Source organism: Poeciliopsis prolifica, unplaced genomic scaffold, assembly GCF_027474105.1.
Source record: "Poeciliopsis prolifica strain line A6 unplaced genomic scaffold, Auburn_PproV2 SCAFFOLD007, whole genome shotgun sequence".
In the NCBI taxonomy this organism is placed as follows: domain Eukaryota; kingdom Metazoa; phylum Chordata; class Actinopteri; order Cyprinodontiformes; family Poeciliidae; genus Poeciliopsis; species Poeciliopsis prolifica.
In genome coordinates this window covers 5,094,406-5,201,323 of record NW_026562382.1, presented here as the reverse complement: position 1 = coordinate 5,201,323, position 106,918 = coordinate 5,094,406, and the positions used below count along the sequence as shown (strand labels likewise).

Below are 106,918 nucleotides of genomic sequence, written 5' to 3'. Positions count from 1 at the left end.
GTCCAAGTTGCTCAAAGCCCAGGGTGAAGTCAGTTGATGCTGGAGGGACTCAGTCACAGTTTATGTTAAAGTGAGACTTCCTGTTTGATGCAGTTTTAAGTTAAAAGCTAAATAGATAAATGATAAAAGCTTTATCATTTTAATGTTTTTTTCTAGGCTGCTGGACCATTTGGAGATGACCTGAACATGCAGGAGAAAAAGGGTTGATGGGAAGTACTGTGTGGTATTCTAATATATACACATTCCCTATTGAATGTACTGGTTTCAAATGTGTGTTTCTTCTGAGTTGTTTTTTTTTTTGTGACTTTTTTTAGTAATGTTTTGTTTGATTTGTTGAAATACCAGAGTTTGTGTGAAGGCCGAGAGGCTCAATTTTTCTGTATACAAATAACCTGCAGGATTGTGGACAGAGGCGCAACAAACTGATAAAAGGGGTACAATAATTTATTTTAAAAACAACTAGTTAAAAAGGAAACATTTGCTGAAGAAGGATCATTATACAAGTCCATAAAAAAAAGTCTTAACTGGCCCACAACAGGGGGAAGAGGAAAGGGCGCGGTCCGCTGCTGCTCACACGTCCAGCCCGGTCCAAACAATCCTCCAGTCCACACGGACCTCAGTGAGCGCTAGCCAACGGCTCCGTTCAGGGGAACACGGTCCTTACTGCTTCTGTACGTCCAGCTTGATCTCCGGTTCTCAGCCCAGCAGTTCCACTTCCTTAGCCGGCCGCCCGCTCCTCTGCCGCGACCAGATTAGCAGTCCTCAGGGCCGGTCCCTCCTGTAGCCAACGCCTGAAGCCAGTCCGAGCCGTCTGCCGCTCCTTCACGCCATCACAGTCCCAATGGCCTTTTTACTCCTCCTGATCTGTAAACAACTTGATGAAGATGCGGATCAGCTGTGTTGCTGCCGTGGGGCGCATGCGGCACGTGACCAACAACCAATCAAAACATGCAAAACAAAACATTTAATCCAAAATAAACTAAGAAAATAACTTCAAAATATACAATCCAAAACAATATCAAAATCTAACTCAAAAGGAAAAACAAGGTCACCTTGCCACACCCCCCCACACTTTAATGAGGCCCGTCCCGGCCGATGTTTAGTCTCTATAACGAGAAGAACATTGTCCTCTCGTAGCGCGTGTTGAACGGCGCAATCCTTGTTCCGGTTCTTCATTAACCACAGGGTAATAGAGCATTAACGGCAGTTCAGGTGTCTCAACAGAAGGTTGTTCTCAACACATCAATGGAAGGAGCAATACAAATCTTCAAAGCATTTCTATGCAAAGTTCGCTCCTTCCCACCTTTCTCTGGCCTAACCCGATAAACCAGCCCTGTATCTCCAACAACCCCCACAACCACATATGGCTCTGGATCCCACCAACTATGTAGTTTCCCTTGTCCTTGTCGGTTCCTATCACGGACCCACACGCGTTCCCCCGGGAGAAGCGCACTGGCCTTGGCTTTTTTGTCATAACGCCGTTTTTCGTTATTTGCAGCACTACTCATCCTATTCCGAGCTACCTCATAAGCATAAGATAACTTCTGGTGGTGTTCTAAGACCCATCCTTGCAAATCTCTACGGGGTTGTGTGTCTAACACCCCCAAACTCAAGTCGACCGGGAGCCTCAGATGACGCCCAAACATAAGGTAAGATGGCGTAAACCCTGTAGCGCTATGGATAACATTGTTATAAGCATGTAATAACTCTGGCAAATGCTCTGGCCACCTACTCTGTTTTTCAACCTCAAGTGTGCGAAGCATATTTAATAACGTCTGGTTCATCCTTTCTACTCTCCCATTACCTGCTGGATGATAGGAGGTAGTGCGACTTTTAGAAATGCCATACAAACTGCATAGCTCTTTCATAAGTTCCGATTCAAAATTTGGTCCCTGATCCGAATGGAAACGCACTGGGCAACCAAATTGTTGGATAACATGAGACCAAATTGCACGAACAGTAGTTTGCGCAGTTTGATCCCGTGTAGGAACAGCCCATGAATAACGAGTGAACATATCAGTCATTACTAGAATACTTTGATAAGTGTCGCTCGGCCGACGCAAGGAAAGGAAATCAAGAGCTACTACCTCTAACGGGTAGGACACTTCTATGGGCTTAAGAGGTGCTCGAGGTTCTACACGGTCTTTTTGTAAACTACAGACAACACACCCATTCTGGAAACACTGTACCTCCTTTTCCATGCTTGGCCAAAAGAAATGGCGCCTTAGGTGAGCGAGGGTCTTCTCCACTCCTGCGTGGGCTGTAGCTTCATGACATTTCTCCCAGACATCCTGACGCTTAAGATCTGGGCACACAATCTGAAAACGGGGCTCACATACATATGAGTCAAACACACGTCTACAGAGAATCCTTTTGTGTATACAGAGTCTTTTCCAGTGTTTTAACAACTTTTTTGCTGGTTCACTTAGAGTTGCCTGCTCAGTCGTATTTGGGGTTCTCCCTTCTTCCACATACACTCGTACCTGATGTATGTCTGGGTCTGCCGATTGTAGAGCCTGCCAATCTTCACCCCACTTCAGTAAAGCCACGTCTTCTGTATCCGCCTCTGTTAAAGCCGCCACAGCACAGCCACTGTTGATGGAAGTTTTGGGGAATCTAGACAATGCATCTGCGTTAACATTCTCTTTTTCCGCTCGGTACTTTACCTCAAAATCAAATGAGGCCAGCTGAGCAACCCATCTTTGTTCCACTGCCCCTAGTTTGGCAGTTTGAAGGTGGGCAACTGGGTTATTGTCCGTAAATACTGTGAACTTGGCACCAGTCAAATAGTCCTTAAATTTTTCAGTAATTGCCCATTTCAGTGCCAAAAGCTCCAATTTAAATGAGCTATAGTTTGCATCATTTCTCTCGGTAGGGTGTAAACTACGACTAGCATAAGCGATTACTCGCTCTTCTCCTTCTTGATTTTGTGCCAGTACTGCACCCAATCCATAATTGCTGGCATCAGTGTACAACCTAAAGGGCTGGGTGTAGTCTGCATAGGCCAATATTGGTGCTTGAGTTAACGCCTCCTTCAGTTTGTCAAATGCAATTTGACATTCTAATGTCCAATCAATTAATTTTGCACCATGCTTCTTGTCAGTAGGGATGCCTGTTAACAGAGAATTAAGTGGGTATGCGATCTTAGAGAACCCCTGGATGAAACGTCTATAGTAGCCTGCCAGGCCCAAAAACGCCCATACTTCCTTAACAGTCTTTGGGGCATTCCACTCTGTAACTGCAGTCACCTTCTCTGGATCAGGCATAACTCCCCTCTGATTGACCACATGACCCAGGAATCTCACCTCTTTCTGAAGCAGGTTACACTTGTCAGGTCTCAACTTCAGGCCATGCTTCCACAAACACATGAAGACTTCTTCCAAGTGCTGTAGGTGGGTATCAAAATCAGGTGAATATACAATTATATCATCCAAGTATACAAGCAGAGACTCAGCGATCTGACCACTTAAGCATTGTTGCATCAATCTCTGAAATGTTGCAGGTGCATTGCAGAGGCCGAATGGCATGCGCTGAAATTCAAAAAGGCCCAAAGGTGTAGTAAAGGCAGTCTTTTCTCTATCCTTAGGATCAACCTCGACTTGCCAATATCCACTGGCCAAATCTAAGGTGGAAAACCACTCTGCCTTGGAGAGGGAGGTCAGAGTCTCTTCAATCCTAGGGAGAGGGAAGGCATCTTTATGAGTAACAGAGTTCAGTTTTCTGTAATCGACACAGAACCTCCAGCTCCCATCTTTTTTCTTGACCATGACAATAGGTGCGGCCCAGGGGCTGGAACTTTCAGTTATCACACCTTTGTCCAACATGTCCGCTAATAATGACCTCATTTCTTTATACATGAGTGGTGGCAGTGGTCTGAATCTCTCCCTTGTGGGGCATGCATCTCCCGTCGGAATGGTGTGCTTGACGGCATCCGTCCGACCGAAGTCCTCATCATGTTTAGAAAACACTTTCTCCCATTTTTGTAATAAGGTGGCCAACTTACTGGCCTCAGCAGGCGTTAAAACTGGTTGTTCCACCAGTCTCTGTAGGCTGAAGCTTCGGCTCTCCTCCAAGGAATCCACAGCTTCCACCAGTCCAACCTGCACCACACCGCCGTCATCAACAGTGAGGCCGACATCACGACCTCCATGGACATCCACGTCATCAACCTGATAGAGGCGGCCAATTTTCCGGTAGCGCCTAAAGTAACTGGAAAGTTATTCAAATTTTTCAGCCGAACAGGGAGCCTACCATTTCTGACGACAGCGAGGGTGCGGGCCACTGAAACAGTGTCGGGCTCCTCCAAGGCTTCCACCAGGCCACAATAGTCTCTCCCAGCTGGTCCTGCTCGAGCTCGTCCCCAGATCACCACCTCGCTTCTTGCCGGGATCTTAACCCCTCGTCGCTGAGCTGGCCAGACATATCCTTTGAAGTCGTCCTCTGTGGCAACAGTTATCCTCCGGCAAAGAGAAAAAGCCTCCCGCCATGCCCGTTGGAACCTCAGGCTCTGGCAGCAAAAAGACAAAGGCTTCCCCGGGGCAGAAGACTACATCCCAACAGGGTCTAATTACATTCATGCCAATGACAAGGGGTTAGTAGAACATTCATCAGTCACTACAAAAACACCCTTCTGGTTAATATCAACACCCTCAATCTTAAAGTCCATTAGGGCGTACCCTATACAGGGGATCTTAAGGCCATTTGCCGCCTTAAGCTGGATGTAGGTAGGTGCATTACTAACATCACAGTCAGGGAAATGTTCGAGGAACAGGCTCTGCTGCATAAGTGTCACTTGTGAGCCAGTATCCAAAAGTCCCTCCAACCTGACTCCTCCCACAAACACCTCCACATAGGGCAGTTCCCCACTAAATCGGTCGTGGCCTTTTGGTCTCGCTGACCTGACCCCACTGTATAGGCCGCTACAGTAGGGTGTGCTAGTTTAAAGCTGGCTGATTTACAGAGGATTCTCTGCAAAATCTGGCTATATGTCCAGATTTTTTGCACACCCTACAAATAGGCCTACCATCCTCATCCCATTGGTAACTGGTGTCACGGTCCGGGTGCCATTTCCCTCGGCGACGTGGGGGAACAATCCTGGGGTACGCTGATGTTGGCATGGGACCCTTTGTCCTCTGGTCCTTGATCAGTTCACAGGCCAGGTCCTTCATCTGGGCCTTTACTTCCTCCATAAGTTCCTTTTTCAGCTCCTGTTTACACATCACTCTGTTGAGATCGAACAGTGTTAGGGTCCCTTACCGCGGCACATGTCGCTTCAGGCCATCTTGGACTTTGTTCCTCTTCTAATAGAAGAGCCTCTTGTTGAACAGCGCTGAAGGTCGCATCAGGGTCTAGGCGACAACTCGCTTTAGCAGCTGAAGCATGGCGCCATCCTCCAGGCCAAGCAGGAATTGGTCCCTAAGGTGAATATCAGTGGGTGCTTCAGTTGCATTGTGTTTCTGTAGTTTACGGTACAGCTCTCTCAACCGGAGTCCGTATGCCTGAACGGACTCACCTGGTTTCTGCACACAACCAAAAAATTGTGACCGTAAAGCAGACACAGGAACCTTCTTTGTATACAAGTCATCCAAAACTGAAAATATTTTTGTCACCCTATCACGTTCATCATCACAGAGCACATTAATTTGGCGTCTGGGCAACCCAGACAAGGCACCAATCAAAATTTTTACCTTATGCGATTCAGGCAAATCATTTGCATCTAAAAGACCTTGTATTTGCTCCTTCCATTCGTTATATTCAACATCATCATTTGCCCTACAAATTTAGGAATCCATGGGGCACCAGGATAAATGGGCATCATCATCTTTCCCTTTTTTTTAAAAAAAAAAGTCTAATAAAACACTGTTCACTATCCCGCAGGCCCTGCTCACAGCGCCAAGTTGTGAAGGCCGAGAGGCTCAATTTTTCTGTATACAAAATAACCTGCAGGATTGTGGACAGAGGCGCAACAAACTGATAAAAGGGATACAATAATTTATTTTAAAAACAACTAGTTAAAAAGGAAACATTTGCTGAAGAAGGATCATTATACAAGTCCATTAAAAAAAAGTCTTAACTGGCCCACAACAGGGGGAAGAGGAAGGGGCGCGGTCCGCTGCTGCTCACACGTCCAGCCGGGTCCAAACAATCCTCCAGTCCACACGGACCTCAGTGAGCGCTAGCCAACGGCTCCGTTCAGGGGAACACGGTCCTTACTGCTTCTGTACGTCCAGCTTGATCTCCGGTTCTCAGCCCAGCAGTTCCACTTCCTTAGCCGGCCGCCCGCTCCTCTGCCGCGACCAGATTAGCAGTCCTCAGGGCCGGTCCCTCCTGTAGCCAACGCCTGAAGCCAGTCCGAGCCGTCTGCCGCTCCTTCACGCCGTCACAGTCCCAATGGCCTTTTACTCCTCCTGATCTGTAAACAACTTGATGAAGATGCGGATCAGCTGTGTTGCTGCCGTGGGGCGCATGCGGCACGTGACCAACAACCAATCAAAACCTGCAAAAACAAAACGTTTAATCCAAAATAAACTAAGAAAATGACTTCAAAATATACAATCCAAAACAATATCAAAATCTAACTCAAAAGGAAAAACAAGGTCACCTTGCCACATTTGTACATCATTTTTATGTCTGATTACGCTTTAAAAAAAAATCTTATATTTAAATATGAAATCTGATGTCAGTCCAGTTTTATAATATTGGTCTGAAGCTTCATCAAAATGAGTTGCTCATTTTGAGCACAACTGCGAAAAGTTTACTTCTCAATTATAATATAATTTGCAGGGCCATGTAAAAAAAAAAAAAAAAAAAAAAAAAAAAAAAAAAAAAAAAAAACGGAATTATTTACACAGAGCGGTAATTTGTTAGGCACATCAATAAAAGCACAGCTCATATCCCAGCATGCTGTCGACGCAGGGCTGAGCCTGGGAGGGGCGGGATGATGGAGCTAAGATGGCAGCCCTGCTGAGGGTGCTGCCTCTTCGGGGTCAAGAAACATTCAAAGAACGAATGAAACCGAAACACAGCAGTTTTTATTCACGAGGACTTTCGTTTCTACTATCCTGCTCCGTTTTCTTCTCGTGGCTTGAGGAGGTCTGCCTTCGGGAGGGGAAAGACGTGTTGACACTGCGCAGCGGAACCCCGTAGCAGCACCGTCAGAAAGACTCCTAGTCTGCGTCTGTAATAACCGAGAACACTGGATGCTAATTACGGCGTTTTTTTTTTTTAATTAGTTTTGCAGCTTGGAGGGGGACATATGGTGTGACATGTGGAGGGTTTGACGTTGAGAGGATTGCATCTAATGGCTGGATAATACCTGACTGTGTGATATATGCATTGTTCTGCTAAACGATGATGTGTGCTGCTGCTGCGGCAGCGGCCGCCGCCGGTGGAGGGGGAATTTTGCCCTCCCTATCGCCGTCCATGGGGCTGGGTGTCAGGGTAATTTCTGGAGCGGGAGCCGATCTCACCACCATCGGTTCGGGAATGGGTTCTTGTCCGACTCTCGGAGCCCAGTCGGATTGTCGGACTCGGTACCAGCTTTTACTCTCAGGACGAGCCCTTGCGGAAAGATACAGGCGGATTTATACCACCGCCATCAATGATAAAGAGCAGGGGATAAATCAGGGAAGGTAAGTGGTCAACAGAAAATGATACGCGGTGCTGCTCTGTCAGTTGAAGGGCTAACCGGGCTAGCGGCAGCAAGCTAATCTTAACCCTTTCGTCGCGGTGCTAAGTCGAATGTTTTAAACTAAATATATATATTAGTCTGACTTGAATTAATGTTCCGTGTTTAATATTGAAACAAACATGCTGTGTGTACAATAATTTGCTTGCGGAGTCATTTTGTTACTTGCTAAATTTGTGTGACTTCCTTAGCTTGGGGGTACAACCCCAGCTAACATTACGTTGCTTCACCTTTCTGTGGGTACGTTTCATTCCGGGTGTTCCGGACTATGTGACTTTAATTAAGCGGTGAGTCAAAACAGAATAAATTATTAAATATAAGTGTCAGGTCCTACTGCGTAGGGAATAAAAGCAGTTTTTAATCACACGAGCTAGCTAGTTAGCTGTCATTACAGCAGATTGCCAGTTTGTTTTGGACAGAGGGTGACACCCTGCTCCTCGTAAACTAACTCATCCCTAATCTTTGACGTTTTTCGCTTATTAAGCATGTGATAAATCTTTTCAGTTTTGCTTGACAAACATGCGTTGGTCAGTTTAGTCATTTATTGTTGCCGTGGACATGCTTTCAGGCCCAACAGCGTCACTGTTAGCCAGCTAACAAACGTTTGTCATCAGCCCCTTTCTGTGCTATCTAAACATGTCAGCTCTTCAGAAAAGAGGGTGACGATAATAAACGGGGATACAAAACTATGAACACACACACATCGCATCTAAACAAACCCAAATGGCAATTTGAGACATGTCGAGATGAAGACGTGTTGGCAAGCAGAATGAACTCATCTGGTTTTCTGTCATAATACACTTACGTCATTCCAGTCAGGTTGTTTAGTGTTATAGGATCTGATGATCTATTAGAAACCAAATAATTAATCTCTGATTTTGTACCATAAAGCCTGACAAATTAATAAATCGTCAGAAACGATTGTTTAATTGATATTTATTTATTATAAGTAGTTGATATCCTCAGAAGTTGGTGCAAGAACATCTATAAATGAACATGTCCTCCTGTCTAGTGTTATTTATATGAGTGGGTTTCTGATATTACTTCAATATTGGTTTTAATGGAAGGCCAGAGAGAGATTTTTAATGGATAATGTCAGTCATTCAGAGCGCAGGTGTGACTAATGGATTGTAATTGAAGCCAAAATCATGTTTTTGTTTCAACATGTGGCATAATGCAGAGCTTTCCCTTTTGTTCCTCATCTTCTTGAATCTTTATATACAAACCCTTTCAATAAATTGGAATAAGTGAAAAGCCCATTACAGTGACTCCATCTTCAAATGAAACACATCACGTAGATTAGTCAAACACCTGTATTTTTTTTCTTAATCATGATGATTTTCTGCTTCAAACTGAATGAAAACATGACATTTAAAATTTGAATATTAGATTACGCTAATAAAAGAAGCTATTTTCAAAAACAGAAATGAAAAGCATGTTTCAACTAACTTTTGTTTTCAAAAGATACTTTTAATCTTTAACAACTGAGACACACTGAGAATTATTTTATTCAAATGTATTGAATATGACTGTAAATTAAAGAAAGGCATGCACTAAACAAGCACTGGTGAGGTGTTGTTTGAATGCTGTTATGACAGCATTCAAACAAATATTTAAGTGAAAAATTAATCAAATTAATACATTTATTTTAATATGCTCCTTAAAATATTTAGCATGTTTATTGTTACTTTTATCACAGTGTAAAATGTGTCTCTATTTTTATTTTAATCCTGATATCTAGACATATGGCTATACCTTATAAAGACTGAATTTATATAGCGCTTTTCTAGCTTCCCAACAGGGGGAAGCTGGAAATTGAACCAACAACCTTCCAATTACAAAACAACTACCCACACAACCACAGTCGGTTAGTTATGAGGAGTAAAGATTTTCTGTTAAATTTACTGGCAGCTGTATTTCAAAGCCGCTCGGCTATTCTTTTTGTCATCAATGGGGAGGTATTTCTTTTAGCCAGCTGGCCAGCAGTACGCAGGAAGAGGTGGGAGATGTCATGAAAAGACCCATCAACTGCATGACCATTACTATTATGAAGTGTGGTGGTTTCAGAGTCATTTGTTTTTAAAATGTCTGCTAAACTTATACTTTGACCACCAGGGCTGTTGCCAAAACTAAAACGCAACCTGTGCTTATACTCCTTAAATTCAACTACCATTGATATAATAGTCATGAAGGATATATTTGATGACAAATACCTGACCAGTTTGAGGAATAGTTGTTAGGAGAATGTTCTTAAAGAACCTAATTTCTCTTCCAATCTCCAAAAACCTAGAAAGGTCTGTTAAACTTATAAAAACAAAACTGAAAAATGATTATTTAGACATGAAAATTCAGACGGCTAAAGAAATCAAAGCTCCCCAGATCTTGTGCTGCTTGAGTGCTTGAGCAGTTGAGACAAAATAGCAGTAGTCGCACTAAAGAGTACTCTCTTGGTTTTTAAAATCTTTTTAATCGCGCTAAAGCTCCACAGCGCAAATAGAAAGGCTTGAATCTGTTAAATGTGCAACACAGCAAATGTTCTCCCACTGCTCTGTCCTTTTCTGCCCCCTGTAAAGTGTGGTCTCAGACTCCTTTTGTAGAGTGATGCTGTGCATGCCATCAGGTTTAATCAATCTCATCTTGCCTGCAACTTCTGCACCGGAGCTGATGCAGATAACTCAGAATTGAAATAATCTTTCAACCCCTAAAGAAAAAATTTGAGTACTTTTTGTCTAAATGAGCTTACGTGCGAACTGAGCACGTAATTTCCATGAAAATCTAAAAGACAGAAGCATTGCAAGGGAAAGCATGCATTGGCACTCACTTTTGGATTATATGAAGCTCCAGTTCCTTTGTGGTTTAAGTACCAAATGTCTTTTCGGTTCAAAAGAATTTAGAAACAAATGCATATAGAACGTTTATGCTTTACATTATCCGCTTTGTTTTCTGTGAACTTCCAGGGGGAAGAAGGCCTTGAGTAAGAAGAAACTGAAACGGCGACAAAAAGTCAAGTCAAAAGTCAAATCAAGAACAAAGGTAAGAGATGACAAGATCTTCTATTTTGCTTTTTTAATACTGCACTTGACTTAGAAAATCACTGTTTTTCTATTTTATATCTCCTTTCTGGAGGTTTTTTGCTCAAAGCTCCACTGTTTTTTGTTGTTGTTGTTGTTGTTGTTAAGCCTCCTGGGTAATTGGAGGTGACATAATCTGTAGAGGTCACACAAGGTTTTTTGATAAATCTCATAATAAATCCTCTTCAGAAGTGTCTGAACTGATGCTGTGATTAAAGATGAGATCAGGTTTTCTGCAGATCTTTTTTTTTTTTTTTTTGCCAGTATAATTATTTTCTATTGGTTGTAAGCTCAGTCAGGTTCAGTGTCGCCCCTCCAAACATGAAGTTGGGGAGGTTGAATGTGGAGCACTCGGGGAGCGGCTCTGACTTGTGCATGATGGGCTGTTGCCAAGCGACCTAATGTGTTTCACATCTCCACAGCAACAGTTTCCTGCCTCCATCTCCTTCGTCCAAAGGAGGATCCAGGCCTGGATAAAAGGATGCCGTTGTGTTGTTTTGATCCCAAATTATTTCAAACTCATAAGGAGATAAATTATAATGAAGGTTATATCTTCTCTTTTCCACTGTTTCTTTAAGAGAGTAGAAAATATGTCATGATGCCCCATTCTAAAAAAAAAAGAATGTCTGAAATGGGATAATGTTTCAAGTTTTCTTCAAGTAAAAATACTCCTTTTAGATGATAGCTTCTTAAAATTAAGCGACAACCTTTACAGGCAGAGAAGTGAGGCTGGATATCAAGGAGGCATAAGAACTGTGTGTTGCTGTTACATGGACGCTGGGTAGTCATGTCGTATTTGTACTTGTCACGCTCACTCTTGCTCTGTCATGCTTCTGACACTGGAGTAGTCAGACAGTAGAGTGTTTTGAATTTTCTTCAGCTCCTCTTCTGCTGCTGCATTGAAACATGAAAGTAGGGCAGAGAACAAAACGGAAAAAAAAAACACGCATGCCTGTCATTTCTATGAAGAGCATTATGTAACGTCTTGTTTGTAGGCAGATGTGTGATTTGTTTTCGTTAAAGTCATATCACAATTGTGTAGAATTGCAATAGTAGCATGTATGATTTGGTACGCTAAGCAATTTCCTCATCATGCATTTCTTGCTTGAAGTCATTATCAACAGAAAATTTAAAGTTTTCTAAAGTATCTTGTAAATGTATTAACAGAAATTTTTCACATCCCTTTTCGGGTGGCTTCTTTCTTGTATACGTTTCCCGAAAGTCCAAACGTTTATGCTAAGTGGTCATTGATATTGAGCTTTAAACATGTTTGTTTACATTCTGAATTAGAGCTTTTTCCTAGAACCTATTACTAGGAATGTACTGATGAGAATTTCTTTCTTAGATTCAGATCAGAGTAATTATGATACTAAGGAAATAAAATGAATGCCATAGACGTAACACCGGAATCTAGATTCCCCCCGTCTGGAATTTCAGATGGGTGGGGGAAATACTACTGCATCATGACATTAAATAATTTAGTGTGCTACTATATATTGGCATAACTTTATTAATTGTATCTCTACATATGGTTTATAAACTCATGATACTCTCCAGCTGATTATGTTTTCATGCAGAGCAGTTTGCTAAAATGCCATACTAACATTGGGATGTTTTCTTTGTTTTTCTGTCTCATTGAAAATTCACATATATGCAACATAAATCAATGTGATCAATGTGCTACCAAGTTATTGTGTATGGACAAAACATACAAAAAAGGTTCTCCTGCGTTGTAAGCTTCACACTTTTGATTTGAACATTGTACAATTTAAATGACTGGGGTTTCAGCTGCTGTCTGTTCTGCTTTAGTATTTTTTAGACAGCACAGGTCAGAGCAGGTGACATCACACAGACAGACAAGGAACTGCAGTAGACTTTCTCTATTGAAAATAAGATGCTCTTAGAAGCGTAATTGTTGCCATCTTATTAAAAAGTCTTGATCTAGACCAGGTTTGAGAATCATCACAACACTGTGGGGGATATGATTGTTTTGAAAAGTGGTTTGATTGCAATCAGGAAAAACTCCTAATGTCTGCAAGAATATGATGGTATGGTTGGGATTGTTTTAGTTTTACAGTTTCAACTATTTCAGCCTCCGCTGTTGCAGTAAATGCAACTGCTTGTGTGCTGAAGTAACCGATTTGCTAACGAGTGTAATATATCTTAAGAGCAGCATCTGTGTTTGTGATTGTCCAACAGCATGCAGTGGTAACTCCACCGAGTAATTTTATATACTTTACCGATAATAGACAAAAAAATTGATATAAATACTGCAAAGCATCATGATTATCTCCGGTTCCTAGTCAGGACTCTGCTCTGATACTTGAGATTCTTATGTGGTTTATTTCCTCAAAGCCATAATTGGTGTGTTAGTGACATGGATATGATGTCTCTTGTCATGTACACAGATATTTTAATGTGTTGATGTGATCTCCATCCATCGTTTAGCATCATTTGATGCAGACTCGAACATTACAGTAAATTTCTTTTCTAACTTGTGGCACTTAATATTTAAAGAGATTCAGCTTTCAGCCAGTTATATATAGAGCAGATCCTTGGAAAGAAGAAGCAATCTGTTTTTCTGCACTGTAGGCAAAAAGGTCTTTCCTTGAAATGGTTCAACAAGAGTAGAAGTGATATTGAACATTCTGAAAATGACGTGGTTTTTTTTTGTTTTTTTTTTTGAGTGAAGCTAGAAAGTGTAACGCTACTTGAGAAGCACAGACTTGAGCTTAAAGGTTAAAAAACTGACATGGTTTATGTGAGCACCATAAGGTATTATTGAATTGCTTTTTACCAGAATTTTCTCAATGAATTGTATTGAAATAGTGATGTAAAGATACATTGAGCATGAGAGGAGAGACAATACACAACGTTGAATTAAAAAGAACAAGATTTTGATAATATTTTGGAACAAACCAAGAAGGACTTGGGCTTTCACAAACACAGCGACAGTTTTACAAGTGTGATATCGATCTAGTTGCAGTTGTCATTTCAGCATTAGCGTATGCAGAATTGCATTTGCAAAGGAGTGCAAAGATGCTATCAGAAATTAACTGACATAACTGCTTGGATTTATATTCCAATTTCTTTAATAACTGCATTGATAGTAACTGTATTAATTACTCTAAGATATTGGAGTCCAGTTTTTACTAGGGCTACATCTAACAATAGTTTTAGCAATTAATTATTCTATCAATTATTTTGACAATTAGTTGATTAATCAGATAAAAATTGGCACTTTCTACAAATTTTTCATTTCACAGCTTCAGCCTTTTCATACAATAATTAGAAATACATTAAAACATCCAAATAAGGATAAAAAAAAACAAAAACATTTTGCCTAAAATGCTTGATTATTTGTAGTAAAGGATATATATCTTTTTATGATTTTGCTTTGTTACTTCTCTGATTATGTTATTCCATAAGCAAATTGCATGTCTTTAAGTGTGCTTACACCTGTTTACGATTAATCAATCATTAAATTAGTCGACAATTATTGCAACAATCGACTCATCGCTAGCTTTGACCCATCCAGCTGTGTTGCTTTTCATCAACACGGCAGCACAAATTAAGAACTTCTTCCTTTCTTACTTCAAAACAAGTATTAAAAATAGAAACAGGACACCTGGACTTCTTGATATAAGCATGAACCGATGCATTTGATTTGATTTCGCACGTTTTCCTCATGAAATAGCCTGTTGTGTAATTTGATTTCAGCTTACCATGTTGGCTTGCACCCCCTCTGTTTTCAATTTTCTATTAGTTTAAAATACTCCCTCGACAAAGTGTGCCGTTGGATGTCTGGCAATGCCTTTGTAAAACTTTTAAGTGCACAGCAGTGTGGAGCACACAGAAACCCTCTGAGCAGCTTGCTGGAGTCATGCTTTGTACTTTAGCGTAGTGAGAAGAAACCCATGAGTGTGCCGTTTTGATTTGCATGTTGCATAATGGCATCTTCGTTTTCTTGTGTGCTTTCAGATAGAATGGATGGCTATTCTTTGGCATGTTTAAACAGTTAATTGTTCTCACTAATGAGTGCTGCTCCTGTGAACTTGATCAAACTCACAAATCTGCATGGAGCTTCTGCGTAATAACCCTTTGAAACGCTCCCTTTGCATGTAGAAAATAATGAAAAAATTGCACTTTATTTTCTCTGTTGCACAAGTTTGACATGATTTAGTTTGCTGGCTCTGAATATCTCTACACTTTAATTCTGTTACGCGAACGCTGTACAGCCTGAGTCACAAAGGTTACGCCACTAACGTGGCGAAGGATCAGCTGACGGCACTGTTTGGGGAGTGTGGAGCCAGCGTTCTCCTCCTTGCAGGTTTCAGTTGATAATAAACGATCCTTTCCACCTCAATAGATGACCTCACCTCCTGCGATCACGATGCCAGAAGCACAGCAGTTGCGAGAGATCCTGTGTGGATCGATGCAGTTCTTCAGAGCTCGCCTCAGGACTGTGGTTAAAATACTTCTCCTAGTGGGACTGGGAAAGCAGTCAGCAATTAGTTAAATTGTTTATCGAGTTTTTCAGTCAGCTGCAGTTTGTCTGATCATAGTGATTATTGAAAACCTTTAATTTGAATAGTTATTTGAATCCAAATTTTCCCAGGTGGGCTGCCCTCCTCATTTACATTGAGAGAGTAAAATCAATAAAACAGAATATAAAAAAACTCCTCGTATTGTAAAAGCTCAGTAATGGAGGAGAGTGGTTACGTTGAGCTCCTTGATGTCCATTTCAGAAGATATTTGCTGAAACATCAACTTTTGTCATCTATATAAAATGCTATAAATTTTAAATATATTAAGTGTTTTTGGGAAATAAGTAATGTTCAAAGCATTACTGGGTTGGCATTTGGGTCAACTCTTTGCAGATTTGGTTTTAAATGGGGGAGACTATGGGTTTTGAAGCAAGAACGACCTGTTTCATCTGTTTATAGTCCTGACTTTGACTAGACCATTTCAGAACCTCTTGGATTTTTGGCAGAAACCAGAATTTCTGATTCAGTCCATTATGACAACTTGTCCAGGTCCTGAACCAGCACAGACATTCAACATTGTCACATTAATGTCACCATGTTTTTTTTCCTCTTCCCCATCTGCTTCCTTTTACTTTCCAGATGCAATTTTGTTGCTTGACTCACACCTTTTAAAAATTCCACTCCAAAGTTTTGGATCATTATGATGTTTTGTGCCAAATGTGAAAGCTCACTTTCTGATCTTTTTTTGTGGCCAGGAGTTTTTACCTCTCAAGGTCCCATGTATACCATTTTTGATTTTTTTTTTCAGCACTAAACTAAATGATCTATACCACCATTTCTACCATTTCTTGGAAAAAAGCTCTCCAGTCTAAATTTTACACCTTATCATTTCTTCTGTAGCTGATTTCTAAATCTTTTATTTTTCTTATTATAGGAAAATAAGTTATAGTATTGGCTGTTTACTTCTGGAACACCATTCACTAGTAGCAGTAAAAGGGTACTACTGACAATACTCCCGTAAACAGGCAAAATGATCTTCTTTGTTTAATTTGGTTAAACTATGGTGCTATATTCCCTCCTGTCCCTTTAGCCTTTTTTAAGATGACATTGCTCTTGCCAAACAAAAAGACTGCGGCCACACGCTGCGGTGACTCACACACAATCTGTTGCTCAATGAACAATATATGTCACAATGCCAAATTCTGTACAGCCTATCATACCTTACTGTTTGTAAAAGAGCATAAAAAATGAGCTTTTCACTGTGATTGCACTGGACCAGTGTGATCCTTTCTGATAGTAACAGATCTATGTTCCGGGCCTTCAGCAAATTATTGGCACCCTTGGCAAATATTTACACAAAGCCTTAAATTAGCCTTTTAATGACCTTTTTTTTTTCCTTTTTTTTAAGTTCACCCTCATTACTGTTTGCAGTGGCAAGACAAACATTGGTCCTCACTCAACTTTGCTACAGTTAGTAGTTCAACTTTAATTGGCACAGTTTATTGATTGTGAGATATTTAAATGTCAAATTTGCTAATATTTTTCCATCTTTAAACAGTTACATCAGTTATGATGGACTCTTACCAAATGAATACATTTATTCCAGCTATATCCTGGATTTTTCTCAAATGTGCAGGTTTGTGAGGTTTTACTGCTGGATAATTTAAAAAAAGTTATTATTTACTGCATGTGCAAATTTTAGACATACAGATGTTTTGTAGTCAGAGATCATACATAAAGTTTACCTTAGATTTAAGATTTCTTGCATGTCTATTTTCAAAATGTAAGTTGAAAAATATGTTTGTATTTTATTTGACGGGGTGTGCAGAAGACTGACACAATGCTGTCATAGACATGACATAACATCTGTTATGAACCTGAAGGAGTCTTTATGAGTATCTGACTTTTATCATAACCTGTCATTTGGTAAGTAATGACACTTTTGATGCAAAGTTGCTCTAAAAGTTGCATTGAAAGTGCGTTAAAAAGTGCCAAATTTGCAATAAAGCGTCATGTTGTAAACGCTGCAAAGACAGCACTTTTAATGGACTTTCAATGCAACTTTTAGAGCAACTTTGCATTAAAAGTGTCATTATTTACCAAATGACTCTTCATGATAACTGTCATAGTCATTCATTAAGACTCCTTCATGTTTTTGACAGTGTCATGTCAGTTTTATGAACACCTCATCAAATAAAGAGTTGCCAATATGTTTGATTTGGAGGAGGAATTCATCGCTTCTTTCAGCAATGAAGAAACGAGAATAAAAGTTGGGATTTCCATTTAATTACCGTCGTGGAAATGTTTTATTTTTATTTTTTGTTTGTTTCCTTTCAGTGATTATGTACTCGTGAATGCACTAATTGAGAACATAGTGACCAAGTAAAGTATTTATAGATCTTTGTTGTTTGTTTTTTATTTCCACAGGCCGAGAGTCTAGATGGAGCTCTTTTTGTGCCAGACATCAAACTACACAGTAACCCGTCTGCGTTTAATGTCTACTGCAATGTGCGACACTGTGTTCTGGACTGGCAGCAGAAAGAGGCCTCCCTGGCTCTGGCCTCCAGAACTTCGGTGCAGAGCGGCGACTCGGACAGCGAGGAGGAGGAAGAGTACCGTGAGCCGGCGGTGAAGCTGCCAAAGGTGTGAACCAAGGAGGAGTATTTTTTTTTGGTTTGTTTGTTTGTGGCATTTTTGAAGTGGTGTCATTGCTTTGTGTCTTGGCAGAGGCAATTGTAGTTTTGATGAGCTTTTGATGGCTCTAATTGCTCTTACTTTTTTCTTTTTTTTTTTTTTTATCAGTTAACTTTGTGATTTTGTTGGTATTACCAGGAATACCATTTAATCATTGAGAATTGTTTGGGCAACAACTTTTCGCCTTGATTTAGAACAGAGTCAGCCTGTGGACTTTTGACATGTTGCCATGGCAGTGGCGTAATTAAATTATGACCCTTGTGCCCGGGTAATTACCTAACCACTGCCATTTACTGTAACAAGATGGAATATTTCCTTATGTGAAACAACATTGCTGGAGGCGATCTTGTTTTTGTTTTTATGCAGTTATCAGAAGTCAGGAATAGAGCAGCTGTTTGGACACTAAGGGTGTTTAATGTTTGTTTACAGCTATTGCAGGGCCAATAAGATGGTAAACTTAGTCTCTCAAGCAAACTGTCTACACAGTTATCTGCCAATTATTCACTGGTGGTTAAAAATAGGCTCGGTGCTTGACAGGTGTCGTGCACTGACAACAGATAAAATAAGTAAAAAGATGTTTTTCATTTGTGGAAATTGGGTTAGAAATATAACTTAATGTTTTAATCTTTCAAAACAATATAGTATCAAACTTTAAAAAAAAAAGTTTGTTTTATTTGTTTTGGCTTTTTCTCCAGAGTCTGACCCACTGTATAGTTAAAACTGTTACTGAAGCAGTGTTTACTATGGAAATATTCCACAGCAATGTAGATTGTTTCACTATGGATTTTATGTAATCTCTGAGCCAAAGTCTTTGATGATGCAAAGCTTTTTAGGATTTAGTTTTAATTCCATCGTGTCGTAACTGTTGATGACGAGCTATATGTTGCAAATATGTGTTGGCAATGCTAACAACATGAATGTGTTGAGAAAACAATCCTTGAAATAGGTTTTTAAAATGAATCCAGAAGTTATTGTTAAATCTGTTCATTTTGTCATTTTTTTAATTGGACTTTTATGCAGTAAAGTTTACTTTTTAGTATGAGTAGAAGAGGTCTTGGTTGTCTAACAAGCCTGGTTTAAAAAAAGATGGGAAAGGACATCTGTTTCTGGGCCAAACTCTTCCACATATGTAAACATTCAATCGCCGCTGACATTCAATGTACTAATTGGATATTTAAGCTGACCCTAGTCACTATGCATGCTGTAGGATGTTGAGCAGAGCAGGATTCCAATCCTGTATTAATCTGCTCTTCGAATTAAAATATGTAGAAAGAAAAACATTTTGTGTTGGCAAAATGTCCAATATCTTTCCTCACTGACCCTTTACACAAACCTGTTTCCTTCCTCAAATGCAGATCATCGGCATTGGCCTGTGCGGGGTTTTTGAGCTGATTAAAGAGACTCGGTTCTCTCACCCATTACTGTGCCTGCGCAGCCTGCAGGCTTTGTTGGACATGCTGCAGGGACAACAGCCAGAGGGTTTTCAGACGGAGCCGCCTGATGTGTTAGGTAAACTTCTACTTGCACTTGTCTATCTATAATATCAATTATTACTTATTGTTCTATTTTACTTTCCAAATATCTAAGTCCTCCACAATTTTTTATTTCGTTTTGTTTTCAGAGTCTCTTTTTCAGCTGCTGTTAGAGACCACGGTCCGGAGCACAGGGCCCAACGACCCAACTGGACAGGACATCACCGCTCTGTCTTGTGCATGCCTTTTCAGCCTTGTGGTGGCTTGGGGAGATACAGGCAAAATCCTGCAGGCTGTTTCTGCCATTCTCACAAATAATGGTAGCCATGCCTGTCAGACTATACAGGTAATTAACTACTAAGCTTACTTTAACAGGTCCAAATTAGCAGGTAGTCTGACAGATCAGTCTTATTCTCAAAATTATACAACATATATCTTAAATTCTTTGGGTCTTTTTATTCCCAATCTCCCATTGAGTGACTCCAATAGTGATTATCTACCAGCAGGAGGTATCTCAGCTATGTTGTTCTAATTAGAGGTCTTAACCTGTCATATTTTATCAAAAGACACCTGGTCCCAAATGGGAAGGAAAAACGTGAATAAAAATTGGGTGTAGCATAAAGTTTTCTTTTTTTTCCCCGGTCCATTCTGAGCTCCATAACATAACTTTCTGCCTTCGTCCATTTCCTCTGTCCACAGATGCTCAGGGCCACGTCTGGACAGCTCAAATTGAGTTTTGTAAAATGTCAAGTTTCTCTGATTCTCCTTTTTAATCAAGTTACTCTGCTTGAATTCCTCTGTCGGTTAGCTAATCTTTTTGCGTCTGCCTTTCAGCTTCTGCATCCTCTATCTCTTGTTTTATTTCAGCCTAACAGACAAAAAAAAAGAAAACGCTTCAGTTGTATGTAGAAAGAACTCTATGCTTGATCAAGGATTCATCCAACCTCTCTAGACTCACATATTTTATCCTTCACTATGCTAATAAATATGCTTATATTTTATGTATTGCCTGGATTGTGAGTCATCACAATGTGGTACAAAGTGTTGCTTGGGTTGTGCGTGGGTAAGCATTTGTAAGATCAGTGGCATTTGTACCGTAGTCACTTTCATGGCAATAGTGTCAGTTTGTGTGTTGTGTGAAAATGGATTTAGACAGAAACATAAATATACAGTATACGAAACTTTGGAAAGGTTTGCCTCAGATCTGCTGCAAATGTAAATATCAGGAAGTTCCACCTTTTTCTAATCAGAGGTTTGCCTCCTTCTCTTGTTCAATCAAACCAGGTCCCCACCATACTGAATGCACTACAGCGAAGTGTCCAGGCTGTCCTGGTGGGGAAAATCCAAATCCAGGACTGGTTTGGAAATGGGATCAAACGTGCTGCACTGATGAACAAATGGGTCCTAAAGGAAGTGTCCATCGATGAAGATGAGCGCTGCCTTCTGCAAACTGATGGTTCTTTCCTGTATTTGCTCTGCAAGGATGGACTCTACAAAGCTGGATCTGGATATAGTGGTACTGTCAGGGTACGTGGCTCTTCAAGTATTGCTTTTGACTAGTTGTTTGAAACATAAAACAAGGTTAGAGAAGCCCACGGTGTGTATCTTCAGCAATTAAGAAAAAAATTACATTCAAAAAGCATTAGTAGATGTTGTCAACTCACCGAAGCTCAATTCCCCACAGGGACACGTCTACAACTCCACGTCTCGAATCAGGAATCGAAAGGAGAAAAGGTCATGGCTTGGCTTTGCTCAGGTAACTAGTGCAGCCTCTTTTTTGCATAAGAAATATTCAAAAAACATTTAATGATAAATTTTGCTGTGAAGTATCAAATTTCAAGTTATTCAGATCTTTCAAGTCATGGTTTAAATTGTTTTTATTTTTTTCCCCATTTTTTTATTCATGTTTTTTTAAAGAAATTTCTATGGAGAAATCTCTTACTGTTTGAAAGCTAATTAGCTAAGTAGCTTTTCTCTACGTAAAGCAAGCAAATCCATTGAGATATTTTCCTATATTCATAGGAAAGTATTTTAGCTTATTTTCACTTAAGCTAACATTAGCATAATGGGTAATACTGCAAAGTGCTTTCTATTAGCATATTGGCTAGTGGTCACTAAAGTCAGCTAACATGATGATTTTAGCATGTTAGCTGGCGGATGCCTCTTTTTCCAAGTGCCACTTTTAGCACTTGAACTATTGTTGGCTAATTTCAGGCTAACATGCAAGTCATTGATTATTTTTTGAGGAATTTATTAACATTTCAAAATTGTAAACTTATTTTACAATAATTAAAATAAGTTTTTACTTCCCTAGTTTTTAGATAACGCTTCTATTTTTACGACTGCCACTTAAAGTTCAGCAATCCTTTTTATGTCAGTGTAGCCATTTTAGGAGAGCAGACCACCCATTCAATTTGTGGCGTTCAGACAGTATCTGTAGAGTTAATGCGAGTTTGTATATTTATTTTGTTTGTTTGACAATAAGGTCACATTTTGAGGGAACCAGTGTCCCTTTGTTGCTGTTGAATATGGTTTAATAATAACAAATATCAAGCAATCTGTTTTTAAGACGATCTGAAATACTTAAAACAATACTTAAGATCCTAATTTCATGTTTTGTGACAGTCCTGTTAAGAAGAGTCGGCTGTAATTTCAGATGAGTAATAGTGTCAGTGTTGCGTCCTCAGGGGTACTTGTTGTATCGGGACACAAGTAACCACAGTATGTCGGCTATCAAGATCAACCCTGAAACCCTGGAACATGAAGGGGTGGTCACCATGCCAGGTACAAAGGAAACACACATTTACATGCTTTCATCAATGTGCTGTTAAATTAGGCCAATGTTAACTTAAGCAATACTATATTCACTTTGTCTCTTGCTGCAGGTCAACATTCAGATGGACAAAACATCATATTCACAGATGGAGAGTACATTAACCAAATAGCAGCCTGTAAAGATGTAAGTTTTCATCGGTTTTTGTTCTTCTTGTATCGTATCTAATATAATAGCAAAATATTTCAAGCTTTCCACATCTTTCAGAAGAAGGCTTAAGGCTACATTTATGAGTCCCTAACATTTTATTACTAATCCTGGAAAGAAGACTCAAGCAGCACACCAAAAAGAGAAAGCTGATAACTTGCTTTAATAAGTAAAGTCAGTCAGTTTACCTTATTCTCTGATGTTTAAAAGGGTCAAATAAACCCCAGAAACATCTCTAAATGTCTCTTCATTATTATCCAGGGAAGGTGTTGCGAGTTCATTTAGACAGCTGACTGGCAGTGCGCAGCGGCTGGTGAGGGAGGAACAGCACTGAATTAGTCGACTCTCCATAAAACAAGAGAAAACTCTGTTCTTTCTGGCACTTTCTCATGAAAAGAGATTTAAACACTATGATGGAAGATTTTTAGCAGTTTCAAATTTGAAACTTAAGAAAAAACAAAACAAATAAAAACAAAATCTTGGTATACTTTGATACCACTACCAACCCATGACTACCCCTTACTAAATTGCACCAGATAAACTTAAGGTGACTATAAAAATTGAATCACATTTAGACTATATTTCAAGTGAGAACATTCTTAGATCATAAATTAATGTAAATGGAATTCAAATAGTATTTTTCTTAGTCAAAGTGAGGTTAGTTGCTTCTCTTTATACTCTACGTATAGCACACGTTCCACTCCCTGAAATCCTCAGTTGATCATCAGCTGTGCCACAGAGAGGCCTCTCATTGTATCCCTTCATCTAGATGTGTGTGGGCGTGGCAGCTGTGGCTCCACATGTGTGTACTCTCCAGAGAGCTTAACCTCTCTAGCGAAAGCACTTTGCAATAGAAGTGGGGGCAGGGTAATACGTGAAATCCATCCATCCACTCCAAGAAGAAGCCTTTTTCCCAGCTAATTGTATGGATGGAGTACTCTTTGGAGGGGAGGAGTTTGTCTGCATCCGTCAGTGCAAAAGCTGCACAGGCCACTTACAGTTAATTGATTGGATGAATGTCCAATCATTGCTATGCTGAGTTATAGTTTCTGTTCACTTGAAGTTGATTCTTGTTTTCTGCTCTGTAAATAGTTGCTTTTGTCTACATTTCTTTACTGCCTCACTTGCGTCTCTGGCAGATGTATCATTTTACAGGCAGAGAGCTGAGTCTTGTAGGATTTAAGTCAAGACGCTTTGATCTCTTAGAAATAATGGCTTAGATTTGAAATCTAAACCACAAGTTCATTATGTTGACCCAGATATTCTGCAGGTAATAGAAACAGGTTCTAATCCCTTGAATCTGTCCACATTTTGGCATGTTACAACCACAGACCTCCATATATTTATTTGGGATATTTTGTGACACAAAACACAAAGTTGCCCACAACTATGAAGTGAAAATATCTTTTCAAGATCTGTTGCAAACAAAAATCTGGAAAGTGTGGCATGCATTTGTATTCTGTCCTCTTTACTCTATCGAAAAAAAGAAAAAATTCAATTTAAGGAGCACCAAAAAATATGTGACAGAAAGTGCTCCTTTCTGTCACATTTTCTGTGATTCATCTGAGATGTATTTTTGGACCTGTAAGATGCCGTTTGCATCGAAAACTGCACTTATTGTTTTGAATAATTGCAACTGGGTAAGCAGCATTCAGTGACAGCGTTTATGTTTTATATGCCTTTAATGCCAGACGGTAACAGTTTTGTGTTGTGAAGTCAAGCAACGTTTCCTCTGTGATGCCCTCTCTCCTGCAGGACGGTTTTGTTGTGCGGATCTACACCATGAGTTCAGACCCGGCTCTGCAGCAGGAGCTGCAGCTGAAGCTGGCGAGGAAATGCCTGCATGCCTGTGGCATCTCTCTCTTCGACCTTGAAAAGGATCTACATATCATCAGTAAGTGATACAAAATGAGTCTGTGTGGGTGCTGAGTGTCATATGGGTCTTTACAGCTGCAACAGGTACTTAGTTGTTGTGTGATAGGCTGGGAAAATTAATTTTTCTTTTTAATTCATGCTATCCTTCAGGATGTTTTTTTTCAGTAATCTGTTTTTCCCTCAGGCACTGGCTTTGATGAAGAAGCAGCATTGCTTGGAGCTGGCAGGGAGTTTGCTCTGATGAAAACTGCCTCTGGAAAGGTGAGCAGTCGGGTGTCTGTACATTTAAGAGTAATGAAAGTTAGCGCAGCGTCAACAGCCAAGCTTTTATCTTGATAAGGGCAGGCCAAACTCTCTGCATCTAAAAATGCATGCAAGTAATTTCAGTGCACTTTTTTCCTGCTTTACAGATACTATTAATGATTATCTACATAACATATACATGGCGCATAGAAGCTGTATTAACCAAGCTAGGAATTCGTTTTTTCAGAGGCTCTTTTTCTGATTAGGCCTATAGTAGCATATTTTTAGAAAAGATTGAAGATCCTACGGGTGTAACTGCATTATGTGTATAACTCGTTTTCTTTAGAGCACATTCAGTGAGTACTAAGTTGAAAAAAATAATTTGCATATTTTGAAAAGTGTCATCTTGATGGGAGTGTTTACTACATAGGTGGTTTAGGGTGTGTTGGAGGGTGTGGTTGGTTGTACGTTGAGTCTAGGTGTGGTGCAGTGTGCCTGTTTTGCAGATAGCAGCTCATGTAAGCAACATGCTGCACATTTATGTGGTTGATTTCAAAGCATTTTATCTGCAGTTCCCCCTCCTCCGTACCATCTTTATGTCTTCAGTATTTATAATAGTCATTGGCTCGATGCACATTCAGAGGTTTAAACTGAATTAGTTCACATTCATTTTCAATACATAAGCAGTCTGAACTAAATTAATAAGATGGCATCTCACTCATATTTTTTAATAAAATAAAACAAGATTATTTTTTAACTGTAGATTAAAAAAATATATTATGATGCAACATATTAGCATCTGGATTACTGTCATCTTGCAGAACAACATGACCTTTGGTTTGTTATTTGGTTTATTCTCTGCCTATTGTTCTGCAACAATCTTCCAACATGCTATTTTCTCAGATCTACTACACGGGAAAGTACCAGAGCCTCGGTATTAAGCAGGGTGGCCCATCAGCCGGTAAATGGGTGGAGCTGCCCATCACGAAGTCTCCGAAGATCATTCAGTTCTCGGTCGGCCATGATGGCTCCCACGCCCTTCTAGTGGCCGAAGACGGGAGCGTTTTCTTCACTGGCTCTGCCAGCAAGGGAGAGGACGGGGAATCCAGTAGGATATATTACCAACGACATTTAAACATTCATCAAGTGACATTGGGTGTTGATTTAAGCAGACGTCTTATTTCCTGTTGCAGCTAAAAGCCGCAGACAGCCCAAGCCGTACAAACCCAAGAAGATGATAAAACTGGAGACAAAGACAGCTGTGTATACTGCTTGCAATAACGGCAGCAGCAGCATCGTCACAAAGGATGGAGAGCTTTATATGTTTGGCAAGGATGCCATTTACAGTGACAGCACCTGTAAGTTGATCGGAGTATTTCACGTTTCTACACTTGCTTGAACAGGATTTTCCTTGTTTTTGTGTTGTCATATTCATTTCATGTCTCTCCACAGGCCAAGTGACGGATCTTAAAGGCCATTTTGTAACTCAGGTTGCTATGGGGAAGGCTCATACGTGTGTTCTCACTAAGAACGGAGAAGTGTGGACATTTGGGGTTAATAACAAGGGCCAGTGTGGCAGAGACACTGGAGCCATGAGCCAGGCAGGGAAAGGTGAGCAAATTAACAGCAGACTAAACCAATAGCCATTTAATTTTAATAGACTTACATTAGCACCTTGTACGCAGACTAATTTATCGTCCTGATGGTGCTTGTGTTTACTGTAGCATTCGGCATTGAGAGCATGGCCACGGCCATGGATGAGGACTTGGAGGACGAGCTGGAGGACAAGGAAGAGAAGAGCATGATGTGTCAGCCGGGCATGCACAAGTGGAAGCTGGACCAGTGCATGGTTTGCACTGTGTGTGGAGACTGCACGGGGTACGGTGCCAGTTGTGTCAGCAGTGGGCGGCCAGACAGAGTACCAGGAGGGTAAGCTGCCGATGGAATAAGAACGTGTTTATGTCCAGTGCCTTTTAAAGTTCTTAATTATAATGTAATAAATTGTCTTTATCTGTTTGTGTTTATATCTGGGTTAGTATCTGTGGTTGCGGGTCCGGAGAGTCTGGCTGCTCAGCGTGTGGTTGTTGTAAGGCCTGCGCCAGGGAGCTGGACGGTCAGGAAGCCCGGCAGCGGGGGATCTTTGATGCTGTGAAGGAAATGATCCCACTGGATCTGCTGCTAGGTATTTCACCTCTTCTATCTTATCACTTTAAGCCTCATTTTAATTACGCATGCTGAAATGTACTTTAGAGCTTTTCTGCTTTAACACAAAATTTAAATAAATGACTAAGCCTTTTGCATAGTGCTGTACATATGTGTGTGTGAGTGGTGTGTTTGAGCTCTTCATGAACACTTGCCTTCACACACATTACCTTGCAAAAGCATTGAACTTCTTAACTTTTTATCACATTGCAGCGACAAACTTTGCTGTATTTTGTTGGAATTTTACATCGTGAGTCAACAAGTAATGCACAATTGGGAAATGGAATAAAAATAACAAATTTTCTAGATTGGAAAAGTTTTGTATTTGTAATCAGTTTTAGGCTGCAAGACATACAGCCAGAGCCAGATGTGCTGAATTTAACTTAAAAGACTTAAGAGCTGTAATTGCAGAGAAAGCTAGTTCTACAAAGTACTGGCTCAAGAGGGTTGATGACAGATCTAAGTTATATTTTTTAGTTTCTTTTTGAGTAGAAAATCAATTCTTCTACTTTACAATCATGTACCAGTTTGTGTTTAAGACATAAACTCCCAACGACATACTGTTTAGTTTGTCGTCGTAATGTGAAAAAGTTCAAGATGCATTCGCTGTTGTTTAAGGCCATTAGTATGCTATATGCTACCACTATTGCATTCTTCTATGCAGTTGTCTGAGTGCTGTATCTGATAAACTTGTCAGTGTTCACTGTTTGTTAAAATGCTTGTGTTGCATAATCACTTGCTTTCTCCATCAAGTCCCTCCTTCGCTCATTGATGTTTGTCTTGTTCTGCTCTGCTCTGCCTCATCCTCCCACCTCCGCCTTCATCCCGTTTGGGGCGCCCTTTACCCCGGGGCCTTTTATGTTTTCAGCTGTGCCTGTCCCTCCCCCTCCAGGAGTTAACATCGAGGAGCACCTTCAGATCCGCCAGGAGGAGAAGCGTCAGAGAATCAACCGCCGGCATAGGTTGGAAGAGGGAAGAGGTATGGGCCAAAAGTTGGAGAAGAATGCGGTTTAGAAATAACGTTTTAATGCTTCAAAGTTTTGGAGGGGATATTCAGGATACCTGGCTGCTGGGATGGATTATAAAATGTGCATTGACAGACAGTAGGTCTATTCTTTTTAGTTTTGGATTGTTTACTGATGTGAGGCAAGAGCTTGGGTTTTTTGTGCCTTGGTGACTTCCCTCTTCCTTGTCACATATTTTTCCGTGTCTGTGTATTGTTGTGATGTAGTATTACCATGTATTTCTATCCCATTTGTGAGCATTGTGCATGCATGTGAAAGTTTTTTTCTCCCCCAGGCCCTCTTGTTTTTCCTGGTCCCATTTTTATGAGCCAGCGTGAGCAAGCCCTAGCCAGAATAAGACCCCTTCAGGCACTCAGGCTTAAACGGGACAAGCACAAAGGTACTATGGTCTTCACTAATTCAGCGGGTGCGGAGTCGCCCCTTTGACCCATCTCCCAATCTGGCTGTCCCGTCCACCTCCTTTCACTCTCTGAAGGAAGGACTCTTTAAAGTCTGCACCAGGACAAACACCTGCTGGCATGGAGGACTGTACACTCAGTAGAGATGATTAAAGACTTATTTACAGAAAAGGTTTATTATTAGCATTTTTTATATTGTCCTTAATATTAATATGCTTCATTAAAACAATACCATGCGTAAACCATTTCTAAATCAGTTCCAAGTTATCATCATCGACGTCCTTGATGCTGCAGCTACCATTTGTCTTGACAGCAACGTGTTTTGTCTCAGCAAAACCTTTTTGTTTCTAAAAATGCATCTGATTTTACACGTACAGCCAGTCGTCTGTAAACTAATGACTTGCTCCTGCTGAGGTTTTTATGGCCAGCAGTTTTAGTTGGATAAATTTACAGACCCAAGTTTAGGATTTGTATATCATTGTATATCCCTGCATATAATTAAAGGCCATAGACAAAATTACTGCTCTTAAAAATAACTTGCTTTTCACAAAATAATTATAAATGCAATAATTAACCATTTCGAGATGCAAGATTATTCTTTCTGTAGATGTTATACAAGTAACATATTCCACTTAATGCACCTAATTGTGGGCAGACAAAACATGCAGAAAACTGTTACGTGCTTCATAAATGTGCGACTTTGTTCTAAAAGTTGTAAAATTGACAGCTGGTGTTCTTGTTGCCCTTTAAGCAGATCTTTCATAAACTAGAAGATGTGGAAACAGAAAGCTGCAGCAGCCAACATGGCTTCTCCTTTTCCCATTATAAATAATTATAATAATACTTTTTTGAAAAAATACAGCTTTTTTTTTTTTTTTAGATCAGCAAAGTAATGTGCAAAGTCAGTTTTGCACACCGAAAGAAGCTTATTGTAAAACATTGGCTGAGCAAAACGTGGCTGCATAACATGGATCAGGAGATGAGTTTAGTTGGGGAAACTGTTTTTGGTAAATGAAAATTCGGCCTCTGTAAGACACCTGTTGATCATGCACTTTTAAAAATGGTTTTCTAAGGACAAAAATCAGAATTAATAAATGGTTTAGCATCAGTTTCTACAGAAAACACCCAGCAATAATAGTAAGACACGTATGTGTGTTTTTCCCATTCTTCTATAAAGTAATGATATTGCTGTACTTTGCTGCTCTGCCTTTTTGTGTTTTTATTTTATTCATTTGCAGAGTGTTTATTTTACTGCATGACATACCTGCCAGCTCAAAATCTGCAACACATGCTTGTTAGTTTGTTTTGAGCTGCCTGTTTCTGAAAGTGTCTTGATTGGTGAGCGGTTCAGATTTGCAGAGGGCTGTAGCGTTGCAGACCCAGGTAGTTGGTGAATTATCCAGAACCTTCAGAAGTTTGTGCCCTGAGCCTCATCCTAAAAAATAAAGAATCATAGGTTGCTGAATGAGAGTGTTGAAGAAAGCAGAGAATTATTCCTTCACTGTAAAATCTGTTTTTAAACAGCTTCGGGCTAGAAATGATTGAGAAAATGTCAGTCATCCCTGTGATTTATTTATTTATTTATTTATTTTTGTTCTCTTTTTGGACTAATGCATGTAAAAAGTTTTTAATTTAAAATGCCCCGATGCCAAACGGCCCTTTTTCCTGCACAACCGTTAGTCCCTCCCTTCTATTCCAGCATGTTTTCCCCCTTTTTTCCTCTTTTTCTTTTGAGTCCTCTTTCCCCTTCAGCTCTGTTTCTCAGGACTCTGCAGAGACACCCACCTCGGCGCTCTAAAGCCGCCACTACACTTCTCGCTATTTACCCTCCACTCAAATATGCTGACTTCAGTGTTTTTCTTCCAGATGGTAGCAGTGAGCGCGGAGAGAAGGATGCCAGCAAAATTACCACCTATCCCCCCGGGGCGGTGAGGTTTGACGGTGAGCTGCGAGCCGTTCAAGTCAGCTGCGGTTTTCACCACTCGGGTAAGAACTTTCTTGTCATTGCTGCTTTAGCCCTTTGATGGTTTTGTCTGGTTGCTATAAACAAAACTTGCTTTACAGTGGTGCTGATGGAGAATGGAGATGTCTTCACGTTTGGTTATGGCCAACACGGTCAGCTTGGTCATGGAGACGTCAACTCCAGGTAACAGATTCATGATATGCAATGTTGTTAGAAATGTATAGGAATGGCCACAATAGCTGAAGTTCTGCAGCTACATTCTGGAGCCCAGATCTGTTTAATGGCTTAGGTTGTGTAACCCAAACTAGCCTGCTAATTCAACATTTTTACCATGCAGGGGCTCTCCGACTCTGGTTCAAGCTCTGCCGGGGCCGAGTGTCCAGGTGACGGCAGGCAGCAACCACACGGCCGTTCTCCTCATGGATGGGCAGGTCTTCACTTTTGGGAGCTTCTCGGTGAGAAAATGTAGCAATATAGTCTTCTACCTACACATGGTCTGGACAGTTCTAATGGCATGATAAAGTTGAGTAAAACTCATAATTTGACAATATGGACCAGGGTGTCTGCATATCTTTAAAAAAAGATATTAAATATGTTACAAGCAACTTGGCCTTAAATATATTACAGGTCTTAAACTTTATCGTGGTAGTACTGTTTAATCTTGAAGAGTTGGGTAGTGTTTTATTTCTCTAGAAATATTTCTGCTGGGTAGAAGTTTGAGTCAAGTGCAGACGTCTTTATTGTTTTCACCACTTTCTCACTTCTTTTGCGAACCTATATGAAACTAAAACGAACAAAATAAAAACTTTTAAGCTAGGCACTAAGGAGCTTGAGGCTTTAGAGAGCAACGTGCGGTGTGAGAAAGACAAAGCTGCTGCCTAGAGCCACAAACGGAACCCAGAAATGTCAGTTTTTGAGATTTTTTATCATAATACAGCAGAATCCCACACCTGCTCCCTGTATTTATAGTGTTTTAGCCTTAAATTTTATTCAGCTTGGCCTTAAAAAGTCTTGAATTTGACTTGCTAAATCCTGCAGTTTTCCTGTTAATATAAAAAACAAAAACATAATGTGATCTAATTTATGTCAAATAGCAACAACAACAACAACAAAATCAGTTCTGCCATCTTATTAAAAGAACTGAATGTTTGCTTGCTTGCTTTGTAGAAAGGGCAGTTGGGCCGGCCCATCCTGGACATGCCCTACTGGAACGCCAAGCCGTCACCCATGCCCAACATCGGTGCCAAATATGGACGAAAGGCCACCTGGATTGGCGCCAGCGGAGATCAGACGTTTCTGCGGATCGACGAGGCCCTCATCAACTCTCACGTCCTGGCTACTTCTGAGATCTTTGCCAGCAAGCACATCATTGGGCTTGTTCCATCCTCTGTATCTGAGCCGCCTCCTTTTAAATGTTTGCTGATCAACAAAATGGACGGAAGTTGCAGAACTTTCAACGACTCTGAGCAGGAGGACCTGCAGGGGTTCGGCCTCTGTTTGGACCCGGTTTATGATGTCATATGGAGGTAAATCCTTGGAGTCTTTTAAATGAACAGCTTTTCAGTGTTTGCTTGATTGCAAAAATCGGACCTGAACTTAAAATCTTTCAACCCCGACTATTTATCGAAGGTTTCTGCCGGCTTCAAAAGAGATGTGGTGTTACAATGCAGTAATAGCCGATGCCAGGATGCCCTCTGCACCAGATCTACAGGCTCGTTGTAGCATTCTCAGTCCAGAACTTGCATTGCCCTCGGGATCCCATGCAACCACCACTCGTTCCCATGGAGCTCTACACATTCTTGGTAATTCTCATATTCCTGACACAGTATCTAATAAACGCCTCTTGAGATGTCCAGTGATTTATTTAAAATTTAATTCAATTATAAGTATTACCATGTCAGCATCTTGTAAAAACAAGCAACCCCTGTTTGTTTGTTTTTTTAAATCCTTGTAAATTTTATTATTATGCTGTGATATTGAGCTTTTTCTCAGTTTTAGCAAAACAATTTTGCTGAAACTGTTTTGTTTCTTAGGAAGATTAGAGTATTACTTGTGAACTACGGAGTAAACTAACGTGATCAGAATTAGGTGACACGCTGAAAAACTGTTTTTCTCGCTGCAGGTTGCCTGGATACATTAGCCACCATGCAGGAGCTGAAGATGGGTGTAGCGAGTGCAGAAGAAGAAACCCAGGCAGTGATGAAGGTCTACTCAAAGGAAGACTACAGTGTTGTAAACCGCTTTGAAAGTAAGATGGAGTTAATGTTCAGAGTGAAAGCCAATGCACAGATTTTGGTTGTTGCATCCTTGAATTATTTAAAAAACAACCTATCAACACTTATTTGATTTATTTCACTTGGCATTTTTACTAGATTTTTTTCTAGCCCTCCTGTTTAAAAGCTCTGTCCTTTCAGTCTGTTCAGTTTTGTTTGCTGGTTCTATATTTGAAGCCTGATGATTTGTACATTGTACAAACCCATAAATATGTCAAAGTGTCAGAGACTCCTGTTTTTCATTTATATTTTAAAAACTGTCTTGAAACCCTTCGAATCTGAAACTAGAGTACTCGGAAATTTTTCTGGAAAAAAAAATCTCTAATAAACTCTATGGAAATGAACTCTTTTTAGTCTGTTTAGCTTAGCTTCATTGACGCCATGATTAATCTCATAGGTCATGGAGGTGGCTGGGGTTACTCAGCTCACTCTGTGGAGGCCATCCGTTTCTGTGCCGATGCAGACATCCTGCTGGGTGGGCTGGGCCTGTTCGGCGGACGAGGGGAGTACACGGCCAAGATCAAGGTGGGAAATTTTGGTAATTTTCTGAGCTGATCATTTAACCTCTTAACATGTGCTCCTTAGAGTATTTTGCACATATAGATGTTGTTGATAGTTGTAATGTAGTAGTCAAACTCCTAAAAAAGAATAAGGAGAGACTCCTTTCTTAAACAAAATGTGTAGCTTTTTGAGCTGGGACCCGATGGAGGCGACCATGAGACTGACGGAGATCTGCTTGCTGAGACCGATGTTCTGGCTTATGACTGCGCTGCCAGGTACGAATGACGTTTCCTTGTTTTTTTGTTTTTTTTTCTGCTTAGTACATTAGGTTCCCCTTAATGTTCTTTGCTTTTTTTGTGATCTTCCTTTTTGCTTGCCTTAAATTGACGTTTTTTTTTTGTTTCCAGGGAGAAATACGCCATGATGTTTGACGAGCCGGTGCTGCTGCAGCTGGGCTGGTGGTACGTGGCGTGGGCCAGAGTCTCTGGCCCTAGCAGCGACTGCGGTTCCCACGGACAGGCAACCATCACAACTGACGATGGGTGAAACATTATTGCATTTAAACTAATAAATATTTTTAGCCCCTTATATTAGTGTATCAAATGCAAGTTTTTGTTTTTTTCTGCTTTTTTTAGTGTTGTCTTCCAGTTCAAAAGCTCCAAGAAATCCAACAATGGTACAGATGTTAATGCGGGTCAGATACCTCAGCTACTTTACAGGCAAGCAGAGCTACATTTCTACATTCTGTTGAAAGTTAATTTAAGTAAATATTTCTATATTTTATATTTTTCACACTTTGTCTGAAAAAAGTATTCATTTGCTTTGTATTTTTCCACTTTTTGTCACGCTTTAATTGCAAACATAGTCCAACACAAAGTAAAACATAATTGTGAAGTAGGTGAAAAATCTGAAAAGTGTGGTGTGCATTTAGAGACTGAAAGCGTTGCCCATCATTGCCATCATTGTCTTGTATTTAGCTCTCTCAATGTTTCAATCAATTGTGACAATTCTATCTTTCTCTGCTAAAGAAATGCATCCCCACAGCATCATGCTGCCACCACCATAATGTACTCAAAGTTTTACTTTTCCACCACACAATGTTTTGGATGTAGACCAACATGTACAATTTAGGTTTTTTTATTTTCAAGGCTTTGTGTCTGCCTGTAAGTTTATCAAATTTCAAATTCAAACCAAGTTTATTTATATTGCACATTTAAGAGCAACTGGGTAAATAAATGGCTTAATAATTTTTATGTTTAATACTAGGCTTCCATCCCATGATGGCAATGCTTCTAAAGGAAAACAGCAAACCAGTGAACCTGTTCATATCCTGAAGCGGTCATTTGCTCGGACGGTGTCGGTGGTGAGCATTTTTTTTAAATTTGTGTTTTGGTAATGTTTGTGTGGGGTTTTTTTGTTTTGTTTTTTTGCCACTGATTTTGACTATCACTTTGCTTGAAGGAGTGTTTTGAGTCTCTGCTGAGTGTTCTTCACTGGAGCTGGACCACCCTGGTGCTGGGAGTGGAGGAGCTTCGGGGGCTGAAGGGTTTCCAATACACAGCAACGCTGCTGGACCTGGAGAGACTCCGCTTTGTTGGCACTTGCTGCCTCCGCTTGCTCAGGGTTTACATCTGTGAGATATTCCCCATTGCAGGTAGGAACGCCTGTAGAGTCTGGAAAATTGCGTTGTTTAATCTAAGAGTTTTTCAGGTCCAGATAAAAACAAAGTACAAAAAAATGTTTTTTCACACTTTATTTTCTTTCTCAAATGCATTCATTCATTACATGTTCTTGGTTCCTATGTATAGTCTTGAGTTTTGTATTCGAATGTCCAGAATTGCATAAAAACCTGTTAAAAAAATTCTTGCATAGTAAGTATAAAATGTTTAAATTGACAAATTGTAAGAATCTTGTATATTTAAAGACTTGGTGTTGAAGAAAACATATACTGAAAAGTGTGATGTGCATTAACTTCTGTACTATTGCTTTAAAATGGGGCTAAGAAGATCGGAGAACAAAATGTTCAAAACACATATTAGTTGGAATGAAAAATGTTAAATATTTAACATTTCTTTGCAACACAGAAACTACTTAATTCGATCAATCGGATCAAATATTAATCCGAATGATTTAGTAATCAACTGATTGTTAAATTGAGCACATATACTCAAAAATGCTTTTTGGTGAAAAACATTTACAAATTTATAGTAATTTAGTCAAAACTGTACAAACTATATATGGTATATGTAAGAGCCAAATGACCTAAATGAGCATTATTTGTGGCACAGCTGTGACAGTTAATGGTGGGTGTGTCGTAAGTGGGCGTGACTGTCACTTAGTATGAATGAGAGCCGTACTGACGCGCTGGTCACTATGTAGAAGGAAACGGGTGCACCGGGTGGAGAGTCATAATTTCTGTTGACCGTGTTAAATATTGTTTATTGTTAGTATCATTATGATTTAGCCTGGTCAGCATGTGTCAGTTCTTAAGTATTTAAGCTGATATATAAAATAAATTGATGGTAACAACACAAAGGAGCCACTTGAAGTTATTAGAACACGCGTCATGACAGCAACAACCTACCCAGTTAACCCTGTGCGACCTTCTATATAATTGTTAGTTTCTACCGCACGATTAGTATAGTTTCAGCTTCACCTGGTTCAGGTTTGCAAAAGGAATGCTATGAATGTATTGTGTTTTAGGCAGTGAAACATTTCTCTTAGGGAAAAAAAATGTTTATTTGAATCTTTTAATGTACTTTTAATATTGCATAAAAAAGGCCTATAAATGGTTAAATGAGAAATCTGTAGAATGTGCATATTTTTAATCAACAAATCATAAGATTAATTGATTACTAAGATAATTGTTAGCCGCTGCCATAAAAGAAACCAGTGTGTAATTATTAATGTGATTTTTTTTTTTCTATGTGCAGTTATTCTAACAGAAAATAATAAAATAAACACCACTTGTATTCATTACAAGAAAATAATTCTCTATTGTGTCTTTGACTTATAGCCAGCACCAAAGCTGTAGTGGAGGAGTCCAGCAAGCTGGCCGAGTGTGTGGGAAAGACACGCAGCCTGCTGAAGAAGATCCTGTCAGAAGGCATGGATAACTGCCTGACTAAACTGGATAATGACCCTCAGGGCTACCTGTCTCAGCCTCTTACCTTGCTGGAAGCTGTGCTGCAGGAGTGCCACAACACGTTCACCGCTTGCTTCCACTCCTTCTACCCAACTCCAGCTCTGCAGTGGGCTTGTCTTTGTGATCTGCTCAACTGTCTAGACCAGGTAAGAGGATTTCATTCTTCCAGAAGCTAAAATTACCTTCACTGTGAGGGGAAAAAAAATAAATAAAAAATCTCTCTCTCATTGTAATCCAGGACATTGCTGAGGCAAATTTCCGCACATCCAGCAGCCGTTTGCTGGCAGCTGTAATGTCAGCTCTTTGTAACACTTCAGTCAAGCTGACATCCATCTTGCCCATTGCATACGATGGAGAAGTGCTGTTGCGTTCATTAGTGAAGCAAGTCAGCACAGAGAATGACTCTGCCCTTGCTCATCGCTTCCCCCTGCTGGTGGCCCATATGGAGAAACTAAGCCATGTAAGTTTTGACAGCAGTGATATTCACCCTGTGAATAGATTTTCTTGAATCTTATGTAACTGTTTTCATGGAATTTGCTTATATAATTTAACATCTTTGGATTAGTATGGAAAGACAAAAACCAACTAGAGAGAAATGTTGACTCAATTATATGGAAATGACATATATTTTGGCCTTTTTTTCCCACATTTTAATCTAGAGAAGTATGAAGTTTTCAAATGGAAAGAAAAATGTGTTTTAACTCATCTATATCGGCATTTAAGAAAATTTCTATATGTTATGTGACGTACTGTTTCAGACCGAAGAGAACCTCATGGGTATGACCAGTTTTCGAGAAGTGCTGGAGAAGATGCTGGTGATCGTGGTGCTGCCGGTGAGGAAAACTCTGAGGAAGGAAGTGGAGCTGTTCTCCCCTCACCTGGTCTCCAACACCTGCGGGCTGCTGGCTTCCATCGTCTCTGAGCTCACCGCCTCCGCCATGGGCTCTGAGGTAGCTTCACTTCACTTCACTTCACTGAGGGCAACAAAACGCAAACAAGAGCGTTTGCCTCGAGGCTTAGGTTTGGCAAACACCTCACCATCATCACAAGCTTTATGTTCCTCAGTGACCTGATTTTTTTTGTTTGTTTTTTGAGAGCATATACACAAAAGCAATCTTTAGTGCTTAATGTAACTTTGATATTTATGCTTTTTGCATTTTCATCTCATGTTTCTGTCTCCTTTAGTTTATCAAATGACTTGGCTCTTCTTCCTCATTGTTTAATCAAATGTCAAACCCAGGCCTTTTCTTCCTTCTGCTTATTAGCAATCTTTTGCCATCTAATTTAATTCAAACTGTCACCAAACTAGCTTGTGACAGTAACGGACATTTTGTCCTGCCTGTTCTTAAAGAAACGGCAACAAGCCGAAGGAGGGCAAGGGACGGAGGGGCATTCTGCTGTCCTTTATGTTTTGACGAGTCATTAGATAGGAGTGGCCAAATGTTTGTCAGCCTTTCTTGCATGCACACTCCCTATTATTATCATCAGTCGCTGCAGTCAGGAATCCTGTTGCCATAGCAATGTCACTTGACAGCAGCCCCCCCACTGCAATGTTTTTCTCCTCTGTCTGTTGCCAGGGAAATGACTTTTTCCTCCCCAGTGTACCCGTTTAGGCATCTCAGTTGTTGTCTAGTCCTTAACTCTCATCACGGTGGAAGAAATAGCAACTTTGTTTTTATAATCATTAGGAGATCAAGTTTAGTTGATAGCATATTTTCATAGTTTTCTGTGATCCTGTCATTTGGAATCAGCGATTTCTTGTTGGTTCCTGGTTTTAATTACAGTAAATGTGCTAAAACAGTTGTAGTTAAGTAAAATTTTTCTATAGTAGTTATTATTAAGAGCATTCCTTTTTAGCCTTTCTGCCATAAACCACCATTATTTATTGTAGCAGAAGAGATCTCTCTGTCTGTGGTCTATGAGAGTCGTTGTTGTAAAATCATATTTCACCTTTATCTTACAATAAAGACAAAATAACTGAGTTGATATTTTGAACTCAATTGACATCTCATATTGGTTATCAGCCATAATGGCAATATGTATTGGATATAGGTACCCACATTTTTTCTATCAGTTCATCCCTGGTTGTATATTGTAGTATTTATTTCTTTGATAATCGACTTGATCCATGTCACTTATTATATACCGTTTTGCCTTGCTATAACTATTGTCGCTAATTTTTCAATAAGCTTAAATTGCTGGATGCATGTCTCAGTATGTGCTTCTTTTTTTAGGTTGATGGGTTGAACTCGCTCCATTCTGTGAAAGCATCTCCAAACCGCTTCACCAAAACAAGCCAAGGTCGCAGCTGGAACACAGGCAACGGCTCCCCGGACGCCATCTGTCTGACGGTGGACAAGCCGGGCGTCGTGTTGGTCGGGGTCTGCGTTTACGGAGGAGGAGGCATCCATGAGTATGAGCTGGAGGTGCTGGCTGATGATGTGAGTGCTCATAAATCTTTTCATAACTCTTAGCAGTGTTTCTTGGCCAGTTTTCAAAAAAAAAAAAATTGTTTCCAACTTTTGTTTACTTGTCCTTCAGGCACAGACGGAACACCCTGGCGACTCAGCACATTCTCACAGGTGGACGTCTTTAGAGCTGGTGAAGGGCACCTACAGCACTGATGACTCTCCCAGCGATATTGCGGAGATCCGCCTGGACAAGGCAGTGCCACTAAAGGTACTTGATCGTTCTGGAACAGGCCGTTTAGGGATTTCTGTCAAGCTTCAAAGATCTGGAACTGAGTGTTACAGTGTGAATTATTTTCTGCTGTAGGAAGGGGTGAAATACGCTGTTCGGTTGCGTAACTACGGCAGCAGGACAGCCAATGGGGATGGAGGTATGACAACAGTGCAGTGCTCAGATGGTGTTTCCTTCACCTTCAGCACTTGCAGCTTGAGTAGCAATGGAACCAATCAGACCAGGGGCCAGATCCCTCAAATTCTCTATTACAGGTAAACACAGAGCCAATCTATTGTCATATATAGTCTATAAGTCTTCTTTTTATTTAACACGTTTATTCAATAACTGAAGGAGTGAATACGATGGAGACCTCCAATCTCAGCTGCTCAGCAAAGCCAATGAGGAGGACAAAAACTGTAGCAGATCTCTGTCTGTGGTTAGTGCTGTGGTCAGAGCTGCAAAGGACCTTCTCCACAGGGCTTTTGCAGTTGATGGTAAGTGCAAAAGCTAATATGATGGAGATACTTTGGAGCTGAAGACATATGCGTTCAAATTTTTTACAGTTGTCCTTTCTTCTTTGCAGCTGATGATATTCCAGAGCTGTTAAGTTCTTCCAGCCTCTTCTCCATGCTGCTGCCACTCATTCTGGCCTACATTGGACCTGTTGCTGCCTCTGTGCCAAAGGTGGAAGCTACAAGCTTTGAGCAGTGCTACCAAAAAATACTTTAATTGATATCATGAGGTGTAATGTCTCCTCTTCCTTTTTACAGGCTGCTGTTGAGGTCTTTGGCCTAGTTCAAGAGCTGCTACCCGCCGTTTCTGCCCTCAACCAAAAATACGCCCCGCCCTCCTTTAACCCCAACCAGTCCACTGACAGCACTACCGGCAACCAACCTGAGATCGGCCTGTCGGCTTGCACCACTTCCAACCACTACTCCGTGATCGAGAGCGACCATCCTTACAAGCAAGCTGGAGTCACACAATATAGGGTACTTCACCTTTTCACCATGCCAATGAATAATCAAAACATGCAGCAAGGTATTGAAATTATTTCTGCTCTCAGGTCTCCTTCCCTGACTGCGTTCGATGGACCACCATAGAGTTTGACCCGCAGTGCGGAACTGCGCAGCCGGAAGACGCCCTTCGGCTGCTCATCCCCAGCCGCACGCTCCACCTCTCAAACCTGGGCGGGAAGCCTTTGCTCCATGACACCATCAACACGTGGACTGAACTTAGGAAGTTCTCAGGCTCTACTGGCTGGCCCACCACCGTGCTGGTGCTTCCAGGTAAGAAAATTACATCTGGGAAAATCATTTCTTGTTTTTGTTGATCGTGATTAGGGTTCCTACATTGTCTGCTAAAGCCTAGAATTTGACTTCAGGGTTTTCCAGGTCTTGATGAGTTTAGATAAAAGCTTCTTTTCTTATTTGTGTCCATCATTCCTTATGTCCTTCTATTCTTTCTCTCCTTTCTTTTTCTAGTGTCCTCCTGTTCTTTCTCTCACAAATTCTTCCTTACTTAATTCCTCTGTTCCTTGTGCCCTTACTTCTATCCTTCTCTGGGTTTTTCCTTCCTGTCCTCTCTGTTGTCTTGCATCCATTTCTTTCCTATGTCCTCCCCCCTTCACCTTTTTTCCCTTCAATGTGCATTTCTTTTCTTTCTTATTAACTTCCTCTCACTTCTTTTTGTATGCTTTCGTCTTTTCTTCCTGAGGTTCATTCTCCCTTACTTCCTTGTGTCTTGCTTCCATGTTTCCCCAGCTACCGTATCTCTTTTTTCTGGTAGCTGTCTGTTGTTCCTACAAGGTTGGATAAATGATGAACACAGAGTGTTATGTTACTACTTTGTCAATACTAGTCTAACAGGACAGCAACTATTAGCCTCAGGTCTGTGTGACACTGCTGATGTTCGAACTCAGGAGGGCTGCCACATCATGCTGTGAGGATTTAAATGCGATCCTGAAATAGTCAATTATGTTGTGATGTCAAGTATCAGAAAGGACGGGACAAAACATTATAGGAGGCAGGAAACGTACATGGCATTGCCAGCATTTTAAACAAAGAATGTGGTAGAAAAATGAGTCGCTGTCATGCTACAGACAGCAGTTCAGTAGTATGTTTTTCATTTATCAGTCAATGAGTGTTCTTAGCTGTAAATTAATTATTATACGGCCTTTGTCACAGGCATCTTGCTGAACATATAAATCTCATAATCAATTTCAACGCCTTCTCTCCCTTCAGGAAACGAAGTTCTCTTTTCACTGGAAACAGCCTCAGATTACGTGAAAGACGAGAAAGCTTGCTTCTACGGTTTTAAGTGCGTGGCTATCGGATATGAATTCAATCCCGGTCCCGATGAGGTAAAGACACAAAGTTTCACTGAAACAGTTCTACAGGTGATTCAGTGAACAAAACAGCAACACAGTTGAACTTTAAAATTAAAATGAAAGTGGCATAAAAGAAAATGCACATGTTAGCATTTTACATGTTTTAAGTGCATGCATCACTTAAATATTTGCAAAACTGTGACCCAAACTGTTTGTGACACATTATGAACTGCAGTTTTGTTTCTGGTATTCCAGCTCAACCAATTAATAATTTTCAGTTTCATTAAAAAATTCTGTTTGCCTTTTTTTTCCCTCTACACTCTGTGCTTAAAATATTCTGCAATCTGGTCCACTGCAAGTCTGAACACTGGTTGGATGAATATAAGGTGAATATAGGTGAATATAAACTGTCATCCAGTTGTTTTTTTTGCTTTCAGGGAATAATCCAGTTAGAGAAAGAGCTGGCGTTCCTGGGCAGCGTGTGTGCTGCAGCTTTAATGAAGAAAGATTTAGCCCTACCTATTGGTATGAAAAACGGAGCATAATGGATTTTTCTTGTCCCTTATGACTATTTTTCTATTCTTAAGTATCAATCTATGTTTCATCCTGTTTCTAATTCAGGAAACGAGTTGGAGGAAGATCTTGAGATTCTTGAGGAAGCCTCCCTTCAGGTATGTTAGCTGTAGAATAAATCCTGAGGTGTGTTAAATGTAAAAGTATACATTTCTTAAGCACTTAATTTTTTTACCTCACATTCCTAGGTGTGTAAGGCCCACTCAGGGATTCTGGGGAAAGGTCTGGCCCTCTCTCATTCTCCTACCATACTGGAGGCCCTTGAGGGCAATCTGCCCCTCCACATCCAAACAAACGAGCACTCTTTTCTGGAGGACTTTATCACCTGTGTTTCAAACTCAAGCGGAGGGCGACTAGCCAGGTGTGTAGCTGCTCTTTGATGCTGACAAATCAACTCGAGTCATTTTATTGCCATTGCATTGTTTTGCTGAAATCAAAAACACACTAGAGGGAGAATAAATAGATCGTAGGAGAACAGCAAGCAGATCAAATATATAAAACGAGAGCCCTCTAATGCCATTTTTAGCTATCCTCACTATGCTACAGGGCCCAAAGGACCTCTTGAGAGCAAAACAATACTTACATTGCACTACACTTCTGAAACAAACTTCTGGAAAACTACAAAACAGCTGAAATAATTGTGTTCTTTTAAATCAAGGCTAAAAATCCACCTGTTTAGAATTGTCTTTGATTAGTACTAACCGGAACATTGATCAACATATTTGATGCGTTTTGATGATTTTAATAATAGCATTTGACAAAACGTAATGTTTCTTGCTTCTGTCATAATTGATGATTTTATGATTTAAGTTACTGCGAACTGCCTTGTTGCTGAAATGTGCTGTGCAGATAAATTTGACTTAAACTCTTTTAATGTTTTGCTCTGTCCAGATGGCTGCAGCCTGACTCTTATGCAGATCCTCAAAAGACCTCTCTGATCCTGAACAAAGATGATATCCGCTGTGGATGGCCAGCCACTGTGGTCGTACAGACTAAGGATCAGTATGGGGACGTGGTTCATGTTCCCAACATGAAGGTGAGGATATGCATTTTTTTTTTTTAATTTCCTCCTTTTGGGAAAATTTTGATTTGAGAGGTTTATAAATGTGTAATATTGTTATTTTGGCCAATTAAACTCAGCTTTTGTCCTCTTTATCTGTAGGTGGAGGTAAAGGCTGTTCCAGTTTCCCAGAAGAAGTCAGTTCAAACAGACAACATGAAGAAGCTGCAGAGGCTCCCTGGAAGCTCCTCTCCTTCGTCCTCCGGCCCTGACCTCACCTTTGGAGGTCTGCCAATGCCGAAGCTGGAAGCTACCTATGAGCCGGTCATAGTGAAAGAAGCTCGATACATTGCCATTACTATGATGAAGGTCAGCGTGACTCACTCACTCTCCATTTATATTTTCATTTCATAAAAAAGGGTTGTGGAAGGAGGGATCTGATTGCTTATCAGTTAGGTGAGGTCCCATATGTTTCTGAATTGATTTAACGTGTCTCCTGCTTGTTAAATCAGCAGGTAAGGGTTTCTAAAGATCAGTGATTAGTCAGAAAACTGCAACTGGTTCATCCCTGGTATAAAACTACACTTAGTTCTTTCTATCTGCACAGCTCAAAATAAAGAAGTGAGCCAATCCCACATTTTTTTTACAAAATCTATTCAAGATAGGGAACACTTTTAAAAGAAAGAATTGTGTAATTACGACATATTCTTGGTTTCAAAATCTGCCAAAACTTCTAACTCCAGTTGTTTCCATGATGACTTACTGTTCAATGTGGCAATCTCAATTAAAAGCATTGTCCACTCTAGAATTTTCTCAAAGCTTTTAGCTCATGCTAACTGAATTTCCTTCGTTCATTAAAGACTTTTGTATCAAAGAAGAGTATTGTTATCCCACCCTGTTGTTTTCTGATATGTCCAGTGATCTAAAAAAAAAAAGAAATGGAAAAAAAATATGACAAGTTTAATTTTCAACTGGCCACTTACCGAGTAGCAATTGGCAAGTTGATAGAGTAAAATTATTATCATAACTACTTGAGGAAATAACATTTTATACAAAGATTACAGAAAAAAGTTTACCTTCAAACTCATTTTCTACATTTAGGTGTATGAAAACTACTCTTTTGAGGAGCTGCGCTTTGCTTCTCCCACCCCAAAGAGGTAAGCAACAGCATGCAGACCACACTTTCTCCCCCCCGAGGTGCAGCGCTCTCACTGATTCTTCCCTCAACAGACCCAGTGAGAACATGCTCATCCGTGCCAACACCGATGGGACCTACAGCGCTAACTGGACCCCAGGAGCTGTCGGCCTCTATACAATCCATGTCACCATCGACGGCATTGAAATAGGTATTCCCTCTATTTCAATGCCAGCAGTTGGCGTAACTTTGAGCATATTCTGTGAATGCTCGAATTAACATCTGTGCAGTGTGTGCCTGAGTTATGACATTTTTTTTCATTTAAGATGCTGGGCTGGAGGTAGAAGTCAAAGATCCTCCAAAAGGGATGATACCGCCTGGGACTCAGATGGTGAAGCAAAAGGCTGAACCTCAGCCAAGCAAGGTGAGTTTTATTTTTCAAATTTTTTAGAGCATCTAAAACAAAAAAAATATTTGATTTTCAGTCCATTGTCTTGCACCTGCTTATCCCAGCGGTCACTGGACGATAGGCAGGGTACACCCTGGACTGGTTGCTTGTCCGTTATTGGGCAACACAAAGATTGCTGATGGTAACCCTGAACCCAATTACCTAAGGGCAATTTAGAGTTACCAATTAAGTTGGAGGAAGCTGAAGTGCCTAAGGGAAAACGTGCAAAAACCTGTGTGAAGAGTTCATATTTAGATTGGATTACTCTGCCCCAACAGTGTTTTAAAAACTGTATTGACATATTCAGGATTTAAGTTAGAACTAAAATTTTCTGTATTACGTACCTTTTGATTTGAGACTGTTTTGCTTGAACTCAAAAAGTGCATTACAATGTATAACAACTCTTGACTTACCCATTTTGAATTTCAGAGTAAACAAAAATCCCCATTTATATCCAGTAAGGAAAAAGAAGAGACAAGTTTGATTTGACTCTTAAAGAAGAAACCCAAATGATTTGTTGCATGTTGTCCAGAGAAAATGTATAATCAAGGCCTGAAAGTGAGTTTGTTTGTTGTTACTGAGGGATAAGTAGTGATTTCAGCTTACAGGCAGGAAAGATCTTAACGAATATGCTATTAACTGACAAGACCCAATGTGATTTCATCATCATTTTGTGAAATGGATGTAACTTTTTTGAAAGTGATAATGGGGAAACAAGCAACAATATGTGTTGTTCTGTTTTTGTTAAGAACAAATAAAATAAACAAGCTTTGGAACTTGTGTTCCATAAAAGCGAGTTTAAAGAAGCACCGACTCGTCCTACTGAAAATCCACCTCCTAATATTCTGTCATCTTCTGCTGTGATGATGCATATAATGCAAAGCAGGCTCTGTATGGGGACAAATTGCATGTGAACTCCCACCATCAATGCCTCCCTTGACATTTCTTTCCTTCTGATGCACCTCCTGTTGTTACTTTCTTTCTATTCTTTGCTTCCGCTGATCTCGATCTCCATCTCCCTTCTGACTCTATCAGGTCCGCAAATTTGTGTCCAAGGACAGCGCAGGCCTGCGTGTCCGTAGTCACCCCTCCTTGCAGAGTGAACAGATAGGCATAGTGCACGTCAATGGCACCATCACTTTTATTGACGAGGTAACTCAATGGAAACCAAAAAGAGGATGATATACATAGAAGCTGGACTTCTCTGATCCAAGCTTTTCTTCTTTAAGTCAAGAAATTCAGATTAGAAAATGAGACAAATAATGTAAAGTTTAAAGACTTTGACTGTAATTTTGGTATATTTAACAAAATAATTTCTCTGTAACAATTGCTGCTTTTTATAACTTTGATGTTCTTCTTTTAAGTTGCTTCATTTCATCTTGCAAGACACTCTGAGGCCACATGAAAGATTCTGGTGCTTTTTCTAATGCTTTAAGTAAATTCGCTAACTCTCTACATATTCTAGAATCGATTTCTGCTGATTTTCCTGATTTGCTTCTCATCGTAATGTCCAAAAAAAAAAAAAAAAAGCTTTCCTGCAGCCTCAGAGATGTCAGATGTTTGTGATCTGGGTGATTCCCCTTCTGTCTCCTTTAGTAACAAGCCGGCATGGCTGTGCTCTGCTCTGTTGCTTGTTTTCCCCCTTAGATCCACAATGATGATGGAATATGGCTCAGGCTCAATGATGAAACAGTAAAGAAGTATGTTCCCAACATGAATGGTTACACAGAAGCCTGGTGCCTCTCTTTTAATCAGCACCTGGGCAGGAACCTACTGGTCCCAACTGACGTAAGTAGAAGGCGGCCTGCTTGAGTAGCTTTCACCCAGTCTGACGATGACGGGCTTATGCACTGTTGGTTTGGGACGGAGCTCGTCTATGTTGTATAGCAATGGTGCGCTTTCATGTTCTGGTAGCATGGTAAGCGGTCAGTTAAAAGGGCAGCTCTCAGGGTGTTTTTGTGCATGATTCAGTGTCCTGTGACATTATTCATACCTCTTGAACGCTATGTCACGTTACAACCACAGACCTCCATGCGTCTCTTGGGACGTTAAGTGATAGACAAATAAAAGTTCAGTTGAATAAAAATGATACTTGATTTTCACCACTTTGTACAAATGAAAGTCAGAAAAATATCGTGTTTTTTTTTTTGTACTCAGCCTCCTCCTGTCAATATTGTGTAGAAATGGATTTCACTTCAGCCACAGTTGCCACCCTTTTTGGGTAGAATCTGTCACGTGTCTTCCAGGTAAATTAAAAAAATAAAATAAAACAATCACAAGATTGAAGAGACACTCCATTGATGCGAAGTCTAGCAGAAAAAGCTGAGCTTTTCACATGTTGATGTAAGAAGTATTTTTAGCTGTAGCTGCATCCTTTGCTACAACTGGAATGCAATGTTATTGCATTTTAGGCAATAAAATATTTATTTTCTGGTATAAGAAAAGAATTGAATTATAAATGTTTTTAATATATGTCTTACATTGTTTAAAAAAAGGCTTCACAATGAAGCTGGATTTATGAAGACAGTTTGTTGCAATATAGTAGTATAGAATACAAATGCATGTCGCATGTATTTTGGTAGATCCAAAAAGCAATGAAAATTGTTTTACATTTTTATTAGTAAAACAAGTTTGAACAGCAAGTTACATTCACTTCCCAGTTACTTGCTACGCTGTGTTGCGCCAAGAAAACTATTGACTTCTGTGGCTGCAATGTGACAAAAATATGAAAAGAATTCAAGAGGAATGAATATTTGCTCAGGGAATCGCATAACTGAGAAAGACCGGAGTATGAAACTTCCACTAATCAGTGTGCATGTGTTAACTCATGTCTCATTCTGTGTTTAGCTGAGCACCTTAAAGGAACACTTGATTTGTAGTATCCACTTTGTTTTGTGTATTAGTCAGAATCCCAATGCAGTGATTGATTCACAAGGAGAAAGAGAAACAGTTAATGTGGTCCATGTTTGTTCTTTAGTGAAGGGTGTTTTAGTTGGTGCATCTGACTTGCAAACTGTCTTTCTTAAAGGTATGCACTTTTTTTTTCTTGGAATTTGCTTCTTACATAGATATTATTTTCTTCTTAAAAACAAGGTCAATATTACAACGGTTCCTTTTTTTGTTGTTGTAAATTAATCAGTGGTCCATAAAATGAATATGTGTAACATTTTAACTTTACTGTATTCCAACTCCTCTTCTGCATTGGGCTGTTTTAGGTGCTAGGAGGTTTTAGTGAAAGGTCTCTGTCTGAACAGCATGGCACACTACATCATCCAAGTGGGGAATTTTTTTGGAAGTCTCCTATTTATCTGTTTGTTGTACTTTCTGGGGAAAGAAATCTCCAAAAGTGTTAGCAGGGAACTTCTGTTATTGCATTAAGTATGTAAACATTTTGGGCCATTTTATTGGTGATGCTCACAATCCCACCTATTTGACATTCGCCCAAATCTAACCGATATTCTTCTTTTTGTCAAATAAACCTTTTAAAGCAGTAAAACCAGAATGCCCAGGGCTGAACTTTTTTTTTTTTCTTCCAAAAAAATACATGCACCTTTCCCCCACCCCGCCCTGTTTCTGCTTTTTCTTTCTCCCGAGTCGCCTACTGTTTTTTGACTCTCTCACGATTTGCTCAGAATGTTTTTAACGCAAGCCAAGGAGTCAGGGATATCGCCTTTTTGTCATGGACCCCCTTATCTATATTCCCACAGCAGGTGAGTTGTTTGAATCGGGGATAAATAGCGTGTGTGTTATTCCACGTGTCATCTTGAAACCCTTGTGAGTCTGACGTCAAAAGTATACTTGCATGGTTGTCAGAACACTGAGGTTATGACATTTCAACCTCATACTTCCCTGTACCCGACGTCATTGTTGGTGTTTGGAAAATTTAGCATAATTGCTTTCAAAGGTTGGTAGTTGCATGGGTCTCAGGTATTGATGTCCAGTCTGTTGCATGAGATTTTGTGATATGAAAACGCAGTACCCATGTTCGAGCATGACTCCCTTAAAGCTGTATAAAAAAAATGCCTTTTGCCTTTTAGTAGGCCCACTGTTTGTTTGTCAGAATTATTTCAGTGTTGAAGAGAGCCTTGATGTCTTGTGTGTGTGAGTGTGCAGAGAGGACTGTGATCCCGAACACAAAGAATGAGGCGTATGCTCTTTTAGAACTAGCTGAACCAAAAACATCTATTTTTAGCTTATTTTTGATGACTTACCATATTTGTTTGAAGGGTTTTAAGCCAAGCTTTGCTAATGGATTGTGTATTTGTGCTGCAAAGGTATTGAAATCTACTCGCCTTTTGTTCCGTTACAACCATTAAATTGAATGTATATTCTTTAATATTAGAGCCCCATACTAAGTAGTGTATAATTGTTAGAGGGAATGAAAAGTTATACATGGGTTCAAGTCTTTTGGGCAGTCTCTTGCTGCTTTTCACATATAGAGACTTGAGATTTTTGCTCATTCTTCACTGTAAAACAGGTTAAACTCTGATTGAATAGAGAGCAGGTTTCTCTGAAGATTTATTTTTCAACTGATTTAGACCAAAATATTGACTGGACCATTGCAGCAAATGGAAATGCTGAGGTTCTAACCTGCAGTATGTAACTTTTATTAAAATATGTTTTTTACATATTAAAAGTGTCACTATGTCCCGACACTACAATATGTGCTGGATAATCTGTGGCCCCACCTTCTCATTGTGGCCCTATTTCCATCTGCAGAAACGCATTGCTCTCAGTCAGAAACAACCTATCAGACTGGAGGAAGGTCCTAGCATGATTGGTTGCCAATCAGGCGTGTGTACACATAGCTCACACCCATTCATTATGATAATCTACTTTGTGAGGGTCTTTCAGCATAGAATTCCAACAAACTACATTGAAGTTGGTTGTAAACTTGGCACAAGAATACTTAATATTCCAGCATTCTTTCCAGCCTTCCTTCTTTTTTTTTTTTTTTTTTTTGAAGTTTTTCAAACCTTTTTGCTGCTGTATTTTAATTTGTGCTTTTACGTCTTGCAGGAGGTCAGGGGCCAGTCGGAGGAGAACGTAAAGGAGGTGAGCAGCTGCCCTTCCCACGAGGCTCCCATTCGGGTGCAGAACAGGGCAGGGCAGGGCGGCGGCCCGGGGCTTTATAAGGTAGTGAAGACCGGCCCCTCTGGTCACAACATCAGAAGCTGTCCAAACCTTAGGGGTATCCCTATTGGAATGTTAGTACTTGGCAACAAAGTCAAGGCCATAGGCGAGGTACGCACTCACCCCCAAATAATACAATGTGTTTTTGTGGCTGCAGCTCAATAATTTAGTCTGTGTAGAGCTCCTTACATTATTACTTTACTTTCAAAGCTGTTCTCTGTATCTTCCGGGCATGGGGTTTGTTCTCTGCCTTTGCACTTTCTGAGGTCTTATCAACTTCTGTGGCTGCAGTACTTAACACCTGACTAATTCCAGCATTTGTGTAAATTTATGGTGATTTTAGGGTGTCAAGTTCAGCTGCCTTGAGAGCTGTTGGTATAAAAAAAAACAAAAAAAAAAGATTGCCAAATCCAGGAGCCTTTCTGTACCTTCACTTCACTTTTCTTGTTCTTTTAACTGCTCTGTAAGTTTGATTTAAACACCTTGGTTTCCCTTGATCTGTCCATGCGGAGCCTCCTTTCTTTTTCATCCTTGGCTGTTGTGGAGTGTCATGCTGTTCAGTAGATTTCTGAGACTGCTCTTGAATGCCCTGTATGGATGTGGGAGATGCTGCCTGCATTTACTAATACTTCCATCTGTGTATGTTTTTCCACAACAATAATGTTACAGGGCGTTGAGAAAACACAACTTCTTGCATTTACCTTTCAATAAAACACCTCTATCTTAGAGTAAGTTGGGTTTTTTTTGTTTTTTTTTTGTTAATTTAACCAGTTTTGTCCAGCAGTATCTTCTGATGAAATCAGTTTCATATAATCTTCTGCTTATGAACACTGTGCCTCTGAGATGACCCAAATGCTTGCATGTTGTCGATCCTTCTGTAGCAGAAATTTGCTCTTGGTTTCTGTATGTGCGTGACAAGCTGGATGTGGAGTGTGTGAACGGTGAAATGGATCAGACTGGCTTGGAATGACGCGCAAGAGTATGAATAAAACGTATTGTTTGTGCATCAGGTTGTGAACTCGGAGGGAACCTGGGTGCAGCTGGATAAGAACAGTGTAGTGGAGTTCTGTGAGAGTGATGAAGGCGAGGCGTGGTCATTGGCCAGAGACCGTGGCGGCAACCAGTACCTCCGTCATGATGATGGTGAGTTTCACTTTACCTTATAGCGTTTGGTGGCAATTTGAAACATTGCTGAAATTTATTAAATTTTATTTAATAAATAAAATAAAAAAATATATACATATTGGTGGCACCTTAGATGATGATTAAAAATACTTTCACTTTATTTTGGTAAATTAACAACCTCATACAAAAAGCAAAATACTACTTTACAAACCCATAATTTACCAAAAAAGGTTTATGTTCATGAGTAGACAAGAAACTACCCATGAGCCATGTACTCAACTGTCAATGTTAATACATTTATGCAGTAGAGGGGGATATGTTAAGATTTTATTTTGAACAAAATCACATTTATTTGAATCCACGACAGTTCCTCACAATAAAAGTATCTGAAATTTGTATTTTGTTTTTATTCATACTTATTTTTTATGTTATGTTGGTAAAAACAGTTTTAGTTTACTGTTTATTCTGTTTTGCTACCATCCCCATCGTGCATATACCTGTCACAATAAATCAGTTAATTGAATGATAAATTAAAATCAGCTTAACATCAATTTGCATGACTTTTTTGTTTTTCTCGTCTCTTTTTTTAACCAAAGACTAGATGACAAAAGCTTTCAATCTGGTTCTCAACTAGCCTCTTTTTCAAGGACAGTTTATTTACAGAACCCTTGGCATCCATTTTATTTGTTGTTTTATTTTCATTTACTTTGGACATTTAAAATGTCTGGGAGATCCAGTGTTGAATGTTTATTACAAATTTAATTGTATTGTTCTTTGAGATTGTGTGCCAACAACTTGTGGCAGAATTCAACAGCTCTAAAGATAAATTCATCTCAATGTGTTTTTATGCAATCTTACAAGAGTAATCTGGTTACCTTGGTGGATTCTCCATCTAATTAAGCATCTGAAGAGTGAATGGCTAACTTGGATTTTCCAGAACAAGCTTTGATCGAGCATGGGAATCAGACTCCGCCTCCCAGTCCGTTCTCTGTGCAAGCTTTCAACAGAGCAAGTACTTCAAATGGAGCACAGGGCTTTGATTATGGCATCTCCAACAACAAAGGTGAGTTTACTAAAAATTACTTTTGTTAAAAAAAATTAAAAAAAAAAACAGTTGATGAGCTGACATTATCTGAACGTAATGTTCCTTAATATAAATATACATCTTTATACATTTATCATAGCTCATTGTCATGCTTCTCTCTTGCTTTTGAAAATGCTTGAAAGCATCACCAATAGATTTGCAACAATTTACCGATTCTTTAACTCTATCCCTTATTGAATGTTTGTCATTTATGATCTCAGTTTGTTGCTTTTCAGGGCCTTATTTATTAGGAAAAGCTGTTGAATATCTCAAAATATCACTGCTGTGTTTGATAAAAAATAGTGAAAAGTTATTTTTTTCCACACTATAGTGAGATCTTCTACATATGTGGCTCTCTTTGAATTCCAAGGTGTCATCTGTTTTTTATTTAGTTTTTTTCTGATTTCTTTTTTTGAGGTTTCTGCATGCTTTTTAATTTATCTAATGCTGCTGTGTCATGCCTCACATCTCTGCAGTGTTGGGCATATGTCTGCATGCATGGGCCAATCAGTGTCATTTGCCTAAAATGTAAACTTTTGTGGGCTTTGTAGTTGGATGCAGAAGCCGGCTCTGACCACCCCTCTCACCCCTTTTTCTATGTTGTTTTAGTAAAGTCTCCTTTACAATATGTGGTCCTTTATTTATTCAGTTACCTTCAACTCACTGTGAAGTACAGCGAGCATCACCTCAGGGATAGTGCAGCAGTAGCCTCAATAAAGTGTATTTGTCCCCTTTTTTTGCTTGAATATTGTACCTTTGTCATGCCAGTTTTCCTACAGTGATTTTCTCTACCCTACTGGTGTTTCTCTTGAGAGTCTGTGCTCTGCAGAGAATTGTGGCTTTTAAAAAATTCAGTGTTAGGCTTCAACTGTTCAGTAGTTTAGAATCAGATTGAAGGTCATCCACAAAACAATCCATTCATAATCAAGTACAGTGAAAGCACAATGTTTGACTGCCAAATATTGCAATTCATAAGTGCAACTCATTTACTTCTTCTATAGAGGATGAAATAAATATACAGCACAATTTATTGGGTTTTTCAACAAAAGAACGTTGAACAATCCTTCCATCCTTACATCCATTGTTTTTCACTTATCCAAGATGGGGTAACAAATAGCAGGGAAACCCAGTAACCCCTCTTTCCAGCAACTTTGTACAGTGGAATCCCACTGTGTTCCCAGGCCAAAAGGAATTTATAGTTCCACCATTTAGTTCAGGCTCTATCCCACTGGCCAATGCCCTTTAAAGAGAGAAGCGTCTCCTTTTCAGTCCTTTGTTCATCCATCCCTTTTTGACCATTCAGGGAAATGAGAATGTAGTTGTACCAATAATTTGAGAACTTTGATTTTGATTCGTTGGTTTTTCTTCACCACATCAAACTGCCCACATTACTTCAGATGAGACGGTATCTGAATTCTCCTGCTTGAAGCGGACTCTACACTAACTTGGAGAGGGGTTGAGAATACCTTAGACTTAGAGTCGCTGAGACTCATTCAAGGCATGTGACACTCTGCTGCAAACCAGTAAATGCTGAAGTTCTTGACTTGCAGATATCAACTCAACTCTAAAATCTGTAAAGAGCATAATTAAGATCTTGAGAGCTTCCAAGGTAGACACCCTAATTCTCATGGCTACTTCTTGAGAATGTGTCTTTTAAACACCATAAGCAGTGTCACTGAGTATGGACGGCTCCGGTAAAGCCCAACCTGCACTGGAAACGAGACTTGACTTTGTGCTAAGAATGTGATCACAGCTCTCACTGTGGACATACTAGGGCTGGATGACCCTTGCTAGCGTCTCTGGTATTTCATACTCTTGCTGGACCCCCAACAAAATGACCCAGATCCAAAAAAGCATGTGAAATGGGCAGCTGAACTTCCATGACAATCAGCCTCACCCCTTGATTAAACATGAAACATGAAGGAAACTTTGACTGAAAATCTCAGAAAACGAGGCTTTCTTCTAGACATTATAAGTTCTTTTTAAGCATAGTTTAGTTTTATAAGGCCTGTCCGGCAGCCTCCCCATCCGTCAGATCCTGCTCACCACTGGGTGATAAGGGAGATACGTAAACCACCTTGTACTGAAACATGGTGTTTGTTATAATTTTGAAACACATAGTGTTTCAAAATTCAGTAACTTAATGTTCAGATTCAGATTTGGGAAATCATATCCCTTTAGGTAAGGCCATCATCATCATCAGGCTGCGTAATCTGAGCTACCTTTCTGTGTCTAAGCACAGACAAGAGATAGACTTTTCCCTCAAGAGTCTACCCTGTGGCGGGTCAACACTAATATTGTGGGCCACCCACCGCATACTGTCTTGCTTGGAAATTTAAGAAAAGATGAGAGTCCACCCCATTTCTGCATTCTAGGTCCCACAGTCAAGGCTATGTTTGAAGGTGCGCCCCATCACACAGTTTCTACTCTTTTCCTATGAGTGATGTAACATTTAACATTTTGGCTCCTCTCATTTTGTAAATCTGATGTTCTGTGGGTGGTGACTGAATGATTTGGCACAAAATGAACAAAACAACCCCGAATCCCCTCTTTGACTTCCTCAAAACCAGAGTATAAGCTGCAGTTTCTCCACTTCCTCTGTGTTCATATTTGCAGGTGACCGGTTAAGTGCCATTCTGAATTCCATTCAGTCTGGGCCCTTCCTCTCAGCAACTCCCTCCTCTTCCTCCGTATTTGATCAAGCCGCCCAACCTCCCTCCTCTTCCTCTTCCTCCTCTTCCTCCTCCTCCTCCCTTGTCCACAGCCCATTTGTGTTTGGACAGTCCCCTTCCCAAGTGTCTCAGCCACAACCACAGCTTCTGAGTAAGTCTGTCCTGCTTTCTGACAGCACTTGCTCACACAGGTGTTGATCTTTTTTTAACCTTGCGATGTTTTTTTTTTTTTTTTCTGATTTATTCCTCCATGTTAAATATTCTATGTGGTGAAGAGGGGTGATAAGTGACACATAACGCTACTGCTCTATAGCGCAGAAATATCTTTAACAAGCTTACGTGTCTAATGTTTACTGCTGAAATCTTGTTTTTAGTAAAAATAAATGGTTTGTAATTAAGAAAAAAAAACACACTCATAAGAAAACAAGATTTCAAGCTGAAATACTTAGACTTAATATCTTGGTAAAATGAATATTTTTGCCATGTGTTCACATAAGAGGCTGAGTTGCTTTGATTTCTGTTTGCTGTGCTTGCTCAATTGTTTATCGTCTTCGTTTCCTTCATGGTTTTTATTGCCACATTAGAGTCTTGTTTCATTTCCCACCTCAGCCAGCCCAATACTTTTATCTCAGCATTGAGAGCAGTGGCCTGTGTAGATTTTTGTATGCCAGCTTGATTATTTAAATAAAAAAGTGTGACAATATGAAAGACAGTCAGCTTAGAAGATTTTTGGCGGTTTCAGCTGAAGTAATATTCTTTGCACATGTTGATTTCTTTTTGATGCTGTCTGCTTTCTTGTTGGTTCTGTGTTGTCTGTCTGAGGAGTCCTGTGTGGGTCATTAAAAAATTGACAACTTAAAGCACAACTTCCTTGATTGCCTGCAATGAGCAGATTAAATACAGAATAACTTGCATTGTTTTTTTCCTGTGATGCATGAATGAAAGTGAAATACTATTAGAACTTTTTAGCCATAAACATACTCACCTTTTTAAGATTATGAAAAATTATGCAAAGATAATTTTCCCCAGGAATACATTTATTGATGGATAAACAGGAATAATCCAGTGTTTCCTCTAAACTCCACCTGCTCCTTTTTGAACAATTTGTATAAAAATTCAAGTCAATTGGCATGATCATTTCTTATTTTTGAACACACAATACTATTGTACATCCTTCTTTACAATTGCAAAATAATTACCCTATTCCTGAATAAATAAAATTTGTGTATAGCCATACAACGTAGGCAAAAATTTTGATAGACAAGTTTATCTAGTTTTATGACCAAATGTAGTACAAATTGGGTTTTTTTTCAATTTTTTCTAATTTTAGAAAAAAAATACAACTAATTTCCTATTTGAAATATTCCAAATTTATGGAAAATTAAAGAATTTCCAGTCAGCCCAAAGGCAAAAGACAACTCTTTGAATCATCAGTGCCATTCTATTGTGCAAATTCTATGTAGCATTCGCTTGAAAGAATACATAAGAAAAGTCTAAAAATAGCCATGATACAATTTTTTTATATATATATTTAAAAATGTTTCTAATTTTTAAGAATAATTAAATATCTCTGAAACAAATCAGTATCTTCAGGACAGAGTTTAATTTAAAAAAACAAAACAAAAAGCTGCTTGGGAAATCTGTTTTGCTCCAAATGGCAGATTTAAGACTTTCTGGTCATTTTCCCCAGGCCCACTATTTACATTTTGCCATTTGTGCATCATTGTTTCTGTGTTCATGTCAGGCTCTTGGCCATTGAAGATAGTTTAGTTCCTTCCATTAAAAGCTACTAATATTTAAAAACAAACATTCATTCTGGTGATCTGCATCACTTAATGTTTTTATTGCTTTACACATCTAAGCAACAAATGTGTAAAATTTCATAAAACTCACAGGTTTATGTGACTTCACTGACTTTTTCCAAGTGTCTTGTTTCCTCATGTTCCATCTATATCTTCCCATCAGTTTGTGTGCTGTCGTTTTCCTGTTTTGGCTTCATGTTTTGACTCCATTGGCTTCCTTTTCATTCTTTCTTCCTTTCTGTCCATCTGTTCTTCCTCCCTCCCTTTCTTTCTTCCTGTCTTGCATTTTATGTCTGGCCTGTTTACCTGCTCCACTGTTTCCTGCAGTAGATGGTTCATCTCGCAGCCTTGCTTCTCGTGAGCGTGTGCACAAAAGCAGTGTGTCGGTGGCTGGTCATGGTAGTGCTCTCTCATCTCTCGCTCTAAGGCAAAAGGGTGGGTAATCACAGATTGCATGCTCCCTTCAGACTCAACAGAGGGTGGGTATGAACTCCAGAAAAAACTCCTCTGAGGAGCTCGTTATATTTGTTACAATTTACCGTTTTTGGAATCTGGGTGTACTGTGTAGACAGCAGGGCTCGGGGCATTCGTAGAAGTAAATTTACACGCTTTGTTTGACAATATTGATTGGCAAAATTTTGCTCAATGCAAAAGTGACAAACATGGATCCCTCTGACAAAAATGCATGAAAAGCTGTGAAATAAATTCATGTTTAATTTCATGACTATAATCTTACACTGAAAAACGTAAAGCAGTACTACCTTTAATGTGAGCACATTTATTCACTGGCGAATAAAAAATCCCATTTTGTCCAAAACTCTTTTTACAAAACCACCAGTTGCAGTTATTGCTAACTTAGCTGGTAATACCTGCAATCCTCTATTGCTAATAGGACAGCATTTAGTTTTCTGATGTAATAGTGAATAAGGTTGGTGCATAGAGATAGAGATTTAGTTTTTGTAGGGATTATTTCTGCAAACTTGTCTGGTTAACCCTTTTAGTTTGGTTTCTGACGGAGCTTTCCCCAAAATTGTGTTGGAAACCATCTTTCATTAATGCTTTCATTGTCCACTGACTAATTTCATTCTAAAAATTGCTTTTAACAACCTTTATTAATCATGAGTCTCAACATCTTTCATCTTCAAGGCTTTAGTTCTTTTTGTTTGTTTTGACACATTACAGTTTTTTGGTGCGTTGCTGTTTTTTTATGACTCATCAATGATAATAGCATGTTTTCTAATTCATTTGTGTTTGAATCGTCAATGCTTTTAGGTGAACGTGGGAATTTGATGTCCTGTGCGCGCTCCATGTCCCAAACCAGTAAACAGCGTCAGGAAAACCGCTCCCCTAAGCAAGAGAGTCGAGGAAGCCGCTCCTCTGAACAGGGCCGGGTAAAAACGAATGAGGGCGGACTCTCGGCCAGCGAAGCTCTCATTCTGCGGTCTGACACGGCCAAGCTGAGGAGTGACTCTCACAGCCGCTCCCACTCACCCAACCACAACACTCTCCAGGCACTAAAGGCGGACGGTAGAACCTCGGGTAGTCGGGCCGAGTCGCCAACTCCAGGTTCTCGCTCTTCTTCTCCCAAACAAAAAGGCATATCCTCATCAGGACGATCCAGTCCCTCGAGCAACTTATCACAGCACTCCTCTTCGAGCCACCACGACAAAAACCTTTCCCCCAAGCTCAGTCCTTCTTCTAAAGCAAAACTGGATCCTCCCAGGGAGAGATCCAAGTCGGACTCGTACACTCTTGATCCGGACACGCTCAGGAAGAAGAAGATTCCCCTCACAGAGCCGCTGAGGGGACGATCAACGTCTCCTAAATCTAAACTGTCTCCTAAAGATCCCAATAAAGAAGTGATCAGTAATGCAGAAAACCGTGCTCCATCTCCACAAGTGACCCAGGAGAATCTCCACAGTGAGGTAGTGGAGGTCTGCACCTCTAGTGCACTCCTCTCTAACGAGGACATCAACGACGAGAATGCGGAGCTCCGCAATTCGGAGGAAGGCTCGTGCAAAGTTCACTTCAGCATTGGCAAAGCTCCCGTCAAAGAGGAGCTGGAGAGCCGCTCGTCGCCCAAAGTCAGCCGCAAAACGTCCAGCCGACACACACGTCCCAAGAAAGACAAATCTGGGCCTCTGTTCAAAGCTGAGAGCACATCGAGAATCGCAGAGCCTGTCAAACAGGCCATGTCTCCCTCCGTAGCTGAATGCGCTCGTGCAGTTTTCGCCGCGTTCCTCTGGCACGAGGGGATCGTCCATGATGCCATGGCCTGTTCGTCCTTCCTCAAATTTAATCCTGACTTGACCAAAGAGCAAGCCCCCATTCGTAACTCCCTGGGCGGACAGGGAGCCGAGGAGAAAGAGAGCAAGTTGAAAAACCGTCACTCCTTGGAGATTTCTTCTGCACTCAACATGTTTAATATTGCGCCCCACGGCCCAGACATCTCCAAAATGGGCAGCATTAACAAAAACAAAGTCTTGTCTATGCTGAAGGAGCCTCCTCTGCCAGAGAAGTGTGAAGATGGGAAAGGGGAGACTTCATCTTATGAAATGAACTCTCACCCCTGCTTGAGGCCGAAGTCCATTTTGCCGTTAACCTTGCAACACTTGGTTGCGTTCTGGGAAGACATTTCAATGGCCACCATCAAAGCAGCCACCCAGAACATGATCTTTCCCAGTCCAGGGTCCAGTGCCATCTTAAAGAAGAAGGAGCACGAAAAGGACAGCAAAAAGGCAAAGAAGGAGAAGAAGAAAAGGGAGAAGGCGGAGGTACGTCCAAGAGGGAATCTGTTTGGAGAGATGGCTCAACTCGCCATGGGAGGACCAGAGAAAGACACCATCTGCGAACTGTGTGGGGAATCTCACCCTTATCCTGTCACCTACCACATGAGACAGGCTCATCCAGGTGAGAAGAGCAAAGTCCTTTTCCTTACAAACTGTAAGCCCATCCTGATGTGTTTTCAAACAAGCTTCTTTTACATTTCCAATCCAGGCTGCGGCCGTTATGCCGGGGGTCAGGGATACAACAGTATCGGCCATTTCTGTGGAGGTTGGGCTGGGAATTGTGGAGATGGAGGCATAGGAGGCAGCACCTGGTACCTGGTTTGTGATCGCTGTCGAGAGAAATACCTGAGAGAGAAACAGACGGCAGCCAGGGAAAAGGTAGCAGACGTCGACGAATCGTCATCTCTATCTCCTTTCTTCTTTGTTTTCTGCTTCTATGATACTTTTTTCATAATCTTAAAGGTGAAACAGTCGAGAAAGAAGCCTCTGCAGGTGAAGACTCCTAGAGCTCTACCCACCATGGAAGCCCACCAGGTGATCCGAGCCAACGCGTTGTTCCTGCTGTCCCTCAGCAGCGCAGCAGAGCCCAGCATGCTCTGCCACCATCCTCCCCGCCCCCTTCACTCTCAGCTGCTCCCCAGCCTGAAGGAGGGTGTGTCAGAGGAACTCCCCAATAAAATGGGCTGCCTCTATCTACAAACACTAGCCAGGTACTTACAGGGCGACTTCAACTTTCTTCTGGCAAAAACAGAACATGAGGATTACAATAATGTTTTTTTTTTTTTTTTTTTGTTTTTTTTTTTTGTCTTTTGTTTCAGGCAACACACTGAGAACTTTGGAGCTTATCAAGATGACAACCTTTTCCAGGATGAGATGAGGTATCTGCGGTCGACGTCCGTTCCTGCCCCCTACATTTCTGTTACACCAGACGCTTGTCCCAATGTGTTTGAGGAACCAGAGAGTAATATGAAGTCAATGCCCCCCAGGTAAAAAAAAGTGCGAACTCCTTGAGACTTTTTATTCACTCCATATCAATCACAGACAATAAAACTAAGGCTGAGGTGAAAGTGTAATAGAAGTAAGAAATACTGCCACCTGCAGGTGGTGAGGTAGCAGCCACATCAAACCCCATGTTTTTAACAATTTAGTCTTTAATATTGTGAGAATTTCTGTGATTGCAGAATTGCAAAACTCTTGAGGAACTGCTTCTTATATGCACTGAAGTTTGTGGTTGTAACATTGAAAAAGTTCAGTGAGCATAAATAGTTTTGCAAGGCACTGAATTTGTTAAAAATCTCTTGGCGTCGAAAACTGTCCACCACTTCGTCAACCAACCAATAATATACCTCAACAGCACAAGCTTAAATTGTTTTCTTTTGGGATGTTCTAACCCAAAGTTTTACTGTTTTTCTTGATTTGCTTTTAGTCTTGAAACCAGTCCGATCACAGACAGCGACACTGCAAAGCGCACCGTTTTCCAGAGGTCTTACTCCGTTGTAGCATCAGAGTATGACAAGCAACACTCGCCCTCTCCGGCCCGGGTCAAAGCTGTGCCCAGACGTAGAGTTCATAGCGGCGATGCAGGTAGATCAATGCGAAAGTGATTTGTGTTGCTTAGAATGAGTGGTGACGTTATTTCTACATAAACCGCTCCGTTTTCCACATAGAAGTGGGCTCCTCCTTGCTGCGCCACCCGTCTCCTGAGCTGTCGCGCCTCATCTCAGCTCATGGCTCACTTAGTAAAGGGGAGAGGAATTTCCAGTGGCCCGTTCTGGCTTTCGTCATCCAACACCATGACCTTGAAGGCCTGGAGGTGGCCATGAAGCATGCGTTGAGAAAGTCTGCCTGCAGAGTGTTTGCTATGGAGGTATGGATGAAATTTTACTTTTTAATGTCAGATGTTGTGATCAATTTCAAATTTTATTTTATTTTTTTATGTTCTTGTCAGGCGTTCAACTGGCTGCTGTGCAATGTGATCCAGACGACTTCTCTGCACGACATCCTCTGGCATTTTGTAGCATCTCTCACTCCATCACCCTGTGAGCAAGATGATGAGGAAGATGAGGAGAATAAGGGGAACAAAGAAATTTTAGAACAGGCAAGAGAGGCTTACAGTTACGAGATTTTTTTATTTGTCTCTTTTTCTAATCATGAGTATCTCCACGGTTCCATAGGAAAGAGACCTTGGGGTTTGTGAACACCCTCTGTCGGACATAGTGATCGCTGGGGAGGCAGCCCATCCGCTCCCCCACACTTTCCACCGCCTTCTTCAGACAATCTCTGACCTCATGATGTCACTTCCTAGTGGCAGTGCACTACAGCAGATGGCACTGAGGTAAATCTCTGCTTCCAGAATGCCACCGTCATGGAAATAACTTGCCAGATTGTCTTCTAAACATTAAGCTTTGCTCGCTGTGTCTCGTCACTTTAGGTGCTGGAGTCTCAAGTTCAAGCAGTCTGACCACCAGTTCCTTCATCAGAGCAATGTTTTCCATCACATCAACAACATCCTGTCCAAGTCAGACGATGGGGACAGCGAGGAGAGCTTCAACATCAGTGTCCAGTCGGGTTACGAAGCCATGAGCCAGGCAAGAACACAAACCAGTTCTAGTTCTTATTACAGCTCATCTGCTGTCCATTTGGGAAACCAGGAGAAAATGTGTATTTTTACAGGACCTCTGCCTGGTAACCTGTTTGAAGGACCTAACCAGTGTAGTGGACATTAAAACTTCCAGCCGCCCCGCCATGATTGGCAGCCTGACTGATGGCTCCACGGAGACCTTCTGGGAGTCTGGAGATGAGGACAAGAACAAGACAAAAAGCATAACATTCAGCTGCGTGAAAGGCATAAATGCCACCAAAGTTTCTGTTCATGTGGACAACTCCAGAGACATCGGGGTAAGGAGCAACACCAAACCAGGCTGTAGAGTTTTAAAGGACACTGGTGTGTTGTTTGGCTCAAAATGAGATCCGTTGTGGAATTCCAACATATGGCAGTAATTGGAAAATTTGGGATTCACTCTTAAAGTCAAGTGGAGCTGAACTGTACCAGTTGAGATATTTTTTTTTTAAATGAGTAACATGTGCTTGATTAACTCTCGTTTTAGGGACAGAAAGCATATGTTTTTGATAATGAGCAGCAGGGTCACTACAATAAGGAGTTTGCTGATTTTTATTTTTTTTAAATTATTTTATTCATTTTTTAATCCACTATAAAGAAGAAATCACTTGTTCAAGTCAATTTCTCTGGCATCCTTTATTTATGGTTTAATTTGTAAGTTTGTTTCTACGCTTTCAGTCCGGGCGTACGCTGTTTTTTGATGCTACTGTTTATATTGAGCTTTAAAAAAATAACTATTAAAATAATGCTCGCTTTCTTTTGATGACTCGTTCATAATTTGGCTTGTAAAATATTCCACTTACTGTGTTGGGATGATTGAGAATTAAGTGACTGAAAATATGTCGTATTATGGATTTCAGGGAATTTATATTTTGTATTTTGTGCAAACAGAACAAAGTCACCTCAGTAACGTTTCTCTGCGGAAAAGCCATAGAGGATCTTTGCAGAATCAAGCAGGTATGTGCAGTTTCAGTGATATAACGAGGAAAATTATTTAAAAATTATTTTGGGCATAAAGTTAATGGTATATTGACTCTATAAGATTTTGTTAGTTTTGACTTGTTCCTTTGGCTGTCTTTCAATTTGTGTTGACTTTTTTTTTTAAAGAAGGAATGAAAAATAGCTAGATGAATTGATTATGCTTGTAAAAAATTTTATGCATTTATTTTTTTAAATTACAGGTCGACCTTGACTCACGTCACATGGGCTGGGTGACGAGTGAACTCCCTGGAGGCGATTATCATGTGATCAAGGTGGAGTTAAAAGGCCCAGAAAACACTCTGAGGGTTCGTCAGGTGAAGGTTCTTGGCTGGAAAGAGGGCGAGAGCATCAAGATCCTTGGACAAATCTCAGCCAGCATGGCTCAGCAGAAAAACTGTGAGACTGAGACACTCCGAGTTTTCCGCCTCATCACCTCACAGGTCTGTCAATCTGGCTCGTTTGCGTGCGTTTTCGTCATGCGGTTATTATAGCAGATAATACATTTAACTGCAACCGTGAGTATAATTCTTCGATTTGCATTTAGGTTTTTGGCAAACTAATTTGTGGCGATGCAGAGCCGACGCCAGAGCAGGAGGAGAAAAATTTGCTTTCATCTCCAGAAGGAGAGGATAAGGTCTGTAGAAATTAAGTTCTGTGTAGCTTCCTCCCAACTGATGCATTGTTTCCTGATTATTTTGATCCTTTTCTTTTCCGTAAACAGGTACCATCTGATGCGGATCTTAAGGAGCACATGGTGGGAATAATCTTCAGCAGGAGCAAATTAACCAATCTGCAGAAACAAGTAAACATTCAAACCATTCAAAAGTAACCACCAGATCTTGAAAGCATCCACAATCCAATGCAACTGCTGCTTTTTATTTCCAGGTGTGCGCACATATCGTTCAGGCAATCCGCATGGAAGCCACACGTGTGAGGGAGGAGTGGGAACACGCCATCTCCAGCAAGGAGAACGCCAACTCCCAGCCCAGCGACGACGATGCCTCATCCGACGCCTACTGCTTCGAGCTCCTCTCCATGGTTCTGGCTCTGAGCGGCTCCAACGTGGGCCGCCAGTATCTGGCGCAACAGCTCACCCTCATGCAGGACCTGTTTTCTCTCCTGCACACTGCTTCTCCGAGGGTGCAAAGACAGGTGGGCATGAATGTCAACACACTCTCTGATATGCAAAATTGTGTTTCATGGTAGTTTGCCACGAAACACATGCAGTACATGAAAACAGTTAATGAAAACTGCATGTTTGTCTTCATTGGGATTTTTTAATGGAAATACTTCCACCAGCTGATGGTGAAGCTAACTGCAGCATACATAACAATGGAAAAGTGCTTGTTTGAAACACGTGTAGCTCTGTGTGCTGGGTACTAATATTAAGGTTGAATCATGACAAACACTCATTCTAGCCTGTTATTCTGCTTCTTAATAATTGAGTTACACATACCCCTTCTGTTTATTCCACACATTTAGATACAAAATGTTTCTGTAAGTTTTTCTTGAAGAAGTGAAATTGGAAAAATGACACATGGTAAAATGGTTGTTTTGATCACCCTAAATAAGGCCTGGACAAAGATGTACATTCAGATTGGAATAAAATTAGCATATAAAATGTTAGAAAACTTCAGTTCACAACACATTAGTAGAGTATAAGTCTGCTGTGCCAAATGTCTTTACCCAATTCCTCATTGTATGTTTGAGAAATTGATTAATTCACACTCTTGAAATAAAGATGTATGCTGAGTAGGGTGATATGGCTTAGAAATAAAATCTCTTATTTCACACAATATCCAATTTTAATACATTTATTTTTATTACCTTTTTTTCTAAAAAAAACAAATAACAGAATATTTTCAAAAAGTGACTTTTATATCAATCATCCCTTTGTGAATTGTACAACAGAGTATTAGGGCCAAGTTACAAATTTATTGCTCATTGTTTAATAATGAAAATATAGTCATATTATCAGAAAAAAGTTAATTTTACTAGAAGTCGTTTTGATGAGAAAAAGCTTTTAGAGTTCTTGAGATCTGGCATGACCAGCTCCCTATATGTTGTCTGTTCTCCAAAACAGATTCAGTTGTTTGCACAGTCTTGCTACTAATGATAATTTTATGCTGATGGGTTAAACAAGTATTTATTTGTTAAATTAATATCAAAGTAAAACTTCATAAGATGCTCAACATTCCTCGTTTAAATTTTTTATGTCTGATTTCTCATAAAATAACTACTTCATATTATAACCTTATTCTGGTAATATTAAAACTTCATTCTCATTTTATTTCAACTTTGTTTTACAACTGTATAAAATTTATTTATTGCCCATCCATATTGTGACGCTGAAACTAGATTTTAGAACTTTATGGTTGATGGTTCAAATGAATAGGATAAAGTATTACCTGTGTAATAGTTTATTAACATTTACCTCATGACCGTTGTCTTAGGTGACATCTTTGCTTCGACGTGTCCTGCCTGAGGTGACGCCGGTCCGCCTCGCCAGTATCATCGGGGTTAAGGCTCTTCCCCCAGCAGACATCAGTGACATTATCCACTCCACGGAGAAAGGAGACTGGAACAAGCTGTGCATCCTTGACATGTTCCTGGGTTGCATTGCAAAGGCCCTCACTGTGCAGCTCAAAGCCAAAGGCACCACCATCGCCGGGACGGGCGGCACCGTCGCAGGGAAGGGCGTCACGACCGTCACTCTACCGATGATCTTCAACTCCAGGTGAGCTGGAGGTTTTTGGAAGACTAAAGAGATTGGTTTGTTGACGTCAGTTTGTTTACATTCTCATTCTTTCTTTTTGTACGCAGCTACATTCGCAGGGGTGAGAGCCACTGGTGGATGAAAGGGTCCACGCCTCCGCAGATAGCTGAGATCATCATAAAGCTGGTCAAAGATATGGCAGCGGTGAGTATTTCATTTTTTCTTACATTTCAGATTGGTTGCTAAAACCGCTGCACAGATTTAGGGCTAATGTGATTAATCGGTATTATTGAGATAATTATCCACCATTTTAGTAATGGTTTAATCGTTAACATGAATATATAGACTCAAAACAGGCTTCACACACACGGTGTTTTAACTTTTTAGCTTCAGGTGCATCCTTTGCTGCAAATGATCAGGCACACACTAAAAGAATATAATGGTGTTGCATTGTAGGCAATAAAATGTTTGTTTTTTTTATGTAAAAAATTAATTATTTTATTTGTATATTTTAACATCTTTCTAATATTGATATAAAATAAGCCTAAGTGATTTCTGTGCCAGCTTTTTATTCAATTAATCAATAGAATAACTGATTTATAAAATAATTAGTTGCAGACCTACACAGATTAAAGTAACACAAGCACTACAAAACATTGTTTGTAGGGCCATCTGTCGGACGCCTGGTCCAGAGTGACCAAAAACGCAATTGCGGAGACCATCATAGCGTTGACTAAAATGGAGGAGGAGCATCGGTCTCCTGTTCGCTGCATAGCAACAACAAGGGTAAGGAAGCAATTCAGAAGCACAAATCGGTGATTAGAGATGTCGTTCATTGACGGTGCTGTAAGTATTTAATTTTCTCTTCCTTTAGCTCTGGCTCGCCCTGGCGTCACTCTGCGTTCTTGACCAGGATCACGTGGACCGCCTCTCTTCTGGCCGTTGGATGGGAAAAGACGGACAGCAGAAGCAGATGGTGAGATTTATGAATAGGTGTGAAAAGTAAAGTGCATGAGGCTAAATAAAAGGGTAATAATTTATTCCCTTCTCTCCCCATCCACAGCCCATGTGTGACAATCACGATGACGGGGAGACGGCAGCTATCATCCTGTGTAACATATGCGGCAACCTCTGCACCGACTGCGACCGCTTCCTCCATCTTCACAGACGCACTCGCTCCCACCAGAGACAGGTTTGTGTCAGAAGTTTGCTTTAATATCAGTAAATCTGCTAATAAGGTAAAGTTAAGAAGCGATGAGTTTTGTGGCCAAATTATTATCTCCAGTTGAATTTTGTGATTTCACTTCTGGCCCTTTAAATTTCTCTTTAACAACATGATTAAAAAAATAAAAACGGCTTTCAAAGCAGATTTAACAAATCCTTCTGCTGTAAGCCGTAATTATTTATTACGCATATTTCTGAACATGTCAGTCTAAATATTTTTTTCTTTTATAAAGCTTCTTACATATCTGTGCCTAGTCCGACTTCAGTTTTAAACTTCTCAGTGATATGAAAAATGTCAAAGTACAGCTCCATAGTGGTAGTAAGAGGTTAATTCATCACCATGGGATTCCTCTGACTCAAATCCAGTTACCAGCTGATTTCTATCTGGGTGGGCATTGTGTTAGTTCATTGGTTTCAACTTTGTGTTCTTCTGCTCTTCAGGTGTTTAAGGAGGAAGAGGAGGCCATTAAGGTCGACCTCCATGAAGGTTGTGGGAGGACCAAGCTCTTCTGGCTCATGGCTCTTGCTGATTCAAAAACAATGAAGGCCATGGTGGAGTTCAGAGAGCACACAGGTAACTTAGCATAGAGCATGACAATGGGAATCGCTAACATTCTCACGCAAGAAGACTAATAAAATTATAAAATAAATAAATTATAAAATTTCTCAGTCTTTGCATTCTCAGGCTTATGTCTTCTTTCCACTCACGTTTAATATTTTTGCAGGTAAACCAGCATCCAGCAGCTCGGATGCCTGCAGGTTCTGTGGTACAAGAAATGGAACCGAACTGTCTGCAGTGGGGAGCGTCTGCTCAGACCCAGACTGTCAGGTGTGGAGGATTCACTAAGCTCAATCATCCACATTAAAACTATGCAGATGGTTTATTTTAATACCATATACAAAAAAAAAAACATTAGTACTTTTCCCTCGTCCTCCCATAGCCCCCAGAAGAGATCAAGAATTTCTCGCACTTTCTCAATGTAAAACTAATTTTAAAAAAACCCAAAACATTAGAACATACTGATACATTTTTAACTCTTCTGTACAATTTTCCAAGTTTTTTTGTTTTGGTGCATATCAAATTTAGCGTTTTAAGCAATTATAGGTCGAGCTCGGAGCTGTTTTGTAGCTTGCAAGTCAATTGGAAATCGTAAACATATGGTCTTCCTGTAACATAAAAGTTAGAGGTTTGAAAGTTACCTTGTAAGGTTTCTTGCATAACAAATCCTATGGTTAGAATATCAGCTGATAAGAAAACTAATCGGGCAAGGTGATGTTTCTTTTTGCAAGTTTATAAATGCTTTTAGGGGAAAAAGGTGTTTAATATGCAAACCTTCTTTTTTACATTCAACACTTAACGTTAACAGCTATAAAGTATTCAGTTAACATGTATCTCATTCCTGCTGAAGGGGGATTCTGTTGAAGTGCTAAGCTCACATTAACTTGCTTCCTTTCTGTTTTTATATGACCTGTTGATAATTTGTTTCAAACAGGTTTTCTGTTAGCCTCTATTTTTTTGTCCAAACTGACAGTAAGACCTGTTTTTTTTTCTGCTTCATTTCCTGAACTTTTATTAAAATGTTGTGTTTGTTATTGTTAAGTGTTATTGTCAGTAATTTCTATACCTGCTTATTGTAAATGTCATATATAGACACGCAAGGATTTTAACCGAAAAGCTTTTTTCTTTGACCCTTTAATGCAATAATAGTTCAAACACCACATATTTTAGCAAGAAAAATAATTTGAATTACCCTAACCCTATACACAGATTTATAGATTATTAACTATATATTTTACTGTCTACATCATATAGTTTTGCTTAATGGAGCTTCTAGAAAATGTTTCTACAAATGTGATGTTGGTTGAGGATTACAAATACTGGAATAGCGTCTCCCTCTCCACAATAAACTATTTCTAATACATTCATTAATCCAGGTAGATCCAAAAGCCACTAAATATTTTTGCGTATTGTATTGTACTTTGTAAACATCACCACCTCCTTTCCTGTCGACTCTCTCAGGAGTATGCAAAGCTGGCCTGCAGTAAAACTCATCCCTGCGGTCACCCCTGTGGAGGAGTCAAGAATGAGGAGACCTGTCTGCCGTGTCTGCATGGCTGCGATAAGAACGCTGGCTGCCTGAAACAGGATGCAGATGACATGTGCATGATCTGCTTTACAGAGGCTCTCTCGGCAGCTCCTGCAGTACAGGTAGCTTTGAGTTTAGCTTCTATTTTTATTTTAAATATCATGTTTTGGGAGTTAACTTAGTTCGCCTTAACATTAAACTGTTGGTTCTGCTTCCAGCTGGACTGCACTCATGTGTTTCACCTTCAGTGCACTCGACGTGTCCTTGAAAACCGCTGGCTCGGGCCACGCATTACGTTTGGGTTCATGCTGTGTCCAATTTGCAAGGTATTACAGAACACACTTGCTAAAAATGTTGCCATGTCGAGACATGGCGATCTTCAGACTCTACATAGTGTATTTAAAAAGGATTTCATGAAGTTTTGTTGCGTGTGTGTGTTTTTTTTTTTCCTCTACAGAACAAAATCAATCACTCCGTGATCAAAGACCTCCTCGACCCCATTAAGGAGCTGTATGAGGACGTGAGGAGAAAAGCTCTGATGAGACTGGAGTACGAGGGTCTACACAAGAGCGAGGCGATAACTACACCAGGAGCGCGCTTCCACAACGACCCCGCAGGCTTCGCTATGAACAGATATGCGTACTATGTCTGCTACAAGTGCAAAAAGGTCACAAATGACTTTCATTGATCTGATTTTTGACTCAAATGTTTTGCATGGATTGAGGAAAAAAAATCAGCAGTGTCCCTTCTTGTAGGCATATTTTGGAGGAGAGGCTCGCTGCGATGCAGAAGCAGGACAAGGTGATGACTATGACCCCAGCGAACTGATCTGTGGAGCATGCTCGGATGTCTCCAGGGCACAAGTGAGTGAACGATGCCCGTAAAGAATCCCAACTGTGCCAGACAGAAGATCTCGATTAAGACGGGGGTTGCTGCACAAGGAAATGGTTTCTAAAAAGTCTGCGTTTGTCAGAAATCCGCCTAATGTTCTCTCCCGTGTGTGTTTATCAGATGTGCTCCAAACATGGCACAGATTTCCTGGAGTATAAATGCCGCTACTGCTGCTCCGTGGCCGTCTTCTTCTGCTTTGGAACCACACACTTCTGTAACGCCTGCCATGACGACTTCCAGAGGATGACCAGCGTTCCCAAGGAGGAGCTCCCTCGTTGTCCTGCAGGTGACTGAATGGTTTCTCTCGAAAACAATAATATGATGTTACCTTTTCCTCAAAGTTTCAGGAGTCTTATTTTAGCTTTAAATAGTGTGTTTTTCTTTTCTTTTTTTTTTTTTGGTTACCTAAAATATATTTACACAAACGAATTTGAATATTTGTTTGATTTTCCTGATCTGCCATTTTGTTTTGACTTTTAATTGCTCTCCATGAAATGTTTGTGCTTTAGAGTAAAACATTTATCATTTCTAATGACCTAGTGACTTATTGATAATTATATATCTTATACAATAAACATTATTGAAATTACTTTTTTTTTTGTTAAATTAGCATTTTGTTCTCTGACCAATCAGGTGTATGGTTTGTGTGTGTAAGAGATTTGAATTTTACTGTGAGGAAAAGTATCAATTCACGTTTGTGGTTGAAACATAATAGAATACCTAAGTGTTGTTTTTATTGTGATGCCTCCAGAGAAATTGATAAAATAAGCAATGAGGGAAAAGGTTTAGTTGTTATATCTGTGTTACAGGGCCAAAAGGCAAGCAGCTTGAAGGCACCGAGTGCCCCCTGCATGTGGTCCACCCTCCGACGGGCGAAGAATTTGCTCTGGGCTGCGGAGTGTGCAGGAATGCTCACACCTTCTAAACTTTTAAGAGACTCACTGAGAACCAGTCGGTCTACTGTGATTTTTATAGCCGCCACCGTTGCTGCTGCGACTCAGCGATGAAGCTCGGCTCTGGCTTTGAGTCTTCTGGACCGCAGACCAGGTTCCCGTTCTACGCCGAGTTGTCAGGTCTGCTCTTTCCCCAAACATCAGGATCCAGGCTCTGCTGCGAGCGCAAGCTGTCGCTCCTGTCGATTCAGAGCAAACTTAATAATAATAAAAGTTTTTTTGTTTTTTTTTTTTCTCAAAAGAAGAATGGGGATAAAAAGAAAATAACTTGTGACGTGTTTGCATGCAGCCGTTGTAATCCCTCGGCTTCTATAGACGTTGCACACCTTCCAATCACTGAACTGTAACGATGTAACATTGAAGATTAAATAAATTTGCTTTAACGCAACTGAGGATGAGCGTGAGTTTAAAAAGAGGGGAAGGAAAAAACAAAGGAAGGGGCCATATTTCCAGCTTCCTCACTATAAATTTAAAATATTGTTGTATGTAAACATTTTTTTCGTAAACTTGTATAGTATTCCCCTCTGTCAAGTGCATCATGAGTTGACAGACAACAAAAAGGTGAGTTGGTTGTTAAGACTGTTAAGAATATCGCTTTCGGGATGGAAATAGTGTACGATTTATCTAATCTTGTATATAGCGATACTATTCAAAGTAGCTGTATTCCGAAGTTGCTCTCTTCAGTTGTTTGGTATTCTGGGTTTTTGTTTTGAGCCAGAACTTTTAATGAAGTGCAATACTGGGTGTGCCTCCTATTTTGCAGCTGTTTCATCTATGGAATGTATGTCAAATAAAAACCACTGTACATTTTTATACAGTCGTAACCTCCCGCCCCCAGTCCTCGCCCTCCCTCTTCTTAGTGTCGGTTCTCTTCGATTACTGTCTGGAAAAGAGAGTCTCGCACTTGCAGTGAAAGATGGTGGATGTAAATTTTGTTTTCAGCTCAGATAAATACATTTTAAAAAAGCATCAAAATCCTACCTAAATACAAGAAATAATAATAAAATTACAAAAAAGTCTTGATAGGAGTGATGACAGCTGAAGGATTCAAGAGTCCAGTCTTTACACCAAATACAATTGTGCACCTGTATGCGTTTTCCTAGTATGTGGCAAAGAAATTTGGGGGTCAAAGAAGCAGAGTGTGGGGGATTAAAAAAAAGAATAAAAATAAGAAGCAGCTGCTGTTAAATAAGAAGCTTATTACTTGTGAATCTGCTCTGTAATATCTGTGGTGGATGGAGTTGAATGGTAATAAACCAGATTCTCTGTTTCACAAATTATACAATGTGTTTTTCGTTCTTATGGCAAAATACAATTTCTGCTGGGCATTAAATATGCAGACTTTCACTAACGTGCATTCACAATAAAAGAAAAAAAAAACAAGTGGAAAGTGAAGTATGGATTTTCATAGCAAAATATGTAGGTAGCTTTAAGAAGGTTTGGATTTTCATTCCAATCTTCACTGTTCTTTAGAAGAAAAGGGATGTTATTTTTTTGCAAAATGTTACTGAAATTCATTCAGTATTTTAAAATACAACTCAAATGTATTTGCAGAAGCCATGCAGAATGCAAGAAAATCATTTTATATGAGGGATTTAATTAGAAAATGCAGATAAGGTAAATGAAATGCAAACAGAAGAACTCATAAAAATGAGCGAAAGATGCATCACTGGATGCATGTTTAGTACTCTACGTGGTTTACTGTTGGGGTTTTTTACTCGCTTAAAACATGTTCATAACTGCTGCGTTATCACTTAACACATAAAATGACAAGAGACGTCGTTATTTGGATATTTAAAGACATAATTGTGGAATTAAAAAAAGTTATTTACACTTTCCAAGTGACAATTTAATAGGATTTAATTTTTGCGACATCGAGAGCTGCAATTACAAAATCTCTCAATAGACGCTGAATCACACAATTATGACCTTGACGGTCAAAGTTGTGTGTGAATGTCATCCCGATTAAACTCAAGTTACTGAGTTTTTATCACAGAGTCAAAATTACTGTAAGCCTTAAAATGTATGACGTTGGATTCCATGAATATTAATTTGTCCGTTAAAAAGTAACGTTTTACAATCATAATTAACTTTCAAACGTGTTTCTCAACATTGTGACTGAAAGTTTTTCATAGTGATCACTTAACATGTTTTTCTAGTTAAAAATGACACACTAATAGGCTGTAATATACCTGCAAGATCATTTGACCGATGATAAAGGGTCGCACTGTTTTGATGCTCGTTTATTTGTTTATCTGTGGGCGAGTGTTTTACAAAACGAAAGTAGGTTTTTTTGCGTAATCTCGCGAGAATGCCCGATCTTTACCAACAGCCATTTCGCATTACGTTTCCAGTGGAGCGCCGTCGCTGTCAAAACACTTCGCCATTTCAGGGTTAAGGGGAGGAATTAGGTCAGACGAGCGGAGGTGGCAGTTTCTTCTTCTCTGTCATCTGTGTGCTCGGTAATTGGGTTCCGATGCGAGTTATCTGGCTGCTGCGGATGAGTTTTTCCTTCGTGGGCCCGGGTTGAAGAGTGAAGTCGGCTTTCGGATTTCCCTTCGTCCAGCTACTGAGCTAGCTGTGCGTGTAAACAACAAGGTAGGAAGATGCCCGGCTGAGCTGGAGCTTAACGAGTAAATGTCACCTTATCGACCGAGCACGATTGACGACACGTACAATGCGTTACAATACAATGTTGCTAACTTTTATTGAGAAACTGTTCGAGTGAATTTAAAACAAGCTAATGTAAAGTTAGCTAACTGTTACGTTCATTGAGGCTGTCGCCTTGGACAATTTTACATGACAACTTTTGTCTTCGTGTGGCACAAAGTCGAACCTAAAGCTCGCGTCACATGCATTATCTCCAAGTGTCATATTTATAACCGTTGTCACGTTTCTCACGTTTTCTTCCGAAAACGTGACGTCACATTGTCATGGTCACGTTGTGGTTTAGCAGCCAGAAAAATGCTAGCACCTTTTTCACGTTCTGTACGTGAAAGGTGCATGTTGGTCTACAAACCGGTGACTGGTTTTAGCTGTGTTAAATTGCTCCGGTCGTTATGTGTGGGAAAATGGAGTTAGAATTATTTGCTGCTGAATAAGAAATTAGAAAGGAGCCAAAGAAAACATGTGAGTTTTTGAACTGACACAAGAGACTCTTCCCAGCAGATTGTTTCATGACTGGTTGAGGGCGTTACAGTTTAATACTAAAGGATCATCCAGCAAACTCGTATAATAATATAGAAAAGAAAAACAATCGTGTTCCAAAATTGATGACTCAGGACATTTATTGCAAATGTAAATAAAACAGTGGTTTAGTCATCATAAGGACACTTGTATTAGGTTGGTGGTTTACACACCAAGCACGAGAAAAAAAGAAAAAAAGCTCAACAAGTTGACCTGAAAAGTATAAAATGAAAATTTCAAGCAAATCTATCTTGAAAAACGGCAAATTTTGTTGCGAGGATAACTCAGAAAGTTGCAGGTGGGGCATGGACGCTGGCATAGTGACCTTCACTGCATGTCTCCCTCCTCACTCTCAACCGATCAGCTAAAGGTTCTTAGATCCAGAAAGAAAGAAAGAAAACTCTTAGTGACTCAGAAGTGGACATAGCTTTTTGTCAGCATCCAGAAATGCCAAACATCTACCATTAACCAAATGACTTCCTGCTGCTTCTATTTATTATAAATATATGCATTTTTTTAAGGATATTTTCAGAGTTTATATACTGGACTTAAACAGCATGTGTTTATGTTTCAGGATGAAACGGAGCAAAGGAGGAGAGGAGGCAGGCAGCGGTGAACGTCCGCCAGAGGCCTGCAAGAAGCTCCGTACGGAGATGAGCGAGGAGTCGGAGGCTGAGGCAGCCGGTGAGTCTCCGCTGTGTGACTGGTCACTGCTGCCTCAGGAGATCCTGCTGCACATCTTCCAGTACCTTCCGCTGCTGGACCGGGCCTTCGCCTCGCAGGTGTGCCGCGGTTGGAACGAAGCCTTCCACATGCCCGAGCTGTGGAGGTGCTTCGAGTTCGAGCTCAATCAGCCAGCAAGCTCGTACCTGAAAGCCACGCATCCAGACCTCATCAAGCAGATCATCAAGAGGCACTCTAACCACCTCCAGTACGTCAGCTTCAAGGTAAAACTCCAATCCCTGTTGCATATGTCTGATTTTATTGCCATTGCTAAACGCTGACGAGAAAAATGTCGTTTCTGTCCTCCTGAAATGATAGCCAGTCTTTGTTTGTTCTCATCAGGTGGACAGTAGCACAGAGTCTGCAGAGGCAGCATGTGACATTCTGTCACAGCTGGTGAATTGCTCCCTGAAGACCTTGGGGCTCATCTCTACAGCCAGGCCCAGTTTCATGGAGGTTCCAAAGGTATAAGCAGCACCTAACAAGAATTTCCTTTCTCCGTATTAGCCAAGAAAAAGATTAGGTTTTCGGTCAGTTTATCTCAAACCTTTGACACATTTAATTCTCTTAGTCACTTGCTGACAAGATAGTATTTTCAGTATTCCCACCCACAGATAAGGTTCGAAAGTAGCGTCTGTCTCACACACAAACAAGGTCAGAATTTTGTTGTGTGGCCTCAAAAAGAGAACATGATGTTATTTAGTAAACCACTATTTAGTTCTCTGTGCAGAGTGATCTCTTTCTGAACCCTTGAAAAACCCCTTAATGCCGACTGAATGGAACCCTGAAGGTTTCTCAGCACTTTTGGCCACAAAGAAATTGACATTTTTGATTTTATTTTTAATAAAAATATGACCTACACCATTTAGTAAGATTTAAGTTAATGTTAAAATAGATTTTTTTTTTTTAAATTGAGTCATTATCTTTATTCTATACATTTTAAACTTGGAATTTTGTTTTTCTTTGTGATTTCGGTTTTTGTTTATTAATCTTACCTTTTGACAGTAACATTAATAAACAATAATGTAACAATAATGGTGATGAATCTGTTTTCTACTTTTTGACACAGTGATCTGGGGTTTTTTTCCGTGCTGCACTGGGATTGATCTGGAAAACTTTGAAACACTTCACCAGCATAGTCGTGTTTCTAAAGTCAGATTCTGTCAACATTTTCCTGTCATCACGAGTAGCTGTTAGCGTTCACACTGTAATCAGTGTTCTATGCGTAGCGTATGAAAACGAATACAGTTACTTCAGCAGTAATGGAGCGTCATCAGTGTTCCTCTTTAGAGCTGAATTGTTGAAATCTATCTCGTAAGAAAAAGCTCACTACATTCAGTTTGAGGAATGACCGTATTTTTGCTTCCTCAGTCTCACTTCATCTCGGCGCTCACGGTGGTGTTCGTCAACTCCAAGTCGCTGTCCTCGCTGAAGATCGACGACACGCCGGTGGACGATCCATCGTTGAAGGTGTTGGTGGCCAACAACAGCGACACCCTAAAGCTGCTGAAGATGAGCAGCTGTCCTCATGTGTCCCCTGCAGGTACGTTGTCTTTAAGAGATATTGTTCTTCTTCTTTTTTTTTTTTTGTTCACATCACAGCCACTAACTTCCAGGCATTTTATTGGGATTGTATGCAAGAGAAAAGCACAAAGTAGCATAGTGTAGGGTTGCAAAGTGTCAACAAAATGACTAGAGTTTTCTGATTTGTTTTACAAATAAAAATCTGAAAATTATAGCCTTCTTTCGGGTTCCTTTATCTCGTGCAAACTGTTTCCTCTTGAGTCACCTAATTAGTAAACACAGACTACCGTCTTATAATTTATTCCCATCGTAAATACAGCTGGAATGTGAAGGGCCTCAAAGAAAGTGTGAGTAAACGTCATAGAGTGGCACACCTGTTAGTCACATATTATACAAATCTGGCCCTTATTAAAAAGGGGCATTCCTAGAAGAAAGCCATATTAAGTCCAGTTAACAACAGGCAGTGGGGGACTTGGCAATCATGTGGAAACGGAAACACAATTAAACTTTTTGCCAGTTTTCTTTGCTGTAACAAAAACACAACACTGAAAATCCTCCCAGAAACATCCGCCCCGTGGTGAATCATGGTGTTTGCTACGTTATGCTTTGATGATGGTTTTATATGGGTGGAAAAAGGGATGGTGCTAATTATAGGACAGCAGTGGGTGGAGTTAAAGCTTCCATCTGGACAACAACCCAGAACGCAGAGAGCTCCAAAAATGGGACAAAATCTTATTTGAAAAAGTACTGAAACAATAATTTTGAAATAAATATTTGTATTTGTGGGAAAAAACAAACAAAAAAACATAAAATTAGTCTGAAGCGCAGAATCCCAATAAAAAAACATTGACGTTTTTGGTTGTAACGTGACAGAAACATTTAAATGTTCCCGACCTTTGAAGCTTTGAGTAAATGGCTTTTTAATAATTTTGGTTTGTTTTATGTGGGTGTTCATTATTCCTACCAGTTTAACTTCCAATCAGGTCTAAATGTCCATCGGACATATTTGTCCTTTTTATTCACAAGACTGCCTTTCATTTGGTTTTTGGAGGCTGCACTTTTCTTCTCTAACGCGTCTTCATACTGTGGCGGTAATTATGAAGGGACTTGTTCTGTGGTTTCTTGCTGTGACATACATTTTCCTGGAAGGGTTTTCGATGCTCTGTTGATTCAACCCACAGCTTTCCTGCCAAACACAATGAGCCGTTTTGTTCTCGACACAAAATTAAAACCAGGCCAGAACAATTGGCGGAATTGAAAATAAAGAATCCGGTCTGTGCTTGCAGGGATCCTGTGCGTGGCAGACCAGTGCCACGGGCTGAGAGAGCTGGCGCTCAACTACCACCTCCTCAGCGACGAACTCCTGCTGGCGCTCTCTTCGGAGAAACACGTCCATCTGGAGCACCTGCGCATCGACGTGGTGAGCGAGAACCCGGGCCAGCACTTCCACACCATCAAGAAGAGCAGCTGGGACGCCATGGTGCGCCACTCGCCCAAATTCAACCTGGTCATGTACTTCTTCCTCTACGAGGACGAGTTCGTCCCCTTCTTCAACGACGAGATCCCCGTCACGCACCTCTACTTCGGCCGCTCCGTCAGCAAGGAGGTCCTGGGCCGCGTGGGCCTCCACTGCCCCCGCCTGGTGGAGCTGGTGGTGTGCGCCAACGGGCTGCGGCCGCTCGACGAGGAGCTGATCCGCATCGCCAAGCACTGCACGCAGCTGTCCGCCATCGGCCTGGGGGAGTGCGAGGTGTCCTGCAGCGCGTTCGTGGAGTTTGTGAAAATGTGCGGCAGGAGGCTGTCCCAGCTGTCCATCATGGAGGAGGTGCTGATTCCCGATCACAAATACTCCCTGGACGAGATTCACTGGGAGGTGTCCAAACATCTGGGCCGAGTCTGGTTCCCGGACATGATGCCGACTTGGTAGGAGCTGAAAAGCCGCTCCGCTGCAGTGAACTGCGAGGTGCCAACTTGACGAGCAAAACTTCTCTGAGTGTCTATTTGGAGTAAAAACAAAAAATGGGGATGTCATGTGATTCTATCTGAGAGCCTGAAACAACTCTGGAGTGAAACTCAGAGCGGCCGGAAGAGCAACAACAACATGCCGATTTAAATGGACTGGGGTTGAAACGATTAATCGTGATTAATCTATTATTGAAACAATTGTCCACTAATATAGTGATTGATTAACCGGACTACGCAGGTTCTACAAAAGGCCAACATATTCACAGCGGTTAATTAAGCCAAATATGTACAAAAAATATATATACATTTTGCATTTAAAATAAAAACACCTTTTTCTGTAGCGATGCTTTAGCCAAAACTCAAGTGGTGTAGTTTTAGCTTCACCCGGTTCAGATTTACAAAAGAAATTCTACAGTATTGTAATTCAGGCAATAAAATGTTTATTTTCTTAATTAAATATGAACTTAATTATTTGTCTTTTTGCATCTTGTAATGTATTTCTAATATTGTATAAAAAAAGAGTTTATGGGTTAAATGATAAATTTGTAAAATGTGCATATTTTTTTATCCGACTAATCGTCAGAATAATCAATTGACAGATTACCAAAATAGTTGTTAGCTGCAGCCCTGATGTGGACATTTTTCCACTTTATGCATCAGGAAAGATGTCAATATGTGTGCGTCTGCAAGCACAAGCTCAGGTGTGTTTCAACACGTCAAACGTTTTGCAGGAAATCCGCTTAGATGCATCGTTGCATGTCGTTACACTACCACTCGGCCTACATACTACGCTCTGTTTAGACGCCCTGCACTCTGAAAACAAAACAGCTTTTGAGGTTTATGAATTACAAAGAAGGCAACAGATGGGGATTTTTGTTCTTTTAGATGATGCCGAAGGAGTTTTTCAACGCTTTTAACGGAAGCAGCGGGAGCTCTGTTTTTTCTTTTTGCACTTCATGAATCGCAAAACGTCTCGTTGCAGATGTCCGATGTCGGCAGAGAGCAATGTGTAAATACGATTGATATTTGTGATGTGAAAGTGTACAGTGTTCAGTAACGTACCTGAATTGTATTTGTTTTTGTGCATCACACACTATCTGTATATTTGAGACACTTTTTTTTTTTTTTTTTTTTGCTTGTGTTGGTGAAAGGTTTTTTTTGTACAGTGAGAGATGTTTTCTACGCACCTTACACAGAAACCAAATGACAGCTGGGCCGAACCGAGTGGTCACGGCCAAATAATGCATTTTTGTATTCATCCGAAGCGCTGATCAATCAGATACAGTATATTAAAATAATAAGGCTATGATGAAAGAAGAGAAGCAATCGATTTACAGTGTCTTGCGAAAGAAGTGCATACCCCTTGAGCTTTTCCACATTTTGTCACATTATGATTTATTGATAAAGAGCAACACAAATTAACATTTAAATTCACAGGTCAAAGATACAAAATTCTTTGTTATAAAACTCTGAAATCTGAACAGTGTGGCGCGCATTTACATTCTGCCTCCCTGAGTTTATAGTTAATTAAAAACTTGCAGCTGCATTGCACAGAGGTGGATTCTGTTTAGTAATCAAGTGACTTATAAAGTTTTTATTCAGGGGCACTGGAGTGACAGCAGGCGCCACACTTCTCAGATTTGTATTTGTAAAAGATGATGCTCACAGTCTGACAGTGTGAAAAAGCCGAGGTCGTATGAATGCTTTTACAAGCCATCGTATTGTGCAAATCGTGATTGTGTCCAGAAGTGTCGGTGCACGTCGGCGTGCCTTCGCTCTTTCCGCTCCGTTTGCTTTGGAATTAGCAATATAATAGTCAGCAGCTGTTGACGCTAAATGCATGTTGGGAACGCAGAGCTCAACCCCTTTTTTTTTTCTTTTTTTTCTTCTTTGTCTCTCAGGTTTCAGTTTTTACCTTCTGCAATTTGCCCGGTAAAGCTCTACATCCTGTCAGTCTCGCATACCAGCCTCCCTCTTATTACTAATGTTTTCTTTAATAGCACCAAACAGGAGCAGCAGAGTTATTCTTTGCAAATAAGTCTGCTGCTGTCTCCCGCGTTCATCCTTTACAGTCAGAAGAGATGTGGCAAGTCAGATGAGTGGAACGTATTTTTCTTTTTCCTTTAAGAAGGAAGTTGAATTCACTTGTATATAAAACGCTGTGTGTTTGATTATTTTGAATAGAAATGTACGTATTTCTTTATTTCACCCTGTCGGGGTTCAACGTTTGCTCAACCAGCAGCTCTTTGTCTTTTGTAATACCGGAGTCTGAATTAAGATGAAGTAGTTGCCTTTTTTTTCTTTTTCAGATAGTAAAGCCTTGAGAAGTCACGCTTTGTTGTTAATTATTGCGCTGAACTTCATTTGTGAGTTCGCATTGAATGCAGTTCAGCAACAAGATCATTGTTTATGTTCTACACTTCTGGTTGTTGTCATCGTGGTATCGTTGCAGACAGGCGGTCCTCAAGTTCACTATGACGGTTTTCACAATACTTCTGTCCTTAAAAAAATGTAAGGAATTGAGTGGTGGTCTCTCTTCTGCTGTGGTCCCTACATCTTGTTAATATGTTGTTGATTTTTTTTTTTTAAAACAAAACAAACAAAAAGAAAATCCACTATATTGCTAAAAGTATTTGTTTTTTGACAAACTCAGCTCCAGTTTACTTTTGCGCCAGATTCAAAAACCTCTGGATGAGTGATTTTTAGCGTGGAATGGACAAAATTCTGATTTCAGCCTGTTTGGACACCTCAGTGAAAATTGTGAGTCAAATTTCCACGGCCAACATCAGCGTCGGGCCTCACAAATGTGCTTCTGGAAGAATGTCAGTGCCTCTATAAGATTTTTCTTCTTCTAAACCTGGGAAGTGTTCCTAGAAGAGTTGAAGCTGTTGGTCTCAAAAGTTGTCTTGCATCATATTAAACCCTAAGAAATTGATCATGTGTGACTGAGGGTCCACAAGTGAATACTTTTGGCAATACGTAGACTAAAACGGAGACATTTCAAGTCATTATTAGACTCTTGGTATCAAATCTCACTGAAGTAAGTAGCTGTACCGTCTGTGTTCATGTCATCGATACGGTAACATATCACCTGATTATTTTTGGATTTCGTGCTGGGATTTTACTTCATTTAAAGGAAATGGCTACTTTTTACTGTCGCCTTCATCTGAATACTCAGCTGACTCTTTTCGAGGGAAAATTATTCATCTTGCAATTTAAGTACCGATCAGAAAATGTTTTGATCTCCGTTTTGTTTAGAGAGTGCTCTATTTAAAGTTTAGGAAAACTTAACTGTTAATGGTGTTTTTTTTTATTATTTTTGCTTCTGTATGACAAGTGATTATGGAAAAGAAATACTTTGTCTACTTTGCTTTACTGGTCACTTGTCTTTAATTTAAAGGTATTGTTTGGGACTTGTGATCTTCTCCAGAAATAAACAATTGTGAATGTACTTGTTGCACCTTGTGTTTTGACATTTCCAACAGTGACTAGCCGTAGACAAAATGCTACCCATTTGTGAATTTATTATTCATAGACTAAAATATTGTTTATTTTGCCCGTTTTTTGGGTTTTTTTAAAATTTATTTTCTTTTCATTGATGTAAAACCAAGTCGTAGGTGTGAATTGGGCAAAAAGAGCAGACCGTCCATGTGATGACCTCATCTGACATTATGGACTTCCTGTTTTGCTGCTGCATTGCGTAGCCGAAAGGGCCAAAGAGCACGCGACATCAGCCACAGTTGTAAGCATTTTTTTATTAATCAGGTTAAAAAGTCAATAAGGTATCTTTTCAGACTGTAGAAAAAAAGTCTTTGTACTCTGTGTGCTGATAATGTGATATGAAATAAATCTTCAAAGACCGATTGTAGTTTTCAAAGGAAATGATGGGGCTTAGCAATAATTTTAAAGCAGAAGACACAACAGGCAGGATTGAAAGACTTTCTTACCTCTTGTTAACTCACTGACTCATTCCAATGCCCTCCACCATTACTGCCATCCCTACAAAATCTGTGCAACACATCCAAAAACCTACTGAGTATAATAAAGCCACATAAAAAAGAAACTTCAACCTTTGATTTTGAAAATGACAGGAAAGGTGCTTCTGTGTCATATCTGAATTATAAATTAAAACTTTCCAGACAATTTGATTAAAACTTTCCAGACAATTTGATCAACATAAAAAGTTACTTAGAAAATAATACATATGTGAAACTGTTATGGATGCTGAGAGCAATGCTACTAGTTGCAAAAAATACTTGGAACGTTGGTTGGAATAAATCTTTGAAGTAGATTTAAGGACAATTTTATCAGGTATGCCTGGTACATCAGATGTAACTATGGCCATTTTTATTTAAATCAGCTCTTTCAACACTTTCTTTTATTTGTCTGTGAGGTTTGAAATTGTACATCTATGGCATCTCCATATACTTATTAGATACAATTAGATCAGGTTAGATCAGGTTTTGTTTAAACAATGTCTCCACCTAGAGGTCAGACAAGGATCATTCACCCACCCACAACAAATATTTTAAAAGGTGAAATCATAGCAGCGTGCTTTCCTGCAGAGAAGGGGAGAAGGGAAAGTGTTACTGTGTTAAAACAACCAACTCAGCATGAAAGTTAGCAAATGCTGGCAGGACTAGTCATGAATTGTAAACTTAAAAGACATTTTCAAGGAAACAGGTTGGTTGTTAAGGCAAAGGCACCTCTTCATACGTGATCTGCACGTATGGATGTTTCATTGGCAGGTGCCAGTACTCAAAGTTGTAATACAGGTAGAAACTCTTGTCCAGCACAACCTCCTTGTAAGCCTCCAGCAGGCTGAAAGCGAGGTCGAAGATCGACTGGTGCGGCCTGAACGTGTGGTAAAACTGCCGGATGTCCGTCGCGAGGTTTTTCAGCGCCGGTTGCCCGAATATGGCGCTGTCGTTGCCCAGGTACCTGGGCTCTCCGCTGAACAGATAGATCTTGGTGTAGTTGGTCTGCGAGCGGCTGGACAGCTTGGCTCCCAGCTCGGTCAGCTTCTTGTACGTGCGATGGACGAACTGGGAGCAGTCGTACGACTCGAACCACACCGTTGCGTTCGGACCGGGGTCAGAGCGAACGGTCCAGGTCTCGTAGTAGATCCCGGTCTCGTTGTCGTCCTGCACCCACTGAGCCATCGCGTTGAACTGACTCCCTGCAGGACAAAAAGTGGGGTTCAGGAAAAGTAAGTGCTGATAACAGTGGAAGCGCTCCATTATGGTCATTGACGTTACAGCGATGTAAAAGACTCCGTACCACTTTAGAGATTTCTTCTGTTTTTGCTTTTACGTGTTTTACTGTAAATTACCAACCAAATTTTTATATCAGAGAAAAATAACCTGAGTAAATGCTAAACTCTGTTCTTAAAGAATGGTTTAGATTTATTTTTAGAAAAGACAGTTAAAATCTACATCTGAATAAATAATACATTTCCTGTGATTTACCACCTTCTCCATTCTGCTTCAGTCATCACAAACATCATAGATGAGACTCTTCTAACATGAAGTAGACTAACGGGTGTCAAACAGCACTGCATCATACCCAGATCTAAAGGGAATTTGAAAACAAGTCATAAACAAAGTCACTGAAATCTATTATTTCTAAGTCTTTGGTGCTAAAGTGAAATATTAATATTAACCACCGATAAAACTCAGATTTGCTCAAGTTTTATTTGATACGATGTAAAATTTGATATTCTTTTGACACATTTACGATCCATGGGAAAGCAAAAACCAGAGATCTGTCAGAAAAAATAAAATGGGTTACAAAGAACTGCATTTATTTCTGGGCGATGGGAGGTTTGGTGCAGCTACAGCCTGGGGACAGTAACAAATGCAGATTGCCAACAAAAAAATATCACCTGTCACTTCTCCTATTTTCTCCAGGGTCCCGTTCTGCGACCAGTGCACGTCATCGATGCCCTCGAAGAAGCAGGCAGCTCCCTGGTTGCACCAGAAGGGGGCGAACATCTCCGGGCGGAGGTGAGGGAACGTGCAGTTGCCCAGCTGGAAAAGCTCGTACCACTCCATGGTGTAGTTGGCTCCAGTCTCCAGGCTGCTGAAGCCGATGGCGTCGTGCATGATGTGCTGCAAGGCAAAACACGGAAACTTTGGCTTGAGAAGACATTCGTGCAGCTGCATTTCTATTAATACTGAGCTCCACCTCAGCTTCCACAATGCTGCTATTTCAGATTATTTTGAAGTACACAGTTCTTTCATACCGATGTTACATGAACTGAAAGCTGCAGAGAGAAATACCTGAAATGGAAATGTCAAAGATTGATGCACTTACGAACTTCCCCAGCACATCTCCGTACTTGAATTCCCACACAGGCGTCTGCAGCCGGTAGACAGAGACCACGTCGCTGTCTCGTATGGAGGGAAAGCGTCCATCACGGTCTCCAGTGGGGCAGAAGGGGTAGAGAGCGTCGCAGTACGGGTCCACAGGAGGTCGCCGGTCAAAGCGCCTGATGAGAACAAAGGAATGCGGGATGGAGAGTCATGATCACGTCACTTTGGAACCATTTAACAGCAACCTCTACAGCTACCATAGTAATAAGCAAACGCACTTTCAGGGGCCAACAATGTCAGTTTTAGATCTCCTGTAAATGATCTCAAGATTTATACATTTTTTAAAAAGTCAGGCTCTAAACACTGAAATTACTAATTAAATTTGTTTGCTGGCTTGTCGTGCTTGGACACAACAAGACTATAGAATTCAACTTGTGGAATTTGTATTTTGTGTGATAAACCAAAACAAAGCGCTGATTACCGAGGAATAAGGAGGAAAAACATTTCAACGTCTTAAACTATTAAAAAATGTTTCACTTTGTTGAACCTTTCATTAAAGTCTTTTTGGGTTTTGTCTCTAAAAGGTTTGCACATCTAGAGATTGAAGATCTTGTTCATTTTCTTTTGGAACTTCATTCATGCAACTTCATTTTCAAGTTGCATGTAGATATGGACTTTGACTAGGTCATTCCAGCACATGATCTAAAACACTCCAGGTGTCTGTTTCGTGTTGCCATCCTGGGAATCGACCTCTGCTCCAATTGTGTAAAGGGGAGTAAACTTTTCTTTTTTTAACTGTACGACACTAAACATTACTGATGCAAAAATCGTTTGTTCTATTTGCTGACACTTTAATCTATTAACAGCAATTAACATCAGTTTCACTCAGTTCCTTAAAAGTGACACAAAGTAGAAGCTGAACTGAAACAAGTCTTCAACCAAAAAGCTACATTTGTGACGCAGCCCACCCCAGTGTCCACTCAGTCACGTGACGCGCTGCTGACCGCATACCTGTAGGGAACAGGCCACCGCTGTCGTCCGTCTGCCCGCAGCTGAGCGACAGCGTGAAGGGAGAGGAGCAGCTTCACGCACACGGAGAGCTCCATGCGGGACACGACGCAGCCCGACAGATAAAACCTGAAATACCGAGACAGTCACGGTTGATTGTTTTCACATGACTCTTCCTCTCCAAGCCCACTTCCTGTTTCACCGGGTCACGTGGGTTCGCTGGTGAGACGTATAGCGTGACATCACTGAAACGGGAGAAGAAAATCAACTTCATTGGTCATTTATTTACTTAAAAATAATTTAAAATGTATATGTATATATATTTTTTGCTTTTAACAACTCGACGTAATCATCGTCAGTAATGATCATCTTTCTGATTAAAATATTGAAGCTTTAAAAGTAAAAAAAAAAAAAAACTTACTTTTTTTTCCTGCAGGGAATAAAATTAGTTTTTCTGGTGGAGGTTTTAGTTTGAAATTTCACATTTGCAAAACACAATTAATGCTAGTTTATTTTTAATATTTCCATATGAAAATTATGGAGTTGCCGTGACATAAAAATGAATAATGAATCATTCTTTGCTCATAATTGACTAGAACAAGGTGTTTGGTCTGTGGTTCGTTTATTAAATGGAGGTATTGTGTCTTTTGAAGACTTCAGTGTTAAATATAACTTGCAAATAAATAAAAGTGAATTTCAAAAGATCTTTAGAGCCATTCCCCCAAGTATTTGATATACAGCTAAATGTTTTTTTTTTTTTTTTTTTTTTAATGAGAACCCTGATTACAGAACTCTGTGCTTCCTGGACTTCTGATTAATGGGCACAGTATCACAGTATCACAAATAAAATAAGTATCACAAATAAAATAAAAAAAAAAAGGGAATGCTTAGTACTTTGTTTCCTTTTGTATCACCTCAAAGTCTTTCCAGGTGTTTACCCCTCTAAGGAATTCCTTAGACTTCGATTTGCTGTTGATGATAACACTTGTTTATTTTGTGATGTGTGATATTCATCTTTTCTATGAATGTGTGTATTGCAAAGCAGTGTTGTGCACCACTGGCTTCTCCCCCAAAGTATCCAAACTTACCTGAATTTTCTAAGAGAGACATTATTGTGGGGACTCTGAGAAATGAAAAGAAATTTGAAAGGCTACTCAATGCAATAATTATCATGGGCAAGATTTTCATTCACAAATGTCATTTTCTTAAAGCCAAACCATCTTCCCCCACTTCTCACTAGGAACTCTGCCACCTCTTCTTGTCTCTAAAATTCATGGACAAAGAACAAGATGCAGAACTGTATAATGTGATAAACAATTTGAAACTGCTGTAAAACCCCTAATGGCTTGCTTTTTGTTTGTTTTTTGTTCTTTTTATTTTCTTTCGTCCTTTCTGGGTCGGCTTCTTCAGGTTTTTCAGGCCTGTGTGCAGTTGATGCCGATACCATGTTTGTTGCACATGATGGTAATAAAAAAATATTTTTTTGATTTTTTTAACAAAACATTTATTTAAAATTATAAAGTGCACAAAACACAATTAAAACAGATCACATCAGGAAAAGCTTAAAAATATATATTAAATGAGGTGCTTTTTAAATATCAGTTTTCCCTGAGTTGATATTTTGCACAATATCTCATTAAAACCCCATCGCTGCGGGGAATTGTCCATGTTCTCAGTGGCTCTGGAAGCAAAACTCCAGAAGAAGAAGAAGCAGACGCTCCTGTTCAAACACACGGGGGCGCCAGTGAGTTAACGAACACCGTCTGACGCTCCCTGTAATCCACAGAAGAGGAAGCAGCGCGAGAAAGGGGCTGTCCGACATGCTGCTCAGCCTTCTCCAGCACTCTGGTCGCAGCTTGCTGGCTCCCAGGACGCTCCAGACTCTGAATAAAAGCCTTTATTCCTCCCAGATGGCTAAACGCGTAGCTGTGGTGCTGGCGGGCTGCGGGGTTTATGATGGCAGTGAAATCCACGAGGCCTCGGCTGTCCTGGTCCATCTGAGCAGAGGAGGCGCCGCAGTAAGTCTGCTTCATCTGCAGGGTCTGTGGTTTGCTGGCGACAGTATGAACTGGCCACGTTGAAGTCGGTCAGAAGTGTCCAGGACGTCAGAGTTACACAGAGGGCCGACGATCTGCGTGACAGTGACCTGACCTCTACAACCTGCACAGTGACGTTAGGGAAGCTGAAGTTGGCTTCCGGTTGGGAGAACTGATAAAACCCAGTTTGAAAGATTCTGCCAACCCCCTCAAACATTGTTCCTGTCATTGTGGCCAAGGAGCTCAAAATGGAAATGTTGCTCAAAATTTCAGTTGATCTTAAAGAGGTCGGGTCTTGGAGCAGGGGCTACTGTCTTGGTCTTTATTCTCACATGTTGTTGAAGTGGAGACACTGGAGCGTCACGTCCTTTGGAGGAAGTCCAGACTTGGACAGCATCACTGCCTGGTTTGGCAACTCAAGTGTTCAGGATCAAAATACTCTGCAATGCGACGAGAGAACAGCTGAGAGGACCATAGGGTGCGCTCGCCCCGCCAGTCCACTTGAAACTGGTTTTCTGATGGGTTAGACACTCAAATATTAATAACATCTAATATAATGTCAGTAAAGGCCAGTTTAAATGCGCTCTAGCATTTCTGATAAAGAGCGTTCAGGGAGAATTATGCCTGAAGCTTGTTGATAAGCAAAAGCCAGGTTTCACTGAAACTTGACGCAAAGCATATCTTCAAATTTTACTGTTTGCTCTTGTAGCTTTAAACGTGCATGCATATTTTTGACCCTGTGTAGATTGGAGGAAATAAACCCATTTTGAAACTTAATTTTACTGCATCACTATTCCATCTGGGAAAAAGAATGGTTCAAATCCATGTTTTAAAGCCCAAAACACAAAATTTTTGACATCCATGCATATTGCTGGCTTTCCTCTTCCTTCTGGGTGTTCCAGCCAGCGATGCATTCACTGGCAGCTCAAACGTGAACATGTCGGTCTTTAAAACAAGCAAATATAAAAAGCTCCTCAAGAAATCAGATACTTATTTTTTTTATTTTTTTCAAAATTTTAGTTTTCAGTTTGCGATGCTGGTTGCGTTCTGTCAAAAAAAATGGCTTCCTCTGTATTTTTTTCTCGCTCACAGGTGCAAATGTTTGCTCCCAATGTCGACCAGATGCACGTGATCAATCACCTCAAAGGTGAACCTTCTGAGGAGAAGAGAAACGTTCTGGTGGAGAGCGCTCGTCTCGCCCGCGGGAACATCCAGGATCTGTCTAAGCTCAGTGCCAAAGACCATGACGCCATCATATTCCCAGGTTTATTGACCAACTCTACAGCCTACTTGATTGCAGTGCTTTCTTTCCCTCTCGACAGATGCTACTGTGGGCGGTGGAAGTGAAAGTTGTGCTGTGACTCCCGTTTTTTGTCATTTCTCAGGTGGTTTTGGGGCGGCGAAGAACCTGTGTACGTGGGCAGTGCAGGGTAAGGACTGCTCGGTCAACGACGAGGTGAAGGCCGCTCTGCAGGCGTTCCACAGCGAAGGCAAACCCATCGGCCTCTGCTGCATCTCGCCCGTCCTGGCAGCAAAGGTGCTCCCGGGCTGCGAGGTCACCGTCGGCATCGAAAAAGACAACAAGTAAGTCTTTAGACGTTCCAAACCGGGTAGAAATCAGAGAAATGAAGCAAATGCCTTTCCATCGAACCTTAATCCCTAGTGAAACTGCAGATTTGATAAACAAACAAATTCCATCTTTTTTCATAACTACTTATGAAAGAGAAATTGAGCAGTTCTCCTAACCCCAAGTTCCTCTGGATGTTCAGAACAGTGTAGCCGCACGACCACTAGAGTTTTGGCATGAGTTTTCCTCATGTTGACAAAAAAGGAAGCATTTTCAGGGAACGTGCAAATGCTGCAGGGATGGTTTCACAATGTCGGGCAAATGACCATTTACAATAATCAGGTTGTACGCGTGGATTTTATGACACGTGCTGTTTCATAGCAGTTTTCATCTCTGACTGTGACAATGAAACTCAAGCTGTCAAGACTTTAGAAGTGATCAAATCATCGGAGGTGAAGCTGGAGTCAAACTATAAAATATTCCTGATGAAAGAAGAGACTAGAGGACCAATGAGAGGTTCCATCATGGAGGATCTTGAGTTTTTCTCTGCAGCATAAGTTCATATTTTTTCTTTACTGAGCGAAAGGAAAAACTTTAACCATCTGACATTTTCTGCAGACTAGAATGGTTAATCTCAGGCTTATAAGATTCTGCTGTCCTAGTCCAAATGTACAGATGGCCATAATGACCAATCACTTCCACAGTTTTTTTATGTTAAAGTACTTCAAACTTGTAAAAAAAAAAGATTCTGGTACAAAAAAAGAACAGTTTAATTGTCTGACAATTAAACCGTCACTTCATGCAGCAAGTAACTCTTTTTTTTCTTTTTTTTGTCCGCTCAGGTATCCAGATACGGCGGGCACGGCCGAAGCCATCAACCAGCTGGGCTGCAAGCACATCAGCAAGAGCGTCGGCGAGAGCCACGTGGACGAGAAGAACAAGCTGGTCACCACCTGCGCCTTCATGTGCGACGCTCCCATCCACGAGATCTTTGACGGGATCGGATCCATGGTGCAGGGCGTCTTGAAGATGGCCTGATTCGGCAGAAACAAATGTTGGAGATTTGTAGATTTGCCAATATATTTTTGTAGACTGCTACTGAGTTGACGTCATGGAGATTTAAACTCCATTAAAAACAGATGGTCCTGAAATGTTAGCTTTTGGGGGGTAGTTCTGACATCTGCATCATGTTTGACATTTTTCATTGACAGAAAAAAGGATTTATTTCATTGTATTCAAACACTATCATTGTTCATTACATTTCTGAAGATCAATAAAGAAAACTTGCTTTGCAGTTCAATTTATTTCACCCAAATCACTCCGGCAACAAAAAATACATAAATACATTTTCTTACAAGATTATGTAGTACAAATATAAAGATGCAGCATTATATGTTTTCCAGGCATGTCATGGCATTTTAAAGTACAAACGAGTAACTCCTAGCTTCACTTAAAAAAAATTATGTATATATAAAACATGACTTAAAAGAAATTGGACTTTGTAATTTAGCGCCTTGAAATTGGGGCTCTGTCTCTTTAAGAAGCTCCTGCTCTTTCCAACAGGTCACATTCAACATCATCACAAAATTCCTTTAACAATTTTACCATTTCATTATATAGTAAGTAACTCCTTTTATTAGCTCAGTAGATATTCAGTTCAGAGGTTTGCTGATTTCTGCTGGCTAGTCTGAAGGAGCTGAGTTGCTGGGGAGCAGGAGAGGGTGAAAAAGGCAGCGCTTGTTTAGACCAGAAGGATAATTCATGAGAAAAAAATGAGAGCAACACTTCAGGTCTGCTTTTGATGAGGGAATAACACTATACCATGACGATGAATATAGTTTGCATAACACTGTCTCTTTAAATCAAGCAGTCAGATCGTTCCTGTGCTGTACACTTGCTCGAGTGTGTTACTGGTCCTCCTCAGATACGAGCCCAAGACTGAGCTCTCCGTCACTTTCTCAATGTTCCCAATCACATCAATCACTCCCTCCACTCCTTCCGCGCACAATACCGACGATGCATTAACTATGAACTTCTCCACCAGGTCCTCCTGACTCAGTGGCTTTCTCCAGTGGCCGTAAAAGGTATTGCATCTGGCTGTGCAGCTTTCTCCCTGAGCTGTCTCTATCTGGACCTCGCAGTACATCTTGTCGAAGCTGGGATGGTTGTCTGCCGGCGTCTTCACCTCAACTTTAGAAAGGAGCTCCTTTAGAGCAGGACGGTTAATTTGAGCTGGATCGAAGGAAGCCACCGTCACTTTGCCGTCCAGCAGGGCCGAGCAGGCGTTGAACTGGAAGGAGTGCCTGGCCTGATGCTCTGTGGTGGGAAAGGGGCAGTTAATGTACTTGGACGGAGGCACTCTCAGGGTGACCCTCTGGATCTGGCTGAGGTCAAAGTTCCAAGCCGCCTCTTGGAGCTTCCCACGTGCTGCTAGGGTTGCGTCCACCAGCCAGTGCATGGCCAGGTGAGCCGGGATTCGCTTGAATGCCACATCCTGATCTTCCAGGATCCACCTGAAGGCACCAGAGGCACAATCTGGCATCGTGGAAGGGCTGTAGTCATTGTAGTAAACTCCCAAACCGACGTCCATGTCCAGCATGGAGGGGTTTCCCTGCAGTCCCATCTGTGCCAGCTGGGCGGCTTCTAAGCCTCTCCGAGCTGCGTTCCCTATGTGGAACGGCTTGGTTTGAGTGCCTGCGTTGGCCAGAGGCGCCCCGGCAGAGGAGGCTGCGATGGCCAGCGCGTGACTGCACTGAGAAGGAGACAGGCCGAGGAGTTTGGCCGAGGCCGCGGCGCTCCCCATCACTCCAACCACGCTGGGAGGGTGAAACCTGAGGATTCAAAACAAAGGGTCAAGTTAGAATATCTGTGGACAATAAAACAATTTTCTGAGCTCGTAAACTCTAGAAACATCATGAGATAGCAATACATCAAATACAGCTAAAATCTGAAAGTATTGAAACCTTTAAATTTTTGTGTCATGTTGCAGCTATAATACGATGCATTTTATCGGTAGGGGCTGAAACAAAGCAGTAGAAATATGCAGTTGTACCACATCAGCATGTCAAACCAAAGCTGGAACACCAGGCGAGAAGATTGTTGAAATAGTAAAGACAATGAGTTCAATGAGAAAGAGGCAGGAAATGGTTTGCATTTCGCCACAAACCACACAGGATGTGCAGCAATCGTGTGGTAAAAGGTGTTCGGGTCAGATAACATGTTATTCTTTATCAGGAACACGGAAAACACCTGCAAACACTGAAAAAAAAAAAGTAGAAAAACACTCCAGACGAGGGTCGAGATTCAGAATAACAACCTGAAACTCAACCAGAGCATTTTAGACTAAAGCACACACATTTCTCCTTCTCTCTCTCTCTTTCTTTCTCTCTCCGCTTTTAGAATGGCCACACCTAAATCCAAATAAGAAAACTTGAAGATGGATGTTGACAGAGCTTCTCCACGCAATCTGACTTAAGTTGAGCCATTTTGCAAAAGAAGAGACGAAAGACTTGAATTTGTAACTGCAGTGAAAAGGCGGAGGGGGGCTCCCAAACTTTTCCTTGCTGTGGTCCCTCAAAACACATTAACCTCTGACCCGGGGCCCCCTTTGATAATCCACAGACACAATGCTGCTAAATATATGAAGAAACGTCGACCCTGAAGCCACTATAGCACCCCCTGGCGGCCCCTACGTTGTAAAACACGGGTCTAAAGTACATTCAGGAAGCCTGAATATAAATACTATACTTCAGATTTTATTTGCACAAATATAGTCATATGTCATCTTCCTTCCTCTTTACATTAAAGTTATTTCAACATGACAAAATAGGGAAAAATTCAAGGGTTACAAAAACTTTTGCAGTTTTGTAATCTCTGGTAAACAAAACTGTAATGTAATAATAATTAAAAAAAAAACCTCCTGCACTATTGATACACTTTTTATGACTCACAGTTGTTGTTTTTTTAATATAACTGGGTGTATAAGCCTTTTAAGGCTCAAATGTTTTCAGGGATTCATCCACTTGCAACTGGGTGGGAATAATTTGAACGAAAACTTAATGGTTTTAGAGAATGTCAAAGGTTTCCCACCTTTCGGGGATATTGTAAGCCTCCCTGGAGAATCTAATCAGCCTGCCTTGCACCTCGATGCCAACATTGAACGCCAGCAGCAAGTCCAGACCAGACGGCCGGCCGGGCAGCGTCTCGGCCAGGGCCAGCAGAGCCGGCAGAACGGCTCCAGAAGGATGAGTCGCTGGATGCCAAGTGTCATCAAAGTCCATGGAGTGAACCTTGAGTCACAGAGGTCACCAAAGGTCAAAAGAGAGGCAAATCATACAACGCACGAAATTTTGCAGGAGTGTTTGCGTCTTGTCTGATGAACACCCTTTTAATATGTTTTGTTGAGATTTTACCAACACAATAATATAAAAGCAGTTGCAAAAAGCTGTGGCTGGAACGTGATGAAATGTGGAAAATATGGAGTTGGAGGGTTTACTTACTGCGACGCCGTTGACGAGCGCGGCGTAACAAGGAGGCAGCATCACCTCTGATCTTCCCCAAACGCTGCTGCTGCGCTCAGAGGTGAACAGCTGTAATCAGACCAATGCATGAAAAGTGATCTTTAGTGAGCAGCAGCGCTCGTTTGCAGATTTTACTCAAAGCCTCAAAATCTCAGCATGAATAGGTGAAGTGAGCAGGACTTAGGACAACGGATGATTCGTTTTGCCTCGGGTTACCTGGCTGTACTTAAGAGCCTTGTTGAAGACAGCTGTCCGGGTTCCTAACAGCCCAACACCCAGGGTGTCCAGCATCATCCTTTTGCTCCTGTTAATCACACCATCTGTCAGCTGAGAGGCACGCAGGGCGTGGATAGCAGCTCCAAAGCTCTTGGTAATACCCTGGAGTAGTGGAAACAAACAAACAAAAAAACACAGCTGCTTGAGAACAAAAAAGCTTAATGTGGAACAAATAGAGCAAAATGCAAAAAACAAAAAAAAAAAAAAGCTGAGAAAGTATTGCAGAGAAAACGCTGAGAAAATATAAATCTGTAAGTGTAAGAAATCCACGATACCTTCCGCAGCATTGTTCGCACTCAACCAGGCTCTGAAGTGACAAAACCTATAGGAGCCCTCGTCTTTTTATAGTTAGCTCGCCTGCGTGAGGACCGGTCGGCCAAATTTCCAAAGTGGCTACAATCCACCCTCGATGAGAAGTGTGCACTTTCACAATGAGTGGATGTTTCCTTATCCTCCTGATTCTGCCGACCGTTTTGGGAAAAGTGCAGCGAATAATAATGCTTTTGTTTTAGTGTCAACATCATCTTCTTAAATGGCATGTTGAATTATAAATATAATGCTTGGAGACAAGTCAAGCGGTCCGGTGAAACTAAAACTGAACTCTTTGGCCATTTTGAGGAAAAAAGGGGAAACTTGCGAGCCTGAGATCATCATTGCTACTGTCAGCATCATGTTGTGGGGGTATTTGCTGAAGAAGAGACAACTTGGATTTCACGCATTCGATGGTATGACAAGGAAAGAACATAATGAGGAAATATTGAAATGACGGGTAAAATATCAGTCAGGAAGTTAAAGCTTGGGAAAAAAATAGATGGTGACATCAATTAACCAAATTAGTCACAAAATGGCTTAAAGACAACAAAGTCATCACAAATCCCTAATCTGTAGAGTTTGTGGGAATATCTGAAGGTACGTATTTGAGCAAAGCAGCCTGCAAATCTGGCTCTTTTGCACCAGTTCTGACTCCAGCAATGGGTCAAAACTCCCAACAAAGTATTGTGAAACGTCTTCATGCAAAACATTTGACTTAAGTTATTCAGCATAAATGGAACGAAACCAAATGAGGAAACGTATGTAAACTTATGAAAGTGAAAGAAGTAATAAAGCAAAAGTAAAAAAAAAAAAATTGTAAAGAAATAAAAAGAGATCCAATTTATTAGTCTGGAACTTAGAAAAATAAATAATGTTATAGATATAATTTTATATATTATTATATATCCTAATCCCACCTGGCCTAAAACAAGAACACTTTTGTGTATCAGTGAGAAATATAAATGCAGTCATCTGTTTTCAGTCGTATCTAAATACATTATCTTTTTAACCTTGAAAAAAAAATATTATTCTTGCATGATTTTCTAGCATGGTTGCAATCAAAAACATTGTTAAATGTCTATTTCCGACTTTCATACAGAACTAATAGATTCAAAAAGAGCTACTTGGCCTTCCGTACCGTATCATGACCTGGAATAAAAAGACTTGTCTTTCGCAATACGCGGGTTTTTGAGACGACAGACAATGGAAATTCAGTGTTTTGAAATAGGAAGTTCTATGCAGAAAAATTTGTCACGAGTCTCAACCAGTCACCAACCAGTCACCAACCCACAGTCCACTGACAAAGATTATTTGACTTCAAATGGATAAAGATGGAAATGAAGAAATTAGAAAAACAGACAATTGCTCCAAAAAAAAAAAAAAGGGACAATCTTAAAAGTTGTTGTTATGCGACTTTAATGAATAGGGCGTATGAATTACACAGAGTGTTAATTACACTCTTTGTAATTAACATCAAGCACAAGAAAGTTACGCAACTTTAAAAATGACAAGTTATGGTTTCAATACAGCATCTGTGAAGATTTCCAAGAAGTATTATTCATATTTTCCTTACTGGTATTCTACTCTTGCGCTTACAAAGGTACACAGCAATATTTTAAATTCGCTCATTTTAATTTCTCTTCTAAACATATTTTATTTACGGCTGGCTTTGTGGCTTCATTCTAACTCCATCTTTACACGAGAGTCCCAAATAGAGGTTTTCATAATGACTAACAAGGGTCTGTTTAGATGATCATTTATTACCTTTATTCTTTGAATACACCTAAGAAAATTCAGTTTGACAATAGCTTGCAGGGATTTTTACTTCTCTTTCAAGCAATCCAGTCCCCAACTTCCTCAAAGACTTCCCCTTTTTTCATACCTCAGAAAAATCTTATACATTTCCTTTTCCAGTCTCACGTTAAATATCATTTTGCAGAACAAACTCACTGGCATGGTATATGCTTCTTTTCTCCCTGTACCAGGGAAACTATACTTCATTTGTATGCCTTTATTGGAGCATATTGTGCAACTTGAAACAGGGCTGCTGCCAGGAATCTTGGCAAAAAATGTAATTGGGCCCCCCCTCACACAGCTCCTATTACAATTTCTTAAGTCTATCTGACCCTTCAAAAGCTTCACAAGTTTAAAGGCATATAACTGCTTTGCTTTCTTTGGTCCAATACTGATGCTAGCACAATATTTGCTGCTCATGAATGAATAAATAAATGGATTGTGGAGGGCCCCCTGTTGGTCTGGGGCCCTTAGAAATGTCATCACTGCTCCTGAGATGAAAGCCCTCATTTCCTGATTTTGCTTCTCCTCTCTATAAGGACAGGATTTATGTTCAGTGGCTGCATTTCCATGTCCAGGACTGTAGGTGTCGCTCTTTCCATGTTTCTTGTCCGTCGCCTAAGAGTAACAAATATCAGCTGGAGTGATTCTGGAGCATCAAGAGAGGCTCGTTCACAAATGGAGAACCATAATGAGCATTGAGAGGGTTCAAGAGTTTCCCGTTGTGATGCTTAAGGAGGTGAAAAGGTGAAGCCATGAGACAAAATGATGAGATCGAAAAATGCATACAGGAGGCATTCATAAAATAAAATAAAATATTTTATTTTATTCTTCTTCAAAGAAGAAGAGCAACTTCTTGGATCTTGTACTCTCCTTTCTCAAGTTCATATTAGGGTTTATAATCCATATACAGATTGAAAATGAATTTATTGAACTTATCCAGTTTAAAAAGTGAAAGTTAATTATTGGTGTAATTATTGCATTTTTCCAGTAACTTTGATAAGTAGGCCTATGGCTTACAGATACAGAAAACCTAAAATTCAGTGTCTCAGAAAATTACAGTAATCCATAAAAGTGATACAAAAATGTTTTTTTTTCTTTTCTTTTTCTACTTTAGAAATCAACCTAAAACATGTCTGCATCCAATCATCAGCATCTGCACTGACTTTGGATTTGATGGAAACTTCACTCGAGGCCTCCTCTGACTTTCTGTTCCCCACTCCGTTCAGACTGCGGGATGTTCATTTCCAGTTGAGATGCATCATTTATTTTCATAAAAGGAGGACTGTGCAACACCGAGCAGTAGTTCCATCTTTTCCTCCTCAGTCAGATGAGATGACCCCTGACGTTGAAGTTGAGTCAAGCTGCAGTAGGCTACTTGCGATTTGATTTGCTCATAAAGTCTGGAATGCCCTATATTTGCTTCAGAATTTTTTTTCTCGTTTTTTCTCGAAGGAGTTTCTCCTTCCACTTAACCTTCTGTTAACGTGCGGAAACAGCTCTCTGTGTGTGAACAGCCTGTTTATATGAGAAAATGACTTTTCTGAAGATAAGACTTTGACTTATCAGCTAATACACACTTGACATTGACCACTTTGTGTGAATGAATTTGTAAAACTGAATTACAACTCTGTTTTGGGGGGGAGGGTGATGTTCTATTCAAAATGGAAGGGGTGGGAAATGCCCCCTTCATGTCTCTCTGAGGTAGCGCCCCTGGAACCTGAAGATATCATTTGCGCTCATCCTCTCCTCTCCATCCTTGTCTGTCCGCGCTTGTATTCGCTTGTGAGAGGCGAGCAAGAAAACGGGAGTAGGAGCAGCAGAGACGCCCCTCACAGCAGCGTCTCAACAGTTAAATGCTAATTTACCAGCCACCCCTGTGAGTACGCGCACACACGCACATGGTAAGCTCAGTCTTCATAAGCAGGCTGCCGCCGCTGGCACCTCGTTGTTCCTTCCCACTGATCCTCCCGCTGCAGCGCAGAGCGGCTCGGAGAACATGGCACTGGCCGACACGGAGCGCGCCGCGTCCGGCTGCGGGGACTCGGGCTCCCCGTTCTCGGAGATCGTCGAGCTGAACGTCGGCGGGCAGGTGTACGTGACCAGGCACAAAACTCTGATCGCCGTGCCGGACTCGCTCCTGTGGAACATGTTCAGCAAGAAGTCCCCCAAGGAGCTGGCGAGAGACAGCAAGGGACGCTTCTTCTTGGACAGGGACGGCTTCTTGTTCCGATACATCCTCGACTACCTGAGAGACCTGAACTTGGTCCTTCCGGACTACTTCCCGGAAAAGAGCCGCCTGCAGAGGGAGGCGGACTTTTTTCTGCTGCGGGACCTGGCTAAGCGCCTCAGCCCGCGGGTGAGCAAGGACAACTCGATCAGCGAGGAGATCGGCCAGAGCGACACTGAGGACGGCGCGCAGTGCTCATCCTCCTCCGGGGAGCCGTTGCGCGCCCTGTCCGCCGGCGCGGCCGTGCGCTCACCGTCCCTGGACTCCAGAAAGTCCGGGTACATCACCGTGGGATACCGCGGCTCCTACACGATCGGCAGGGACATCCAGACCGACGCCAAGTTCCGGAGGGTGGCGCGCATCACCGTGTGCGGCAAGACCTCTCTGGCCAAAGAGGTGTTCGGGGAGACGCTGAACGAGAGCAGGGACCCGGACAGGCCCCCGGAGAGGTACACCTCCCGCTACTACCTGAAGTATAATTTTCTGGAGCAGGCGTTTGACAAGCTGACAGAGGCGGGCTTTCACATGGTGGCCTGCAGCTCCACGGGAACCTGCGCCTACACCAGCAACGATCCAAACGAGGACAAGATCTGGACAAGCTACACCGAATATGTCTTCTGTCGGGAATAAGCTCATTCGTGCCATTTCGATGTAAAAAAAATGTACATAGAAAAACAAAATCTAGAAAAGACTGTCTTTTCAAAAGTTCTTGTTTTGAATCGTAGGGAACGAGAGACAGAGAGAAAACTGACAACTCGACTCGGAAATAGATTCTAGACGCGGTTCATTTTGTCGGTGAAACTGAATTTCACCGAGAAAATCAAACTGAATTTGTTAATTGAGCATCACATGAACAGCTGTGTCTTCAAAGTATGGGAGAAGGGATGTAGGGGGTGTTATCCTTAAAAATGTTCATTTTCCTGTGTGGGTGTTTAATTTCTCACCTGAAGTCTGAGTGACATGATTCCAGGCCTTAACTTAGAAATGACAAAGGTACTCCTGATTCTTCAAAAATGAAAAGCACAAGTTGTTACATCTAAACAGAAATGAACAAATCTCTTTATTTTTTGTCTTTGTTCCGTAAATTGGAGATTATGGTTTAGCGTTTAAGAGGGGTTCCTGATATTATTATTATTATTTTTTAAAATCATTCCACTCCAAGTAAGAGCAAATCCCTCCAAACTCAATATAACACACAGGTATTGACTTATTTAGTGCAGAAATTCAACGTTAAATTACGTTAAACTTTCTCTGCTATTTTTCATAGAACTGCATATTTATATGATTGACCAGATAAAAATGTTACCATTTTAATTTTTTATATATATAAATAATGCAGCGGTATTTAATGTTTTCTCTTTCATGTTGAATCGAATCTTCTCAAAAATGTAAAGATTACAAATGTCTGTGTGTTCAATTAGATGAGATGCATCTGATGTTGTGAACATGTTGAATGAGTCAACGGATAATCAAGATTCACCTTGGACTTGAGGCAAGTAACGAGACTTTGACTAACCCCATAACAACTTGCCTTGGACTTAAACATTAACGAGTTCAGACTTATGGCAAAAGATTTGAGACTTGGATTTTTTTTTGTGGCCTTTGTTGACAGAAGATGGGAAAGAGGCCAGAGAGAAACGGGTAGCCATGCAGCCAGTGACCAGGTATTGAACTCAGGACAGCTGTGACGTGGATTGTTACGTGGAGAACCTCCTCTAGTCATTAACCCTTGAGAATTGACTTGGACTTGTCCCTCAAGACTAGATATTACGTTGAAATTGCTCTTAAAAACAAGGGCTCTTGACGTAGACTTAGTCTTTAGTAGCATAAGATGTTATTTGGACTTGCCCCTGTAGGATTTTGTCTCGGTGCTCAGTAACCTGAGGCTTGACTCGGACCTGCTCCTTAAAGACTTGATACTTGACCAGGACTTGGAAGAAATGACATGTCACCATCTCTGCCATCTTTTGAGAACTTTCAGGAGGCGCCCCGGTGTTTGTGCTACCTGGTACGGGACAAGCAACCGCCATCATCTTCTTTGCCATATAGTCCCAGCTGACTTAACGCTGAGCTGATTGATGTCCAGGAGCTGACAAGCGGAGATTAATATTCAGTGTCAATGTACATTCAGGGCTAACTCGTTTGCCCAAGTTTTGTAGTGTCTTCTAGCAGTTTCTACCGCTGCTGTGACCATAAATGTATACGTGGAATGTTGGCTATATTTGTTACAGTGTTCAGACCTAAATAAAGCCTTCTTCTCTTTTACTCCAAGCTCTTTGCCAATCACGTTTCTCTCATAAACTGAACTATCTGTTAACATTAGTGGCATTTTTCCGCCCCATCCCTCCCCCCTGCATTTCAAACCCACCACTCCACAGGGAATCAAAGAGTCAGCCTCAAAAAGAGAGACATGCCCTGCCCGGAAATCTCAGCCCTGCACGGCGCTGGGAAAATTTGTTTCCCTTTTCGAAACCCTAAAGGCCTAACGTTGAACATTTCCCTCCCTTTCATGTTTGGCTTCTTGGATGTGCTCTGTTTCCTTTTCAACCTCACGAGAAGAAAGCCTCCACATCTGAACGTCGTTAGCATTTAAATATTGCAGGAGGACGTGCCGCTCCTATTTTGTCACACAAATTCAGCAGCGTGGCGTGTGGATGCAAATAATGCAGCTGCGCACACATGATGCCATTATCATTTGAAGTGTAAATAATGAAAGGGTCCAGCTGCACACAAATAGGAGGGTGCCGTCTGCCAGGGATTGTGGGTGAATTGAGAGTCAGTGACTGGCCAGAGTACAGCCAGCTCTCACTTGAAACCCACTCAGAAAATGGATTGTTGCACCTTCAAAATGTGGCTGGGATTAGCAAACAAACAGCAGGCCCTCTTTGGGGCACGGCAGAGACGACTTTTTGGCTAAATCATTTACCTTAGGTCTTCCTCAGCCACCATTGTAGAATTCAGTAATATTTACCCTAAATAATTATTGCATTTTTAACTTCTGCGCTGTATTTTCATTCTAAATTGATGTTTTGCACATTTGATAAAAGCAATGTGGTTGGCATCTCAACAGTCACAACAGGTTTCTCTGCTAAAATGTATTTAGTGAGATTCAGCAGCTCAGTACTGGCTTAGCTTTCTTTTAGAGCTGGTGCAGCTCTAAAAGAAGAAGTACTTTATAGTCTGAAAGCCTCCCACTGACTCCTTCAAACATGCCTAATGTCATCGTAGCAAAATCATCCAAAAGACATTTGCCATGTCCTTGTTGGTGTCTGCAAATTTTAATCTAGCTTGAAAGAGTTGAGTTTGGAGCAGACTCTTCTTTCTTGATTGGCACACTCTCACACCATGGCAATGTGAAACTGGCTTCTTTAGACACTATACTGGTGGTGTTAGTAGTTTTCTATTCATGGTAAGTTGGGGATTTTGTGGGTCCTAAACCCTTCCTGAAGAAATTTCTTTCACTTAAGTCTGATATGTTGGATCTGGTTCCAACATATCAGCTCTTTCAACAGAAGAGCTTGAGTTTCAATTTGCTGAGAAACATTTAATAAAATATTGCTGGGGATTCATTGATATGTTTGAGTCTGTTTGTAGAAATTGTGACCCCCGTAGACTTAGAGGAAAATCTAAAACAAAAAAAACCTTGTGTCTTGTGCACCCAGTTCTTATTTTTACATTTCTCTGAAACCATTTATTTATAAACGGTCCAGCCTGAAAAACAAGTCAAAATCACTCAGAGAGCGGATAGACACATAGTAGGAGTAGAGATGAGGGTTTAAAAGAAGCACATTATAAGTTATATTCTCACAATCGTTTCCTATACAAAAACTAGGTATTACTTTGATAAATGCTCACGCTTCAAAAATAAATAACTAGTTTTAATCCTATTTTTTAGTGTCACAAGACAATGGACAACATTGCCATTTATTAGAACTGGCTTCTTTTACATGACATTTATTCCTTGGAAACACCCTCGATTAGTCACCAGTCCATCATCGATTTCTGCGTGCAAACAACTGACTCATGCCCATGTTTACTCATGAAATATTACGAGCACCTCAGCCGCTGTGACACTTGTCTCTTCTGAGGCTGCAGATTGGGACCCAATTGAACATGTGCAGGGAGCTATCATTCACAACTGAACAAATTGTTCAAGCTGTTGCAGCACATGCAAATTCAGTCCCACAGCACTCGCTTGGTCTTTCAGCCACAGAGCATGTTTTCCACTGCTCCTCAGATTCATGCATGTTGGCTGTAATTTTATTGAAAGGGGAATAAATCTCAAACAGCAATCATTAATGAACATTACTCACTGATTATGAAACGCTAAGAAAAAGGAAGAAACAAGTATAGCCTGCGTGATTGAAATGACGGATGAAATCTTTGTATGTGCATCGCATCTTTGGAATCTCTCGCAGTAGGTGTGACCTCTCTCGACAAATGTCACCAAGTCCGCAGACTTGGTGACATAATTGGCCTGTTAGAACTGAGAGTCGTTCAAAGAGATTGTTGGAAAAGGTCAAGTGCTTTTCTCAAAGCTTTATATGAACCATACACTAAAGATTTGCTATAATAATCAGGATCCAGGATACTACCTTATGTGAGTAGTTAAGTAAGCTTGGGAAAAAGTTTTAGGACCTTAAGCTGCTTCAAAGTCTGCGGCTAAATTGTTTCGGCACGTTCTTTGGTCTTTTTTTTTTAGATTAGGCCACTAAATGGCCTGAAGTTGCATAATTTTATTTATCTATTATTTTAAAGAAACTGAAACCATAACTATTCATCCATATTGAAAGTTGTACACTACTTCCTGTTCCTCTGTTACACAAAAGAATCCTAAAGAAACACATATTTTGTTCACATATAAACAGTTACCATTGAACGCACACTCTCTTAGCTACGGGCAATTTAAAAAGACAAATTAACCAAACAGTGATGGGTGTGGATGGTGGGACGAAGCCGGAGTAACCCAGACAAAACACAGGGAGACCATGGGCCAAGATTTGAACTCCTTCATGCTGCAAAGGGACAATGCTTCCAATTGCACCACCATATCAACCAGAGGTGCAACAATTGTTGCCCCGTCAAATTGTTTACTTATTATTGTATTTTTCTTAAAATTACAAAGCTAATTGTGTGTTATAGGTTGAAAAGTAAGAGGCTTAAAATGTAGAGCAGCATCTAAGATTCAGTCTAGTGTGTACGGATGCTTATGAGTTACATCCAAATAAACAGAAGCTTAAAAAGTTGCACATGAGCATTGTGCAGGAACTGCAAAACATTGTATAAAGAAGCAAAAACATAATGTCTTGCAGGGTATGAAACAAGTGAATTGACTTTGTGTTAATTTTTTTTTTTGCCACTAGGAAAAGCACATGTTGCTTTAAAATCCATCTCGTGTGCATCCCAGCCCTGCTGGACGATTGCCACTGCCACAATTTGCGATCACCAGGCTCCACATCAACGTAACGCGTCCTGACATGACCCGAGCCCAGATGCTATCCACGCACTCGGCCATTAAACCTGCCACCTTTCATGGCTGCCGAGTCCTTTTGAAAATTACGATCATCAAAAAGAAAATGTCCTTCCTGCAGCAGCAATGCATTTCTGTAAAAGCCTGCCCATATACAGCCCTGCTCGTCTCACATCAAAGCCCCACAGTCGAGTCTCCTCTGCATTCGGAGGGTTATTGCCAATCAGCAGAGTGTTATTTGCTCAATGGCGTGCTCACTTTTTCATTCATGTGAGGCAGCACCTGATAGCAGCAGACTCCCCTTTATGCTTCTCATATTTGATTGCTGCCCTGAAGACCAATTACTGGACTTCAGCACCAATCAGGGTACATTAAGTTGCTCTTTCAGGAGCGCTGCGACTTTATTATGAGATCTCAATGAGTCCTAAATTAATCAGTGATGTTTGTGTTGGATTTTCTTTTTTATTGTCCTTAGCATGTATTTTTCTTCTTCTGCTTTGAGAAAAGGATAAAAAAATGTGGAATGTTCATAAAGTTTTAAGGCTGATATTGTCAAAAGTGTTTATGAAAAATCAGAATTTAAGCAGAATTTTGTCAGACTACGTGTTTATGAGCCAGTTGAGCTTTCTTTTGGACGATTGGTGACTTTTGTCCCAAAGGGACAGAATGGCAGGGCGAGGAAGTAAAAATAAGGCAAGACTTGTATGTCTCTCACTGTGGACAGAAAGTGTTTCGAGAGCAGCATAAAACACCTTGAGGCGGTTTTATAGGAGTAAGTGCACTGACAGCTTTGCGAGCGGAAACGGAGCAGGAGATGCTTATTGTTCTGTTGTGAAAGGCAGACAACTCCTGCTCGTTTCTGGTCTTTAAATTGTCCAGTTTGTCCTTTAACGAGATTTTAAAGTAAACTTCAACATCGCTTTGGTTGAGGAATCGAAGGCAGTTTGTGCCTAAATGCAGGCATTTTGTTTCTTTTAGTGTTTCCTGATCCATTAAGGGCCACATCAGAAATGTCCCCAATGACATTTTAAACGAAAGACAAAGGAAAATGGTAAAAAACATAAAAAAGTGAGCATTAAAAAGTATTTGACTTTTTTTTCATGGCACAGTTTATTTGACAGTGTTTGGTTATCTTCATATTACATTTGTCTTATAGATGAAACCAATCTATAAGACTGTTTATCAATTGTCACCAATATTTAAATGAATTTTTAAGAGGATATGCAGGTGAGTGTTCTCGAGAGCAAACAGCTCCATTTCTTATCTAAACGCTAATCTAAGGTAATCTAGACATGCTTAGTGTGAGTAAGGAGTAGAATAAAATAAATGATTTATTTTTTATAATCCTTTTTGGCTTACTGAGAGCACGAAACCAGAGCAAATGCAAATAAGCATCATATCAAAACTACTCTATTGGTATAAAAAGCTATTCTTTTTGTCCCTGATGGAGAAACACAATCTTACATTGAACATTACATTGCCCAAGTATTTTTTTTATTTAATTTTTTATTTTTTTATGAAATGGATCAAATAGAAACAAAAAAAAAAGAAAAAAGGGAAAATATTTGGGTCACTTATGGATTTAAAATGATCCTTTAAGTGCTGACTGCCAATATTTCAGCTAAGAGAGGCAACCGGTGTTACTCTGATCCCTTCAAAGGGCTTGAATGAACTTCACTTTCACAGAAAGAAGGAGAAATATTGTTATTCCAATCAAAGCAAATATTTACTCAGTTTTGTTTGAGTTTCTCCACTTTTGCGGAACAGATTTCTATGTTTCCACACAAAGATGCAAATTGATTGGCTGTGATAAAAAATAAATAAATACACTACAAGAATAAATATGTGTTTGAGTGAAATGTAGATATGACTCTGGCTCTTTTCCATCTGCTGTATTCGGTGACCTGCCTGCAGTGGATGTACCTTTGCAAATTACAGGTTACATGTTGTATTAAATGAGGAAAAAGCTTGGAGACGAAGTCTCGTCGTTTTAACAGGCGTGCTCAACAACAACAGAGCTGTAGATCCGTCATTCATAGCTCAACCTGAGTCTAATAAATAATTCAGTTTTCATTTATTGGTGACACACTGCCGTTGTCCATAATGCTCCTACTGTAAACACACAGGAATATAAAATACTTTTAAGACTTTAGGGCTGAACGAACGAGCAAAGGGAAGTCCGTCCTCCTTTTCTCATTACCTAGAATTAATTTTGTCAATATTTAAAATAATCAAGAGATGTTTTTGTTAGCCGGCCCCAAACTAAAACCAAAAAATGGGAAAGAACCTGAAGGATCCGACCACCAAGGGTTCAATTTAAAACAGCCCTTCAAGAAGTCGATACAAGCTCAGAGACGGCTGTGGAGTAAAGATAAAACAGTAAAAAAAAAAAAAAAAGTCTTTGTGTGTCATATCTGATTCAAAGCAATGACTGGTGGGGGAATGTTCTGTACACAACGACTCACAGGTGATTTCATCCTCCATGCTTTGAGCTGTGCCGTATTACTCATCTGTACACTGTAAGTCTGGTAATCCTCTATCTAAGAGTTTAACAAACACCACAGCGAGAGACGGATTCCTACACAGATATTATGTAAGACCCGCTAAGTCAATATCAATCGCCATTGGCAGCATACAGGTTGGGGGTCCCGCTAAGGGTTTTCTTTTTCTACTGTTAACATTCACATCAGACTAAATGGGTATTGATTTCAGCACAATGCAATTAAAGCATGGGCCGTGCTTTACGTTGATGCTGGTGCATGAGCTCTGATGGATTTCTGGTTCAGAACAAGGATAGTGGAGGAAATCTTAAAAAATGAGCAAAGGGATGCAGAAGTAGAGGATGGTAAAACTCTAACATCTGTTTTTCTCGTCTGACAGATGTCTGCTTCCTCTGCTGGAGTTGCTTCCAGCCTGATTAGACAACTAGGTCGAATGCATTTTCAGATATATTTTAGTTTTCAAACAAGTTCAACGAGAAGCTTCTGTATTTGTCTATTTTTTATTATTAATTTTTTTTTACATGTACTCTACCAAGGAAGCTGACGGAAACATCCACGTTTGTCATGTTTCCAACGTTTAATAAAAGTGTTGCTGTTCTTATGCAGAGAGGCAGAGATGTATTTTTTTCATCTGTTTGGCAGAACGTGTGCGTGTTGCTCAGCTGAAGCCGCATCCTTCAGGCGAAGCTTAGGCTGTCGGTGCTGGCAAGCGTCAGTGGAGTTATTTTGATATTAAAAGGGATAATTTCTATTTTCTTTTGATGTTAAGAGCGGCTGTCCTAATCCTTCAACGAAATGTGCCCATGTGTTTCCATCCTTCATGCTTCTGTAACAACGTCCTGCATCTTCTCTGTGTTCGTTTTTTTTTTTTCAAATTCATGGAGTGAACAACCTGGCATGTTGGATGACATCTGCCTGGATGACTCAGAGCGTTTTCTTAAATAATACGTTTGTTGTTTTGAATGGAAAGGTTATTGATATATTTCAGTGCAAGTGATGTTATTTCTTAAGAGTTTATTCACTTTTCTTTTGGTTTCGTAATCAGATCAAAGGTCAAATATGATCTTCCATTTCAAGGGAAAGTCAGTCAGGGGGATAAAGTCAAATATTTTAATTCATTTTAATATATTTATTGTTAAAAGCAGATGTTTACATTCACTGTATAAAAAAGATAATAAATGGAGACACACTTGAAGATGCATTTCAGGTCTGAAGAGCTAAGCTAATGCTAACAT

The 106,918-nt window shown here is 40.5% G+C and overlaps 6 protein-coding genes across 19 annotated transcripts; 4 read left to right on the top strand and 2 right to left on the bottom strand.

Annotated features, from left to right (window-relative positions):
- Positions 1-6,924: 6,924 nt before the first annotated feature.
- Positions 6,925-71,070, top strand: mycbp2 (MYC binding protein 2). Of its 13 annotated transcripts, none has more exons than XM_055031766.1 (84): positions 6,925-7,631; positions 10,645-10,720; positions 17,673-17,888; positions 19,295-19,448; positions 19,561-19,757; positions 20,696-20,938; positions 21,096-21,167; positions 22,099-22,195; positions 22,297-22,370; positions 24,147-24,285; positions 24,451-24,527; positions 25,413-25,617; positions 25,703-25,867; positions 25,962-26,120; positions 26,234-26,438; positions 26,546-26,691; positions 27,604-27,690; positions 28,011-28,115; positions 30,001-30,120; positions 30,199-30,280; positions 30,435-30,552; positions 31,265-31,623; positions 31,727-31,899; positions 32,220-32,345; positions 32,768-32,895; positions 33,055-33,146; positions 33,279-33,413; positions 33,507-33,590; positions 34,138-34,234; positions 34,333-34,525; positions 35,888-36,162; positions 36,255-36,476; positions 36,775-36,966; positions 38,251-38,457; positions 38,558-38,695; positions 38,792-38,970; positions 39,050-39,192; positions 39,282-39,382; positions 39,469-39,687; positions 39,762-39,984; positions 40,939-41,057; positions 41,462-41,549; positions 41,646-41,695; positions 41,786-41,958; positions 42,489-42,633; positions 42,760-42,966; positions 43,699-43,754; positions 43,828-43,943; positions 44,059-44,156; positions 45,216-45,332; positions 45,828-45,968; positions 47,813-47,890; positions 49,200-49,424; positions 50,324-50,456; positions 51,376-51,501; positions 54,139-54,345; positions 57,269-58,906; positions 58,994-59,163; positions 59,248-59,495; positions 59,604-59,771; positions 60,212-60,369; positions 60,453-60,652; positions 60,734-60,883; positions 60,960-61,120; positions 61,217-61,373; positions 61,459-61,683; positions 62,297-62,362; positions 62,587-62,826; positions 62,931-63,020; positions 63,108-63,188; positions 63,272-63,538; positions 64,840-65,123; positions 65,210-65,306; positions 65,769-65,888; positions 65,977-66,078; positions 66,166-66,294; positions 66,768-66,900; positions 67,052-67,155; positions 68,347-68,535; positions 68,632-68,739; positions 68,871-69,080; positions 69,169-69,276; positions 69,425-69,590; positions 70,114-71,070. In XM_055031766.1, the coding sequence occupies exons 1-84, from the start codon at positions 7,351-7,353 to the stop codon at positions 70,227-70,229; spliced, it is 14,268 nt and encodes a 4,755-aa protein (XP_054887741.1). In that variant the 5' UTR covers positions 6,925-7,350; the 3' UTR covers positions 70,230-71,070. The 13 variants fall into 13 exon arrangements, with proteins under 13 accessions (XP_054887741.1, XP_054887746.1, XP_054887740.1 ...); XM_055031771.1 differs by having other exon boundaries at positions 27,580-27,690; positions 49,200-49,235; XM_055031765.1 differs by having other exon boundaries at positions 27,580-27,690.
- A 1,519-nt stretch (positions 71,071-72,589) lies between these two features.
- On the top strand, positions 72,590-81,106 carry fbxl3a (F-box and leucine-rich repeat protein 3a). Of its 2 annotated transcripts, none has more exons than XM_055031804.1 (5): positions 72,590-72,855; positions 74,018-74,390; positions 74,509-74,631; positions 75,538-75,709; positions 76,977-81,106. In XM_055031804.1, the coding sequence occupies exons 2-5, from the start codon at positions 74,019-74,021 to the stop codon at positions 77,615-77,617; spliced, it is 1,308 nt and encodes a 435-aa protein (XP_054887779.1). In that variant the 5' UTR covers positions 72,590-72,855; position 74,018; the 3' UTR covers positions 77,618-81,106. The 2 variants fall into 2 exon arrangements, with proteins under 2 accessions (XP_054887779.1, XP_054887778.1); XM_055031803.1 differs by lacking the exon at positions 72,590-72,855 and adding an exon at positions 73,204-73,386.
- Positions 81,107-81,808: 702 nt separating this feature from the next.
- Positions 81,809-85,167, bottom strand: cln5 (CLN5 intracellular trafficking protein). The gene is made up of 4 exons (XM_055031822.1): positions 84,981-85,167; positions 83,971-84,145; positions 83,540-83,765; positions 81,809-82,834 (listed from the first exon to the last, which is right to left on the bottom strand). The coding sequence occupies exons 1-4, from the start codon at positions 85,073-85,075 to the stop codon at positions 82,347-82,349; spliced, it is 984 nt and encodes a 327-aa protein (XP_054887797.1). The 5' UTR covers positions 85,076-85,167; the 3' UTR covers positions 81,809-82,346.
- Positions 85,168-86,750: 1,583 nt separating this feature from the next.
- zgc:162944 (uncharacterized protein LOC569993 homolog) lies at positions 86,751-89,880 on the top strand. Its single transcript, XM_055031825.1, has 4 exons — positions 86,751-86,995; positions 88,106-88,277; positions 88,399-88,597; positions 89,423-89,880. The coding sequence occupies exons 1-4, from the start codon at positions 86,798-86,800 to the stop codon at positions 89,616-89,618; spliced, it is 765 nt and encodes a 254-aa protein (XP_054887800.1). The 5' UTR covers positions 86,751-86,797; the 3' UTR covers positions 89,619-89,880.
- Positions 89,881-89,961: 81 nt separating this feature from the next.
- On the bottom strand, positions 89,962-93,663 carry acod1 (aconitate decarboxylase 1). The gene is given in 5 exon segments (XM_055031794.1): positions 89,962-91,411; positions 92,670-92,869; positions 93,080-93,169; positions 93,317-93,565; positions 93,568-93,663. Coding segments are annotated over 5 exon segments (1,596 nt in total). The 3' UTR covers positions 89,962-90,450.
- A 3,586-nt stretch (positions 93,664-97,249) lies between these two features.
- kctd12.1 (potassium channel tetramerisation domain containing 12.1) lies at positions 97,250-99,983 on the top strand. The gene has a single exon (XM_055031823.1). The coding sequence runs from the start codon at positions 97,482-97,484 to the stop codon at positions 98,340-98,342; it is 861 nt and encodes a 286-aa protein (XP_054887798.1). The 5' UTR covers positions 97,250-97,481; the 3' UTR covers positions 98,343-99,983.
- Positions 99,984-106,918: the final 6,935 nt, after the last annotated feature.

What these genes read in the sequence shown, in the direction of transcription:
- mycbp2 (XM_055031765.1), top strand. Translation starts at nt 7,351, where the DNA reads ATGATGTGTGCTGCTGCTGCGGCAGCGGCCGCCGCCGGTGGAGGGGGA. An exon ending in AGATTTAGCCCTACCTATTG is followed by an intron (nt 41,550 to 41,645) that starts GTATGAAAAACG and finishes TTTCTAATTCAG; the next exon opens with GAAACGAGTTGGAGGAAGAT. An exon ending in TAACCAATCTGCAGAAACAA is followed by an intron (nt 63,189 to 63,271) that starts GTAAACATTCAA and finishes TTTTATTTCCAG; the next exon opens with GTGTGCGCACATATCGTTCA.
- fbxl3a (XM_055031803.1), top strand. An exon ending in TCCAGTACGTCAGCTTCAAG is followed by an intron (nt 74,391 to 74,508) that starts GTAAAACTCCAA and finishes TGTTCTCATCAG; the next exon opens with GTGGACAGTAGCACAGAGTC. An exon ending in GTTTCATGGAGGTTCCAAAG is followed by an intron (nt 74,632 to 75,537) that starts GTATAAGCAGCA and finishes TTGCTTCCTCAG; the next exon opens with TCTCACTTCATCTCGGCGCT.
- cln5 (XM_055031822.1), bottom strand. Translation starts at nt 85,075, where the DNA reads ATGGAGCTCTCCGTGTGCGTGAAGCTGCTCCTCTCCCTTCACGCTGTC. An exon ending in GAGATGTGCTGGGGAAGTTC is followed by an intron (nt 83,766 to 83,970) that starts GTAAGTGCATCA and finishes TTTGCCTTGCAG; the next exon opens with CACATCATGCACGACGCCAT. An exon ending in GAAAATAGGAGAAGTGACAG is followed by an intron (nt 82,835 to 83,539) that starts GTGATATTTTTT and finishes TTTGTCCTGCAG; the next exon opens with GGAGTCAGTTCAACGCGATG.
- zgc:162944 (XM_055031825.1), top strand. Translation starts at nt 86,798, where the DNA reads ATGCTGCTCAGCCTTCTCCAGCACTCTGGTCGCAGCTTGCTGGCTCCC. An exon ending in TGACGCCATCATATTCCCAG is followed by an intron (nt 88,278 to 88,398) that starts GTTTATTGACCA and finishes GTCATTTCTCAG; the next exon opens with GTGGTTTTGGGGCGGCGAAG. An exon ending in GGCATCGAAAAAGACAACAA is followed by an intron (nt 88,598 to 89,422) that starts GTAAGTCTTTAG and finishes TTGTCCGCTCAG; the next exon opens with GTATCCAGATACGGCGGGCA.
- kctd12.1 (XM_055031823.1), top strand. Translation starts at nt 97,482, where the DNA reads ATGGCACTGGCCGACACGGAGCGCGCCGCGTCCGGCTGCGGGGACTCG.